At 40.1% G+C, this 144,179-nt stretch overlaps 3 protein-coding genes across 4 annotated transcripts; 2 read left to right on the top strand and 1 right to left on the bottom strand.

Annotated features, from left to right (window-relative positions):
• The first annotated feature begins 42,160 nt into the window (after positions 1–42,160).
• On the top strand, positions 42,161–43,261 carry NEUROD1 (neuronal differentiation 1). Its single transcript, XM_058840072.1, has one exon. The coding sequence runs from the start codon at positions 42,161–42,163 to the stop codon at positions 43,259–43,261; it is 1,101 nt and encodes a 366-aa protein (XP_058696055.1).
• Positions 43,262–53,448: 10,187 nt separating this feature from the next.
• On the top strand, positions 53,449–104,304 carry CERKL (ceramide kinase like). Of its 2 annotated transcripts, none has more exons than XM_058840247.1 (13): positions 53,449–53,677; positions 74,545–74,787; positions 81,245–81,376; positions 86,332–86,395; positions 89,055–89,197; positions 95,178–95,252; positions 96,331–96,508; positions 96,773–96,841; positions 97,161–97,186; positions 97,270–97,378; positions 100,264–100,360; positions 101,579–101,745; positions 102,563–104,304. In XM_058840247.1, the coding sequence occupies exons 1-13, from the start codon at positions 53,455–53,457 to the stop codon at positions 102,642–102,644; spliced, it is 1,608 nt and encodes a 535-aa protein (XP_058696230.1). In that variant the 5' UTR covers positions 53,449–53,454; the 3' UTR covers positions 102,645–104,304. The 2 variants fall into 2 exon arrangements, with proteins under 2 accessions (XP_058696230.1, XP_058696231.1); XM_058840248.1 differs by lacking the exon at positions 53,449–53,677 and adding an exon at positions 53,795–53,899.
• Positions 104,103–139,146, bottom strand: ITGA4 (integrin subunit alpha 4). Its single transcript, XM_058840246.1, has 28 exons — positions 138,934–139,146; positions 138,725–138,846; positions 132,701–132,807; positions 132,473–132,602; positions 131,126–131,193; positions 130,343–130,472; positions 126,918–127,003; positions 126,528–126,587; positions 126,305–126,442; positions 125,518–125,629; positions 123,806–123,900; positions 123,406–123,496; positions 122,029–122,074; positions 121,503–121,657; positions 119,979–120,133; positions 116,782–116,931; positions 115,264–115,340; positions 112,955–113,105; positions 112,161–112,259; positions 111,732–111,811; positions 111,367–111,453; positions 110,724–110,814; positions 109,934–110,041; positions 109,608–109,727; positions 108,099–108,218; positions 107,484–107,582; positions 107,155–107,274; positions 104,103–106,298 (listed from the first exon to the last, which is right to left on the bottom strand). Exons 1-28 carry the CDS (start codon positions 139,116–139,118, stop codon positions 106,206–106,208), a joined length of 3,075 nt encoding a protein of 1,024 aa, XP_058696229.1. The 5' UTR covers positions 139,119–139,146; the 3' UTR covers positions 104,103–106,205.
• Between the last annotated feature and the right edge of the window lie 5,033 nt (positions 139,147–144,179).

The following is a 144,179-nucleotide window of genomic DNA, read 5'->3' as shown; positions in this document are numbered from 1 at the left end:
CAGAAAACCTTTTCACTCGCAGAGCTAGGAGGGAAGAGATGTCCAGCCCACTACAGAACAATGCAGGAACATCTGCTGCAGGCAGAGGGCTGACCAGCCACCGGACACTTTGTCAGAAAGCCAATAACAGTGATAGCAATGAAATAATTGAACAATACTGCCTAGAATCAAAGTGAAAGGAAAAACCATTAAGCATCTTCTGAAGCTTGAAGTAACTATTCTCAAAGCCAAGGAGGATTGAAAGAAGCACATAGCGCAGACAAGCCTTAAGGCAGGTCTCTGCATCCTTTAGCGCCTTTGCCAAGAGAGATGCTTCACCTCATTATTTACTGGTAATATCCCAGGACTTGGAGCACCTTTTTGCTTTTAAAAAGCCCCAGTGGAAGTTCTCATTTTGCTATCCAGGCACAAAAGTTGCCCTTTGAAAGTCGGGTGCAAATGTCCTGCAATATCTCACTCATGAGTCAGTGACAGCAAATAGCACCCGGCAGAAGAGAATGACAGAGCCCAGAGCTACCACTAACTTAGCAACAGCAGTTCCCTGTGTGCCCAGAGTTACTCTCATCACTTCTAAAACTTTAGAAATTAATCTATCCCTTTGCACATGAATAATTCACCCAGAGACTGATTTACTGTACAGCTGTCAATGGATCTACAGTGCTCCAATGTTTTGCCTACTAAAACAATTCCAGTTGCCTTGAAGGACGTAAGAAAGGATGACTGTTTCCAAATTTCTTTCCAAAGAAATGGAAGCTGTCATAACATTTAACCTTTCCTCTATTCTCCCACCGACAGGCACCCCTCCCCACCCCACCCTGCCTCTTGTTCCCACACCCCAGATATGAAAGCAGATAAGGAGGTCCCCCCCTCGCTGCTTCCTGATGGTGAGTCACGGCTCTGAGTCAGCCTTTGTGTTCCAGGGAACCTGGAAGGCTTTGAAACCCACTGTTGATTTTGGCAAAACTACCTCTTCTCGCTTTGAGGGTGAAACGATTTACACACATCAGTTTTGGTCTGAAAATAGCTGCTGAGATGCAAACAGCAAGAGTATGGCCAAATGTTTTCTTGGAGAAGTAGATCCCTCCCTGTCCTGGGTCAGAACTGTGCTAAAGTGAGCCACAAAGTACCGTCTTAAATGCTGATGATTTGAGGAGGATGCACTCACAGCTCCTGTTTCATGCACAGAAGGTACCACTGCCCATGACTTTGGACACAACCACCTCTAGAGTAACTGGTCACCTTTCAGAGATGACCGAGGAAGGTGTTGGATCACTGTCTACTTCCCGTAGTCAGGTGAGCTGAAGCCAAATATTACCAATTCCAGTCCTGGTGTTAGTGAGCCAAACTCCTTCCTCCTCTGTGTTCCCAGGTGCATTCCTTCCCGCAGAGCCAGGCCACTCTTTAGCAGCTCATATTAAGGGGCCTTGCACCAGGAGATGCAGACAGGAGAAATGTCTTTTTATACACAAGAGTTTGCCCCAGCTCAGTTGAGACATGCCAGTAACGAGGGAAATTCTGGCAAGGACACCTCTCAAGAATCCCTGTGTGTCTCTGCCTAGCCCTTCTCTGTCTCCACAGATCAGCGCTTTGTAGTTACAGAAAAAAACCCCTCTCATTCTTGGCGGAGAAAAGCTGCCATATTTTTATTAACATGTTTGAACATTACATCAGCTGCTCATCTCAAACATTCATCCACTCTGTGCCTACTTCTGTATCTGTTTTACAAAGCCTTTAATTAAATTAATTACACTTTAACATAGATACTGTAATTTCCTTTTGCAATCTTATTTCAGACATCTTTTGATCTCTCATTGTAATTCCAAACTACATTCCTTCCCTTCATGTCTGTTTGGTAAACACCTTTGCTTGGCCTAGATTTATTAGCATTTAAGTTATTTTCTCACTCCAGGACTTGTCTGCTATCCCTTCTTCCCACAGCATGGCAAGTCAGGCCATTTCTAGGTTAAACCCTAAATCCACTGGAAAGTCTTAAAGTATAAGTATGACTGCATAAAGAAAACAGAAAAAAAAAACCAACTATCTGTAAAAAGTACAATTAGTTGCTACACTTCCTTTCAGAGTATAGCTATTGTTAAAGAAATTATTTCATGGAAATTAGATTTAATATTCTTTAATATGGGTTTTGCATGATAAGGCAAAGAAACTTGAGACATGCCAAGGCACATGAATACAGTTAAAATATCAGTTGTCACAGCAGTTTCAGTTTGCTTCAATGAGTGTTGAGAAGGGGTGATTCTTATGTGCTAAAACATAGGACAGATTTTAACATTAATTTTTAATTTGAGTGTGAAAAACAGTGGCAGTACACTTCTCCCTAGACATCTCTGTGAAATAGTTTTCTTTAAAAATAGTCTACCAAAAAACATAGCACTACAAAGCACTCTTAACTACTTCTTAAATTCTACATGTGTTTATTTGAAAATTTGGCTACTTTTAAAAAATGGCTAAACACTTCAAAGACCAAAGTGAAATATTTTAACTAACCAGAGGTGTCCCTTCCACAAGTCTGGTCTGCCAAGCTAAGTAAAAAAAAACCAAAAAACAAAAACCACAAAAATCAAAACAGTTTTCTCAGGTCTGCACAACTCCAACAATTTATCAGGCATCAGATCCTAAAAATTCAGGTACGTGTTTCTTAATTGGGACGTTCAGATAAAAGGACATTTGCAATATTTTTAAGCTTTATTTTCATTGACTAAAGGACATATTTCATCATGGGGAGAAAAAAACTGGTGTTAAAATGCCAGCTCTTCTAAGAGACTGCAGAGAAAGCCCAGAGAAAACCCTTTCACATCAGGTGAATTCAAGCCTACATGAGGGATAAGGGTCAGACCTACTGGTGGCAGGCTAGAAACTTCACATGCTTTTACTTATCTCTGTATTTGATAAAGAAAGCCTACATGCAATATTCTCCTCGTGGAGGGTAAAAGTAACAGCAGTTCACACCTTTACCTGACTGGAAACAGCTCCATTAAACCACTTCATTGCCTTGGCTGAAAAATTCACTTTGAACCCAAGATGATCTTTTAGCTGAATTCACTTCCAAACCAAAGACAGGACACTTATGTTCACATTAATCAAAATTAGCTCCTGATGGCCATTGTGTAAGCAACATTAAAACACACACTGTACAACTGGCTTTCCCAGGCAGACAAGTTATTGTCTTGCTAAAGTTTTTTTCTTGCTAACTCATTTCTTATCCATGAGGACAATTTTTTTTAGCATGAATGTCACCTACATGCCTTTAAAATGCACCTGCTTTCCTCACTGCCAGTGCTGTGTGAGCGCTGGGAGCATTGCACCACCCCTGTACCCTCTCCTGACATCAGCAGGTATCACAAACTGGTCTATCTGAACCCCTCGAGGATAAACAAACAGGATCTGTTATTACAGGTCTGGGGCTGCAATCACTCTCAAATATGATTGCAAGCAGAAACCCCGATCTTCTGCAGTGCTTTTCCAGTTTAAAATACTTGAAGTAATTCCCCATATGAAACTGGTGCAGGGCAGCAGACAGCAGATAAGGCAATCCTTTGTGGGCCTCATAGCCATTTGTAGACTGATAGAGGATGTAAAAGCAACACAGGAGAGATCAGAAGAAATACAACATCACTTCCCACAACAAACAAGCTCTTTTCAGTTTGGCCTGCTACATCCAGTCCTACTTTCTTAATGCTCTATGCAGGTTGCAAAAGTCTTCTCAAGACCCAGCTATCTGATTTCACACAGGCACCTCTAAATGTAGGGCACTGATATTGGGTATCTGTTCTACTTCAGCAGTTTCAACTAAATCCAAAAAGCTTCTTTGGAGCTGAACCTTTCATTATACAAAGAGAACAAAAACAAACTCAGCAGGATACTGGTGTTTCTGTTTATGAAAATGACCTGCCGTGGATTAGTCCACAGTCCAACATATCATCATATAAATCCAGATTTTCATTTGAAAATAGTGACATGCTCTTAAATTACTGCGGTCCTTAAGTCTAAACTGCAGTGATTCTGATGCTAACTTTTGATTCAGAAAGTGGGAAAACAAATGGAAAAAATAATTGGAAGACCAGTCAAGGATAGGAAAAAGAACCAAAAATAGAGAATAAAAAATTACAGTGGAAGGGAAAAATGCCAAAACTGGAGTCTGTCACAATAGGGAATTTCCCTAATGATAATGAATGCAAGAATGAGCCAGTAAGCAACATCAACACAAGTCAAGGTGACTTCTTGTGAGTTTGAGATTCTCACACTTCTGCCCAATGAAAGATTTTGATCCTGAGAGGCAGAGGCCACCTCAGAGGTTTTAGGCTTTTGAGACCAAAACTCCTACTGAGTACTTGCACATAACTACAGAGCACACCCCAAAAACTGAAGGTCTTCTCAGTTACCCCTGAGGAAACCTGCCTCACCCCATCCCTTAAAATACTGCAGAGTATACTGCAGAGAACTGCTTAGGTGGGAATACTTAAATCACTCGGAAAAGACAAGGAGAGCTCCCTGCACTGCAGGCAGAGAGGGGAGGTGCTATTGCAAGAGGTTGCCTCATCCCAGAATATTCATGACCCCCTCAGCCTGGCTGTTGGGATCCCTTCAGCACAGAGGGAAGACAACTCATGGGTAAGTAAAAGAGGTACAAAAATAAAGACAGATACGGTTTTCCCCTTCTTCTTCAGGAAAAGATACAAGTGGTATGGAAAGTGCCTTAGTTTATACTTCTACATACGCAAAGTAACTTTGCAGACTGTGGCTAGCATTGTCTGATGGTGCTGTTTACTTCATATACCTGAGATATTTCACAGGATTGTCACATTCAAAAGCATCTTTTCCAAGCTGAAAAAGCACCTGTGTCAAGAGAGTTCCCCAGTGCCAATGAGCAATGCTTAATATCAGTGCATACTACTCATGTGTAGAAGCTTCTCATATCTTTTGCACCAAAACATCAGAAATCCTTTTGTGGCCAGAGTCCATAAGCTCTGGGTGTCATTAAAGCACAGCAATTGTCACTGATAGGCTCTGGCACAGATTCTTAATTTGCTGTGGGAAGGTAAGTCCTAACAAAAAAAACATTCTTCTGCTGTGATATGCAAGTTTCATATCTTTAAAAAAAAAGCAAAATTTGAGCAGAAATAAGACCTACACCCATTTGTTCATAACTTTCCCTCCATTATTTGCTGTATTCCATTGTTCACAAACAATAGAGATTCTAACAAATATATTTTTATGCAAGCTCTTTGTGATAAAAATAACTCCTTTCACAATTCACACTGAAGGGCAGCAGGATCCTTGCTTCTCCTTCCAAACAAACCTGCATGGATTTGAGCAGGTCTTGCTGCTCTGCTGTTTTCCTCTTCTTCTAAACATTGACACGGAGGGAGATAACGGAGCTGCAGGAATGAGCTCCAGGAATTGATCCAGGCACTCCTTTCCAACACCATTATTTATGACAAGCAGTACATATTATTGACCAGTGAACATACAACAATAACATAATTAGCTTTCACCTAAATAATTGCCTCCTTGTCATTTCCGATCCAAGTTCAGGAAGTGGCACAGACTCAGGAGGGCAAAGGGCTGCAAGTAACAGGCACAGCTCACTGCTAGAACTGCATTAGCCCTCTGCAGGTACATTTTTGGATGCAGCAAGCAGCTAAATCCAGCCCACAGCAGTACCCAGAAGAAGACTACATTTCTACATTCATTAGCATTTGTGAAGTTACTCATTAAATTATGAGTCAAGTAGTGTGAACCAGTCTCAGGCTTCATCAGCTCCTGTTTACTGGGATCTCAACACCCCACAGAAAGCAAGCCACAGGTTTTATATTCAGTAAAGGACTTCCTTCCTCACCTTGCCAATTCCAGCTTTGCGCTGGAGAAAGAGCCATCATCCAGACTACTCTGATGCAAATACAGCACAACCCAGGACTCTTGTGCAGCTGTCTCTAACTGGCATCCTGCAGGCCAATTCAAAGGCAAAAAATCCTGCTAAATTTCCATTAACAATTTAAGTAGCATTTCTGAATATGCTTCTCAGGGAAATGTTTTGTCAGAAAGTTACTCTGCCTTGCTATAGCTGGGGGAGAAAAGCCACATCCTTAATTGGTACAGCTATATCAATCATATCTCAGCATATTCAGTCCAGATACTATTATACTAGCTACATAGAACCTGTTTTGATCAGAGAACAGATTAAAATTGTTCTGAGAAAATAATTTCTTGGGACTGACTCAAGAGGAACTTTAGTAACATCCAGTGAATAAAAATCATCTTAGGCCATAGCACACCTTTTATTTTATAGGCATTGTGTTATGAGGCTGAGAGAGCCAGAAAACAACAGGTTTGGCACAAAAGAAACTTTATGGCTTAACCACAGAAGAGAGGATAGGGAAGGGTCTTTGCAGCTCCTTGTTCAGCAATGAGAGCATTCACACAGGAAATACAGAGTCCAAAAAAAATTCTTCTAGATTCAGAAAGGACACTTTGTCCCTCTCACCAGGGAGAACACACTGCAAAAAGGTACCTGAAAGCACATTCCCTCTGTCTGCATGTGTTCCCTCACAGATGCTTTCATCCATCAGCCAGGGACCCAGGTTCCTGGGCAGGTTGCACACAAAGCTGGTTTTTAATCCCACATGGATCAGATCATCACATCCTTGCCAATTCTTTTTCGTTTTTTTTTTCTCGCAACAAAAGAAATTCCTCCCAGACCCTTTTCTAAATCCCTGTTTCCCCACCTGTAATCACTTACTCAGAAGAGTATACTAATAACAGCTCTTTGGCAACTCAAAGGATGAAATTATGGTTGAATTAAAGAATTACAGTTTCTAACTTCCCCCTTTTCTACTGTAGAGCCAAAGTTCTCATTGTTTTAATTTAGAGGAGAGATTAGTACCAACTGTGTTTTGCCTCTTATCTTTGCTAAACAAAAAAGTTATATAATGTTTCAGGAAATGAGTTCAAGTGAATACAGCCATCTTTTTCACAGTACTAAATGCTTAAAAAAGAATCTGGTTTGTCCATTCTGGCAGCTTATGTTTATTCAAGACAGACAAGGCACAGGCAGTAAAAAAGGGAAAAAAATCCCTGAGCTGTTGCACAAAAAGACCAGTTAAAGATTAAAAGTAATTTTTTTGTCTAAAATTCCTATAGCTCTGTAAAACTGCAAAAGCAAGTGCCACTTAGTCTAGGAGCAGCTTTTGGGATAATGCTGGTCTACTGGTATGTCTGGGGAGATGTTCAGAAAGTCATATTTTAGAGACAGATTTATTTCTTCACAGGCATGTTAAGGACAACGTTAAGAGCATAAGTAACCTAAAAAGAATACTGATATACATGACACAAATAGATCCTGCCATAGGGAAGATCTTGGGGTGTTTCAGGATGTATGACTAAGAGGCAAGATAGAAGAAAAGGCACCTAAAGGGAGCACAGTGAGGGCATTCCATACCATTGTTTTGAAATTAATGCTTATCAGTTTTCCATGAATCACCAACTGCACTTGAAATATCAGTGTCTGTATTCTTCAAGAGACTATAAATACACCCAGTTTAATTATCCTGTTCCAGAGAAAGCTGTGAAAAGTGTGACTTCTGTTCCTAATATATAGCAATGATAGAGAGTTGTCACAGGGCTGCAAGAACAGGTTTTGCTTTTTTGAGATATGAATGACGAAATACTGCTGTGCACTGTCACATCCCTTTCTGATGGACAAGAGCCTTATCAATCTGTTTGATAACAACACTCTCCATGGTTTTTTGACTAGACTTTTTTCCCTCTAATGACTCCAGTTCTACAGAACATCACTGGTTATAAGGGTTGAGCAGTTTGTGCACTGTTACACAGCAGAACCGAGCAAGTGATCAATCCTTTCCTACACAATTTCTCACAGGGTGAAGGAGTGGGAAGAGTCAAACTTCTGAGCAGCGTAAACATACAGAGGAGCTGCTAAACAGCAGACTTCTGTCTCGAACACCAGGACCACACACTTCCTTCCAGACTTCAAAGAAAACACAGAAATCCTAAGGTTTGGTCTTCACTAAGATGCCTTTCCTTTGCAGGGTGAAGAAGCTGAAATCCACACCATCTTATTCAAAGTCATCCAAGGATTTGAATTAGCGTTTCTTTGTCAAACTTTTAAGCAGAAAGCAAACAATTCTGTACACAAAAGAGCACAGTTAGGTAACCTGTACATCCCAGTCCTAACAATAGGAAAAATTAAGAGCAGGGGAAATAGACATGGGGCTACATTTCTAGTCTTATCTGAGGTCTACTGATACATTTGTCTATTTTCTAAGCACTCTGAAGTGACCCTTAATATGCTTCCCTTGTCGACCTGGCACATCATAGAGCAAATCAACAATACCACGGCACTGAAATTGTTTGATGCGGGTCAGATCTTCAAAAACCTGGAGGATACTTTGAAGAGTGATGAAAGAATGCTGTGCCAGCCTGTGCTCCATGTGCTGTGTAGGGGACAGGTGCTGGAATCAAGGTGGAAATGCATAAAGAATTACAAGAAAACCCTACTGAATTGTAGACGTTTGTCTTCCATGGATCAATACCGTTTCCAAGGAATCATAGATTTTGAAGAAAAACCAACACACTTGTGCATAACTCCAAAAAGGGTGAGATGGTAGTTGTAAAATGCACATACCTAAAAGGCTTAAAGGAAAAGAATTTCGAAGGAAATATTTGTGCATTTCATTTTAGATTACTATTATTAATGGTAACATTATTAATCCTATTTAGATTAGGAGAAAATAGGCTATTGAATACTTTATGGTTGTGTTCTGTATCAAACTCTATCTGTTTTGAGTTATATTATGTCTAAAGTGTTTTAAAGGGTGGTTGTATTTGTAATAAGAATGGTAACTTGACAGTATAACTGCTTTCCATGGAAACCTGTGTGGGTAAAGGTGGGCTTCCTGAGCAGAGACCAAACGCCAACACTTTCAGGCTGCAGCTATCCCTGTTCCAAGAGACGAAGCACATGGATACCTTTCCTTCCCTCTGTGGCTGTTGGAAAGTTGTGGTGTTTCTGCTTTAGTCAGCACAAGCAAAACTTGTTTTTCTCATTAATTGCACCAGCAGGGTATATAATAAACAGCTGCCTCAGAGGAAATGGGAATGAGAAGGGATAATACAAAAGGGGAGTCCAGTGTAATGAACACAGTGGTTCTGTTCCACCACGTTCATTCTCTTGCTGGCATTTGTGAGCAGAAATAAAAATCTCAGTATGCCTGCAGCCACTAGCAGACTGGTGGACTCCAGTATTCCCAAGGCACGTTATTGAGCCCACAGATGAATACTGAACATGTGTTCTCGTCCCACAACTTTGCAGTCTCAGTGTGGAATCTGAGGCTATTGTTCAAGCACAGCCTTTGAGGGGGAGTGTCTAAGCTTGGACACAGACTCTGCCCAGAGAGATGCTTGAGTAGCAGTGTGCAGTCATGGTCCCTAAAGAGAAACACCCAAATACAGACAAAAGGTAAAGGGAAATATCTTCATTCAGAGTTACCTGATTTAACAGGAATATAGTTTTCCCATTTCAGAAAAGAGAACATTTAGTATCCAAAACAGCTTAGAGATTAAAGAACTGAAATGCCTTCCTACCTTTGTTTTTTGTTTTCTTCCCTTTCCTTCAGCTTCTATAAGAACTGCAGGAAATGGCCGATTCTGTTCCATATACATATATAATCTGATAAACAGTGATATAAAATCCAGGCCACTCACCCTACATGCAAGGAATTTTTCCTTTCTTTGAAATGAAAACTTTTTAAATAAATCTTAATGGGAAAAGAAACCCCATAACTTTCTCCTGGGACCGCAGAGCCTACTTACATATGAGAGTGAAACACTAAATGTGTTTTGTTGATGGAATTACAGTGAAAGCTTCAAAGAGAGGTCTCCAAATTAATTCAAGTGCATTAGACATCCAAATTCTAATGCAAGCCAAGTGTGCTTTAGCTGTTTCAAATAACACGGCAGAAGTATACAATTCAAGACCTAAAGTACAAGCTTTGTACCTGTAAAGAAGGGAGATTTACTTAGGAAACCAAATTGTGAAGCTGTTCTCTACCTTACCACTTCTTCCTAAAACATTGGAGAGCTTTAACTTTCCTCCTTGGCAGGGTTGTGGACAGTGCAAAGGCAGAAAACCATCAGGGCTAAGAGCAGCCTTCTACAGCATCACCGAAGAAAGGAACAGGGCTCTCTGGCTGTGCTTAAACAGGGCCCAGGCAGGGGCTGTGGGGTCACAGATGAGGCTGAGCAAGGTTGTTAAGGTGGAGCAAGGCCTCTGACAGACACACACAGTTTGTGCTTGGAAATTTACACTTCCAGGCTCCATCTTTCCAGTTTCTCAGGGTATTTTCCTTGCTAATGTAGATGAGGATGCTGCTTTCCTTACTATGCCAATAAAAGTCACTAAGAAGGGAATTTTCAAATAGGCCAAAATGTTCTAGAAGTGTGAATCTTGATATTTGTCAGTGAAAGTTATATTCTTTAATGTATCACTTGTGTACTTCCATAAATCTTATCCAGAGTGGAAAATATTTCTGGAAAGGGGGTGAGAGGAAGGAGCCTTAAGGCTATTTCTTTTGCCAGTGAAATCCCTCTGTCCTCTCTTGAGAGCTATCAGATCCTCTGCCAGTTTTCAATGAACCAAGCTGAGTGCATGTGAACAGGCCGTACGTACATCAGTGTGGCCACAGATGCCAGAAAGAGTGACAGTGAAATGGCAGAAGAATTGGGAGGAGTTATTTAAGGCAGGGAGGAAGAGGACTTTCCCCATGGGGAGTGATTGTGCCCTACAGAGCAGCCCTGTGCTCCCCTGGCTCCCAGTTGGGCCAGCGTGGCCGCTGGCTTTGCTGGGCATGTGCTGGGCACAGTGCAGGGCTCGTGTGGCCAGGAGAGCCCTTGGGCTGCCTTCTGACATGCGTGGCATTCCTGGCCAAAATGTCCTTTGCACTGCTGAAATAAGCCATGCTGTCTCTTTTTAAAACTGTGCCTCTCTCACTGTGTTATTAAAATTATATCAGTGTCCCTTCAGTCTGTGGGTCAGTGGTTAAATCTGCTGTCAATTACCAATCAAAGTGTGAATGAAATGAAGAACAAATGGTCTAACTTCATCAGTGTTGTTTTTCTCTTCTTCCCCCAGATAATAATACCTTAAAATAGAATGCCTTATTAACCACAGACCTGAAGGTTAATAAGTACATCAACAAAACAAATGCAGTAAATTAAAACAATGCATTAACATTCATTAGTATTTCACTGCTGATTCCCAAACATGCTGCTATTGCTATTGTGCTATTATCAGGCAATAATTGTTATGTCAAAAGATAGGACCCATATGGTTCAATGAGATCCTCTGGGAGCTTCTGCTGTATGAAAGTCAATCAAAAATACAATTCTATAAGGAAAGATGTGGACACGGGAGAGTTGCTGTCATACATGCAACCCGTGTGAGAGGCTCTAGTGACTGTTTTAAATAAAAGTTTTTAAATCTAAGGGAAAAAGAAGTGAGAGTTAGAAAACTAGCAGTAAAATCAATAGGTTTGTTCAGAGCATCTAAAACTCAAATGCCAGTTTTGTGAGACTGGATCCTGTTATCCTTTCAATAGAAAATACCCTCTAACACCTCTGAAAAATTCAAAATTTATATATATTTTCCTACACATAATAACAGATCCAGATAAGCTAAACCAGGCTTCTTTGAGCAGCACTTATCCTCTGAAAATACCCTCAATTTTTAGGTGCTGCCTGAATAAATAGAAGGCGAACTTAGTGCACTGAAGACCCCAGCTGAAGTTGTCTGCCGTCCAACATTAAATCCTGTCTTATGACCCAGGTCCTCGTGGTAAACAATTAATCCACATAATTAATTTCTAGCATGTCATAACATAGGAGATGGGCAAATATCTGGGCTGCCTCTTCCGCTTCAGCTGCCCTCATCTTCACCTATCTCCTGGCCATCCTGCTGGAAGGAGTCAGGACAAGCCAAAGGTATTGTGCCTTGGGTTTCAGTGCCATCTGATGTTCACCTGGGACCAGTGTGCTCCAAAAGTGCTTTTGTGGCTTGTTCCCTGCACGGGGCTGTGGCACCTGGCTGCAGCAATCAAATCTTCACAGTGGTTATTTGCCTCATGCTCTCTGCAGCCTCACCATCTTCCTCTTTCCCCGCAGCTTTGCCTCCTCACCTTCCCTTCTTCAGCTTCTCCCTGTACCCAGAAGCAGAGTCAGGTGCTGGCTGCCTTGCTGTCTGTTCCCGTGCCTCCAGCCGAGCCGAGCCTGCAGCTTCCAGCAGCCACCCCTGCTAACTCTGGCTGACTTGTGCTCCCACAGGGGGCTTCTTCATGTCACTGCTGGTGATTCACAGGGTTTGGGGGGCCCTGCAAATGAACAGAAGCCATAACTGTAGCGTCTCGGAACAGCCCTCGGATTACATCACCTTGTTTGCACTTTTACATCTCCTTCACAAGTTCATTAAAAATTTCTGTGTGCTCCTGGGGTCACTGTTTTAATAGCACGAGCTGTTGTGCCCAGCTCTATCTCACTGTTCTATCTGGCAGTTTGTATTTACCAGGCACACACGGGCTGGGGAGTGTTGCGTAAGCCGGTTTCTGTGGCAGGTTTCTATTCACCATCTGCTTGACTGGAAAAATATCTTTTTCAGTTAGCACACTGGGTCTGGTGTTTGCATCTTTTGTTTCCTTCCAGATGCAATCTCAGAAACACAGGAGGAGCTGTGAGGCTTTGGAGGGGAGGAAAGGCCTTTTGAAACAGTTCTTTTACCCAGCTAAAAAACACATTGTCCACGCTTGAACACTGCAGGAAACTTAACGTCCCAAAAAGCAACTTTCCCTGTACCCAGCTACTTTCCACGGCACTGCTTTATCATAAAGGAGATAAAACTCCAAGCCTCTTTCTATATATACCTTCATACTGTTTCTGGGCTGTTTTCCCAAGGAAACCAGGATCTGTGCTCACCATCACCTTTTCCCCCTCTTTTCCGAGCTGCTCTTGAGCCTCTGACTTATTTCTGCCCCATTTAGAAGACATAAAATCAAGTTCCCGCATTTCACAGGAAAGGGGAGAGGCCTATTAATGACCTCAACAAGAAATGTGGAGTAAGAGTCCACCCCTTGATAGAAACTCAGGAGGCCACTCCTGGGATGTTCTGAATGCCCTGTTCATGAAAAATTGTTTTAAATGGAACTTGCAGCTCAACAGACACAAATGCACACAAGTAAATCCATAGGAAACTACTCATGGGACTGCCCTATTCCAGCAAGTCTCCCTGGCTACAAATATGAAGCAGAAGCAGAGACTGGACAAGCAGAACATCCCTAGAAGGGCCAGGATGAGCAGCAGCAACAGCAGCCTAAGTGATGTGTGGTGAGATGTGTATTTCTGGATGACACAAACCAAGAGTCCTCAGAGGGAAAGCTTCTGTTTTGCGCAGCAGCCTGATGAAATCTGCAAAATCACAGGTGAGCAGCCAGAGGAGCTGAGGCTAGGCACACATCATGTAAGTCCCCAAAGCAGTCCCAGAACTGGGATTCATCCAACAGCACGGACGTTGCCACACAAAGGGGAGCAGCAGAAGCGAGGGCTGCAGATTCACTCTGGTGAGAGTTTCTGAGAGCAGCCTCCCACTGGCCAGGCTGCATGAAACAGGGTGTGCAGGGTGCTCCAGCAGCACTGGGTGTTCCCCACACACCACCTCTTCCTTCCATTCAGCGTGGGGAAGGCATTGTCATGCACTGGCAGCCCGCTGCTGGCACAAGGGACTCGGCAGCTTTGTCGGCCCAGCTCCTGGAGGATGAAGCTAAACCACACACCAGACATGTTTTCTGGGAGAGAATGGGCCAGCTGTGGGGAGGAGAGGTGTACCAGCCACTGTTCTCCATGCTGGCCCAGGTGCTGGCCCAACAGATGTCACCTGGAAGGTGACCACCGAGGTGATACACAGAATGTTTCTGAGACCCAAGTTATGCCCTACATGAAAGAGCCTCGGTGCCCCCAGGCCTTTGGCTGTTCACAGGGTGCAAGGCAGCCTCAGCTGTTCTTGAGCACATCCTGCTGGCAGCTGTAATTCAGTGCCGTAAGTACGTAAGGATGTATGGATCAAATTGTATTTTCTTATATGCTGTTCCTTCAGTCATGGCTCACTGTTATCTCATTTTGCTGGGAGAAATATTATATGCTTCAAGCACAGCACAGATAAAAGGCTGAAACTTTTCTTTTTAAGCTATAATAAACTAAATGTTTAGAGGAGGAAAGCCAAAGGCAGGCTCTACTCTCTTGGTGTATGGTTTTAAAGCAGAGCAGGCATACACCTCCTGCAGGACGTGTAACCTGAAATTTGTTTTGCAGGTTAAAGCTTGTTTACAAGATTCAGCCAGAGCACAAACACAAATGACCCCCTGGCCACGATCCCTTTGTGTACTTTAGCAGCCTGAAAATGAGATCTAGCATTTGTATGTATTTATAAACCAAAAAGAATCAAAACAGCTTTCAAAGGAAAGTTTTCTGTCAAAAACTGACAGCTCATCAGCAGCACTCAGACTGTGCTCTGAGTATCACAGGCTGCCACTCACTGAAGCTGTAATATCACCTACCCCAGGAAGTCAGGTTTCGGGTTATAGGCACACCGATAAGACAAGAGAAGTTTTTTTAAAAAGGTGAAATGGGAAAAAAATAATGGTTCTGCAGTTAACAGAGTAATCCTCTGTAGAGATTCTCATCTGCCTTGGCACGGTCTGGAGGAGGCAAACATTGTAATCTGAGCCATACATACTTTAGCCAACTGCTTTACTTCCAGCTCTGGTTAGGAGCATTGTATTCTCTATGAAGCAATAAGAGTGAAATCTCGAGGACCAGGACATTTTAACACCACATTTCTCCTATTTATGTGGAGTAGTTTATTAAAATCAGTTCAGTCACTGATATGTGCTGAGCTTGTTGACCACAGTATATGTATCATGGGGCTAGGCCAGAAATTACCTTTAAGGAAAAAAATAACCACTGGCACTGTGAAAAAAAGACCTTATATGCCACAGGTGTTCCTTTTGCAGGAGTAAGAAGCTAGAGCTGCAATCACAGTGAGGGCCTGTCAGTCAGCAGCTGCCAGAGCTGCTCCAACCACTGAGCCTATCTCTTACACATCCATCCAGGCACAGGACCTCCTGCAGCATTCTCTTACATCTTTCGTGGAAAGCTTGGAATGAAGTGGAATCTTAAATGTGGTGCTTTTACAGGGGGATCACAACCTAGAGAGATATTTTTGGGCCGCAGTACCCAGGTATGGAGAAGGTCTAGAAAGGAGGGTTTGGATATAGCTGTTCTACCTGAGAGGATCATGCCATTGTATCCATCATCTACCAGCCAGCAAAGCTTCCTCAGGGAGTCTTCATTTGGCTCATGGGTTTATGCAGTTCCCACTGTCTCATATATACATATATATTAGAGGATCTGTCATGGAAGATTTAGTTCTTCACTGTCAGTTTCTGCTCTGTGAGTTAGCTGGGTGTTAACACCCAGCATTCTTTTAACTTTGCAGAACGACTTGCACCATAATAATAAAATTATTTGTGTATAGAATATTACCATGAGGTTCATGCCGAGGTCCTTCTCAGACTCTTTCTTGTTCATCTTTATTTAAATTTGAGTGCATATATTTTATATTCAGTAACTACTAATTGGCGGTTTAAGGCAAGTTTTTCTTCATTCATGGTGAATCATACCTTTTGATCTACAGGTCTCATTCGAAATGGATTGAATAATTTTGGTTTTTCTATCTCAGATCTTTGTTCTCTAATAAAGATATATTTTTAATATGGTTTTCACCTTCGCAAATCTAAAAGCATGAAATCTTTCCCAAAGATTACTTTCTTCCCCAATATTTTTAGTAATTAATTCAGTGATGAGTAGCAGTGTGTACAAAACAAGACAAACACAGTTTGCCTGCACCCAAACCCAGGTGGAGGTGCAAGCTGTCTCCAGAGCATCCCCAACCAAAACAGAGAGTAACAGCACCAGGAAAATACGGAAGAACCTTGGCCATCTCAGGGCTCTTGCTGAGCAAGATCCTGGCAACATCCGCTTTTATTGTCTGCTGAGTTGCTTGATTTGGGATAAGATAGGTATGCACAGGGTACATGGTGTACAAATAACCATTGCTTGCTTTTCTTCCTGACATTTGTGGCTTTGTTTTCCTTTGCAAGGTCCAGCTTTCATCCAACTCTGTGAGAGAAAAACCACCCTGGGAACAGGGAGTGTCCATGTCAAATCCACTGGGAAGATGAAATAAGACAATCCTGAAAACAAGAAAAAAAACCCCAACACGTACCTGTGCCTAATAGGTATATATCTCTCTGTGAATAGAAGTGGAAAGCAAATTAAAAAACCCAAAAAAACCCCAAATGCTTCTTCCTGGGAAAAGTATTAGAATTAATCCTGGAAATGTATTCTTAAAGAATAGTGGTCAAATCCTCCTAGAGTTTCCCCATGACATGTTAAGGGAGTTTCAGCAGGAGTAACAGGATATACAAGTGCATCTGTAAATTAATGACCTACAAGTCACTAGGTACATTGTGGACTGAAATAAGAGCTCAGGCAATGTTTGATGTTGGTTTTAAAGCAGATTTAAAATAAAATGGAGCACAGTTCTGAAGAAGAGCTCAGCTAATGTGTCAGACAGACTGCATTTTACTCTCTCAGTTCCCAGAAGAGTCAGGGCTTCTCTATAATTTCCAGGGGAAAATCACACGTAATACAATCCTTTGGTAGAAAGGACAGACCTCATAGTGCAAAGGAAAACAAACTTTATTCTCCAGGGGAAGATTAAACAAAATTTTTTCTCATGGAAAACATGTCCAATCTTCAAATATTAAGAAAAATAGGGAATAACAGCTACAATAAAAATAAACCAAGAAAATAAATAAAGGTACAAATATGTTTTTCTTCTTGGGGGAAAAAAAAAGTAAAATTATGTTCAAATAATGAAGGGAACTTCCAGCCTTTTTTCTTCCTTTTTTTTTTTTCCTTTTTGGGCTTAAGTATATGGTATATGGTGATATATGGTGGTATGTGTTCCAATTTCTCCCATTCATAATTTGACAATGGCATCTCTTTATTTTTACCTTATGGTACATAATTCCCTCTTTCTGCCCCAAATCCAAAGTCTGCAGATCAAATGAGCCTTTGTGAAGCAGAGACTGTGACAAGCAGCTCACTTCTACCTATCAAGACCAATGATCTACGAAGCTCACACGTTAAAAAGCATTAAAATGTGTCCAAAACTGATCCTACCATATGTTTTGAGGCTTTCACCACACAGAACCACCAAGAACATATTTTCCTGCTTAAGGAGACAATTTTTCCACATCAACTTAGTGCCTCCGTTGTTTCAGCAGGAGTACATTCATTGTGCTCCTGAACCTTATTTCTTCCATGCGTGTGTGTTCACTGCAATTTGTCAGCTGCAGCTTTATTTTTTGGAGCCTGAAACCTGAGCACTTCCCAGGAAGCCTGTAATAGTCAGGCTCTAGGTCATGCTTATCATGTGTGAAACACCATTTCTTTGGGTCTTTAATACTGATTAACCAACCAAACAATAAATTAGATTGAGAGGGAAATCTTCAGGGAGGAAAGAACAGATTCAATTTAATTACAACAACATATCTTGATTATTTCTTGTATTAATACTAAGATTCTGCACTTAAACAAGTAATCTTTGTCCTAATAATTAAGGTCATTTGTCCCTATGGGTTATTTCCTGCCTGAAATAGAGTCTGGAGCTGTGCAAAGGTGGTGGGCTGAGCCTGTGGGAGTGGGAGCAGAGAGACAGCTTTTCATCACAGCCATGCAGGAATGCACCTCCTTCCCAACAGAAAAACCTTGCTGGGATCATGCCAGGATCACCTGCAGTGTCCTCCTTTATATGAACACCTGTGAGGCCTCTAGGGGGGAAAGGCAGCGGGCATGCCAAGCTCTGGGGTGTCAGGTGGAAAACCTGGAGGGTCTCAGAGCAAAGCATTGGAGCAGGACATGAGTGCAGCTCCTATTGCCTCCTGCAGTTCCTCTGGCCCCTGTGGACTTCCAGGTAAACCTCACAGAAATGCTGGAACAGGCCAAAATCTCAGTTGCACTGGTATATATGACTATTTCTGGCCTCTCAGATGGAAACACCCAAATGCCACGGGCCTCGTCTCCGTCTTTACCTAGGCAAGGATCCCGCATGGGAGACGTGCATGTAAAACACAGCAAAGCATTTGAGCTATTCCCAGAAAGCCTGCACTAGTAATCCATAGAAAGCTGGGCAGACCTTCAGCTATCCTCGTTCCTTCATGAAGAGGAGGGACTCGTGATCTCTTGAGGTCCTTTTTGGAGCTTCCCCTCTGTGCTGATGCTTATAATTACTGATACTTATCATTACTGGACCTTGCCTCTATTTGCACTTCTTCACTTGAATGATGCTTAGGCAATTTGAAAGGAAACTGCACCATAAAGGCAGTTGTATTGTTGTTGTTGTTCCAGTTCTTATTATCAACTTAAGAACTGCTGAAAAATGGGTTGTAGCTCCTCAGGAATGTGAATAAAGTTTTTCCTCTGGGACCTCGACGATGGCCCAAGCATATCTGCAAATGGAGGAGAGGAGTAAATCAGTCAGAGAGGAACAGCAGCAGAAAAATATGAACCCGTTAACTGTAGCACCACCAAGTGTCAGCATTGAAAACACCATGTATTGGGAAAACAGCCAATTTTTACAGGAATTGCAGGGGCAAATATTTTAAAAACCAGCTTGTTGGCATCTAAACGAAAACAGTTTATTTTGAAAATTTTTGAAAATTGTCAGTGTCAAAGAAACCTTTGATAAGTAAGACTTCTTCAAAGTGCCCAGACCCGTTATGTTCTGCCAAGGTAATATTAGTATTCTCAGAGGATATATTTCCAATTAACAAGGGAATAATTTAAATAGAAATTTAGATTTAAAATTTCTGAACAATTAAATAGGTTCATGTTGTTAACTACACATGCACAAGCACACCCCCAAGTCCTCAGCTGCTGCCATATTCTGCAGCATGTGCGGGAGTCACTGCTTTCAGCACGGGTGGAGATCTGCTTTGTGTTACAGGGACAGACACAGCACATGGCAACTGCTGATGGAGGCTACTTCAGAGAAAATCTTTCTCTTTTCTGAGGGTGTTATGTTTTTATACGTGTATCAGGGATAACAGCTTGTAGATGTAACTCCTTTCTTGTACGAGAGACCTCGAATGCACCTGCCTGTCGGGCGTCACATCCTCCAGCCACACGCTGACTGCTGACCCGAGGGGCCGACGTCACCCTGACCGACAACCTGAGACACACCTGGGGACACCTGGACACACCTGGGGACACACCTGGGGACAGCTGGGGGGACCTGAGACACACCTGGGGACACCAAAACCACACCTGGGGACAGCTGAGATACACCTAGGGACACCTGGTGACACCTGGGGGCCACCTGGGGACAACTGGGGACACCTGGGGACAGCTGAGACACACCTGGGGACAGCTGAGACACACCTGGGGACAGCTGAGGAACATCTGGGGAACATCTGAGATACCTGAGACACACCTGGGGACACCTGGAGAACATCTGGGAGACGTTTGGGGACACCTGGGGGTACCTGGGGGTACCTGGGGACACCTGGGACACACCTGGGGACACACCTGGAACCCAGTCTAGAACCCAGTCCAGAACAGTCTAGAACTCAATCTAGAACCCAGTCTAGAATAATCTAGAACTTAGTCTAGAACAGTCTAGAACATGCTCTAGAACGCAGTCTAGAACACTCTAGAACTTAGTCTAGAACAATCTAGACCGTGCTCTAGAACGCTCTAGAACCCAGTCTAGAACAATCTAGAACATGCTCTAGAACAGTCTAGAACCCAGTCTAGAGCAATCTAGAACCCAGTCTGGAACAATCTAGAACCCAGTCTAGAGCAATCTAGAACCCAGTCTAGAACAATCTAGAACCCAGTCTAGAACAATCTAGAACATGCTCTAGAACAATCTAGAACCCAGTCTAGAACTTACTCTAGAACTTGCCCAGTCTAGAACAATCTAGAACCCAGTCTAGAACAATCTAGAACATGCTCTAGAACAATCTAGAACCCAGTCTAGAACACTCTAGAACTTGCTCTAGAACGCTCTAGAACCCAGTCTAGAGCAATCTAGAACCCAGTCTAGAACAGTCTAGAACCCAGTCTAGAGCAATCTAGAACCCAGTCTAGAACGCTCTGGAACCCAGTCTAGAACAATCTAGAACATGCTCTAGAACAATCTAGAACCCAGTCTAGAACACTCTAGAACTTGCCCAGTCTAGAACAATCTAGAACCCAGTCTAGAACAATCTAGAACATGCTCTAGAACAATCTAGAACCCAGTCTAGAACACTCTAGAACTTGCTCTAGAACGCTCTAGAACCCAGTCTAGAACAGTCTAGAACCCAGTCTAGAACGCTCTGGAACCCAGTCTAGAACGCTCTGGAACCCAGTCTAGAACAATCTAGAACCCAGTCTAGAACAATCTAGAACATGCTCTAGAACAATCTAGAACCCAGTCTAGAACACTCTAGAACTTGCTCTAGAACGCTCTAGAACCCAGTCTAGAGCAATCTAGAACCCAGTCTAGAACAGTCTAGAACCCAGTCTAGAGCAATCTAGAACCCAGTCTAGAACGCTCTGGAACCCAGTCTAGAACAATCTAGAACATGCTCTAGAACAATCTAGAACCCAGTCTAGAACACTCTAGAACTTGCCCAGTCTAGAACAATCTAGAACCCAGTCTAGAACAATCTAGAACATGCTCTAGAACAATCTAGAACCCAGTCTAGAACACTCTAGAACTTGCTCTAGAACGCTCTAGAACCCAGTCTAGAACAGTCTAGAACCCAGTCTAGAACGCTCTGGAACCCAGTCTAGAACGCTCTGGAACCCAGTCTAGAACAATCTAGAACAATCTAGAACATGCTCTAGCACGCTCTAGAACCCAGTCTAGAACAATCTAGAACTTGGTCTAGGACTATTTAGAACATGCTCTAGAACGCTCTAGAACCCAGTCTAGAACAATCTAGAACATGCTCTAGAACCCAGTCTAGAACAATCTAGAACTTAGTCTAGAACAATCTAGAACATGCTCCAGAACGCTCTAGAACCCAGTCTAGAACAATCTAGAACATGCTCTAGAACCCAGTCTAGAACGTTCTAGAGCATGCTCTGGAACCGATCTAGAACACTCTAGGACCCAGTCTAGAACCCTGTGTGCGCTTTGAAATGCATAGTACTGCTCTCTACTCTGTAAATAGAGTCACTAAATAAATAAGATGAACTGTTGCTAAAGTGTCTCCAAAATTATAAACATCATATAAGCGTCTCCTAACTTCAGCTTGGTATTTATTTGTGTGGCTACCTAAAACCAAATCTCGACCCTAATTTCCAGGAGAGCTATTCAAAACTTCAGGTGAAACCTCCATTTTGTACCAGCTCTTTCTCCTCTCTCATGTCTCTTCATTCCTGCTGAAGATTTTAATTTTGGATCAGAAAAGCTAGCTCAAAGGAGTAGAAGGATACTTCTTTGGTTTGCCTGTGAAGTCTGTAAAGGCACCTTAGATAAATACTAGCAGTAAGGGACTGTGAATCTAACAGTGCTTGGAAACAAAAAAAGGCATCACTCATATTTTTTGCTTACTATACCCTGAAAACAAAAAGCAGTGGTGTCACAGATATGCAGCCCCTGACAGCTGTTGACAAGGCAGAGGCAGGTACCTCTCTGTTGGAGCCACTGGCCGTGCTCCATCTCCTGTGATCCAGAGCCATGAGGGAACATCCTGACAGTTCATCTTATTTATTTAGCGACTCTATTTACAGAGTAGAGAGCAGTACTATGCATTTCAAAGCGCACACAGGGTTCTAGACTGGGTCCTAGAGTGTTCTAGATCGGTTCCAGAGCATGCTCTAGAACGTTCTAGACTGGGTTCTAGAGCATGTTCTAGATTGTTCTAGACTGGGTTCTAGATTGTTCTAGACTAAGTTCTAGATTGTTCTAGACTGGGTTCTAGAGCATGTTCTCGATTGTTCTAGACTGGGTTCTAGAGCGTTCTAGAGCATGTTCTAGATTGTTCTAGACTAAGTTCTAGATTGTTCTAGACTGGGTTCCAGATCGTTCTAGACTGGGTTCTAGATTGTTCTAGACTGGGTTCTAGAGCGTTCTAGAGCAAGTTCTAGAGTGTTCTAGACTGGGTTCTAGATTGTTCTAGAGCATGTTCTAGATTGTTCTAGACTGGGTTCTAGATCGTTCTAGAGCACGTTCTAGATTGTTCTAGACTAAGTTCTAGAGTGTTCTAGACTGGGTTCTAGAGCGTTCTAGAGCATGTTCTAGATTGGGTTCTAGAGCGTTCTAGAGCATGTTCTAGACTGTTCTAGACTAAGTTCTAGATTATTCTAGACTGGGTTCTAGATTGAGTTCTAGACTGTTCTGGACTGGGTTCTAGACTGGGTTCCAGGTGTGTCCCCAGGTGTGTCCCAGGTGTCCCCAGGTACCCCCAGGTACCCCCAGCCAGGGGTCAGCGCCGCCTCCGGACACCCAAAATCACCCCAAAACACCCCAAAAACAACCCAAAACCAGCACAAAAACAGTCCCAAAACAACCCCAAAAACAGCCCTAAAACGGCCAAAAAAACACCCGAAAAACAACCCCTAAACAGCCCAAAAACAACCCTATATCACATCTACTGACAGATGTGATCTACTTGAAAGCAGCCATGAGTTTCAGGGTTTGGTAAGGGCTAGTGTTAAGGTTTGAAACTCTGCAGAAGCAAGCCAAGATTTGCAGGTTACTTCAGACTTGCAGCAGGTTATTATTAGATGGCGCCTGTTGCAGTTAGCTTGGGATCTGTAATTCTGGATTTAAAGAGCTTATTTTTTTGGGCAGCAGGTGGTGCTTGGTCCCCACAACGCTTGCAGTAGCCCTTAGCTGCTGTAACAGCGTGTTCTGTGGTGGGGCCGCACGCTGCCCCCCTCTCACTGAGGGCTCTCGGCAGGACAGCTGATGGGATTAGTTTTATAACAAATATTGTTTGTATTTGTGCAAATCACCAAGTAAAGTGGATTTTTTTGGAGGAGGGAACGTGTACGCAGTTGCGTTTGAAGCAAATCATGATCAGGATGACTATGATAAGGAATATCAGGAGCTGAAGGAGAGAGAACTCTTCCCCCTGACTCATGCAGCCAGAAAGCTGCTGACACATCTGCTCCTGAACCTGTCTCTGAAAAACAGGACGGAGAATCCACATGCAGAAAGCACACACATGCACAGATCAGCAGGTGCTGGTGATTTCCAGGCTCCTGTGGACATCCATGGGGTGGACACCCCAAGAAAAGTGCTGAGTACAGTGCTTTCCAGCTCACCTTGCTTGGCCACAGCATTTTGAGATGGGACTTTGCCCTCAGTGCTCTCTTTTCCATAGCCATGAGCTACTACAATGTTTTCAGACTTTCATGAAAAGCTTGTGAGACTATGTCCCATTTCAGACAGTGACATAATTAACCAGAAGGACAGGAATGTTCTCCTTTGGCAGCCAGAGCAGCCCCCAGCCCAGCACTGGCTGGGAAGCTGTGGAAACATTATGCTCTGCCTTCTTCTTCTACTCTGCCAAGTAAAAGATACTCAGCAGGGGAATTTGCAGTACTGGCACTGGCATAAACAGTGGTGTGAAACTGCAGCCAGGCAAGACAAATTAGGAAATGAAAATCGCTAAAAAGTAGGCAGTGCTTTACTGTCAAAATGTGCCATCTGGGGAACATCTGAGATACCTGAGACACACCTGGGGACACCTGGAGAACATCTGGGAGACATTTGGGGACACCTGGGGGTACCTGGGGGTACCTGGGGACACCTGGGGACACCTGGGGACAGCTGGGACACACCTGGGGACACACCTGGAACCCAGTCTAGAACCCAGTCCAGAACAGTCTAGAACTCAATCTAGGTATCGGTGGGAATTTAATCGATACAGGGGGCTTGCTCTTCCCCTGTCCCATTCTTCCGGAGTGCCTTCAATCACACAATTCCTTTCGCTTCCCCTCGTTCGTGGCCCAGGCCCTCTCGGGCTAATGGGAACTGCACTGATAGAGGTTCCCTCTCGCTCGGGGAATCCGGCTACCAGTCCCCCTCTCATGCACACACACACACACACTTTGCCACACTCCGGGATCCCGACCCCGACTGGACGGATCCCTGTAATACTCACGCGTCCCACGTCCCACGTCTTCGTCCGGACTCTGTGCACAGAATTTAAGGGGTCGACCGGTCTCCCTTTTGCTTATTGCCTTAATTTTAGGTTCGTCGGTGCAATCGAGGTAGGAACCGGTCCCCTGGGCCGCTAAATATTAGCGGGGCACCTCCCGGAAGTGCCGAGAATCCGTCCTACAGATTGCATCCGAGTCACGGCACCAAATTGTTATAAATACACTCGAGAGAGTGTTAAAGTTTAATCAAAGAAAAGTTTTATTAATTGTAGCAAGCAAGCAATAAGCAAAATAACAGCGCTGGACGGCCGGGAAGCGATCCCGCTTCGCCGATGCCGTACTTCCATTTTCCGTGTGTCTCCTTTTAATCAGTCTGGCTCTCCGACGACGTGTCCTTTCTCGGGTGTTTCTGCGCATGCGTCTCCAGCTGTTAGGGGTCTTTTTCTGCTTTTTTATGATCGCAAGGGGAGGATCAGAAGTCTTCCTCAGTCCTTGTCTTCTTGACCTCTCTCCACCGTTCTCCCTAGAGGCTTAGCTCAGTAACTTTCTGGAATTCAAGGAATCTCGGCAAGGCCGTAATAACTATGCCAGCGTCAGTAGCAACCCCCAACACAATTCTGATTTTACAGAACATAGCATTACAGAACATCATATCTGCATGTTTAGTCGAACAAAAGGGTCTCTGTTTATCACAAGCACTGCCTACTTTTTAGCGATTTTCATTTCCTAATTTGTCTTGCCTGGCTGCAGTTTCACACCACTGTTTATGCCAGTGCCAGTACTGCAAATTCCCCTGCTGAGTATCTTTTACTTGGCAGAGTAGAAGAAGAAGGCAGAGCATAATGTTTCCACAGCTTCCCAGCCAGTGCTGGGCTGGGGGCTGCTCTGGCTGCCAAAGGAGAACATTCCTGTCCTTCTGGTTAATTATGTCACTGTCTGAAATGGGACATAGTCTCACAAGCTTTTCATGAAAGTCTGAAAACATTATAGTAGCTCATGGCTATGGAAAAGAGAGCACTGAGGGCAAAGTCCCATCTCAAAATGCTGTGGCCAAGCAAGGTGAGCTGGAAAGCACTGTACTCAGCACTTTTCTTGGGGTGTCCACCCCATGGATGTCCACAGGAGCCTGGAAATCACCAGCACCTGCTGATCTGTGCATGTGTGTGCTTTCTGCATGTGGATTCTCCGTCCTGTTTTTCAGAGACAGGTTCAGGAGCAGATGTGTCAGCAGCTTTCTGGCTGCATGAGTCAGGGGGAAGAGTTCTCTCTCCTTCAGCTCCTGATATTCCTTATCATAGTCATCCTGATCATGATTTGCTTCAAACGCAACTGCGTACACGTTCCCTCCTCCAAAAAAATCCACTTTACTTGGTGATTTGCACAAATACAAACAATATTTGTTATAAAACTAATCCCATCAGCTGTCCTGCCGAGAGCCCTCAGTGAGAGGGGGGCAGCGTGCGGCCCCACCACAGAACACGCTGTTACAGCAGCTAAGGGCTACTGCAAGCGTTGTGGGGACCAAGCACCACCTGCTGCCCAAAAAAATAAGCTCTTTAAATCCAGAATTACAGATCCCAAGCTAACTGCAACAGGCGCCATCTAATAATAACCTGCTGCAAGTCTGAAGTAACCTGCAAATCTTGGCTTGCTTCTGCAGAGTTTCAAACCTTAACACTAGCCCTTATCAAACCCTGAAACTCGTGGCTGCTTTCAAGTAGATCACATCTGTCAGTAGATGTGATATAGGGTTGTTTTTGGGCTGTTTAGGGGTTGTTTTTCGGGTGTTTTTTTGGCCGTTTTAGGGCTGTTTTTGGGGTTGTTTTGGGACTGTTTTTGTGCTGGTTTTGGGTTGTTTTTGGGGTGTTTTGGGGTGATTTTGGGTGTCCGGAGGCGGCGCTGACCCCTGGCTGGGGGTACCTGGGGGTACCTGGGGACACCTGGGACACACCTGGGGACACACCTGGAACCCAGTCTAGAACCCAGTCCAGAACAGTCTAGAACTCAATCTAGAACCCAGTCTAGAATAATCTAGAACTTAGTCTAGAACAGTCTAGAACATGCTCTAGAACGCTCTAGAACCCAATCTAGAACATGCTCTAGAACGCTCTAGAACCCAGTCTAGAACACTCTAGAACTTAGTCTAGAACAATCTAGAACGTGCTCTAGAACGATCTAGAACCCAGTCTAGAACAATCTAGAACATGCTCTAGAACAATCTAGAACCCAGTCTAGAACACTCTAGAACTTGCTCTAGAACGCTCTAGAACCCAGTCTAGAACAATCTAGAACCCAGTCTAGAACGATCTGGAACCCAGTCTAGAACAATCTAGAACTTAGTCTAGAACAATCTAGAACATGCTCTAGAACGCTCTAGAACCCAGTCTAGAACAATCGAGAACATGCTCTAGAACCCAGTCTAGAACAATCTAGAACTTAGTCTAGAACAATCTAGAACATGCTCTAGAACGCTCTAGAACCCAGTCTAGAACAGTCTAGAACCCAGTCTAGAACAATCTAGAACATGCTCTAGAACGCTCTAGTACCCAGTCTAGAACAGTCTAGAACCCAGTCTAGAACAGTCTAGAACCCAGTCTAGAACAATCTAGAACATGCTCTAGAACGCTCTAGAACCCAGTCTAGAACAGCCTAGAACCCAGTCTAGAACAATCTAGAACATGCTCTAGAACGCTCTAGAACCCAGTCTAGAACACTCTAGAACTTAGTCTAGAACAATCTAGAACATGCTCTAGAGCGTTCTAGACTGGGTTCTAGAGCGTTCTAGAGCATGCTCTGGAACCGATCTAGAACACTCTAGGACCCAGTCTAGAACCCTGTGTGCGCTTTGAAATGCATAGTACTGCTCTCTACTCTGTAAATAGAGTCACTAAATAAATAAGATGAACTGTTGCTAAAGTGTCTCCAAAATTATAAACATCATATAAGCGTCTCCTAACTTCAGCTTGGTATTTATTTGTGTGGCTACCTAAAACCAAATCTCGACCCTAATTTCCAGGAGAGCTATTCAAAACTTCAGGTGAAACCTCCATTTTGTACCAGCTCTTTCTCCTCTCTGAAGAGACATTGCAAGAATACATAAACCTGATCCTGCAGTCCTAGTTGTCTCACACTCCCCTAAAGCCTTCACAAAAGCAGAGCAAAACTACTCCTATCTGAAAATTGAGAGTAAGACACCAGATTCATGAGGCCGGTCCCAAATGATCTCATGCAACTTTGCCAAACATTGCAGGAGAGATCTGTGAACCCTACTGTCCTAACTCCTTGTGCTATGCTTCCTCTTGGGTTTCTAGAAAGCTCAAGATCACCTAGAATCCTGCAAAATAGAAATACAGCATTCAAAACCAGCCTTGAACTTATCTCAGAGTATCCTACAGATCAGAGAGAGAAATGTGCTTGTCAGAATTTCATGTCCCCTTAATTCTATCTGTAGCTGTAAGCCCGTAAGAGGGAACTGGAGACTTTAGTAGAAATTAAGAATAAATGTACTCAATTATTTTCCCATGTGACTGTTTGGGAGGACATCTCAAGTCACCACAGGAAACTGCTGCTGAGATCTGATTCTTCAGAACTTGTTCTGAGCTGCCCTGTTGCTCAGGTAGTTTGAATGAGACCATGTTTCCAGACCTACTTTCCCCTTACCTCAGGTGGCTTTACCTTACATATAGCCGGTAAGATGTCTCCAAAATACATTTTCCAAAACCTAAACTGAGTGTTAATTGTCAGCCTACAGGTGCCCAAACACCTATGGCTGCTCCGAGTTTGACAAGACATTCAGACAAGGCTGTATCAATCCCATGGCTCTGCAAATCCAGCAGAAATCCTGCTGCTGCAACACTTGTTTTCCCAGATCCTAAACTGAATCTTAACCTCAGACCCTCCTTTTGTTTTATGACACCTCAAATTCTAAGAATAAAGTGGTTCTCAGGGCCAGTTTCCTGCTTTAACTCCGAGAAAGTTGCTGAATGTAGGAAGGAAAAGAACCAGACGTGAGTTTTCCAGTTCTCTCCGCGCTCAGATTTCCAGGTTAAAACCGTCCTAAACCCGGTTATTGGGATTTTCTGGAGCGTTGTCCAGCCTCAAGGCAGTGAGCTGGCTGTCGGGGAAGGACTGAGAGCCCCGAAGGCGGAGGGGGACGGCCGGAGGAGCCTCCCCGGGGCGGCGGGTCCGCCCTGCCCGGGAGGGGGAGCTGCGGGCCCGCTGCAGTCCCGGCTCCTCACCCATCCCTGCCCCGGCACCTCACCCATCCCTGCCCCGGCACCTCACCCATCCCTGCCCCGGCACCTCACCCATCCCTGCCCCGGCACCTCACCCATCCCTGCCCCGGCACCTCACCCATCCCTGCCCCGGCTCCTCTCCCGTCCCTGCCCCGGTTCCTCACCCATCCCTGCCCCAGTTCCTCGCCCGTCCCTGTCCCGGTTCCTCACCCATCCCTGCCCCAGTTCCTCGCCCGTCCCTGTCCCGGCTCCTCACCCATCCCTGCCCCGGCTCCGCACCTCCGGCCCCGCATCGCTCCCGAGAGGCGGCTGCACCAGGCAGGAGCCCCAGTTTAAACACACTGCAATTATCTAAATCCTAATCTGAGCGCTTTATGTCGGTTTATGACTTTGCAGTAATTAGCTGCGGTGCACGGAGCGCTGTGGGCCGAGAGCTGTAGGTCAGCAGCCTGTCCCTGCATCTACAGCCAGTGGCACAGCTGAGTGCGACCAGAAGTAAAGCAGCAGGTGAATAATACTGAAATTACAAATATCAATTTAGAATTACCCGAAAAAGAAGAGGAAATACAGCGAGGGAAACGCAAACCTATGCAATTTGCACACAGTGATAGCAAAGAAACAAACTATGATATTGAAATGTGAGGAAAACAGTCCAAATTCATCCAAAAATACGATATCGATCATTTTCAAGATGCACACTACATGAAATACAAGATGCCGAGGTGGTTTACTAAGCTAAACATTCAGGTGCAACACTGTAACTAAATATTAAAACCACGTGCAAAAATAATATTTTAAAAATCCGTCGAAAATGAAAACTAAATTTGAAATGTATTTAAGTATTTCATCGAGGCATACATAAATTAGCATCTTTTAAATGAAGCCAAGAAGAAAACCAGAAGACATCTTTCTGGAGCACAGAGAAAACCCCAAACAATAATAGGTAGCACATAAAAAATGAGTAACAGATGGACCAACTGGAGGATTGTGCTTAATGTAATTAACATTAGCACTTACTGGTAACGGTTAATGGTCCTATACCATCACACCTCCCAAAACAAAGCCTGATCAGGGACGCATCAAAAGACATGAAGTGAACCCTGAGGCATAAGTGCCATTTAGATCATGTTAAAGACATTTTCATCAATCTTCATGAGAAGTAACAGCTACTGGAGAGAAAGAGATGTGAGCAAGTTTCCATCTTGTAGTCTCTACATTTTCTTAAGTAACTAGACTTTTCCCAAAAAATATTATATATGGCTAATTTCTGCTGCTAAGTCTGAAAGATTTACATCCCTTCAGCTGTCATTCAATAGTAGAAACTTATCTGAAGGCACTGTTTTGCCTTCAGACAGGAATATGAATTTACTGAAATTCTTCAAGAAGCCAAAGAAAGATTTAGTATACACCAGATAAGTATTTAAAAGGTGAAAATGCTCATGTCACTAGAAAATCCTTTGCATTTTTATTAAAGTTTGAAAAAAAAATGTGTTTCCACATGAAGTTGCTAAGGTGCCTTTTTTTCAGTCAGAATTATAGTTCTACTCAAAATAACCTGAATGTTCATTCAGAGAATAGGGGTCATAAATAATAATTGTATGAGAAAACCCCTTTTTGCTCATAAGATCTTGTATTTGAAAGCTTATCCGTGTTGCAGTTTGATAAGAGGACCTGAGGAAACAGCAACGTGCCTCGCTAGGCAAACCCAGATTGCATTCACTAGGTGCTGGGGTTGGTTGCCTTTTAGCCTCTTCTTCATCATATTTGAGAACAAAATGAAAAAAAAAAAAAAAAACAAAAAAAAAAAACCCACCAACACCGAAGTCTTAAGTCCTTCCTAAAAGCAAATTTTACCGAGGGGAGATACCTTTTGAATTATCTTGTGTTCACAAACACAGACCCGGTTTGTGAATCAGGATTTTCTGCCTCCTCGGGTCTGTCTCTAGGACAGGTTCTTCAGTGCCATCTTCTGGTGGGCACGATCGGCAGGAAAACCAAGTGTGGCGCCGAACCTTATGAAGGCTTGAGAAGATGAAATGTCAACACAGATATTTATTTCTGCCGACGTATTAAACAGAATGACGCAATCTAGAGGCAGATAATTTTTTTCCTGCATATGAATTGTATAATTTGTAGCATGCTTTGTAATCCTTCAGTACATATATATATATATATATATATATATTTGGAAATAAATAGAGCAAATGGAGCATTACTGCTTCATGTCTAGAATATGTGAGAAAGATTTTTTTTTTTTCCAAATAAATGCAAATGTGAAGATAGGGTTTTTTTGAAGAGAGTTAACTTTTTTATTTTCATCATCTAACAAATACCTGCACTGTTGAGTACACAACAAAAGGCCATCCCCATCTTCTCTGTCACAAAAACCAGGCAATTTTTGCAAAGGAGAAGAGGGTCACTGTTATGATCATCACTTTATTGCTGACTTTACAGCAACCCTCCTGTGCCATCTTCAATTATATGTATGCTGAGCTGGACTGAAGACAGAGGTAGAGAAAAAGAAATTAGTGCTCAGACATTACTGCAATTCCAGAGCATGATGGAGCACCCACAGACAGAATCCTGCTGCTGTGTGACCATGGCATGGTCCTGGATGACAAGTAGAGGGGCTATTGAGGCTACACCAGTAACTGCTGTGAGATTCCACAGCCCCTGCAGATCATGGAGCACAGCAGTACCTCTCTGCACATTTTAATTGTGCAAGGCAACTGGCAGCTGGTATAAATTGGAGACATTCTTCATCTTCTCTAATTTATTTTGGAAGTTGATTGGGAATGCAGGAGGCAAATGAGTACAGAAATGGCTCTAAGTTACCTTGCTTCATGTCCTCCCCCACTCCTCCCACTCATCTGCACAGCACTGCCCCCATGGCCATCCATCTCTCCACCACGGCAGTAATGCACACAAATGAACTTCGTGCAGGTGCTCCATTTCTTCCCTGTTGCCTTTGTGAAGCAAAATATCTGATCAATTATTTTTTGCTTCCTTCAATATTCTAATGTCTGTATGTCATAAAGGCTTGTTTCCAGTCTTGTTAACTACCTCACCATAACGTTCAAGAATATTATCTCTATTTTTTTATATATATAATATAGTATATTTAATATATAATATATAATATATATATTTAATAATTTAATCTCTAATTTGCATAGCAATGCAAAGAAATGAAAATATGTTCTTTTGCACTTAACCGGAAACAAAGCAAAGCAAACTTGCTTAAGTTGCCTCTAGCATAAAGTCTATTTAACAATTTAAATCTTTTGTAAAAGGGATTCATAGAAAACACTAAACATTTTTATCAAATAAACGTTAGCATTAAGGTTGTTAAAAGAAAGCTTCTGATGGTTGATGCATGAAGTCCTATGTCACTAGCAATGGACACTGAATGCCTCTTTCTCTGAGTCTGATATGGACTCCTGTCTGTTTCTTCCCAAATACTGCTGTGAATCCCTTTACAGAATTCCCTCCAATCTGGTCTTTAAGAACATCAGTGTTTGGCTGGATATTTTCTTCCTAGTTTGGTTGCTGGCTAAAACAATTGTATTGGCCAGATAAACAAAAGCTGCCATCTCTTCAAACTGAAAATGTAGATTTAAGCAGGATTGTGTGTCTGTTCTTCAGAGTGAATGAGCACAGGTGACACAGGGTTAACTTGGAGTGAGAAGGAGACACGCTGCAGATGGACAAGGTAGATGCAATGGGTAGGATGACATGGGCTTAAGCCATCCAGGGAGATTTCACCTTCACTGAAGACATCTCAGGGATCATTTTTTCCGGGATCCAAACTAGAATAGGCAGGACTTCCCTTCTGCCATTCCTACAAAGCTAAAAATGAGGCAAAGGACAAAATATTGTAAATGTAATAGCACAGTGACCCCACATTGGACCAGATCCATGTTCATCTAGCCTGGTAAAGATGTTTTCAGCAGGTCCATCCCAGACAGTTCAACAAGGAGCAGAAAATGGTGCAGTGCCACCAGTCATGGTTGCTCAGTGCTGAACCACATTGCAGCAGAAAAAGTGAGAGTCTCCATCTATTCCTTCCCCCCACCTCTCTCCCTGTCCTTATTCTGCTCCTGGCTGTGTGCTTCTGCCTCTTATCATGCATGTGTGAAGGTGTTTTTCAGGTCTTCTGTGAGCCAATGTAGCCAGTTCAGTGACAAAATTGTTTCCTAAACTGAGTCTTACAGATACCAGATCTGCATCAGAGGATGGAGCAGACTACACCAACAAGAGCAAAGGGAAGAGAGAAATAGAAAAGTTGGCAGAGAAGAGTGAGCCTTCCCACCCTGAACAGCATCCAGCTGTTACATTTCTCCAACTGCACATGGTGACATAATGCCCTTCAGTTATCACATGGCTTTTACTGAGCTCTCAAGGGCTACCTGCACCTACATCGCCATACTCAGGCTCATTTTCTCAGCCCTTGATGCAAGGGTGGGAGCACAACAGTGCTGCCAGCCATCGGCCAGGCTGAGTCCTCGCTACTGCTCCCTCCTGTTCCCAGCTCCCACGCGTTTTGTTCACAGCAGCTACTCAATGAGCTGCCCCAAACTTTCAACTGAAAATTTGAAATCAAGGTGATCCAGGAAACACTTGTGGATCTATAGTAGAAGAAATGGGCTACAAATTACACTTGAGATCAAGTGTATGCCTGACACCAACTGAAACTGCCAACACTTTTAAATAATAAATCATTTTAGAAGTATAAATCTATCAGAGGTAGAGATCCTTGCTGTTGTGAACCTTAACCCCCCAGTTTAAAAGAAAACCAAACAAAAACAAACAACCTGCTGGCAGTTGCTTCTCAATCCTGGATAACTGTAACCTTTAGACTGATTTTGGAAAGAATTTGTAGACATTCTCTTTACCAACAGTGTTTCAGAATATCAGTCTACCTAGAGATGACATGGATACAGAAGAACTACATATGATAATTTGAAACAGATCTTTAAAAAATACATCTTACTGTTATACTCTGTATTTCTGCTTCCACCAGCACTTTTTAAAAGTCAGTTTTAAAAATGCTAGAACTCATTCTCCATTGTCTTGTCATAGGTTTTGAAGTTTTTTGTGTTGCCAAAAAGATTCTGTAAGTACTGCAGCATAAGTCTGAGGATAAATATACAGAAATACAAAAAATCATAGGTTTCTCCTCCACTGCTTCACATGTGAAATTACCAACTACAGATCTGCAAGCCACCTGAAGAGTGACCAGGTGAGAGTTCTCCATTCCTGCTGGAAAGAGAGGTTTAACACCCCTTTCAACAGTGACCCCACTCTGCAAAGCAGAGGAGAATAAGGTTATTTATGTGCTCTTGTTCAAGTGAGCATAAACAACTGGATGCTCTAGAAAACGGACAATAGACTACTAACAAAGGGCCAGATGCTCTTATCCACTTACAAGGGTGAAAAGGGACAAAATGAGCAAATATTTATATTATCATAGTGACATGTAACTGGAGCTCAGTTGTAGAGAAAACAGTGATTTACAAGCATGTTCCTCCTCTCTTGGGAATCCACATAAACCAAGCAAAGGTTCAGCACTGAGAAAAAAAAACTCTGACAGAAGGACTAAGCCAGATGAGAGAGCTACAGGTTTTCAAGACATACTTTCCTCTGGGCTCAGATGATGACTAGCAAAGAGAAACGTTTTCCTGGGCAAGAGTCATCACCAATTAATAGGAAAGACCTACCTGGTACATGAGAGAAGTGAGTGTGCATTGTGGCACACAACTTCAGTCCCAGCACCTCAGAAATACTCCCACCTAGAGCTTTGGACTAAAGCTCAGCATTAAGGATATCTCTGCAAGATTACTTAAGGCCAGAACATCCTTAACTGTTGCATCACTGGCTGCTCATGCCATAACTCTGGTACAGCCAGCTTTTTCACCTGACAAGTGTGGAGACCATTCCTCATCTACTTCTTTTTACAAATTTGTCCACATTGCTCCCACAATCATTTAGAGTCACAGCCATCAGTTCCCTGACACTAAGCACCTCAACAATGCTTGCATCTTCCCTACTGAAAGATCACAGAAAGCTAATTTTGCACAAGAAATGAAAATATTTTGGGGATTGGATGTATTTTTGATCCTCATGGACATCCTCATGGAAATTCCTTGGAACATGACTGCAGTTTATTTTTGTCTTTGTTGTGCTTAGTTTCAGCCCTAGGGCCTTGAATATATCCACACCTTATGCAGGTGAATTTTTAAGATTGTCCCCAGCCAATGGAGGGCAATAAAATCACAATCTGCAAGAAGTGGTATAAGAACAAAAATGCTTTTTTGGATGACAAGATACTATCTTCTATGTGAATCTTTGCAATGAAAGAGGACAAACAAAGTGTGCTATCTAATGCTTATCCTGTCCTTTGTGGATTAGAGGTTGAGACACCTCCTCAAGAAACAGAGGAGGAACAAACACATCATGTCAGTGTAGTTTTGGGATAATCACACCCATAGCTGGGATAGTTAATGTCCCAGGAGCATCTCTGAAAAGCAGTCACATTGTGATGACACACACTCTTGGGCATTTGACACAATGTTGTGAGCTAACAGTGATAATCATGGGGGTAAGAAGGGAGTGGTGGCAGGAATGGCAGAGGAAGGCAATCTCTTAAAATGTGGTGATGTGTATAACTAAGAGTATCCTCAAATACGCTTAAAATGCTTAGCAAGAGTTTCAGCTGACTACTTCTGATCTACAGCTGTAGAGGTTACGCTGCACTGTGATGGGAAATGATTCTTCATCATGCCCAGCTCACTGCGGAGCACTTAAAGCACAGATCCAGGTGTGAACTCACTCCAAGAGGTAAAAACAAAGCCGCATTATGTAATAAGATTTAATGATTATTTGAATCTCTTTTTCCATCCCTGTGGATCATTGATTCAACCTTTCTTGTTTTGTTCTCAGGATATTGCTTATGCAAGTAACCACGTTCTGAGATTAATCAGGACCATTTTTGTGTGTAACCCTTTAAGAGCATTTTTGCTTTAACTTTAATAAAGGAACACTAACCGAAGCAATAGCTTGGCTAGGAAGTGCAAAATGTTGGCAAAATATTCAGATTGGATGGCCATAGGGAATGAACACGTAAGCTTTTATGTGCACAGCCTGGGGTTCAACTGCTATTTTCTCTCAGAGGAAAACAAAAGCAGACCTTTTAAAGCCACCACTAAGGAGATTTCTATTTAGAGAATATGCAATAACTCATATTGAGACAAGATTTTAATCTCAGCAAAGCTTTGGATAATCTGCTGGCACCTGTGTTTGATGCTCTTCCACCCCATTGCACTGCTTAGACTGAGGCCAAAGGCCAGATCCTGCAAGTGTGTTTGTGGCAACAGTGCTGCTTTTGTGAGAAGGAGTTTTAGCAGAAAAAAGGCAAAGACTGGTCAGGATCTGCCCTTGAAAGTATCACCTGTCAGGAAATGATACCAGTGTCATCATCTTTTATATTCCTTTGGAGACTCATATTCTTTTTAACAAGCACTGCACCAATGGACACTTTTTGTTGTGGTAAATATCATGCCAATGCCTTCTGCTGCCTTGCTTGAGGACACGGTGTGAAGTATAGACTACGCAGTTTGAGGGAACCAGGAGAAAAGTAATATCTAGGGTGATTTTAGAAAGAATTGGGAAAAGTTTTTCACATGTAAATCTCAGCTGCTGGAGGCTGTGCATCAGCCTGTGTATGATCTAGAGAGATTTTTATAGAGTTTTCATGACACAAGCAAGCAGGGATGGGTTTGGTACTGTGTAGACACCATCAGAGATGCTGTGGATCTTGGTGCTGCTGAGGCCTCTGTGTCCAACTGAGATGGGAGCTCCAGTTAACAAGTGTGATGTTTGTAGAAGTTCACCCTCTGCAGCTCGAGGAAAGAGAAAGAAATGCACAAAATAAAGGCGGGCTTAAGTTTGATAATCTGGGCACAGAGTGAATGGTGCTGTAAAAGGAGATAATGTGGCTGGGCATAGGAAAGAAAAAAAAAATCTACATTGATGTATCTTGCATAGGTACATGTATCTTTCATCCCCTAAAAAATGAGCATTATTTATTTGAAAGGGTTAAAAAATAACATCAGATTTCTCTCCTTCTTTGATTCTGTGATTCATGTGTCCCATTTTAAAGTCTACACCCTGTGAAGAGGAGTGCATTATCAAGGAAAGAGGCTTGCCAGGGACAGAAGGTAATTTCCCGTAGCAGGTGCATACAGCAGGTGGTACACAGTGTACCTGCAACGAAAAGGTAGATTTAGGCTAAGATTTTATTTAATATGGAAAACTTATTGCATCCTGAGCCACTACTGGGGATGTGCCAAAAATCGTGTCTGCAGCATGATTTATTACGTGAAAATACCACCGAACTAATCAGCGGAGTTACTAATTAATACAAATCTGCATTTTTGCATAAGCAATTAGTGCAAAGAGAGTGCAATGAAAGAGGAAGTTTGACTCATTTAATCTCAGTGTCTATTCAAGCGGAAAGACCCACTAGGGCAAGGCACTAGGATCTACATTTGGATTTTTTTTTTTTCCTTTTGATTAGTTAAAGGAACTAAAAGGTCAAATTATCAATATTTAATTCAAATGGAAATGCATTTGTTCAAGAGGAAAGAAAACACTTTATTTAAACAAGGTGGGACTCTGGGGGTAAATGCCTGGATCAAAAATAATTAGATTTTGCAGTTACAACAGCATCTAAATCCCTTCTGATAAGAAACCTTTTTCCTAATAACAGAGGTGGTTTGACACCGATAGCAAGGACTGCTGATGCTGTGTAAACTGCAGCTCAGGCAGTAGCCTGCCTACCAATATAATTTAGACATTTGCTTTAATGGTACGTACTTCTCTGATTTGTTCTTTTTTTTTAATCAATTTGAACTATATTTTAAATCTATTGTGATTTCATAATTGTGTGCACTTGACTAAAAGAGTAATTTAAAAAGCTGATAATTAAACCTCGGTGGTGATGTATTTTCCATTAACTAAATAGAAGTTTACATTTATAGAATTAAAATAACAACAGCATTTATCTAGCGGGGAACGGCTCAATAAAATTAATACAATGAGTTTTAAGGGGGAAAAGAGCAGAAAAGGCACCTTAATCAGCCGTACCAATTTTCGAGCCCAGATGTACACTGTATCCTAGAGAGACGCTAGGAAGTGCGAAGCAGTGCCCCCCGCACCGAACCGGTACCGGAGCGGCACTTCAAAGCGTTGTTCTCCCGCGGAGATTCCCGAGCCTCGGCAGCCGGAGCAGGCTGGTCCCAGCTCGGAGCGATCCGGGCTGCCCTCTCGTCCCGTCCCCTCCTGTCACCGCAGCGTTTGGAAATGGGCGAGCGGGGAGCACCGCGGGCAGACCTGAGGCGGCCCGGCCCGAGCCCGGTCCCCGCGCCGGCGGTGGCTCCGGCCCCACGGTGCGATGCGGTGGCGTGGGACGGAGGGACAGGCACAGCCGGGAGAGACGTTTTCCCTTATCTTTTTTTTTTTTTTTTTTTTTTTTTTTTTTCAGGATAACCTTCGTGTTTTGTGTGGCTGCCTTTCTGGAGAGGGAGAGAACGGGAAACCTGGCAGCGACAGGAGAGAGCCCGAGCAGCCCGGGCAGTAAATCACTCGCTCAATTATAAGCGCGGCTTCCTCTCTCCAATAGCTCCAAGCTATTTGGGGAGGCATCTTTTCCCCGCACTCTCGCAGGTGCAATATGAATCAATTATCTTAATTAAGATAATGCCGCAAACCCAAGAGATTTCATCGGGAGCGGATTTCGCGCTCCGGACAACTGTAAGGCGTTTCCACAGCGCTGCTTCCCCCGCAACAAACCCCCCTCCCGCCCGGCTGGGACAGGGCTCAGCCCCAGCGGCGACCCGCGGAGGGGCCGCGCTCGCCGCAGCCGCAGCGGGCCCCAGGCGGCCCCGGGACCGCCTCCTGCCGGGGCCGGGGGCAGCAGCTGAGGCGGGAGCGGGGGGCGGCCGGGCCGGCCGGAGCTTTGTTGGGACGCGTGCGGTTCGCGTGCCGCGCCGCGGGAGGAGGGGAGAGGGGGCGGGAAGGGAGCTGGGGAGGGAGGGCAGGAAGGGAAAAGAAAAGGAAAAGGAAAAAAAAAAAATTAAAGAAAGATATGAAAGGGGAAAGGAAAGACAAAAGGGAAAATTTTAAAAAAATAATTAAAAAATAAATAGAGAGAGGAAAGAAAATCAAAGGATTCGGGAGGAAAAATAAACAGAAGCCGAATTAGAAGCCAGATGGAGAAGGAGGAGTCTGTAGGTCAGGGAGAAAAAAAAAAAAAAAAAAAAAAAAAAAGACACGCTTGGAGCGATAAAATCAAGCGGCTGGGGGAAGAGGAGAAACGGGGAAGGTGGGAAACTGGAGCCGTTGAGCCAGGGGACGGCCCGAGTAGGGGAGGCAGAGCCGACTGCCTGGGAAATCGGGAGAAGCAGCAGTGCCGAAGCAGCGGGAAGAGCGGGAAGGATGAAGGCTGAGCGGCAGAGAGCCCCGGCGCCCCCGCAGCGCAGCGCTCGTTCCCGGCCCCGACGGGCGCACGGAGCAGCCTCGTACCTGTCGGCCCGGCTCCTCCACGGCCGCGCGTGTACCCTCGCCAGTCACCGACTGGGAACGAGCCGGGCGCGGCGGGCTTAAGCCCCTCTGTCCGACTGCCTGCTTCTTTATTTGTGTCTCTAGCTACCTGCCAATCGACAACGTGTTGATTTTATTTTGCTCCCAGAGAAGATGACTGTGTTTTATCACACTCAGAAGCACACGAGCACCCCAAAGTTCTCACCGCTCCCCGAGATCCAGTTTTCTGCCAGTGCCCTCCTCCCAATATTTTTGTTTAGTGTTTCCCCAGCGCCCCACATTCCCGGCTGTATTCCCAGACAGTCTCGTTCAAAGGGAAATTTCCCAGCAACCGAGACAGGGCTGGACCAGACGCATCTCGCTCCTGCGCTCTCCAAACCTGTCCGAACCTCACCGCCTCCAAAACTCGTCCGCTCCAGCAGCGCGGCTGCCCCAGCAGCTCCCGTTAACGAGGTCGCGCTGTCGAGGGAGCTGCGGGCCCGGCGGGAGGCCCGGCCCAGCCGCGCGGGGCACGGCCGTGCTCCCAGACCCTGGTCCGGGGGCGCCTCGATGGTCAGAGAAGGCTCGCCACGGGCAGGAGCTATCCATCGGTGGGTCGGTGCCGGCACTTCCCTGCCCTCTGTGCCCTGGGGAGGGTCGCAGCCGCCGGTGACCCGAGGGTGCCCCGCTCCAGCCTCACTCCCCGGACCTGATGGCACACACACATCGCGCTGGTGGCCATCGCTTCCCACAGAGAACCGGCCGCCTTTGAAATAACAAAAAGTAGCCGGTTGCCCTCTGTATTTGATTACTAAGAAGGCGAACATCCCCGGAGTCCCTTCCTGCTGCCCCCCGGCCCCGGGCTATGTAGGTCATCAACAGGAGAGAAACATTTTAGAAATAACCCGACCTGGAAAAATATCTTCCAAACCCATCTCCTCGGGGCGGAATGATTTGTTTCGCATTTAAAGCCCCAAGAGACGAAAACAATTTTATTTTTATTGAATAAATATCCGGATAATGCGTGCCGGTAGCACAGCTGTCATGCGAGGGGGCTATCTCCCTCTTAAAAGCGCATCCCTAAGGTTTGGCGGCGTTTGCAAATTCCGCCGAGGCGTTTAAAGATTCTAAAGGCACCACACTCTGCGTCTTTCTTCCAAAGTTCCCGTTAACCGGCACTATTCCCATCGAAAACCCCGGAAAAGCGAACCGGCTTTACTCCGGGCGTTAGGACTGACCGGGAGGGGTGTGTGTGTATGTGTGTGTGTCTGTGTGTGACAACAGCCCCGGGACGTCCGTTTTCCCCAGCACCGGAGAAAACCGGGCAAAGAGGAGGGGGTCCGTGGAGGCGAGAGAGCGACAAGGACCGGGACAGGGAGTCTCCGGGGGTCAGAGGCGCCCGTTAGGAGATGTAGGGAGGGGGTGGGCGGCGGGGACCCTCGGTGGCCGCCCCCCAGAACAATGGGAACAATGCGGCTCGGCGGGCCGGCGGCTGGGCGGTGTTGGGCGCGGTGCTGAGCGGTGGCGGTGGCGGTGGCGATGGCGGGGCGGTGACAGATGGCGCGGCCCGCGGGTCACCGCGGGCGTGGCGGCTCCGCGGGCGGGCGCGCGGCCGCATACAAATCAGGGGCGTCACGTGGGGGGGGTGCCGCGCGCCTGACGTGGGCGGCCATATGGCGCGTGCCACCGCGCGGGGCGGGGCGCGGGGCGGGGCGCAGGCGCGCGGGGCGCGGCGGTCGCGCGCGGCCCGGGTGCAGGTGCCGGCCCCCCGGCGCGCATCCTCCGTCCCGCTATATAACGGGGGGAGCCCGGCGCTGGGCCACCTCGGGAAAAAACACACACCGGCACGCACGCACCCGCGCCGAGCCCTCGCACGGAGAGCTGTGCCGGGGTTATGAGACCGTCACCGCGCAGGAGAGGCTGAGCGACGGAGGTAACGGGAAACCGTGTTTTACCCCCGCGGGAAAAGGGTTCGCGGCGGCTGCCGGGGCGGGAGAGGACCCTGCGAGGTCGGGGTGGACGGGACCTGCCTCTGCCGGAACGACTTCGGGTTTTTTTGTCACTTGCGGTCGTTCCCGGTGGTGTGTGCGGGCACACCTGTATCCATCCGTAGACGCACACATACATACGTGTATACATATATATATGCGAATGTGTATGGTCGTCCATAGGCACATATAAATATGTATACGTGCGTCCGTTTCTACAGACGCATATTACATATGTTAACGTGCTTCTACCGATGCGCCTCCGAACTTTCGGCTCCCTTTCCTTCGCGGAGCGCGATCGCCAGGGTCCCAGCGCAGGCTGCGCCTCGGCGGGCGTGCGGCATTGTTTCTTCCCGGTGTGCCCGACGCTACCGGGGGGCGGTCGCAACCCCGCACGAAAGGTCCCCGCGGGAAGCGGGGGAACCGATGCCCGCTTGCGACAGAGGGGACGACGGAGACGGGAAGCCGGGGCCAACCCCGCACCTGTTACCACGGGCAGGGGCCGCTCAGCCCCGCCGCGGGCACCCAGCGACAGTCCTGTGGACGAAGGCGGGACCGGGGAGCAGGTGCTCGGAGCCCGCTGGGGCGGCACAAGCCCCACGCAAGGAGGCGGCAAGGGGGAGCCGCCGAGAGCGGCGGGGACAGTCGTCGCAGGCCGCCACCCGTTCCTGCAGGTGCCCCGTGTGTGCGTGGGTCCTCCTCCCCCCTTCTCGTCTTCGGTAAAAATGTTTGAGGATTTTTTTCGAAACAAAACAAAACAACCCACGCTCGGTCCACTTGCGTCGTGCCGCCCGGGCTGCCTTCCGCACGCATAATCTGCTTATATTCCCCGCTAATATCGGCGAGTTACATAATGGCATTTGAACATATGTCAACCTAACTACAAGGCAGAAACGCGTAGACAATTAAAAGTTTGCCCTGGCACGGTGGGGAGTCCAGGGCTTCCCTCGGGAGGGGGCGGCGGGACCGGGGAGCAAAGCGCGGGCAACTTCTCCCCGGGGGTGGCCGCTGCTCCGGGTACTGACACGTCTCTTTTCTGTCTCCGCGATGCAGAGGCTCACCATGACCAAGTCGTACAGCGAGAGCGGGCTGATGGGCGAGCCCCAGCCGCAGGGCCCCCCGAGCTGGACGGACGAGTGCCTCAGCTCCCAGGACGAGGAGCACGAGGTGGACAAGAAGGAGGAGGACCTGGAGGGTCTGCACGCCGAGGCCGAGGAGGACTCGCTGCGGAACGGAGAGGAGGAAGACGAGGAGGACGACTTGGACGAAGAGGAGGAGGAAGAGGAGGAGGAGGAAGACGACGACCAGAAGCCCAAGAGGCGGGGCCCCAAGAAGAAGAAGATGACCAAGGCGCGCATGGAGCGGTTCAAGCTGCGGCGCATGAAGGCCAACGCTCGGGAGCGCAACCGCATGCACGGGCTGAACGCGGCCCTGGACAACCTGCGCAAGGTGGTGCCCTGCTACTCCAAGACGCAGAAGCTCTCCAAGATCGAGACCCTGCGCCTGGCCAAGAACTACATCTGGGCGCTCTCCGAGATCCTCCGCTCGGGCAAGAGCCCGGACCTGGTGTCCTTCGTGCAGACTCTCTGCAAGGGCCTGTCGCAGCCCACCACCAACTTGGTGGCCGGCTGCCTGCAGCTCAACCCGCGGACTTTCCTCCCCGAGCAGAGCCAGGAGGTGCCGCCGCACGTGGCGGCGGCGGCGGCGGGCGCGCCCTTCCCGGCGCATCCCTACCCCTACCAGTCGCCGGGCTTGCCCAGCCCGCCCTACGGCACCATGGACAGCTCCCACCTCTTCCACCTCAAGCCGCCGCACGCCTACGGCGCCGCACTGGAGCCCTTCTTCGAGAGCGGGCTGGCGGAGGGCGCCAGCCCCGCCTTCGACGGGCCGCTCAGCCCGCCCCTCAGTGTGAACGGCAACTTCTCCTTCAAGCACGAGCCGGCCGCCGACTTCGACAAGAGCTACGCCTTCTCCATGCACTACCCCGCCGCCGCCGCCGCGCTGGCCGCCGCGCCCGCCCACGCCGCCATCTTCCCGCCCGCCGCCTCCCGCTGCGAGATCCCGGTGGACGGGCTGGCGCCCTACGAGGGCCACCCGCACCACGAGCGCGTCCTCAGCGCCCAGCTCAACGCCATCTTCCACGACTGAGCCTCCCCGCGCCGCAGGGAGGGCCGGGGGAGCCGCGCCCCGCCGCCCGCCACCGCCTTGTTTACAGGGGGCAGCCCGGCGGGTCCCGCCGCCGCCTCGGGGCCGCCGCGTCCCCCCCCCCCCCCCCCCGCTCACCCGCTGTCTTTGCTTCCGCTCCTCCGAGCGACGCTGTAAATTGGGGTAGGGGCATTGGGATCGCGTCAATTACCTGATCGGGATAACAAAATCACAAGCAATAATTAGGATCTATGCAATTTTTAAACTAGCGATGGGCCAATTACAAAATATATATGAAATCTATATTTTTCAACCAACGTTTTACTACTTGTTACCTTTCCCATGCTGAATTATTTTGTTGTGATTTTGTACAGAATTTTTAATGACTTTTTATAACGTGAATTTCCTATTTTAAACCATGCAGCTTCATCAATTTTTATACATATTGGAAAGGTAGAATTATATCTAATTTATACAAAATGATTTAACTAATTTAAACCAGCAGAAAAGTGCTTAGAGAAGTTATGTTGCCTTAGCACTTCTTTCCTTTTCAAATAGATGAAAAAGAAAAAAAAAATGCACAATCCGGGCAATTTCTTTCCCATGCAAGTCTCTTTTTTCATTTTTATTCATTTTTCTTTATTTCTTTTTCCTTTCCCCCCCGTACAATAAGAACCAGATCCCCTAGGTTTTGAGAAGATATAAGAATGATAGACTTATTTTCTATTAAAACATATCATTTCAACACATTACTTGCACAAACTTGTATATAAAGATTATAAGCAAATGCCAACACCCTTTTTAAATCGAAAGCTGCTTGACTATCACATACAATTTGCACTGTTTCTTTTTAGTCTTTGAACTCCTTGGCATTCCGTGTTTTTGGTTTGTTGGATTTTTGGTTTTGTTTGTTTGGTTTTTTTTGTTTGTTTGTTTTTTGTTTGTTTTTTTTAAGATAACTTGAAGATGTTAATGTTTCCAGGCGCTATAAATGCATGATTTTATACATGTTCACACAATCCGTGGTTGTCATATGCTCATTTTATAAATCTGAACCGAAATCTAATCAGGTTGTTAAAGTCGGGCTATATACCTATTGTAGTCGATTAGTACGGTAGCTTGAAACAAATTCAAACCATTTAATCCGTAATTAGAACAATAGCTATTGCATGTACAATGCAGTCCAGAATAAGTGCTGTTTGAAATGTAACGCTGGTTCAACTGGAATCAATCTGTACTGTAATTTTGTTTGTAATCCTGTATATTATGGTGTAATGCACACTGGGATTTTAGGAAAAACATCCATCCTTTGGCAACAGCATAGTATTGAACATTTGGTCGAATGTTGCATTTTTCCTTAAATGTGATTTTTTTTTTCTTAGTGTAAGTAATTCCTATGGGATTATTGTTTTATTCGGATAGCTCATGAAAGGTGCAACACTTATTATTTGTAGAATAAAATTGGACTAAAAAAATGGACACGGATTTTTTACTTATCTTGAGGAGCACTCGGGGCTGGGGGTGTTCGTTTGTTTACAGCGAACCCGGCTATTTGCAATGCTGATTTGTTGAATGAGGGGAACGGGGCAGAGGCGCAGTTCGCCGGAGAGCTGCGGCTGCCGGCACGGGCGGCCACGGGCAGCTCAGCCCGGCCCCGGCCCGCGGGGTGTCCCCGGCCCCGGCCCGCGGGGTGTCCCCGGCCCGGCCCGCGGGGTGTCCGCAGCCGGCCCCGGCCGGGACCCGCACACCGGGAGCGGACGCTTCGGCCCCGGCGTGGCGGCAGCAGGTGCGCCTTCCCCGCGCAAGGCAGACCTGGAGCCGCGCAATCGACCCGTCTCTTCCTCTTCCCAGACGGGAAACGTATTCCTTTAATCTTCGCTGATTATTCTGAGGCTTAAGAAACCCGGAGACACAACCTGCGGGAGAGCAATTCCCCTAATGACCAGGAACAATTATCAACAGGTCTTTGCCTCCTACCATCAGAAACAGATTTAAGACGTTACCCGAAATACTTTATAAAAAGCCTGTCACAAAGCGGAGGTATTTCATAAATATTTCAGCTAAACCCAGCAGAAAGTAAACAAGCTTTCCTATGGATGAGAGCATTTCCCCCCCACCCCGGAGAAATCAAGTTTCTGGTGTCTATTTTAAAGGTGTTTTTAGTTACAAAAATCTCATGTGTAAGCATGGCAAACCTTTCCTAGCAGTTTAGCAGCCCCTGCTGCCAGGCTTCCCTGTTAAAAACACGCTAAAATTTAATTGCGATGCCGGCTGATGCATTTTGCTGCATCTCCCTGTATTTCGCCAGAGTCTGCAGCTCCACGCTCAAAAACTGTTGCTGAATCTGAAAAGAAAGCAAGCAAAAGGCAACTTTGCAAGGACCCATTACCCTTTCTCAGTCAGCAGCAGTACAGGTAAATGTGCCCTAGATAACCTGAGGGGGATGAATGATTGACGATATTTAAGATAAAATTGAAAAAGCTGACCCAGGCTTGCTTGCCTTTTGGTTATGTGCCTTCTTCCTAAATACAAGGATTCTTCTAGTCAGTCAAGGGGCAACTCACATGCCACCATCTTTTATTCAAAGGCAGGCACAGATGTTCCTTCTGCAGGGGAGGTTTTAATTTATGAAAATGATATTGTTTATGCATGAATGCACTCTGCATAACACACAGTACTTCCATCTGATGAGAGAAATACCACAGAACCAGTGCCAATGTCAGGAACATATTCTGCAAATTTAGTCGCTTAAATGTTTAATGAATATTTGGAAGGCATTTCCAAAGCACAAGAAACCTTTTCAACTACCTTTTCTTTTTCCACTGTTAATAACAAAATTCAACTCCTCCAGTCAATGCAACCTACTTAAAAGATCTACCTAGGCCATCTCAATATTTGCTACTGTGATACTTCAAAGAAAGTAATGTTTTAATGTTATGAGCAATCTAATAAGGAAAATTAATTAGGCATTTTGGTAACTAGAGGCTCTGTTTTACAAATCACTTGTGAGTTTACTTATTTCAATTAGTTTTGGGTGTTTTTTTCCCTATCACCACCATTATAAAATATTGGACATGTTCCCCTCTCCCCCACTTCACTGATGCTTCTTATGTCTCCATGATATTTCTTTCATACTATTAACATCAAGCCAAATGTTGAAATTTCTGCTCATGACTCCCACAGGAAGGTCTATCAAGGTCTCTTTTAATGGAAAGAATTACTCACACTGTTCTCCTCATATGAACATATCGCTAATTAACTGAGGCTGTAGCGGGATTATCTAACTTCCGCATGCAGAGAAAACTTTGGGGTTGATTTGCACCCACACACATACTGGGTCAGCCAGCACAGGCCTAAAACTTTATTGTTAGGGCTGGTTGTGACCAATGGCCTTTCCCCTCTTATGACATACTTCTGGTAGCAGAAATTGCTCTGCCACCAGTGCATGCTTGAGGTTACATCTGCAGGTACAGTATATAAGAAACAGTCACGCCGTGCAGCTTTTCCCTTCCTGGTGATCTGGAACAACAGAAGAGGATCTGTGGAGGTTGTGGAGCCATTGTTGGCTGTGACAGACACAGCTGAATCCCCAGCTACGGCAGAAGAAGCTGAAATGGCGGAATTCCAGGTTGCATCCACAAGATGCCTGAGACTGAAGCCTCTGGTTTTACCTAGCCCAAATGAACAATGTGCCTGAGCAACACCAGCCCTTGGCCCAGTACACTCAGAAGGAGTCTCCAGGTGAAGGGAAGTAGAGTCAAGGAGAATGAAGATTCCTGAATTCACCAGAAGAAAACAGACAGCCACCTTCTCCAAAAGATACTAGCATAGAATATTAATAAACTAACATGGAAAAGCAACATGCAGTTCCAGAGGTAATACGGATTAACATAAATATTTCTAAACTAAGTACTGAGAGCAAGTAAACAATTTTTTTCTATCTTCTCTAACAGTAAGGAAATCTCGCCATTATTTCAATATTGTAACTGATTAAAACTAGATCCACCACGACCTTATCAATTGCTTCTGACATATTAAAAACATGAGTCTCTTTTTAAAAATAATACAATCTATCTGTTCAGAGAACCATCTTGTCAAATATTTTAGAAATTACAGAGTTAAATTTAATTCTCTCTTTTTATATATAAAAGGTATCTTAAGATAAAATAATCAAATGAAACCCACTCATATCTCACTTGTTTCTATTGAGGAAGAACAGAAATGAAACTTGGAGTTCTGCCTGGTGCTGTATCAGGAAAAATATGCAGAAATTGGTCTTTGTTTTTATTGACCAAGATGGGTTGTATGGTAATTATATCAGAAATTATAAGTGGTCTACACTCTTTCCTTAGCTGAAAATCCCATATTACAAAGAACCCTTGAAAAACATAGTACATAAATACATACTGAAACAGTGAGCTGAAGACCTAAAAATACACTGTTATTTAGATATCTACATAAGTGTTTTTTTAATAATTCATATATGTATTTAACAAACTGTCAGAAGCTATGCAATACAAAATTAAAACTGACAATGCTCTCAAAGCATTCTCTTAAGTATTTAGGTTGCCTACAGGGTATGTAAAACATAGAATATTAGCCCTAGTTTTCAGTTCCCTAGCTTGTAGTAGTTTGCAGCATAGAGTTAACTGCATTTTGCATAAAATAAAATAGAAGCAACGAATATTTACATGTTTACCAACACTGTGACAGAGCAATAGAAAATAAGATTCAGAGGGGCAAAAAAACCTTTAAAGATAGCATACCAACCTTAATGCAAAGAAAAGACAATATACCTTGATCAATAGATTCTCATTTTATATTCTTCCTATTACCACATTTTTTCATTCCACATTCAATATTGTTCTGATTAAGATTAATTTCCATTCACGGGAGTATCAGGAATGGCTGCAACTTCAAGACTGCATTTCTGCAGCTTCTTGTACCTGCATAATAATTTCACTTGTTCTTGTTCTCTTTGCAAAGGTTTGCCCATTTCCTTACATACTTTTTTTTCTCTGTTCTTTAAAGCTTTCCTTCTTCTGAAAATTTAAAGATGTATAGCAATAGTAATGCTCTCTTCTACAGACCATTGATGCCATTTTCCTTCAGAGTAAGTTATGGCTTTGCTTATCGTGCAAAAAAATTGGTGTTCTGCTTAATGTCACTTCTTCACAGCAAACCAACTCAACCAACTGAATTAATATTGAGAGTTACAAACAATTATTTTCTAAAGTAGAAATGTAAGAAGGGAGCATACTTAGGAAAGCTAATATCTGTGAATGAACAGCTGAAGTATAACTGGCTATACAAAACCATCATTATATAAACACATGCTGTAGCCAGAAAAACATGTAAGCCAAGGGTATGCTGCCAACTTCAAAATTCAGGTTTCTCCAGAAGGAAATCTCCATTAGCTACAGAAAACAAGTCAGCTACCAGAAATGTTCAGTCAAAAGCTCTGGAATGGGAATAAGGTATTTCCCCCAGAGTGTCCTTTCATCCCTTCTTGTCTAAATTCCTGGTCCTTAGCTTGAACATCAAATTTCTTATTAATCCAAGACTGGCCTGCTTACCTCATTGCATTTTTACAGACATTTTTATTGATTTGGGAGGACACGTTTTCCAAGAGCAAGCTTTACTGCTTGCTGTCCTTCAGTAAACACTAGCTGTACTTTCCTTACTCGCTATTTCTGGCACAGTTTGTCCTACCTCCTTTGTCACAAGGTTTTTCTGGGAAAGAGTTCTGAGACTCTCACTACTTCTTTGCATCTAGAGAGCAAGGGATGTCTTCCAGAATGAAATACTGTTAGTTAAGGAGAGCTTAGCTCCTCTCCTTGTTTCCTACTACCTCTTTTCAGGGTCCAGAGGATGCTTCCCTCTCCTAGGTCATCTGGCTGTGCTCAAGGCCAGCACCCCAACCTGGGGCAAAATCTCCTCTGGATCCAGACTGCTGAGAACAAACTCAAAGAAACCACAAGGGAAATCTCCCCTTCCTCATGCAAGATCTGTGTTTTAGAAGAGGTTCTTTTGCCTGGTGTCTTCCTTTGTTGCAGCCATGTCAGTGCCATATTCTGGTCCTGATCCACAAACTTGATGTTCTTGCCTGACTTTGGACCTGCCTTGATAAAATAGGCTTCCCTGGTGGCTGGCTGCTGGGCTAGCACTGACACTGGCTACTGTCACCTGACCTGACCTCATGACTCTGCTTTTCAGCTGGGTGCTGGACCTACCTTGATACAAGGGGTTTGACTCACTATCTGGAATCTTGCTGAACTTATCTACACACAGTTCTGTTTATGTTGGTGAGGTATAGGGGATCCTACCTGACTCTAAACCCCTCTTCCTTTGTGAAGCAGCCTGCTCCTGCTGTTCCTCAGAATTCTTCCTCTGGCTGCAAGGGCCATGAGGACACTACTGAGCCTTAAAAACCTTGAGCATCCCCACCTGCAACTCCCTCCCTGACCCTACACATGAGCCTGGAGCTCTATTCGAAGTCCAGTCTGGGACTAAAATTTTTCAGTTACTGTGGGATGCTGGTCTTCAGATCAGCCACAATCCTGATCTGGCTCCAAACCCTGCTGATCTAGACCTGCCTCATCATTATAGACTTGGCTGATGATTTGGGTTTTTGATGGATTCTAGCACCCTCCCCAGACTTCTTTGCTCAGGTACTTCCAGGTGGGTCCTGGCCAGAAAGGTCCCTGCCTTGCTAGGTCTGGCATCTTCTTTGGCTCCCTGTTTCTTGGGGAGCAGCTGGCCCTTTCTGTTCTTGACAATGGCTTTGCTTCCCTTCTTTCCCCTGCCCTCTTTTCTTTTTTTCTGACTTCACTTGAGATACTTGTCTAAAAAACCCAATCAAATAAACATGTGAAGACCATTTCTAAGGCAGCTCCACAACCTTTCTGGAAACCATCTGGAAAGTTTCAAAACTTAATTTGAAGGTTTATCATAAAAAATGTTATTCAACTTAATCTTTATTAAGAGGAGAACAGGACTTCTCTATTTTCCTGTATCTTGGTATTGAATCATAAAATGGATTGGGTTTTAAATGACCCTAGACTCGTACCAATACCCCTGCTATGCCCACAGTCACCTTTCACTACACCAGGTTGATCAGAGCTCCATCCAACCTGGCCTTAAACACTTCCAGGGATGTGGCATCCACAACTTGTCTGAGCAGCCTGTCCAAGTGCCGCACCACTCTCATAATAAAGAACTTTTCCCTAACACCGAAGCTGAACCTACTCTCAGCTGGAAACCAGTCCCCTTTGTTTGTCGCAATGTGCTCTCTTAAAAAGTCTCTCTCCATCTTTCATGTAAGCTCCTTTCAGGTACTGGAATCAAAATGCATGTGAGAGAACAGGAAAGTAAACCACACTTTACCTACTTTGGCTGACCTGCAATGTCTCCTGCATCATCTCATTTCCACATGCAGCACACCGTGCTTCTAGAAGTCCCTTGATCATTCTGTTGTCACAGTTAGTGAAATGCTTCACTTCCAGACTTGGCTACTATCAAAGACGTTGAAGAAATCAAGACTGTTGACTGTAGGCTCAGTGCTCCATGGGGCTTGAATGCCTACTATACAATTCCTACCAATTGTCTTGCATCTTCTTTTTCTTTCTCTGATATGAGAACGTCACAGAAGACACTACATTAGCTCATCTATTCGCACAACCATTTTTGACAAGAAAGCTCAAGGAAGCTTTATGTGTGCGAGTTCCAGATAATCAAGAAAAATTGATAAAATTATATTCCTGGACTATCCCATGCATTTCTAAATTCAATGTGCAAATCTGAAATTTGTGATAAGTAAAATAAAAAGATCATTAGAACAGACTTGTTTAGAACTTCCCCCCCCAGGAAAAAAGTGTCTGTCTCAGATTTACAAAGAATTGTGGGGACTGAAGATTGAACAGTAGCAAAACACAGTGAACAGACTTGTATGGGGTTTTTTTGCTATATACAGTTCTCTTACTATTTTATGTTTTTATCTAATACATTTAGTACCTTAACTGTTACTGATTTAATAGACTTTTCAAGTAATGCCTATAAGAAGGTGTTAGAAGCTTTAATTACATCAGTTTATGGATATTACAGGTCTCTAAGGAACTGCAGTAGTTTTCCACTAGTGGTACTGAAAACACTATTATTGTAGGGTTCTAAGCCACTTATCAGCTCACCCTTTCCTGTGCCTTAGGAGAAATTATCGGGTGATAATACGTAATATTCACTAGGTGGTATAGGCTAATAAATTGTCCCAGAAACAAATATAAATTACTGCAGGGGATTATACAGGGCATACGGCCTCAAAAGAGATTTAACTATACCTAGCTTCACATTGTGCTTTATCTTCCAGTTAATGATTTAGCTTTACTTTTGAATGAGATCAGTGCAAACACATTAAAGATCACTGACACCAAATAACAGGCAGAAGTTGAATTGGTTCATCTACTCCTGTATCAGAATGATAAATGTTAAGGCAAGCTTGTTTGGTTCAGTTTTTCCAGCCTCATCAGTCATTTTTTTTTTGCTTAAAGCTATTTTGCACAAAACTTCTACACTCTACACATAATTTCAATTATTTATACCTTATTCTATCTGATTACTTTGCAGTTGAGATATTTGTATCCCAACAAAGAAGACCTAAGGGACAAAACAAAAATTGAGACTATTACTAAAAGCTTTAAGCAACCATAAACCTTATGTGGTCATGTTGTGATTCAGAAAGGCAAATTGGTGAGAGGGCTGCATTTCAGTAAAAGTTGTATTAGTGGCTCAATGCAAATTTAAAACAGGTTGCATATTTAACAAATATTTGGAATTTACTTTAAACATGGCCAAGTAATAGATGGAAATAACTATCAAAAAGTTGTACAATGGTGACTTTTAAAACATGTCTTAAACCTATCTTCTCAGCTACATAATTAGTACTTATAATTGATACTGGCAATTATGAAATTATGAAGGAAGGCCACATGTCTTGAGAACATGCATCATCTCATGAGCTCTTGGCTGGTTTGACTGCAATCAGATTTTCTTACTCATAACAACATTTCTCTTCTACAGTGCTAAACATCACAGGAAGAGCCTTGGACACTAACACACGGCTTAAACTGCACCTTGTATCCATCAGCAAAAGGCAATATTTTAAATTTATTGTTTTATTTTTCAGAAGGACACTTACATTTGTCTTGTTACGAACATTAAAAATAAAATGACTAAACTTCTTGTTTAAGAATATCCTTTTCATGCCCTAGTAAGCCACCATGACATTATAAAACTTTATAAACGTAGAAGTTTAGCCTTTACAGGCTCAGAAGCACTTTATAAATGGGAGTTGGCCCTGCACTCTAACGAGATTGTCATCAGTGAATCTTACAGCACATGTGAGTAAAACTGTCGTACCTCCAAGCACTAAAGTCTATCATGTACAGAGCAAGAGTAAAGTGGTGTTCCTCCCCTGCATTCAAGCTTTGAGGATGAGGGATGACTACACAAGCCTTCTGGGTGTTCTTTCTGCACTGGCCCACTTGATAGTGGATCTGTTTCAGTACGGGTCAGTACCAGACCCCGAGTCACTGTTTTGCTCGGTTATGAATGAAGGGTATAAATGGGCGACGCCTCCACCCGGGTATATGGCAATAATCTGTTTTGCAGCAGTAATGCCAAAATGGTGTTTACATTAAGGTTATGTCAGAGTCAAAGACTTGTGAAAGACTCAGCCTTTTTATTATGGAAGGGCTATCAGAGCTTCATGTAGTTTTCTAAAGCTAAGTAACAGCAATATTGTCAATGATAGCAGAAAAGTGGAAGACGTGGGACTCCAACAAGGAAAATTGATTTCTGCAGTTCCTTCCTTGGAGAAGTAACTGAGGAGAGCAGAGCGCTGAGATGCCCGAGTGCCCTCGGGCCGCTGTTCCCCGTGGGCAGCGCACCTGAGACGGCTCGGGCCGTGCTGCCCCGCGCCCCGCCCGCCACCGGCAGGGACGCGCGGCCGCGCCAGCCGAGCCCTCACAGCCGCCGCTGCTGCCGAGGCACGGGCGGCCGCTCGCTGCCGGCCGAGAGCCCGGGACGGGCGCCCTCCCGCCGGCCCCCGGGAGGTGCGGCCCCGCCTGTGGGGCGGGGCGGGCGCTGCCGGGCCCGGCGGGCCGCGGGCGGTGCGGCGGGGCCGGAGCGGGGGTGCTGCCGCCATGCCGGGCGCCGCCGGCCCGCTCCCCCGCCCGCAGGGCCGCGTCCGGGCCGCGCCCCAGGAGAGGCGGCGGAGGGTGGCCCCGCTGGCCGCGGCCGCGCCGGCCCGGGCGGGGGACGAGCCGCTCCTCAGGGGCATCTTCGAGATCGGCAAGAGGAGCTGCGACGTGGTTCTGAGCGCCCGGCGGCTCCGCTGGAGCCCCATCCTGCCCGAGAGCCCCACAGGTGGGACGGGGCAGGGCGGGGCAGGGCTGTCCGCCCCAGCCGGGAGCGTGCGGCGCGGCCCGGGGCGAGCGGGGACCGGCGGCCGGGGCTCTCAGGCAGCGCGGGGCAGTCACCCTAAACCGGGATTGCAGTAAAGTGCTTAAAGGCAGAGCTGCCGGGCGCCTCCGTTCCCTTCGAGGTTACTTTGCTGACTGAAAAGAAAAAGAAATTGTTCGTAACGCTGTGAGTGTCTCGTACCTGAACCAAGTCTCTCTGGCAAGAGTTGCCTTCTTGGTGGGTCATACGAAAGGGACAGAAGGTAGGGAGGATGTTTCTTGTGGCCTCTTAGCCCCAGGCAAAGCAGTAAGAGGATTTAATTTTGTTTCTGCGGCATCAACTTTTCTCGGCTTATACTCTTTGGCAGGTACATAAACTAGAGCACAGAGAGGAGAGTATGGTTTTGCGGATGTGCCTGAGTTTTGTGATGAGGCTTCTGTTGTAGGTCGTCATTGCTCTGTGGTGTTCACACGGCAACACGCTGAGAAAGTGTGCTTAAAGGATTTGATCAATTGAAGCAAATTATACACAAGTTTCAGAAGCAAAGGATTGCTGCTCGAACGTGTCCAAACAGATATTCTTCTCCTAGAAACTGTGTAAACATACGTAGTTGTAAAACTGCATAGGCACTCCTTAAGGTGCTTGTTTATTTCAGTGACCTCCTAGTGTTTACATGAAAGAGAAATCAAAGATGTATTCAGGAATGCGGTTTCCAGGCAGCGTGTTTGCCTTCCGGGATGGCATGGTCAGCTTGTCCAGCCTTAAAATACCACGTTTATTTTGGAAGTGTATTGAACAGAACTTAAAAGTTCCTATAGGTGAGATCTCATAGATAAGCTAAGATCCATAGAGTTAGCATTTAGAGAAGCAGAGTACTCAGATGCTCACAGATTAAGTCAATATGGTTCATTTAATGATGGAAAGTTAAATTTAAAGTTGGGATACCGGAGCTACCAAAACTGAACAAATAAATACACAGTCATGCCCTGCTGTTGACTCCTCTCCTCTGTACAGTGTAACTGTGTTAATGCAGGGCTACAGTTAAATACCTGCTTTTCAGCAGGACCGCTGAGTTCTGAACACCCCTGCATCAGGTGTGGGGGCACAGTCCTTCCTCTTGGGGAGCCAGTCGGGGTGGTTAAATAATGCTGTTAGTTAGTGCTGAAGGTTGTCTTCCTTCCCATTTGGGACTAACTACAGGTCTCTGTGTATGTGATCTGCAATGTGATTTATTAATTATTTAGTTCTCTGTGTAGAGCTCTAATACGGGTGTCACTATATGTTCTGCCTCCTTTAATGTAAGTGGAATTGCCATGTATCAGGAACTAGGGTCTGTAATTGTCAATAGTGAAGGATATTAAGGTGCAGACAGGAAGAATAAATTTTGGTGTATATTGTTCCATATTTCCAGAGATGGGGAGTGTATTCTGTGTCTTGGGATTTGTGTGGTTTTGGCTTTTTTTGTTTTGTTTGGCTGGTTCGGTTTGTTTGTTTTTATCAGAAAAATTGATCCCTCTCAGCTGCTACTTTCATACAGACATCAGAAACTTTTCATAGCTCCTGAAAGGTAATGAAGTATGCAGTGCCTAAAGTCAGACCTGTAGCAGATGGCAGGACTTCGGGAGTCCTATGGAAAGCAGCACTGACAAGCTGCTGCCAGTTTTATCAGGATTTGGGATTTTACTGCACATGTATTAAATATATGCTGAAACTTCTTTCTCGGACAATTTGGTTTTATACTATGTGGCATTGAGCTGCTGAATAATTTCATTTTTGAGAGGCTGCAGTTGCAGCAGTCAAATGCAGATTCTGGAGCTTGAATGTTTTTTCTTTCCCTCATTCTTGGCTCCCAGTAGCCTTTACCCTGCGGTGTTCTGTACTGGTGCTGGGAGGAGCCATCTGTGGTAGGGTCTCATTCATAGATAAGTAGTGGAGTGTTCAGAGATGGCTAACAGCTCTCTGGACAAGTCTTTCCACTGGGATTTGGCTCATGCATGCTCTCTTCAACTCAAAAGCTTCATAATGTAGTTTGCCTTAGGCTCTAAGAGGTCAAGCCAGGTCTTCACGCTTTGCAAGTGCTGCTGAATATCTCTTGGTTGGACTTGTATGTGGCAATTCTTCCTATTTTAGGGAAAGGCCTTTCTTCTACGGCCGTTGCTACAGTCTGTCAAAATCAGAGTACTATAAGGTAGTTGCTTTCATGGTGTTTTCCTAACCTTCCATCCCCCATAGTTCTCCAGATGAATTCCTGTCTTGCTGATGTTGTAATTTGTCATCAGCAGCTCTGCGGTTCCAGTTGTTCTCACAAATGGTAGTTCGTGCAGCCTTGGTTCCTCCAGATTCTACCAGAGCTCAAAAGCTGCAGCTCAAAGTTCCCAAGCAGGGGACATCTACTGTGCCTGGGCCCAATCAAGTCCCAGTGATGTATGTATAGTTCTGCTCCAGTGTGCTGTTCCTGTGGGGCTCTAGGCAGCCTGATTATCAGGACCACTTCCTTCTTCACTCTGTCCTGGATTTCTGCAGCTTCTCCAAGAGGTTTTTGGCTACCCGTGCTTGCTGATGATTTTTGATGGCTTCCTTCGTTGTTCACTCTATGGCAGAGTTCCTACCTCTCAAATAAGCATGAGCCGTTATGAATTTTGTGTTATTTATTATAACAAAGCTTATGGCAGAAGTGAGTCTTGGGCTGGCGATTGGGTGTGGAGCCTGGCAGACGGAATGTGTCAGGTGGGAATGTGGGCAAATGTGAGGCACGGCTCAGCTGCCCCTTGGAAAGGCTGCAGCAACAGCCTGGGTGTGCAGCTCAGCTGAGCCTTTTCTCCTCAGTGGGGGTGGAACCTCTGGCCCATAGCTGGTAGCTTGCTTTTCACAGGGCACTGGGCACCCCGACGAGAAGCAGAGATCTCACTCAGTAGTTGATATTTTTTAATCTAGCTTCTTTCTATGTGGCATTCCTATGCTGTAAATATAATCATGGAAATCAAGAAAAAGGCAAGACTTCTCTATTAAAATTATCCAGCCCTGAACTGTGGAGGTTCTCATTTTGAGTGCTGCTTCAAAGCTATAGCAGAGAAAGCTATGTTAAGTACAGATTTGAATATTATGTGATTTTTATAAGTTCCCAGAAGGTCATTTGTATCCTCTTTATGAATATGGCTTTTTTGTTATTGTTGTTAAATAAAGACTTTAATTCTGATAATTTCTAAAGCCTTCAGCATATTTTTAAAGTTTGCCATAGAGTTTCCTGATTAACAATAATTGCAGTTTTTCAGTGGATTTCTGTCAGGTAGGAAGTGTAACAAAACTGGCAACTGTCCAGCACTTTACCAGTATGTGAAGTCTGGAGGATTTTGATCGTTATGAAAAACTTTATAAGTGTAATTTCTTGTCTGTGTAGTGTACTGAACTGAATGGTATATCAAGTTATTCTCTGCCTGACAGCTTGCTGGGCTGACTGGATAATAATAGTAATAATTTGGATAAAGCTTGCTTTTTAAGTATTGGTAATTGGACATAATTTCTCAATTAATGAACAAGAAAATAAGATCTTGGAGCAATCCAGAGGTTAATGTGCTATTGAGTATAAATTTAATAATGAATAAAATAAAAATAAAAAAATATTTTAAAATTAATTAAAACTAATCAATATATTATTTAAGTATGCTATTCTTATATATAGTATGCTTTAGTTCTTGTTAATATTGATCTAAAATACAGATTTATAGATGTTCTATGTAAGTGCAGCAATAAGGAAAAAGAATCACTGATGTATTTTAACAGTGAAAGAGTCGGCAATAAAGGACTTAAAATTAATTCCAAGTGCATAGTGGCCTGTTGCCAAGGCTATTTAGGAACAGATGTGGCTGAAATAGATACCAATAGTCTGTTTGGGATCTCTAAAGTAAGACATCTGTCAGTCTATCGGTCAGTCAGGAATAATGGAAATGGAAACTGGCTGTTACAAAATGTGAATTACTGAAGTTCCAAATTCAAAGCTTTTGATTCTACTTCTGACGTGTAGAAAACGTACTTTCTCTAAGTGGCTTATGTATTGTCCAAACAGAAAAACTATTTTTAAGGAAGAGACATAAAGAATATGAGGTGTAACTAAAAGTGAGGTGTTCATGTGCCATATTAATATATGGTTTTCAGATGTAAATTGAAGGAAGAAAGCATGAAGTTTTAAACATTCCCGTGGTGTCTGAACTTACAAGACACTCAAATCTTTTTCCAGGAAGTTCTTAAAATTAATGTATTTTAGAAAAATACTGCATGAAGCTGCCAAACAATTTACTAATCTACAATTTATTGCAGAAATTGAAAAATAGTTATGGAAGTAGGATACACTAATTAAAGGAGTCTTAAATTTTTTCTTTATTTCAGGAGACTTTTGAACTTAATATCTTGACTGACTGTGTGGGTTTTTTTTCCCCCTTTATCAGAAGATCAGTTCATGTGTTTGTGGCACAACTTATATTGTTTCATTCTTTCTGTTCTTTCTTGTGTTTCACACATTTGTGCATCTCTGTGCTTATACTGAAAGAGGCTGACATAGTCTGGATATCTAATAGAGCCTTTTATATGCACTTCAATTCTGTACCTCCAAAGAGAGGGATCAGATATTTAAATCTTTGTTCCAGGAAAAGTTTCTGTGCTAGTTCTTGAAAATTATATTCGTGCATTCAGGTTTGCATACACATTAAGTGCTGCCTGTGTTAGTGAGTTGGATTCTGATGGTATGGGAATTTGAAATAACAGGATTAACTTAGCTTTCATAGAAGGTAACCCTTCTTTATGACCTCTTTTTATGCAAAACTTTCTGTTGATGAATTTGTGGTTTGTGTTATCTTAAAGCTCTTGTAGGCAATAAACTCAGCAAGTTTTAGACTTGGGTAAAGGTGATGGGTTTTGCTTTTGTGGTTGGGTTTTTCCCTTTGTTTCTCCCATAGCACTGTGTAATAATTAGGTCTTTGCCATGTTCTGTTATTACAGATAAGGCTGTGCTTTGCTTTATTCCTCTCCTCTTCCTGCCTGGGGAGCGAGGATGGTGCCTGGCTGGGTGCTTGGCACGTTGTGCATCACTGGGCAGCTGGCACACCAGGAACAGGCCAGGCGTGGCTGGTGCTGGCTTTTGGCCGCTGAGCAGGCGGATTGAAGAAAGAGAGGTGGGAATCAGGGGCAGTCAGGAGCGCTGTGGTGGGGGTGAGCTGATACATTATGGAAGTGTAGGGGCTTTGGTGCAGTGCCCTGTGGGTGTGGGAGGGATTTGTGGTACTGTGGAGAGGGATGTGAGTGAATGGAGGGGACACTGGAGCTGTTGCTGGGCAGACAGGGAGACATGCAGGGTGATGCTGTGGTGTGAGGAGGGTGTGTGATACAGGGTGGGGGAATCAATGGAGAGTTAGAGGAGATATGTGATGAGGAGTAGAGTGTGAGTTTATTTTCAAAAACAGTTCTCAAGGTTCTGTAATTTTCTTGCTCCCAGAGTAATTGACAACTCTTGACTGTGCCTTTTGGGCAAAGGTGTGCAAGTCAATTGATGGTCCTGCTTATATAGCACGATGGAGAGACTCCAATAATGTATATTAAAAAAGAAGTTTATAGGCTAACCTATCTTTGATGCCCATGCTAGTGATATTTTCATACCCACAATAGTGCTATAACATTGAGTCCCTTTCTCAGTGTAGATTATTGTTCTTTCAAATCATTAAAGAATATGCCGTCAAATCCCTTATCTAAGTAGAAGTTTCTTATCTCAGTTTCTTAATTATCCTGGTTTTTGACCCTTCACTATAATTTTGGCCCTTCACACTATTTTTTTAGCCCCTCTTTCAGATCTTAGATGCTGTTGTTCTTTCTTTGATTGTCATTTTACCATGTCATCCCTGAATCTGTAACCCCCTATTATGCACTTTTGTCTTTTTCTATTGCATCAAATGTTGCCTGCTTATCTTGGCTTTTAAGTGTAGTTAATTGGAAAATGCATGACTTTTTTTTGCAGTTGCAAAATAGAAATAAAGGCATGAAAGTCTGTCATCTGCTCTTGTTGGAATCAATAAAACTAAACTTAGAAAAACAATTTTCCTCTCCTTGTAAATGTCTTGTTAACTATGTATATCACAGAAGCAGGTAAATAATAAATACTGTTACAATTTTGTAAAACCCAAACAAATAGATATTGGATAGAAGATCCCCTTTTGTTTGCTGTTTCATTTAGGTATATCTGGCCATATTATGCACTGACTTTAGAAGGAAGTTTTTATTCAACACATGCAGTACTCCAAAAATATTTTTATTCTACTAAGACAATTTATGAAAAAGCTTAAGTGGCTGAAAATCTGAGAACATAACCTGAAGAACTGAGTAGTCTGTGTACCTTAACATTAGTGGGTTGTGGAACTAATGTTTTCCTTTTGAGGAAATCAGTGGTCCTGGTTTTTATGACTTATGTTGTAACAGTATGTGCAGACAAAAAACCATAATGTGTTGAGTATCTGATACATGTATTACCATATTGCCATAAGGAACTGCTATTATGTTAGACACCAACTGATTTTGTGATAGTGTTGGATTTCTCTCACATATGCTTATGTTTTTGTACAGATGATCCTTTAGGAACATCTGCTAGTTTTGTGGTGGTATCTGCTGTTTCCTTTCAAAATTTGACCTTTTTGTCATTTAGTGCTGTGACTGCTATAGAATTCTGTTTTACCAGAATCTTTTTCTAAATTGATTCCTGTCTCATAGATACTGTCATTTTTTTGGGTTGTGATTTTTTATTTTTTTAATTTTTTTAACTGCTGACTTGAAATAAGTGACCAGAATGTCTTCCTTTTAATTGTTCAGGTTGTTTCAAAACTACTGGTGTCTGTGGACTAAAGGTGTGGATGGTACATCTCAAACTATTTCACTAGGGAAGTAGTTTTGCAACTCTTGTCTTGCAGTTTAGGAACCCTTCCCCCTTGAGTTGAAGAGCAAATTTGAAGAGTAAAACTAGGTATTATTTAAAAAAAAAAAATTGAAATTGTAAGCCTGAATTTTTGTATTAGACTTGATGTCTGGTAGCCTACCTGTAAGGGATTTGATGAAACACAATTCACTTACGTTTAAGATCTGGTGGAACTTCCTCCTTCCCCAATTTCTCACTTAGATATCATAGGAAAATATTAAATCACTGAGAACTTTTTCCATGACTTGGTTTAACTCACAGTTCTCTAGTCTAGCGTGTGGCTATTTCTCACCTGTGTGTTGCAAGTTTAAACAAATGGTCAGTTCATTAATACAATTCAGCACTGAACTCTGAATTTCCTGGCTTTTGCCTGTTTGAGCAACGTCAGATGGTAGTTAGTTGGATGCTTTTCAGTGCTGAATAGTTGCTGTAGTTGTCAGTTTATTTGAACTGTGACAATATATCTGTTCTGCCAGTCCATACACTCAAGTGAATATAGGAAAGTATTCTTTGTGAGGCTCTGAAAATGCAAAGCAACAGATGTTATGTACTGCACAATTATAGGTATCCTGGAAACAGATCTTTACACAGTGCAGGCAGTCTTGGAAAAACAAAATTTGGCACGTGAATGATCAAGTTAAGGGTAACAGCAATAAATCCTTACAACTAAATATAATGCTGTTTTGTACATACTGATCTGAGCTTGGGTAATTATGTGCTCATTGTTATATCACCCTCCTGTCATTTGATGAAAGTTTAAAAATTATCTTGTGGTTATATTTTTCTGCATTGTTTTAGTACACCATAGTAGAAATAGAATAAGTGTTTTCACTTAAAAATAACATATGAAAATGTATTTTGAAAAAAAAGCGTATGTGATTCTAAGGAGTGACAATTCTTGTAAATAAATTGCTAACAGCAAATAGGAAAAAATTCAAGATGATTTGCTGGGTTTCTGTGTGAAAATAACACATCTTTGCCTGGCTGATCTGTTGACTGTTCTGAAGATGGTTCAAAATGAGATTACTCCTGTCCAAGTCCTCTCTCTGCTCTCCTGTTTGTTGCATCTTGCCTTTTGGAGACCTGTCAAAATACTCTGTCAAGAAAGGTACTGAAAGATTTCACACTTGGATGGTTTTGGGTTTCCCAAAGGCCTGCTCTGTCACATCTATGTAATTTAACTTGCAGTGAGGTGATTAGCTAGGGATCAAAATTATCATAGTGCCAGTGAATAGTACACTAACAGTTAGATGGCTGTAGATGGTGGTAACTCATGTCAACATCAAACTTTGAACAGATTTGTGATTTCATTCAGTGGATTCTGCAGCTGACACATTTTTTGCTAAACCTAAGTGTATTGTAAGTTACCATGACTGGGAAAAGATTGTATACAGATGTCTGTTTTTAATTTTGTACTGATTTTATTTAAGGAAAAAGAATACTTTGAGTATTTCATGTCAAATGTAATGTTTCTTGGTCACTTGACTGCAACACACTCATTAAACAAGGCTGGTAGTAACTGGAGTTGGTTTGGAAAACAACGCTTAGCAGAAAAAAGGTACCTGATCTATGTCTGTTTCTCTTTTTAACTGTAGTACAAATTAAAATTAAATATGAGCTTTTTTGTTGTTTGTTTGTTTCTTAGGATTTACATTTGTTGAGTAGTTAATTATTTAAAATATGATGGAAACAAGCAGGTGGTGATTTTGAAATTTTGTCCCTAGGTCTCACTTGTTTTATGGAAACTGTTTGGGGAAGGTACACACAGAAATTCAGTACTGAGCTTATAATGATTTATATGTATATGAATACTTGCTTAAAGCAGATACTGCTTTTTTTCATCAGCCTTTAGCAATATTGATTTTACATGGGAGCAGAGTAATAAAGTAAGTTCTTTCCTACAGCACAGCTTAAAAACCATGGCAGTTTTGCAGATTTGACTAGGCAGCAGGACAGTGAGTCCAAGAGTTGGAATAATTACACACATTGTAATGTATCGATCTTTTATTTGAATGCCATCAGCTTGGAATAAAGATCAGGAGCTGTAGCTATACCATTCCTAATGTGTATGATTATAGGTTTATCATGTGGAAAATGTCATCTGTCACTTAAACAGTTGTTAGGATTATTATGTTAAGGGTAATTAGAACATAAATAGAGACTAAAGCAGATGTTTGTATGCTCTATAAACCAGCAGTTATTTAACCACCTCTTGAATAGTGTGTGCAGTTCTGGTGTTCTCAGCAAAGGCAGTGTGGGACTAGAGAAGGTTCAAGGGGTGACAGTGGTTAAAGGTACATAAGGGTTTCTGGATGAGAGTGGCAGACCAGGCTGGCACTTCTTGGTCTGAAAGGAAGGTACGTGAGATGAGGCCTGGACCAAGTAGGTGGCAGATGTAGAACATAAGAAATACGGTGCATAAGGCTGAGAAGAACCAGGCTGAAAACCAAATGAAAAGCTAAGAGAAATGTAAAATTTACCGCCATAGATTGTTGATGCTAAAAGATTTTGTGGATTCAGATGGAGATGGGAGGCCTCATATGAGTGCTTTTAAATGTATAGAAACCCCAGTGAGTTCAGGGTGTCCCAAATGAAAACAGGTGGGGAATGGAAAAGTACTAGTGGGAAAGAGAATAAATGCTTCCTTTATTCCTTCTCTTCTCTTAGCATCTGCTTATGACTATGGTTTGATATAAGATACTGGGACAGATGGACATTTGCTCTGTCCTGGTATTGCTGGTCTTAAATACCAGAAACCAGTTAAATTATATTTATATGATATTTTGAGTAAAAGCACACACATCACTAGTCTGCAATTCCACCTGTGTCTGCAGTGCCAAGCATGATTTAATGATAAAATTTGAGCTTCAGTTTGCCTAGCCTTCCATTTGCAAGGTACTTATTTTTATTGGTTATAAATAATACAGGTTAAAGAAAGTATGTTCTTTGCCTGACAAAATACCAAGGAGTTAATTTTATTAAATGCTGGTTAAGAATTACAGTGCAGTAGCAGACTGTATAGGAAACCTGAATTTCTTAGCCATAATTCCCTTGGAAATATTGTTCATATGAATGTTTATAATTATTATAGTGTTGAGTTTTTTTAATATATTTATTTTTATTGTGGAGAAAGGAAGTTAAATTCCAAAGATATAGTTAGACTTGTATAGGATAATGTCTGAAACCATTGAGAATGATTTATTTTGATCAGCCTCAAAATAAGGAAAAAGTGTAGCTTCAACATGCTTTGCTGGTATTTTTCCATAAATACATTTGAGAAGATTTCTGATGTTCACAGAAGATGACCCTTAATATAAAACATCCATGTCCTTTTGTTATGTCGGCCACTAAAAGATGTGTGCCAGGTTATCAATGCTGATTATTTCTTGAACACAAAAGGTGATAATTTTCTTGAACTAATTCACTTTATGGCTAAATCAAAGATTATTGTATGATTTGTAATGTGCAGCTGGATATGTGTAGAAACTAATTTTTGTTAAATTTACTTTTAGATGAGCAAAATAGGTTTAATATTGTGATAGAGGAAAATTTGCATGGAATAGTAACAATAACACTGTGTAAGTGTGTGCTGAAGTGTTTCGAGATGCATCTCTGTTGCTGTGTGGGTGTTCTGAATGGGAATTGCTCCCTTACTCTGCAACCATATGCAGCATCGTGATGCTGTAAAATTCATAGGATCTGCAAGTAAAATGCTTCAGCCTCTTCTGTGCATATTGGTGTAATGCTAGCATTTAAGAGTTTGTGGGAGCAAAAATTTGTGTGTATTATGGGAGATTTGAAGTACATCTTTGTTGTCTGACATGTTTATTCAACAATAAAAACTGATCAGAAATTGGCTTGTTTAGTTTTGCTTTGGTTTTTCTGGTTTTTTTTTGGGTTTTTTTGCTGTGTCAATCAGTAATCTTTCTGTTTGATTGTAGTACTTACTGCTAGGGTTAGGAATGGATATGTAAATGTGACTGACGTGTACGTGCAGTTACCATACTGGAGATAAGAGGAGCTGGTGGTAGATGCCAAAGAACTTGCTTAAAGTGCATTGGAGAGGTTTGTTTGAAGTTGTTGGTGTGTGCCAGGATGCAAAACAGACATTGGGGAGCATTTTGGGATGGGTTTTTTTGGAGGTTTTTTGTTAACAAGTGTCTGTTTTAAAGTAGTTAGAAAATAGGTAGGTTTCTATATGTAACTTACTATGCTAATGTAGTTTCATATAAAAGTGAAAGTTACCTCTGTACTAAAGTTTGAATTTCATGGTGCTCAATGTTGACGTTTTATTCATAAAGCGTTTTATGAATTCTGCATGTTCTCTGAAATGCATTAACTTATCCTATTTTATGCACTGGTTATGTGACAATTCAAAATGGAGATCTCCAGATTTTTAAGAAAGTTATGAAAATTTCAAGCAATATTTAAAATGACTCATTGCCATTTATTAATGTAATTTCTGAACAGTATAACAACATAAAATATTAAACCAACTCAAATTAGGGGCTTCACATGATAATTCTGAATGTATTTTAATTTTCAAAATAGCATTATATTTAATTTTTTACAGACAAATCAGATATTCCCTAGAATTATTTTTCTGCTAAACATTTAGTAGACCTGTTGATAGACTTTATAAAGCATCTGATGCACATGGACCAAAATTTACATTAGCTCAAAGAGATGTATTATTTACAGTTTTCATTTGACACGGGCGTGTTGCAGTGAGTATGCAGCAGTTCTCGGTGAGCTCGGTGCAGACACACGGGCACAGGTGGGCGTCCTGGTGGCGTGCACCATGCAGGGAAACACATGGCACTACACAACATGGGGCAAAGAGCACGCAGTTGGAATTAGAAATCATTTTATGGATACCGTGGAAATGTGTGCTTGTTCGCGTACGGGGTTGTAATTTCTAAAAAGGGTGTGCGTGTTGTTGTATTGAACATTTGTGAGACAGACAGCGCTCTAATGTAGCTGTCCTTACTTTGTGCAGAGAGGAGCTATTGTCTGAGCTTGTTTATGTCAATATTTTAATAATTTATCTTTATAACTGCTTTTGATTATATTTATAGTAACATTGGCACCCTGTGTACAGAAGATACAATCAGTGCTGAAAGGAAACTTGCATCCATCTGGAAGCAATAAACTTTTCTAAAAGACTGCACAGTGTTACTCAATCCTGTGATTTCTCACTGTGAGTGAAATTAAGGTTTGGTTCAGTTGTGTCACATCATATTGGTATCAAATCTTTTGTGAGAGCTTTGTCATAGTGTTAAGCTACCAAAAAAAAAAAAAATTGAAATTGATGACAGTCTGAGAATGTAATTTCCTCAGTCACAGAATTATGTGTCATTGCAAATGGAGTCAATTCTATATAATAAAAATAATTGTAATACTGGAAAGCTTCTGGAGTGTTGCGTTATGTAAGCTATCTCTTTATATTAAGTGCTAATTTGTATACTGCAGAATTGACTAAGAATACCTTAAATTTGGTGTTGTGTTCTAAGTGGTTTTTGTACTGTACATCTACATGTAATATAAATTATATTTTTAATATGAAAAAATGTTTTTAAAAGTTAGAGAAATATGAACAGTGTCCACAAGGAGAAAGGGGTGCACGGGGGGGAATCTATATTATAAAGATCATCTAACAAAATTCTGGGGTTTTTTTTTTTTGGTGCTTTTCTTTTAGGTTTGTTACAAGTGTGGTGTACATGAACAAAATAGGATTAGTTCACCCCTGCAGGCAAAGTGGTGTAGCCTGCATTCTTCCTGTTCCTAAGTGGCAACTGAGCGTGGGGGTGAGGGAAGGGTGTTATGCTTGTCAGAGGATTCTGGTGGTGCTATTGCCATCTCTTGCCCTTGGGCTAGTGCAGGAGATGTAGATACAATGATACAAAGGATGGCAGAGTTTCCTTCATAAATCTCTGGAAAAAAAAGTAGATCGGAGATCAATGAGGATAAAGCCAAACATGTAGAAGTTAGTGGATGAGTTCATCTAGCAGCTGATAGCAATGCTTTGATAACTAAAAGCGTGACTTGCTAGGGTACATGAATTATCAGTAGTTTACAGGAGGAAATTGACTTGTGTTTAGAATGGGCTGCTTGTTTTTTTTTTTCCTGAAAATGTTTCTTGAAAACCTTCTCCAGAAGAGACTAAAATTCAGATATTTGAGACATAATGCGTTCCCTGAAACACTGATATTTAGCAGTATGGGTGGTTTCTAAATCTGTATTTGAGGCTGAGGCAGATCTGTTGCAAGTAAAGCTCCAAGTAAAAGTAATTATTAACTTGTATTTAATCAAACTCAGTAATGTCATGTGGCCATAAGAGGTCATTTGTTTCCCCACTTCCCCTTATTTTCTGAAATGACAGAAGTAATGGCTGTGATTGTAACATAAATTAGTAGGTACAAAACACTGTGTATGTGCGAGATGTTTTCGAGGAAATGTAAAATTAGGCTCATGTTTCCTCTTTGGGGATTCTTTAGTGTATTTCAGCTCTGCTAGCCATGATTCTATTAAATCATGTAGGCCACTAGATACCAGTCTTCTGTTCATTTCAAAAGTCTCTCTGCAAATAGATTCCATTTTATGATAGGTGTATGGTTGGTCTGTGTAAGACCAGTCATTTAATCTGATACATATGTTTGAAGAGGTTTGGGAAATGATGGAAATCAGTGATGCTTGTTATCCTGTTGTCACTCTGAAGTTTCTTACATAAGTTCTCTTACTAAATTAAAAGCCTTAAAGTTTCAGCCACTAAATAAAAGATTTGCAGCTACTTTTCAAATTATATTATGAAATTAGCCAGTATGTGGGCCATATTTTTAATATAAAATGTAGAGCTTTCTATAGTGTATTTCCAGTGACCTCTTTCTTGCTGTGGTGTTAATAAGAAAATGTAATTATTAAAAGCAAAGCCTTTGCTTCATGCATCTTCTCAAATGCTTCAGGATGGGAATCAGTCATTGTCTGCCTGGCTTCCTTTCAGCTTATCTTGTTGTTCTAGCATTATTCCCAGTAGAACTCTGTGTTATTTTCAAATTCATCATCTCCCTCGAATTCTTTCTTGTAGAATGAAGGGCAAACTCTTCCTTAAGGTGAAACTTTTTCTCTGGAACAGTGCCAGGCCTTCTGCTAAAGCTTCAGTCAGACTTTTTTTCAGAGGTATTTATTCAGTAAGCTATTTGACTTCTTTTCAAACTGGCAGTTTCAGTATGTTTTTCTAATGGAATTCTGCCATTAGCCTGTAGTTAATCAGCAAGCTGCTTCACTGCTCTATGTGAGAGCACTAATGAAAGCTTGATGGATAGATGTCTGATGAGCCTCATTACAAGAGGAAAGGCCTTTTCCATGGCCTGCTGGGCATCAAGTGTATGAGCGTCACTCTGAGATCTGGTCATGCTTAGAGGGGAAGTCCCCAAGCCTGGCCTTTCCTCACAGGGCATCAGCTCCAGCAAAACCAGCCTCTGAGCTGTACTGAACTGTGCTCTGACAGTATGGGATCCTCTTTTCTTTTGGATCAGCCAGAACTAAGTAGTTTGGTGATGGTTGTTCTTTTCAGAAGTTTGCCTATTGCTGTCTTTCAAAGCTGTAGTGAAAGTTAACCAAATTTTAAGTGTTTGAGTCTGGTCCAGCTCAAGACTTCAAGGACTACACCAAATGTTCTCTAAAGCTGCCTTTCCTTCAGTTGCTGTGATATGATGCTGTGCACATATGTTGTATGTGCAACAGCCCTCTTGGTTCGGTGGGGATGTTCAGAAGCTCAAGGATTAATTTTTCCCAGATATGGTGGAGAACAGGGACTGGAATCAGCTGGTTGTGGTGTCTTCTGGGGAAGAACCATTTGAAAAGAGGTGAGAGACAAGAGGGGAAGATAAAAGGTAGGAGGTTACAGTTTTAGATGGATTTACCCATGCTGTGAATATTGTAAAGTTGTTTAGAAATAAGTGAAATTATTTTGTTATGTAATGTAAACCTTTACCCCGTGACTGAGATTAGCACTGTAAAATTATTTTTTGTTTTTGGCTGGTGTTGTGTTGAAAAATTGCAACCGGAAGTACAAATTTGTTCTGAAGTTTAATTTTTTTAATCTGTTCGTTATTCTTCATAGAAGTATTCTTTTTAGGGGTACTTATCTGTGATGGTAGTTTAAAATAAGTTGACTTCTTTAAGCTAGAATAGAGAATAACTCCTTGTTTTTCTTGTCTCCTTTTTTCACTTGTCCAGTGAAACACAACTGAATGTGTCATTAATTGTTTTGTAAAGTGGAGTTTTATTCTGAGACTTATAATTTATTTATTTTTTTTAATATATAAGATGTCACTAGAGCTCTAAAGAATTAAGAGAAGCCATTGTGCATCTTTTCCATTTCTGGCTGACTCTTGTTGATCTGTGTGATCTTTGGGGAGTTAGCAATTGGAAGTGAAAATGCACAGCAGATTGGCTCAAGACATGTTGATTTCCTGCTGATGAAAGGAGACAGTCCCAGTTCTTCCTTCTTCCCTGCTGTGAATTTTCTTAGCACTTTGTAGCATCTCTAGTTTTATAGGACTTGTGTTGAACTGATTATACTAAACAACTGTCAGAAGACTAAGCCAGGGGAAAAGTGGGCAATCTCTGTTACTGTAGGGAGCTGATTTGACTCAGCTGGTTTTGCCCAGAGCCAGACTTCAGGAAAATGGTTGGAGTGCACAGTCATGGCAGGTGAGTCGAGGGTTGGTGTCTGTTGAGAGAGGGATTAGCAGTGAGGTATTGCATTTGCTTGGCAAAATACATCACTTCTCCCTAAGATTCTCTAGAGAAGGAGAATGAAAATGGGTTGTATTCCTGTCAGATGTTTTTAAGCTCAGTTTTCTGCCCTGAAGGAATACAGCTGCTGCTGCAAGTGAATAGCTGCCATTAAAAGGTGAAGTGACTAGTTGCACCCTGCTTTTTCTCTCCAGCTCTGCAGAAACTGAGATGCATCTCTTCAGTCCCATGAAATACTTTCTGAGCTCCTTGCTGCTCCCAAGCAGGTCATTGCACACAGTGTGAGAAACGTGTTTCTAGATTAGGGCCTTGCTTGTGTTAACTTCTCCTGTAACACCTTTTAAACGGACTACAGTAATGTAAAACTAATCTTCAAACAAAAACCAGCACCTCCCCAACCTGGCCCTGGCTGTACCACCTTCTCCTCAGCTTGCTGTTTGATACTTTTAGCAAGCAGAAACTGGAATTTTGCTTTCTCTGATTGCAGAAGAGTGTAAGAGGCATAGCATCAAATTTTGCCAGAAGTATTGCATAACCTATCTTTTTGAAATAAGAAATCATTCAAAATTCATATGTTTTGAAATAGCTTTTCTGTCTCATATTTAGAGTACTTAAATAAGCGCTAAATAGCCAGAAAGGCCTTACAGATTTTCTTGGATTTTCTGGCAAGAATGATTGTGTCTGCTTTTCTCACTGCCAGCGAGAGTCAAGTCAGCTTGATCAATAAGTAGCTGAAAACTGTAGAGGTTTTATGAATTAGGTACATGCTGCTTACTGTGCTTTTCTGATTTACAGTGAGGGAAAAATGGGCTTAGTAACTGATGGGCTAATAGGTGCTGGTTTATATGCATTAGACATTATATTAAGTATTCCTAAACATAGATTTATAGACATACTGTCAATACTAATTTAATTTTTAATTATATTTATTTTAATTTTGGTTTATATTAATATAGTTATGTTTTATTGTATGTACTGAATGGTTACTTTGAAAGTAGTGTTTTTACAGTGTAGGATGGTCTGTGATCAATTTTATAATAAATAAGTGTTGTATAATAAAACACTTCTTTAGTAAGTACTGGTCACTGTATTTTCTTTGGTATGGTCTTGATGATTTTTTTAAAATTTCAAATTATTTCTGTTAAGTTACACTGCACTGAGATATTTCCATCAACTATTAAGGAAGCAGCTTTGAGAACAGAGTGGGACAGAGAGCCTAAAATGTGTAAAAGATTTATTTACTCATTATAGTCAGGAGGGCTAGGTATCTTGCCAAAGGTCATAGGAAGCATTTGTGACCAAGGGAGTATAACACTCTTTGCTTTGTGTCCGATTCTTGTACCTGAATTACAGTCACATTTCATGAGTGTTTTCTGATATTTTCCATGTACTCCAGATACTTGTTATGGAAATCAAGTCTGTAAGTACCACTTCTAGATTTTGGGCCTCTGTAGTAAGATAGCAGTCCAAAAAGTGGTTCCTTGTTGAATATTGGTGTTTATATTTAAATACCACATTTTCTTTACAAATGTTCTGTTTTTCAGTAGTACAGTTTTTTTCCTTTGTGAATATTTTCATCACTTTTGCTGTAAACGTGAGGTAGTCTTTTTGTTTAAAGCCTAGTTTAACATCCTTGAGTAATTAAAATTTGGTTTACTATTTACAGTTAAACCCTATTTGAGTGTATTAGTTCCTCATCTTTTGATTTAGACATGTTTTTTGGTTAAATAAGAGATTTGACTACCATGAATAGGAAAAATGTAGGATAGGCTCATTACTTGAAATTAGTGAGATGATAAATTGGGGCATAAAACTTCCTAGAAATTCATCTATCCAGGCAGATTTTTCTTTTTTTCATGCTGTATTTGGAAAAAAAAAAAGTGGACATGTGCAGAAACTGTGAGTACAATTAGCGTCAAGCAGATAAATCCAACTCTAATCCTGTTTACGCTCTACATCAGACAGATGTGCTGAGATTGATTTAGACAAGCCCTTGGCTTATAGTTACTTTTTTTTTTAAGTGCCATATATTCTGGTTTTGTTAGATCTTTTCTAAATGTTAAGTGCTGTTAGTTTTGCTCTTCCCTAACGCCTGTAACCTACTTTATGCAGGTCCCCTCTCTGCTTTCATGATGACAGGGCAGCCTGGTAGAAGAGATTATCTTTATTCCTTGTAATTAAATTGACTTTTTTTTTTTCAGAAGATACAACAATGGGAAGTGGGTACCGAATAAAATAAATAGCATGATATCTAATAGATGTGTACTTAAATCTCTTGCAAGAACAGATGGTACCCAATATCTTTCTAAGTAATGTGAGAGGACAGTTAATGTCCTGAAACTGCTTGCAATAACCCATATGATACTAACAAGCCAATACGGCTTTCAAAGTTTAAAAAAGTGTTTAATCCAGTAAATACTTTATTATGAAAGTAAGCTTGATTGTTATGTCATTCTAGAAATATTTTATCAATACAGCTCATGACTTAAATTTTCTTTATCTGAGTTGTTTTATAAAATTGTACTGCATTTGTGATGGTCTTATTTTCAGTAAGCAGAGAAAATGAGAATTCTTGCTTATGTTTGGGATTTTATGCAGATTTCTTTGCAACTTTAGTAAAAGTGGGTTGTCCTAATCCTACTAACTAGTTCAACATATTCTCTAGAAATTAAAAGTTGAGGATGATGGTTTTTTCCAATTCAGCATTCCTAGAGTTTATATCCTTTTCCAGAATGCATCTAGAAATGTATTCCTGTAAAACAAATAAAGTCAGATAGTGGTTTTCAAAGTTTAGTACTGCCTAGTAAGAATGTCTTATTTCAAATATCAAAAGTTTTGATATGCATCTGAGCAACATAAGGATCTGATAAATACAGAGTAAGAGGAAGATGCACAAGCAAGTAAGTAACTGGCTGAAATAGTGATGAAAAGAAAATACAGACCTTACCTGGCTTAAGACTAAATGTAATTTTATGAAAGCTAGTGGGGAATTAAAAGTGTTTTATCATGCTTTCATTTTCCTTGACTTGTGCAGGATAAATAGGCTAATATTAGTAACTTTTATGTGGTGCACATCCATAACACTGGCATAATAGAGTTCATGATACCCACTGCAAAACTAAGAGTTAAATCCAAAATATGATTTATTTTAAAGTATGATTTGTTTAAAAGTATTTAAAAAGCAAGCCCACTTAGAATATTTATATTGGTCTGGGGAGATGAATGTTGCAGGTCAGTTATTGCTGTAGAATGGTTGTGGTTATATTTCATGTGTCTCTCTTCACTCCTTTTCCTAAAACATTGAGGTCATGTGCTGGCATTTTCAGTGTACTGTATGTCTGACAGTGAAGCTTTGTGAAAAAAACATAAGCAGACCCCTCAAAAATTATGTTTTAAAAATGAAAACAAGTCTTTAGGTACTAAACTATGTAGTTCTAGGCAATTTGGGACATCACCAGTCAGTTTTTCATTTCAGACCCACAAGGACTATTTACCCTTAAATGTTTTAGGAGAGCAGTACAAAGTTTGACAAAAATATTTTCTGTGTACTTCTGAAAAAATGCACTACAGACAATTTCCTGTGTACTATCTCAGTTCACACCAACATTTACTTGTCACAGTATTCCTGCGAAGAGTGGAATATTTCAGTCCAGTTTTACAGCTTAGTAGCTGATTTATGGAGATACTAGGATGATAAAGTACAACAAGTTGGGAAAAATATGTGGGAAGTGTAACAAGGTCATGCTTCTATTTGTCGCAGATTATTTGGTACAGAACAGGAAAAAATGAATTGGTTGAGAATTGTGAGAAGAAGTCATAATGACTTGAGCTTTAGCTCTGTTAGCATGGCTGAGGAGAAGTCATCCAGTGTTCCTGGACAGAGAGATGATCACTGTGTAGTCTCCCAGAAATGATGTTGAGAAATACCAGTATCTAATTGTTACAAGAATTGACAAAGTCATCTTTTTCCTGTCCAGGAAGAGTATATGACTTTCTGAAACTCTCAGCTTCATGTGGTGTAATGAAGTAGGGGGTGCTGTCCATCTTTCCCTGGATGACAATTAAAATAGGTTTTCCCAACACTCCAGTACAGCATGTATCAACATTCATCAGGCAGAATCTGCTACAATTTTCGCTACTGAGAAACCAGTTGACAGAGTTGTTGCTAGTTTTGGGGAAGTTTTCTGGTTTCTAACATTTCTTGCCTTGGGCTGCAAAGGAGCCTTTATTGGTGCGATGTATCAGATCTGCTGCAATTACAAAGAAAACAGGGAAATTTCTTTCTGTGTCCAAAGAATCTGATACCTACAAGGAACGGTGACATTTTTCCTTCAGTTTGAGTATTTGACTGTTTTTGAGGAATCGGAATGCAGCTCAAGAGAGTAGAAGAGGGAGCAGAAGCCTGTACTGTCGTGCCTCAGTTGATACATCTCCAAAGGACACTTGGAAATTATGTAGTAGCATCTGCAGCCACAGCATCCATGTAAATAACAGCCCCAAGATAACAAAACCTTCCCTTAGCCTAACACAAATCTCCCCTGGGATGAGGACTGTCACAATAACTTTTTAGAAACTGTTTTTCTTTGTCTTCTAAACTGAATTCATAAATCAAAAATGAAAGCAAAGATAGGTAACACAGTTTTGATTTGTCTATTTTTGCTTAACTGTTTTCTGATAAGTTTCAGATGTAAACAAAAAAGGCAATGGTTGTGTCAAATGAGAAAATATAGTGAGCATATGATCACCTTGGGTCATAGCAGACTTTCTGATCTATGATTTAGAAGTATGACTGCTATGATTTAAGTGAATAGAGTAAAGAATTTGCTTTTTGAAAGTGAATTCAAAAAGTGTTTCTTAGAGTATGAAATTTTATTAATTTTTTTAAACACCAGAAAGCTGAGTAAATAAGCTCTTTGAAATTGTTTTGTTGTACAGCTTGATACGTAACAAATTTGGTGAAATAAAGACCAGTGATTGAAGGAAATGATATGCCATAAGTTTCAATGCAAGCATGAAGAGATGCAAGAAGTGAACCTAGAGATGAAGCCCTAACAATACTTTTAGCTGCTACTCCCAATCACATTAGTAATGCTTTTCTTTTTATTTTTGTTTCCCCTTACAGGTGATTCCAGTGTGGCTTTACAAGTTCAAGAGGAGATTATTGAAATGAAAGATGTATTTTCAGTAAAACTGAAACGTCGTCGTTTTGCAGGGCAGAAAAAAGGTGGTACTTTGTTGGGTATCACAATTTTTAAATGCTTGAATAAAGAAGAGAATAAGCTTACAGACTCTGCTATCCATTTAAATAACTTAAGTGAAGATCATTGTCAGTTATGGTTTAGACATCTGAAGGAAATTTTGAATGGTAAGCATCTAATTGAGGTTGATGTAATATTTATTTCTAATGGCAATACATGAAGCTGAGTGAAGCTTAGAAACATCTTGCCTGTGAAAATTAAGACACAGATATGAATCTTATTTCTGGAAAATGTTTACTAATGAAGTTTTTATGTGGTCAAGTGTAAAATCTAGGAAAGTGACAATAACTGACTAATGTATCTGTAAAAATGAAACAAATTGATGTTATTTTTGAAGATCTTTGGAAGCTACTGAAAAGAAGTGGTTTTCTTTCTTCTGACTGAAGAATCTTCTGGGAAATCTATTTCCGAAAGAAATAACATATTTTGTTGATATTTTTACTTGAAATTGCATCACACCTGATGGTACTACAGTAGCTGCACTTCTGGGAGCTCTTCAGGAACTTTCTGGTGATGGTTTAGGAAATCCAGCTTGAGACCTCCATATTCTTTAGGAGACTATTGGAAGAGACTTACCTTCAAAAATTCACAGGTGGCAGTCCTCTTAAGATTTCTGTAGGATTCTTGTTGCATAATTTGATACAACATTTATTGACAATCGTGATGGGATGCAATTCTTTACTTTAAAAATATCTTTCTGTGTTTTCCTACTCTAATGCCAGTTTCAGGATGCTTTGTTTAACCAGTTGTAGGGTTGGTTGGGTAATTGGTTGTTTGGGATTTTTTTATTTTTTATTTTATGGAAGCTCTATCAAAATTAAGAAAAAAATATTCACCATATAGGGAAAAGAGCCCCACAAGAAATCCAAGGTTTTCACAGTAGTTTGTATTTGAAAGGCACAGAATGTAGCACACTTTTGATTTAAATAGCCAAAACAACATCCCTTCCCCAATCCCAGACTCTGATTTAACTCCAAAAGATGCCTCTGTTTACAGTTTATAGCGAATGAGTTCTTCTGTTTATTACAGAAGAAAAGCAGTCTATCTTTTGACACACTATTAGAACTCCAGCTGAATTGTTAAGACTGAGCCAGGTTATGGAATTCAAATCTTGTACATCTGTAGTGTTTGTAACCACACTTTGAATAATAATTTATAGTGCACTTCTACTAAAGTTTTACAAGCAGATATTAAAGAAACAACATGAGTTATTAATGGTGCGTTCTTGTATTGTTTGTTTACAATATGCTTTGGATTTTCCCGGTGAAGATGTGCATTAAAAAGTGCCTTCCCTTTTCCCCTTCTGAAAGATTTTATCATGAAATATCTCAATCTGCAGAAGTGCCAGGATTCCTGTAGATCTCCAGCTACCCATAAAGGCGAGGACATTTGCATAAGGAGCAAATGTCTGTTTTGTTCCTAGATTACTTTCCATCTATCAGGAGCAGTCATACCATATGTTCACAGAAAAAAAAGCTGCAGTATCTCTAGCTCAGGTTGCCTTGACCTCGAGGTGCAGTCTCTGTTTTATAGCTTTGTAATTGGAAGCCACCTGAACCTGAAAAAAAAAGTGTTCTGTGCAATGCTCTTTCAAGTTCTTTCTTCGGTCTTTCTCTAGAAGCTCAGACCTTGTACTGATTTTTTTTTGGATCTCTGATCAGTACATTTTTTCTCCTTGCTTTCTACTTCAGGAATAAGCAGGACTCGGAGAGATAAAAATTACCAAAAAAAAACCTCATCATACCAGTTGCTAATGTGTATATTGTAAGTCTGAACTAAAAGTATACAATGCAGTTGAGTTCTCTTGATTTCTTGGTGGCTGATATTTCTGTGTGAAACAGTATTTTCGTAGTTTTTGCTGCGGCCTTTTTATAATTTTGTAAAAGTGCTGGAGTCGTTGTTAATGAGCTCAAATTGGCTACTTCTGGTTTTATCCTTCTGAAATAGTAAAAATTACTTCTCCGCCCTCCCTCCTCTCCCAGTCTGTCTGATCACAAAGTAATTTTTCATTAACAGCTGCATTATTGACTTGAAGGATTTTTTTATTGTTTCTGGGCTGGATCAAATTAAAAGCAGATGATTTATCAAAGTAGAACATATATATCTATATCTATATATATTAGGTCAATAATATTTAGACATTCTAACAGATGGGAGTATGTGTTATTGACAGGTGTGTTTCCTCTGCAGATAAATGCTTGTTTACCTTATTCTTTGACAAGTTTTTAGGTTTTTATGCATATATTAATTAAGGAACAGCAATAGCGAGTTTATTGGTGATAATATGAGCCAAAGTTTATCTAGAGGTTTCTAATGAAGATTTTATTTTTTCTGAAGTTTCATGAACTCAGTTTCCTTTTTAAAGTGTGATCTGTGTCTGGCATGAATGTTTCATACATGGGTTTTTCCCTGTTCATTTTTATTATCTTCACAGTAAATGTCGTCTGTTGCTTTGACTTTGTGTTCAGAGTACTTCAATTTAAAATTTCACTGTGCTATAATCTTTTATGAAGCCTGTTATCATGTGAGTGAGCGCACACATATACAAGTGTTTTGAATTTAGTTACAGTGACTGCTATTATGATTCTTTCTGAGTGTGTGTGACAGGATAACAAAATATATGTGCCACCATCTTCCCATATTTAAGTAAGTTCTTATTTTCTGCCTGCTGTTGCTGCTGTTCCAGTGCATGCCAGCTAGATATGAAGAGCTTGCTCACTGATAGAGCGTTCCTGAAATCTGATCTGTCCATCACATGTTTGTTAAACTGCTGTAAGATAACCAGTGCCATCTTCATACACCTCTGGAGCCTTGGCTCTGGACTAGCTCCTGGAAGCCCCCAAAAGGCAGCTTAGAAGGGGTCCAGTGTGCTGTTATCTCGTGTCAGCCCTGGTGCACACCCCACTCTCAGTGATTCCCATTCAGACATCACAACTTTTTGTACAAGATTTACGGGCATGGTATGTGGGGACACACCGTGTCAGTAGAATTCACTGTTTCATCTAAAATCCTCTGCACATGCAAATACACAGTCGTTCCTAAAGGGTTGAGGCAGGCTCAAAAATGAGAGAAAATGTACAGTTGTCAATGCCCATCCACTTTTTCTAACAAGATAAGACTTACTAACAGCTGATTTGAAAAAGCTTTACTTAAAAACTCTGTAAACTAACAAAAGACAGTAAATGTGGTTAAGAATTAATGATAAAGTAACAAAAAAGTACAAAGTGCATTTTATTTTTATCTACTGTTTCATAGTATCTATCACAGAAGGATTTGATATAAAAGCCTGAAACTTCATGCATGAAGTTTTAATTAAAGCATTAATGTTAAACATTAACTGAGGTTAGTTAATATTAACAGTGGTGTCTCCATAGTTACATTAACAACTCTGTCTCATATTGTTGGTTTTTCTCATGTATAATATTCCTAATGCTGTAGAAAGTATTTATAAATGTAGGTGGTAATGACATGATTCCAGGCTCTTAACTTTTGTAACATAAACCCGTTTTCCTACGGCCGGGGCCTGAAAGCAGCACAGATGTATGTCTGAGCACAGCGTCTCTGCTGCCCTAGGAGCCTTTGTTTTCTGAACACCCTGATTGACCCACCACCCTTCATGGTTCACTGATTCACTTGATAGATCAAGTTTAAACTAGTGCATATTAGCACATTTGTTAGTACTAGGGGAACAGTTGGCCTTCCTGCTTTAGGCTGCTGGCTCGTTTCAAATGGAGCGGCCACGGAAAACAATAACAGAATACCAGTTAGGAGAGCCCCAAAAGGCTGGCAGGCTGGGATCAGTTGCACACAGTAGTCAATGACATTGATTCATTCATATAGATGTTGTTTAAAGACAATTAAAAGATTATTATTTAAAAACGCTGTAAAGAAGCTTCACAGTTATATTGCGTGAACGTTTAATCTTTGGCAGTTACAGGATATGCTTTCATTAAACTCAGTTATTTGGTGTGTTTTAACGTGTCCAGTGCACACCAGGAAGGATAAAGCAATACGTTTTCTCATGATCATCCTTTCACGTCAGTTGGCAGTTATTTGGCACAAACAAAATCAGTAGTGTACCATCTCTGCTCAAACGCCTTGTCTGTGAAAAATATTCCCGTCAATGTAATATTTTAGCTCTCTAAAAAAGTAAATTGATATTCAAATAGTCATAAAGAGAATATTTTAATACTTTGATCCTGTGAATTTATTTGGTTCTTGAAAATCTTGCTAGCATTTATGTATTAACTCTGATATACTTTTCAGCAATAGCCCAATATACATAATCATAAATACAGTTTCTGGTTTAGAATGTTTTAATGAATTAATTTTTCTTTAAAAATTAATTTTTCTTTAAAAATTAATTTCAACAATTTCCTCAAAAATCTGGGATTTTTTTCCACCACCAACTGGAAAATCTATTTTCTTTTGCCTCCGTATGATTTCTTTTGAAACTTTATATTGCTACCTAGGGTTAAATTTTTACATCTCATATGCAAAAACACTGAGGTGAGGTAGTGATGTTTGCTTTTATCCCTTCAGTTTTCTCCTGATGTCTGTTTCACAGATCTGTAACTTGCTCTGTCTGGGTAACAGAATATTTGACACTTCATCTGCTTTCTCTACTTCTACAAACTGTACTTTCCTATAAGTCTTCCATTTAACTTTTACCGATGCTTTAGGCAAATGATAAAGTCACAGAAATTATATTTTTGGTCTTAATATTTTTATAGCTTCTAAAAGACTGCAACAATACCAGTTAGTACATTTCAATTAAGACGTTATTATAATGTCTTTATGATGATGATTTATATGTATTAATAGTCTTTGGGAGCTTTTGTTTAGTCTTCCTTGTTTGTGTTATAGTTCCTGTAATAAGAAATTCCACTGCAGTACATACCTGCAGTTCTTCTTTTTGTTTCCAGAGAATCAAGAAGAATTTAGGTTGGAATGGACCTCTGGAGATTATCCATTCTAGCTTCCTGCTCAGAGCAGGTGAGCTTCTAATAAAAGATCAGGTTGCTAAGAGCCACGTCCAGATAAGTTTTGAAAATCTCTGTGGATAGTCAGTGTCACCCATGGCTTAACTGCCCTCCTTGTGAAGGGGGTTTTTCTTTATTTCCCACTGGAATGTTCCTTGTGCCACTTGTGTCCATTGCCTAATTTGCTGCACAATGACTTGGCACTCTGTGTAACATTTTGACATAAATATGGTTATGCATTTTTTTGTGTATGATTTTGAGGTTATAGCAGCAAACTGATCCAATATTTTCCTTCAGGAGCTTTAAGAAATCTTCTAAATTTTCTGACAGAAACTGGATAAAGAGCTAGTTTTCTTTTCAAGACTGTTTGATGTGTTTAAATAAATGAAAAAATAATCTCTGTGACTTTTATAATTGTGTTTTGATCTTAAGGAATACTTTCCTCTTTCATGCAAAAATAGTATTTAGCTATAATTTCTTTGAGTAATTGTTCCTGTTCAGTTGTTGAGGTGAAATGAGTGGAATGAGCTGCAGGAGGTCCCTACTGACACTCTGAAGGTACATGTGGCTGTAAAAATGAAAGTAATATTCTTCATGGGGAAGGAAAATATGCTTTCCTTCTTGGCTCCTTTTGGAGTTGTGGGCCGCTACTAATATCTTTCTTGTGTGTTGAAAACAGTACACTTGCCAGATAGTCTGGCTTTTATTTGGCTAAGAAAGTAATAGTCTACCCTGTTACTAAAACAAAAATTAGAATTGTTCAAATCAAGTACTTAAATAAATACCAGAAGAAGAGCAGGTATTGCACACTACTGCTTGCTGCTTGTAGAAAAGCAGCCTCACTGAACCATGGCAATTGTAGGAATTCTAGGAAAGGGAATTTGGAAAGTAATGTTATTGGTGTTTGGTATGAGTTATTCACTCTTCAGCAAAATGCTGGGTTTCAAATAATAAAATTACTTCATGGAGTCAATGTGCAAGACAAGGTTCAGCTTTGCATAGCAGTATTTCTCAGTGTTATTTCCTTGGAGTTTGTTACTCCAAAGACCTAAATGAACAATAATTCTCAGATTTCCAAATGACACTGCCAATTTTGTATTTCTGTGTATTTTTGGACTTCCTCCACAATGAGGAAATTTCCTTTGGACTGTTTGATTTGCAGTCTAAGAAAAGAAAAGTGTTGGATTATGGTGTCAGTTTTGTTGGGTGTTACTTTTGTATACTGCTGGGAGTGAGTCATATTAAATTCCAGCAAAGATACGTTTTTATGTTTGGGTTTCTTTTCTTTTTTGGTGCTCAAACTTCCCACTCACCCTGCTCCTGAATCAGGCTTTAACTAGGCTGTGACACATGCACTTTTTTTTCTGGTTCCTACAACTGTTTATTACCTTTACACACAAAATTAATCAATACTGTAATTTAAAGATAAGTAGAGCACATGCAAGAAGAAATTGAGACTTTTTTTAGACTGTAGTTTACTTACCCTGTCAAAGTATTGTAATGGTTCCAGTATTAGAAAACCATTTAAGCTGTAAAAATAGTCGGGTTGCGTGTAATCTTAAATATTTTGTTTTCTTTTTAGGCTTTCAAAACAGACCTAAATCCTTGAAAGTGTTTGTTAATCCAAGCAGCCACAAAAGAGAAGCCACTCAGATTTATTATGAAAAAGTTGCACCTCTTTTTAAACTTGCTGACATAAAAACTGATGTCACAGGTAAGTTGCTTCAGAAGTAAAGCTTAATCCTTTGTGAAACTAACAGTTAACATGTGAGACAACTTGAATTTACTGCTTATCCTTATTGCCTTTGACTGCAAGTACTGCATTTGGAACTCCAGTTAATACAACACAATATATATTTATTTTGTCAAAAAGTGATTTAATAATTCTGTTATTGTTTCAGTATTTTTCACCTATAGCAATCAGTACTAGTAAACCTAGTCTTTTTCCTATGTCTCTTGTAATTGACTTGAAAAGTTATCAGTCTCAGCTTAAACAAATTATAAGAGGTCTCCTCTTGTAGTTGTTCCTTAAATTTCTTATGAAATGATGACTAGTTTAGGTTGCAGGCCAAAAGTTACTCTGATAAAATCTGATTTAGCCATGAGAATATACTAATGCAATAATGGTAGATGAAAATTATCTTGCTAATTTTATTCCCTGTATCCATCTCTTTTTTTTTAACTATTTAGCCCACAATTTAAAGTAAAATCAGTTGAAGATTAAAGACCCATTACAAGAAATGTGAAAAAGACTGTCTGTATTAGAATTCTGTAGCAATAATTTCTCAACTACCCTGAATTGAGAGGGAATGCCAGCAGCTTGATATAAATTTTAATTCTCACAGACATATTTTTCCACCTGGAAGGCATGGATCATAGTGTGAACAGACTAATAATGCTGTCATATTAAAAATTGAACTTAGCCTTGTTTGGTCACAATTTTAAAAAATAGTTTTAGTACAAGTTGTGACTCTAACGTGTAGAGGTTTCAAAACATTTTTACTAGTGGAATAGAAACAGTTTTAAGTTTATTTTTAAATTATTTTTCTTTGAAATTTTAATAGGAAACTTCTGAGTTGAGCCAGAAAAATATTTAATGACCTATCCTTTAATTAAGGTTTTCTTGGCAATGTTGAAATATTACTGTGCTTATTAGCTGCCTAACACTCCTCCTACAGGCAAAATGAGAAAACTACATTGCAGTTTTCAATGCTAGTAGAGAACTAAATAACTAAGAATTATGTTTAAAAAAAAAAAAAAGAGGGTGGTGGTGGGTGCTGAGTAAAAGTCCTGTCCACTGGTACCCTATTCCAATAAAACTAAGTGCTTTATTTCAAGTAAATTGAACTGGGCTTTTTCCTCCCATAATTGTTTTGAATTTTGTGAAACTGGAGTGTGCATCTTGCTGTCCCTGCTGTTTTGGAACATGGCCAATATTTACATAACTGGTGCGGTACAAAGGTGTATTAAGTACTGAAATTGTGAAGGCTTTTGTACAATTTTTTCCCTGAAGACAGTTTGCATTTCGACTTTTCCACATGCACATATTTAAAATTCATTGAACGTGAAATTAAAATTGGTTGAGTACAAAAATTTTGTACCAATTTTGAACCTCTGAAATGGCTTCTAGTGCATATAAAATAAAAAAAAATTGCAGGTTACTAAAAGCACTTCAGAACGTCAAAGATTGACAGTGGAGTGCTGAAAGACAGCTCTCCTCAGCCAGTCTTGTACACTGCTAGCTGTTGCTTCCTCTCTGATCAGGCTTTCCAGATCTTATTCTTCATTGTAGCTTCTCTTGGAATAAAATTCTTATGTGTTAAGAAGTTTGGAGTGGAAATATTCTCACCTACCCAAGGACATATAGCAGTCTAAAAGACATGAATGTAAATAAGTGAGTGCTGAAGTAACATTTACTTTTTCGAATTATTTTAAAATTGTGTCAAGTTTTCTTTTTTTTTATATTTTTTTCCCCAAATGGCTTTGTGTGCTACACTTTAATAATTTCGATAAAAATAACCAAAGGTATTACAGAGTGGATTGTGTTTTGCTGGGTTTTTGGGTTATTTTTGTTATGTGCAGTAAGCAAATCTCTGAAGAACCTAGAGCACTAGGAAGTGTGAATTAGCAAATTTAGACAAACAGTACTTCTAGCTGTAGCTCAGGTGAAACAAAATTTAAACTCTGGCCTATTTAAAGAATTGGGAGGCTTTTTTGTGCTGCAGCTGGGATGTGGCTGCTAGGATAACAACAGTGACTCTTCCAAAAATGTAGTTCTACAAAAGCCCAATCCCAGTGTTGAGATACTTGCACATACTGGCAGATTGTGATAATTGGAGCTAGTATTTTAGAAATACATAAAATCTTACAAAATCTTACACATATTTAAAGAAAAATAAATAAAGGAAACACAGACAGAATCCAGTCTTGTCTCACTTCTCTTCCTCGTTTTGACTCTTACTTCCATTTATGCACACTTACAACCTGGACAGTTAGACAAAAATAACTTCTGTTCCCATTCTCCTATTTTCAGGGCAGAACCACAAAAGAAAGGGATATTTGAGAATTGGACAAATAGCATTGGTTTAAACTTACCACATGATAAATACCAACAGATAATTGGTGTTGATGCTGGATGAAAAAAAGCCTTTATCAGTCACAGTCCCACTGATTTTAGTCTGTGCCATGAGTTCCAGTATGTTTAGGTGTCACATGAAAGCATCCCTTGTTCTGAAGTGTTGACCTAACTGTATATTGTTTTTTCTGTGTGTAGAGGCCAAGCCCTTGGTTCTTGTTTGCTATGTGAAGAGAATGTTAAAGTGTTTTTGGAGTATGTGTGACTCTGGTCAAATGAGGTGCACTCTTGGTGTCCTTCCTTCAGAATGCTGTTATCTGACACTTAGGAACAAAACATTCTATTATGCATTATTATTATGCATTAGAAATGGTAAAAAAATTAAATAATATTTTTGTGATAATAATTTTGACAAATATGAGATCTGGATCCTTCTCAAACAATGAAAGAAGCTTTCTGCCTATTACCAAAATACACTGAGTAGGTTTTTTCCTGTTTGTTTTTCTCCCTGAATTGGAACAGTGCCAAATATTCAAACACTTAGCTTTTTTTCCAGCTATCAGAATGATTTATACATGCCCCTCTGGAGGTTGTCAAGCCTGCAGAAAACTTTTTAGACATGGTCTTTTTATGTCTGTGTTGGATTTTTCTAGTTTTTTTTTTCTACTTGAATGATTCTCTATATGTTCTCACAAAGTTTTTCCTGAAGACCTAATTTTTTCAGTGGGTTTTTGTTATTATGTGTCAAAATAGATCCTCTGTCATTCTCTCATCAAATTTTAAATTTCTTGGAATTCCCCAATCTCAAGCCTTGAGCAGTTCTTCTACATAATTTCCAAACTTAAGCTATTAGATGTAAAGAGGATGGATTTGCTCTCAATCTAACTAACATTAGTCATTTTTACTGGGTTTATTGATTTCTCTCTAGACATGAGCCCTCTTTATTTCCATGTCCTTGTTCTTTGAGTGAATTAATTCTGTAACAGTAAGCATAACTTACATTACATTAGGAAAGCACTGAGCATGTTCTCTGTTACAAAATAAATCTTATTTACTGTTCCATTTTAATTAGACTGTACTCATAACATTCTAAATGTCATCGTGTTCATTTAAAAAGGCATGTAACCTGGTAACCAACTCTCTGTTTTCATGGGAAGAGTTTCTTTCACAGCTAAGCAATGGTAAGATATTTGAACCTTTCTGCATTTTTGCATGATGCACTCTTTTATTGGTCACTTTTCACACAGCCTACAGATATTGATAAAAGCACTGTTCCCATTGGTAATGCAAATGTGGTAGCTTAAATAATGTGCTTTGATGTTCCAGAGAGGCCCTGCATGGAAGTAAAATCTGTAAATAATTCCTAAAAGTTATTATAGTGATGGGTGTTTCTGCAGCAAAATGATAAATCTCTGCCTTCCATATAATCAAAACAACTCTAGTTTTTTAATTAAGGATTTTCTAAACACCAAGCACTAAAACTTTGCTGGTACTGATAGGGGAATTGTGAAGTTATAGGCAGTATAAACAATTTTTTAGTGTGAAGTGTAAAAATTGTGTCACTTTTGATTTTGTTTTCCTTCTTATATTTTAGGAGAAAAGATACATACATTCACTATATCCACACACATACTCATGTGTGCGTATAGGAAGAGATAGAGGTGTTTTCAGTTCTTGTAAGCAGTCTTTGAATAGTCTGTAGAAATACTGTTGGAACAGGTATAGCTATGGAATGATTGTTTTAGACACCAAGACTAATAATTTTAGCAATGTTTAGGAACACTGGAGAAAAGCCTTGAACTATGTGAGCACCAGGGACAGACAAGCATGAAAGATTAATGTAATTTTGCATATAATGATGCACATTCTTACACAAAAAATCCATCTGCAAGTGTCATGTCAGTCAGCAAAAATCTTTGATGGGTGGCTGCAGCTGGGCTGTCTCTTCTGGCAAAGCTGCCCTAGAAAATGCTAAATGTAGTTATGATGCTTTGTGCCATCTGTAGTATGCCAGTTTATCCTGTCTTCACTGGCATTTACAGTACTATATAGGGTATCAGCAAACACAGAGACATCGATGTGGAGTGACAGATTCATTTCCTCCAGAGGCTATGAACTCTGGTGTATACTTGTGCCACCTTCCTCTGTGTGTTATATGCTGTTGTCACTGGTATTTGGCTTGATTTCATACTTCTGCGTGTAACTCCTCTTATTTTTAATTTAGTAATTTGCATATCCTAACACAAAGGCAATTAAATTTGATTGATCCTGAAGTTATTCAATCTTAACTGAGGATGTGCTTATTTTCCTGAAGTTTACCAACTGTGTCAGTGCTAAAACTTGCATTTTGATGCAACAAACATCTTCTTGAATTCCCTGAATTTAAATGCATGAAATAGCCACGTATCTAATAACAGCTGAAATTTAATGTTTGGCCTGTCCGCTAGCATAACTGTAAAATATAACTTCTCATACTTTTAATGCTTTAATGACTTAAAAAAACCCTCTGAATTGAATTACTCTGTGTTCCTTATGTTGGATGGACGAAATAATTTAAAATTATTGAATCTGCTGACAATTGATGTTTTCCACAGTAACTGAATATGAAGGACATGCTCTCTCAGTACTTAAAGAATGTGAACTGCAGGCATTTGATGGGTAAGTTGGTTAGTGACTATGAATGTTAGTGAACCTCATCATGTTATTTTTTATTTGTATTCCACTCAAAATTATGCTAGTGGGTATTTCATGAGTTACTCTGCTTCTCATATATATGAAACCTGGCAAATTAATTTCTCATTAAATTTTTCCGTATTTATTAATTACTGACAATAGAAATGTATCTTGGATTCATATATAATGGTAAATAAACAAAAAGCTTTCTGAAATATGCTTCATGAGGGTTTCAGTCTCTGTATTTGTTGGAATACAAAGATGAAAAAGAAAGAGCCTGGACTGTATCTTCTTTCACAAATATCTTCTACACTGAGTCACATTTGAATTGTTTCATCTTTGATCTTTGGGTAGACTGAGAACTTCCCCTGTAAGGCTTTCTCCAGTAGCCAGATCTAAGCTGGAAGAATATAACCCTTTTAAAAGACTATAGATATGTGTCTTTTATACTGTATACTTTTATACTTTTATACTTTTATACCTTTTTTGCTATCTAAATTTTTTAGAGACACAAAAATGTAGAAATGCCAAGACAATGGGGTTATTTTTTTTATTCATTGCAGTATGTAAAAAATATAGCAACATACAATTTCTGGGCTTGCTTTTCTCTCTAGGAGAGTTATGGTTCCTTTCATGTTAACTGCTTATGAAGTAAACTGAAGCTTATGATTTGCAGTAGTGAACTGGAAGTTTATGTCTTAGTGCTCTCTGAAAGCAACACTTCTGTGTGTTAATTCTTTGTCAAAGCTGTTTGTATTTATAATTTCTGTTTTCCTCAGTGACTATTTTATTTTGAAAGACCACAAGCACATGTCTTATACACACTACCTTCCTTGCTATCCACATTTTTTTAGGGATACTGAAAATTGAGGCACTTTGTCAGTTTGGCTTTTCCCCCCTGACTTATGGCTGAGCTTTGGTGACAAAAAGAGAGACTGCATTTGTGATGCTGCCATCTCAGCTGGGTTTTCCTATTTGTACAGAGACAGAAACAGACAATGCCCATGCATACATATTCTTCTTCCCTAGTCAGGAGTCTAAAGTATCAAGGATATTTAGAGTAGCCTGGGTTAGTCAGTCCTTAGTGAATAGTTGATTAAGAAAGTTGCATCTGATGGGTAAATACATGTTTCTTTCTCAGAAGCCTTCTTCAAGGTTTAAGTAAAATTTGTTCGCTCAAGACTTTCTACTCCTTATGCATAGCAGGTTCTCACTGATTAGCATTGGAATCCCAGGTGCCTGGTGGTATCTCTATTTCTAGCCAAAAAGGCAACTCTTGATGATTAATGCTAAAATAATAGAAATCAAAATTAGCAGCGTTTTCATGTTATTCCTTGGACTCTATCTACACAGCCCTCCAAAATCAGAGGAAAATATATCAGTTTTCAAAAGTTTTAAAAGCCAGAAGACTTTTGTCTTCTGGGTATACAGTTTTTCAGACTTCAAAGATTAACTGGTTTTGCAACTGTGACAGAGAATTTTAAGCCTGGGAATAGACAAAAAATGAGTCAAAAGAAAGGTGATGACTGCTGAGTGCAAGCAGGAATGAAATGTACTTCAAACTTTTATATTCTATTATTCAAACTGTATATTGTGGTTTTTTTTATTTAATGTGGCAGTGTTTAGCTAGATAGAGGAAACAATCCTAAAAATTAGAGATTGAAAATCAGCTTGGAAATAATAATAGAAACTGACGAAAAATGTTAAAGGAGATGAGGTAATTGAATTTAAACATCTGATAACCTTAATAACATAATGAGTTTTTTCTTATAAAGATCTGACCAGTTTTACCTGGTTGAACGATTAGACATAGTTTCACAACTACATTCATACAGATATATGGAAAGAATATAATTTAGGTGAATTCCTCCCAAAGGAACTATGACTCTTCTGTCATAAATGCTTGGAATGTATCATTAGTATTCTTATCATTAAAATATGTTTACTAGTTTGGAGAATCGCTATGATATGTACTTAAATAAAGAAAAACAAGGGAAAATAAAGGTTTGCTGTAACAGAGCTTTTACAGACAAATGCATTCCTCTCTATAGCCACAGCAGGTGGGAGTTTAATTACGTGCTCCAGAAGCAGTGATTAAGTACCTTTGTGCAAAGGATTGCTGGCACTAGGATTTTATATCTTGCTAAATCCCTCAACTGCCTGCATAGTGTATGAAAATAGCTGTTTTCAAGTGGTTTTTTTTTATTTTATTGTAATATTTGTTGAGTTTTTATTATAAGGGCAATTAAAAGGCATTGGAATGTTTGTATGGGTCAGCACTGAAAGATATAAAGAGCTTTTCCACTGAGGCACTTAAACATGTGTTTGATTCTTCCATCTGATCAGTTTATGTGCATGATGTGTGGTAAGGTAATAAAAACTTCATAGGTTTTTAAGTATATTTACTCCTACTCAGACAGAAAGCAGAAGTAACAATGCTTAAGGAGCATTCAGGAAACATTTACTGATCTGACAGTGAAGTCTAAGCTTGTTGTTAAAGAAAAAATGGTTTTTAGCTTTTTGAAATATCATTGTATATCAATGATATCAATGAAATATCAGTGTGGGGTAGCTGTGTTCCACTTGTTTGTTCAGCTGTGAAAGAGTTTGTTTTGAACTCTCTGGAATTTTTGTTTTGTAATAGGGTGGTTTGTGTTGGTGGAGATGGATCTGTCAGTGAAGTTGCTCATGGGCTACTACTCAGAGCCCAGATGGATGCTGGGAAAGACACGGACTATGTGTCAAAGCCTGTCAGAGCACCGGTTCCTCTTGGAGTAATACCAGCAGGTGAGAATGGAAGGTACTGTTACATTTTGTTAGTTGCCTGTTTTAAGTCCCTCTGGCATGTTCTACAGTTTTGGCTACTAAAGGCAGTTCTTGATGCTAAAGGTTCAGTTATATAAGGAAGCTATTGAATAAATGTCCTGAATTAGCGATTTATATTGATTACAAATGACTTGATTTGAAATTGTAATGATAATTTGAAGTAATGGCACAGATGAGCTCTTTGCCTGAAGGAAGAAGCTGAGAAAGAATAAAACTAAAATAATTTTCAGCTGATCCATACAAGGTCAAGTTTCACCCTTATTTCCTGAAAGAAATTATACCAAGTGAAAACTTAATTTTTTAGATTTTCCTTTCTTGCATTTCCAGTTTTCTTGGCAGAATTCTCAGCTGGATTCATGCTTAGGGTCTGTTTTAAAATGGTGTCCCAGAAATACATTGTGGGTATTATATTAAAAAAAAATGTATATTGTGCACAAAAACTTCTTTCTTTCTTCTTTTGTTTTAGAGACACGAAAATCTGTCTCTCTTAAAAAGTCATCCTGCTCTTTTATTAACTTTTATCTTGTGGTGTGGTTTTGTTTGTGTTGGGGGGTTCATGTGTCCCTTCTCAGTTTTTGTATGTGCCCTCCTTGGAGTGCAGCTTTGCCCAGCAGGAAGGTCTTTAGTGAGAGCTGCTGTGGTTTAACCCCAGCCAGCAACCCAGCCCCACACAGGTGTTCAGTCACTGCCCCACCAGTGGGATCAGGAAGAGCATCAGAAGGGAAAAAGCTGGAAAACTCTTGGGTTGAGATGAGGACAGTTTCATTAAAAAAAGCAAGAGCTGTGTGCACCAGAAATGCAAAACAAGGAATTAATTCCTGCTTCCCGTGGGCAGACAGGTGTTCAGCCATCTCCAGGAGAGCAGGGCCCATCACACATAACAGTGCCTTGGGAAGACAAATGCCATCACTTCAAATGTCCCATTTTATGTCCCCTTCCCCCATTTTATATACTGAGCATGGTGTCATATGGTCTGGAATATCCCTTTGGTCAGCTGGGCTCACCCGCCCTGGCTGTGTCTCCTCCCACCCTCCCATGCACCCCCAGCTTCCTCACCAGCATGGCAGTGTGAAAAGGAGAAAAGGTCTTGGCCCTGTGTAAGCTCTGCTCAGCAACAAAAACATCTCTGTATCATCAACCTTGTGTTCTGCACAAATCCAAAACACAGCCCCATAGTAACCACTGGCAAGAAGCCACCCCAGCCAAAACCAGCACAAATAAGTACAGTCAGGGTTGATTCTGGACTAGTAAATTAATCACTTATCATGAAAAGAAGAGAGGAATTTTTGCATGAACACTACTTTCTGGTGTGGATGTTTGCTAAGGCTAGTTGACATAGTTTCTCAGATGTTTTTAACTGGTAAGGAAAAAAATTTCTACAGCCAGTAAAACAGCAAATCACTGTTTTTAGTTTTCTCAAAAAAAAAAGAGGACCTCACTTTTAACTGAGCAAGCAGATTTTTAAATGCTTTGATTTGGTTTGCACATATAAAAGGAGCATAAGTTGCTTGTTTAGGAGCAAGATTGCATTAGCTTTTTCTTGGGTTAAGAAACCCTTGGTAAATGAGACAGCAATCTCAAAGACATATAAAGGTAGTGAATTTGAATACAGAAGTTGGGTCATCACTTACCAGCTCAGTTACTGTGAATATCTCGATGGTGCTGAGACAGAATCTCTCCAGCACTTGAGTCCATGTTGTGTGATGGTCGCTATGCCTCACCATCGGTGCTTACTCTCCTCAGTTAAACACAAATATGTCATCAGCTGAAAGGACTTGTAAACTCAAAAGAATTCTGTACAGTTTCTTACACAGAATGACATAGATTTTGTAAGAGGATCAGAACAGTTTATAAAATGATACTGTGAGAAACTTCTAGTAGGTTCTTAAACCTGTTAAATCAAATAATCTGTTGGGTATTTGATTTCCATATTCCTGATAGTCCATGAGGTAGTCACTTAGGAAACAGGTAAATATGATACTTGTCATGAGGATGCAACTCTGGTCAGTTAACTTTTTTTTTCCCCCACCAGAAATCCATTGTACAAAATTATTAGGATTTTCCAGGCAAGTAGAAACAGCAACTGAATTACAGGATAGTATTATGTGGGTGGCTTAAAATCTGGTTTTAGCCTCTATAATAAGTACTTAAGACAGCATTTTGAACTTTCAGTCATCTTGATGGGAAGGAGATGCTCTTGAAACAATTTACCTCCTGAAGAGAGAGGTCCAGAGGGGAGTATGTTTTTACTGAAATACTCTACTGAGCTGCCTTATTGTGGTCCAAATCAAATGGATGGGATATGGGGAAGCCTGCAGTTGTACTGCTGGCCATTAGCAAGAGTGTTTGTTGCTATGGGAACTACTGCTAAGAAACTGTACCGAGGGGGAGGCAGAGAAAGGGGAGGGGGAACTGTGGAAAGACATTAAAAAAGCTCTTCAGTTGTTACAGAACAAGAGACAATCTATATCTGATACCTGTAAACCTTTTGGTCCAAAGTGGTTAATTTAAATAAATTCATGATTCCAAATTAATTCAGAAAATAAAATATATTACTGAGGGACTGTTAATTTCTCTGATATTTCAGGCAAAGAACCAAAATGTTGGTGCAGTTTTCATCAGAATTTTAGCTATGCTTGACTAGGAAGTCATTACATCACATTTATCTGTTTGGATGGGGGAGACATTAACAGCCTTATGAATATTCATGTCATCTGGTTAATTAAGTTAATTGTACTGCAGAAGTGCTTGCACTTCCAAGGACAATTTTTTTCTCTACAATTTCTGTTTGGTACCTTCATCAGTCATGCTTTACATGACCTGCAGATATTCTGTTCTCATGCTTTTGCACTTTTGGTGGGAAGGAGGTGGTAGGAAGTTGTTTGTAATGTCAGGAAAATGGGTTGATATTTTGAACAGAATTACATTGTTGGAGTAATAAAATCTTTGTTTCTGTAAAAAACATGCTGATGATAGAGATACTGGAGTTGTACGGTTGAAACCTTTTCAGATTAAATTGAGTAGCTGAAGTGAAACTTAAAAATGTGACTTACTAATGTGTGAGCAGTGCAGGTCATGAGCATCGAAGGTTTTTAGTCTCTGAAGTGATCTGATAGTGTTCAGGGGAACAGTTGTTATTGGTAAATAATTTCTTGAGCTTTCATAGGGGTAAAGAGATTACTTGGGAGTATGAATAATGGCATTAAAACCATTATTGAATCACCATTAAAATCAGAAAGGCTTGTATCATTATTTTTGTGTAACTTTTATAGTTTCTGCTTGGTTTATGGGCTGCATGTTTTGGGTTTGCCTGTTTGTTTTGGTTTGGGTTATTTTGTCTGGCATCCTGCTTGTATAGGAATTAGTTAATGAGGCACATTGTTGGGATCAAACATGCTGGTAGGCATGTAGTGGGTGGAGTTTTTAGAGAATATGATTGTGCTTGCTCCCACAAAACTGTGCTTGGTCTAGTTCTTAGATTCATGGAAGGGTGGATGTGGTACATTTGTTTTTGAACACGGAACTTGTTTTATCTTCCTCAGAGTACTGAAAGGGTGGGATTTTGCCTTGTTTACTTCTGCAAATGTTAATGAGCTCCAAAGATTTAAGAGAAGGATGCAATTACTTGTGCCTATCCTGTTTAGTAGGAATGAGATTTAAGTCTCATTAAAGTCAGTTTGAAGGTTGGTACCGACTTCATCTGTGGTCGTTTGGTATCTTGTTGCCATTTGCATTGATAAATTACTCTCAAATCAGAACTGCAGCTTAAACTCATACCAAGCTTGATCTTCCAAACTGTATTCCACCTTGTGCTCTTTTATTAGCTTGATCTTCAGTGAGAAGTGATTTTTTTTTTTTTTTTAGAATAACAACTGCTCTATTTTGACATACAGGAAGTGAGCATGATTTGCCTGACTTCTAACGACCTGCTGCTTGTATGTGTGATTTCCTTTGTTTTGGAGACACACCCGTAACAGTTGATAAGAGCTGTATAATTCTGATTGAAGGAAATATTAGAGTAGTTTTGAGTTACATCTTCAGCTACCTTTATTGGCAAAGTATGATCTGGAAGTTAAATCCATGAAGCCATTCAAACATGAAATAATATTGGGCATATACTTGTAGTATTCTGTGAAGAATTGCTTTTTAGGTCAAATGTAGGGGTTTTTGTAGTTTTTGGGTGTCTGTTACCTTAAAGGATGTTCCTCACTTCTTTCATATAGCGAGAACTCAGAGCTCCTCTCTCTTATGTTATGGCAGCTTCCCATGAAGTTCCGAATTAATTTCAGAGGCTAAGGTGCTCTAAGGACTTAACAGTTCTGTGAGATTCTCAGTTATACTAAATTATTTTATTTGGAGAAATTATTGAAAAAAATCAAAGATATATTCCTGAATAAGAATGGCATGATGCCTTTAGAACTTTGTAATTATGTTCATCAGTCTTTGCAAATTCAGTATTTTTCTTTATACTCTGCATGTCATCAAAGCAGAATTTGGGGATAAACAAAATTTTTCAGTCTGGTAGATGGTGCTTTAAAAGTGCTTATTTAAATATTGAGCGCTGTTGTTTGACATGTGATAGTCTTTCCTTTTCCTCTCTTCTTTCCCCTGCTTTAGAAAGACAAATAATTCTTCCATAAAACTTAGGGCAAATTTAACATCCAGAATTGTCTGTTGTTGCTGTAGCTTATTAAATAATTCAAACAAGAAAACAATTTAAAAATCTATGTGAGCTCATTTGTATATGGGAATGTTTGGTTCTAAACGGTTCTTTCGTAATTTTTGTTCTTTTAATTAAACTGTTATTGAATTATTCATCCCTTGATCAGTGATACAAAGAAGTCAATATTCTGCCTGTTTTGTGGCAGGCCTTTATTTTTCTAGGTGAATTCTTTTGCTCTGCTGCTTGGCTAAGTAATGCCAGAAATGAGAAAAATCAATCTGATTTTTTTTTTTTTTTAAAAATACCCATTTAGGAAAGACACAACTGCTCCTTCTTCATGATTTTAAAAATGAATTTATATTAAAAAGTCAGCTGATGCACAGTATTTTATGTCCTAGGCATTAGAGGAGAAGGGCAAAATTTACATATGTAGCTCCATGTTTCTTGCACAGGTAAAGTGCCTTGACATATCAATCACCACCAGTCATGGGCCTTCAGAGCTCTGCTGCTTTCTTTTACAAACTGACAGCTGGTTTTCCACTCCTGATTTACTCACTCCTTTGTTTCAAAATCTGCTCTTCTCTTCTCTCTGGTGGCTGGTAGATCTACTGGCTGCCAGTGTCCAGGCAGTGACAAATAAAAGTGAGATGGATCAGTTTCGGTGCACTGAATGCAGGTCACCTGTTTGTCACATGTCACATTCTGCCTTCCCTGTTTTTCAGTCATTCAGTCATCTTATTTGTAAAGCTGATGTGCAGTAATTAACTTCATTCACTATTCCTCCTAAGAATCTAAAATGTAGCCTGCAAGAAGCACAGCAGCTATCTTTGACTAGATTAAATACCATTCGGCCTGAAAAATATACAGTTTTACCACTGTCTGGGTATTGTTTTACCAACCTAAAAATATTCCCCAAATACATTTTACTAGATAATCTGCCTTCGAGCTCCTTAGTACAGCACTTGGATATATAAGAGGTGATTATTAAGGAGGTGGTTTAAAAAACCCCAAACAGACAATATTTTGAAAAGCTTGTTTCTCTCCCCTCTTTTTTTTTTTAATGGCACTTATGAATGAATTTGCAGAGGAGATTTTATAGACCTCATGAGTTTTAAAGGTTGTAATTTAATACTGTGCAGCATTTCTGCTGTTAACAGGACAATTTATGGGGAGGCTTTATTTTATTGAAAATGTGGTAATTAAAAATGCTGCCTATATTTGTTCTTGTTGTTCTGTATCTCTCATGTTTTTTACAGGAGGTTTTGTTCTCTTTCACAGGTACTACAAATATTTTGGCCCATACACTCTATGGTATTAAACATGCAGTGACAGCGACATTGCACATTGTGATGGGTAAATATTTTTACATTCATTACCAGATTTTAAATAATAAAGCAGTAAGTAGAAGTTTGTCATAACCAGGTGCTCAGTAAAGACATAGCATTTTGCTGTGTCACTATAACCTATATTGGAAGGCTTTTAAACACAAATTATTCTATACTGGTTTTATCTATGGGTGCATTTCTTTTAAATGCTAACAGTTTCTATAAGAGAGCTTTATTTGTAGAAAAATGGTATCATTTGCCACTGGGTGTGCACAATAAATGGGTTTTGAATATGAAAATGTAATTGTGCTAAAAGGGAGAAGTAGGTTTCTAGTGCAAACCTTATTTTTGGGGCTTAGGAAATAGCAAATACTTTGTCAGGCAATGTTAATTTTGTTCTCAAAGCAGTCTTTCTTTAGAACTGTTTTTTAAATTAAAACAAAAGAGGAAAAATAGTAAGGTCCCTCTTGAGTATCTCTTTTCTTGGTCTTGCAGTCTGCAGTGCAAGAGCCTTTGCTCTGTTTCTGAAGTCATAATAGAAAACCCTCTACAGGCAAAATCTAAACCTGTCTTTCTTTAAAAATCAGAGACACTAAATCCAATGGAAGATGCCCAGGGTCTATGAAAGAAAAAGAGTGTATATATCCTAACTTGAACAGAATTACATGTTTATATTTTATGACTGTAAATATTCATATATTTATGAAGAGTTCCCATATATCCTCCAGTACAATGTGCAGTCATTACATTTATTTGGTGAAATGGTTGCAGAAATTTATGCAAATATTAGCAATTTTGCAATTTCCTTGATTCTTGTTGTTGAAAATGTGCATAGAATTAAGAGTCAGACCCTTTCCAGCCTTACAAAGTAGCCAAATGTTTTACCATAACTTTAACATTCTCAAGCATCTGAAATTACTTTCATAGAGTCTTAATTTTATCTAGATTGATTCTGGTTTTGATTAGTAAAACTTAATTTCCTAGAGAGAGGAGTCTGGAGGGTTTTTTTCCCCCAGCTGAAGTAGATGAAAAAGAAATGTTAAGTTAGGTGTCATTTGAAGTGTAGATGTTATTTTTTTTCCTGTTCTCTATCTATGAAATTTCAGGCCACGTTCAAGCAGTAGATGTGTGTACTTTCAGCACTCCAAGCAGGCTGCTGCGCTTTGGGTTCTCGGCCATGTTTGGGTTTGGGGCGAGGACTTTGGCTTTGGCCGAGAAGCACCGCTGGATGCCCTCCAGTCAGAGGAAGGATTTTGCTTTCATCAAAACACTGGCAGATCTCAAGTATGCCAAGAGATGTTATGTTTTTCTACTATTTCTCCTTCTCTTGAGGAAAGTGAAGTAATAAATCTGATAAAGAAAGAAAGAGCAGTAGTTTATCTTAATTGCGGACAGATTTAGCTCAGATGTGATGTATATCCCTCTTACAAGTTGAAGAGGAGATAAATTCTGTACATTCAGAATCTCCTTAAAATAATCTCAACTTCAATAAAAGTCTGTCTAACAGAATATTGGTTTACATCATAGTAAATGTCATTACTTTTCTAGGGCAGAGGAATGTGAATTATCATTTCTCCCTCTACAAACTGTGCAGGAAGACTCTCATGAGAAGGATGGGTAAGTAAGACTGACTCAAGAAATTCCAAAGCTACAAAAATATGTCTTTGAAGAATAAAATTTTACAGATTATTTACTTTGTTCAAATTCAATCAACAGGTGATATAATCTTAAAAAAATATTTATTTTGACAAGTGCAAATTTGTACATACTGTGTTTCCTGTAGACTGTTATAGAGGATTTTGTTCCAAGGCAGTCTTCCACTCACTATTATTGATTTGTTCAGTTCCACTAATATGCTACTTTTAAAAAAAGTATAGGTTGCTTAAATGTGTAAATGACTTTAATGTTTTTTACCTACGTGTTTCCACCCTTTTAGAAAGAAGAAAGAGAGAACAAAAAACGGTGAGTTTCTTCTTTTAGAATTTTTTAAAAGTGAGCCATGGGTGATTAACTGGAGTAATACAGAATTACTCTGTTATATTTAGGTAGCAAGGATCAATGGCAGAAAATTCAGGGTCACTTCCTGAATGTGAGCATTATGGCAATCCCTTGTCTGTGTTCAATGGCACCAAGAGGCTTGGCACCTAATACGAGGTCAGTGTGGGTTTAGAGAATTAGTCATGTCTATAAATTCTGACATCTTACCTTAAGACCTTGGCTTTTCCGAGAATATGAGCCTATGTTTAGGTAGTCTAGTCCCTCTGGACTGGGGGTGGGACCACAGACTGCAGCAGACTTGATAATCCCAGGAATTGTAATCAGTTTTTGGATCAGGCAAATAAGGTCAAGCAGTCTAACTAGAATTATGAGTGGATAATTGCTGTGATTAAATTAGTTGGCAAGTCTGACTTAAGTAGTAGTCATCGAGCAGTCATCTGTCATAGGATTTGGCTTTATGGGGAAACTTCGCCCTTAGATTTAATTTTATTTTTTCAAATATTAAAGTGGCCCTTGTCTTCTGCTTTACAGCCAGCAAAAATGAAACGAGTCTCAAGTTATTAAGGACTAAAATTCACACTTGTCTTTTTCTTACTACTGTTTTTTTATTTGGTTTCCCTCAGAACCTGGGAAATGAAGCTTTACATGCAGGGTTTAGGGAAACAAAGGAGTATGTAACCTGGTTGTTGACACTGACTCATTTTCCCTTTAGCTCCTTGTGGAGAGCCTACTTTGTGGTGACCAAAGCAGTTCTTAGGTGGTAAATATTTGCACCTGTTGTATCCAGTTGGCAATTGAGCAGAATAGCAAGTACAAGCTTTGTAGTTGTATGCAAAGTACAAAATGCTCCCTCAAAAAAGAATGCAGAGACTCGTGTGTGTGCATGAATGTGTACCAAAAATCCCCCAGCACTCAGGGAAGTTTATGGAATGAGTCTCTTTTGTTTCATTAGATTGTCACTAGGTGAAATTAGAGAAGAATTCATTAGGTGTTTTTCTTCAAAATTACTGGTTTACCTAGTAGAATTTGACTTCTTGGAAACAATATAGAACCAAATTATTTATGATTAAACCTTAATGAGAAATTTTCTTTGCTACCAGGGTCCCGCTAATCTCATAGTCCTCAAGATAGTGCTCTGATGCTGTCCCATCTTAGGAACCTTGTTCTGCATTTAGTGTTTTTATATTCCAGTCAGTTGGAAAATTCTGATGGGAATTTAGCTTTGCTTTCTCTTTCTATCCGTTCTTCCCCGTTTCTCAGGGACAAGGAATTTTGTGACAGCAACACACAATTATTGCAGGTTTGAATGAGCCAGTTTCTCTCCCACTGTAGCTGCTCAGCTATCTCCCTTTTGGTTTTTTGTGTTTAAGAATACCCTTTGTTCTTTCATCTCTTTTAAAAAACAATCTTAAAGTGTGGTGAGCTAGTAGAGTAGGAAGGGTAGACTCCAACAGGAGCTTCCTTTGAATAGCATATTGACTGTAAGTCTTTTCAATATGGGAATGTGGCACTGATCGTTAGAGACTCGAGACCCACTATGGAAGGAACTCATCTGGGTTTCTTCTCACTTTTCTTTTTCCCCAAGAGGTTTCTGCCATGTGAAGACATTTGAAGTGGGATGCAAGCTTTGGCTGCTGCCTGTGACACCAGTTACACTGGTGTAAATTTGCAGAAACATGTCCAGATACATCTAACCGTCTGTGCTGTGTGAGCCCTGTGGGATGTGCTTTTCACAGCATAGGTGTTGTGCTTCACTGCAGATGGGGATTTCTAGAGAGTTAATGAGAATTCTTAGTCTTTTCTAAAGATGAAAGGCCCTAGTGCTGAATGCCCAGTAGTCTGCCGTGCTCTTTTATTGAAACAAATATGATAAAGAGGCAACTTTTTAAATGTCATCATCACTCTTCCCTGAATCAGCAAAGTACTGCTGTGCCAGGTGACTTGCTTAATGTTTATGTAACAATTACCCTCCCAGATAGTGCTGTTACCATAGTCTGACAACATTTCTGATGCAGCTGTTCAGTAGCTATCTGAACTATCGCTTTCAGTGCTGGTAGCCTGGAAATAATTTTTTAAAACACTCTTAAGAAATTTTCCAAACATAGATGCTGAATAAATAAATAAATATATGTATGCATATATCTGCAGAAGATTGGAAATACACCATCTCTCTCCAGAAGGCAGTGTCAGCAGGGATTGCTACGTTCATCAGATACTCTTGTTGAACATTGATCCGTCTCTATAACTCAAATGGGGCTTAGGCATGTTGTTAGCTTCTGTTTCCAGGTACATTCTATTAAAGAATGGGGAAGCTGACACTGGTCACTGAGAACTGACCCCAGTTCTCAAAAAATGCTACAATACCCATAGTAACTGGATGCTGAGAGCCACTGAGCCTCTGCACTGTGGGGGCTGTTCTTGTTTAATCTCTAGTACAGGACTGTTTCATCTTGTACAAAATTCTTAGTCCTTAACTTTTGTTTTGTGAATTGTAAAAATAGCACTGTACTAAGAACTGCTAAGAGAGTGTGAGTTGGAGATGGCAGCCTTTGTTAGGGCAGCATAGGTGTTGGTGGAAGGGGTGGGAGAACCCTCCTGCACTGCTGGGGGGGTTTCCATGCAGCAGGGCACTGTTCCCTGGGCACAGCTCTGCTTCACAGCACTTACGGTAACTGTTACATGTTGCTGGAGAGAAAAGTAAAAAGAACAGTTTGTGATCCCCGATGTTTAGAAACCATCTGAAAAGTAGAAAAGCAAGCTTTTCTTAGATTATATGCATTGTGTTCAAGAAATTATGGCTATTGATAAAGGACTACAAGTTATTATTACAATATATGTCATAAATATATCGATTCTGAATAAATTCAGTGCGTAATTTAAATCAATCTATGGGGCGAGGGTCAGAAAAAGATTTGAAAAAAACATTTTGACTATCTTATTAATTCTTGTAGGCTTTTTAAAATTTTTCTTTCTAATCTAGGCTATTGAAGAGCCTGCTGTACTTCCAAATTAATGAATTATCTTCTTGGTCTGCTTTTCAGGTTGAATAATGGAAGCATGGCTCTTATTGTTGTACAAAATACTTCTCGAACAGAGTTTATAAGGCATCTGAAAAGATACACCAGTGTAAAAAATCAGGTACCATTAATTTCTTTCTGGTGATTATAAAAAGAACAGTTAATCGTGAAAGTAGACAAGCTGCAAGAGTTAATGTTAGCATCCTTGTAAGGAGACTTAGCTTCCTGTCAGAATACATTAGCCCCTTTTTATCTGATTTTTTTTTCTTTTTTTAAATCACTAGACTAATACAGATTAGCCTATTTCAGTCCATCTGTTGTGGTTTAAATTGTGTTTGTATTGTACCATAGCTTTATGGGTGTAAAGCCCTTTCACCACAATAAGGAAATGCGTGCTGTGTCTGAATTTTGTGTAGTGGAGAGGTGAAGAATGCAGAACTGCAGGGGCATCACACAACTCTGTCAGAAATTGGTAAAGTTGGTAATTTCACAAGGTCATGCCATGCTGTGCTGGCAGCAGTGGGTTGTGAGCATTGATTTTTAGCAGGTATGCATCCTGTTTAGTTATGATGTTTGCAGAACTGTATTTCAAAAGTGTAGTCATAATTCTGTCTCGGAAGAGAAAAATGAAGAATCCCAACACAGATCTTAATGTTGCCTAAAGCCCCACTACATGGCCCACGCACACTGGTACTCATTCAAATGTTCTAGGATTATGTGAAATAACTTTAACAGGAAGGTTGGGTTTGAATCCATCTACAGCCAGGGAATTTGGGGGAGAGATGGGTGACAATTCCAGGTGACAGCATTAATGGCTGACTTGAGGAAATAGCTTAAGCTTTACATTATGCATTTGGAGGAAGGCCTTGCTTTTCTCTCCGCCTTTGTAGTTATAAATCAGACAAGGAGGTGTGGGTCCTCCTTTAAGCTTGACAACCATTTACTAGAATTCTAAGCTAGCCTGATTTAGGACAAGATCACTGGTAATGATGAACAGAGGACAGGAAACAATCTGCTTGGACTTTCACATATTCTGAAAGTATTTGATATGCACAAAGTATACCCCCTTACCTGCAGGTTGATCGAGTCCAATATGGGAAAACAAATGGAACACTACCATTTTTTCCTGAGGCACTATTTAGGATAAAAACACCATGTTAATCTATAAATGCTAGCTGGAATATATAATGGCTCATGTGGTCAAAGCTTGAGTTAAATGTTCCCACTTAGGGGAAAAAAAAAAAAAAAAAAAGCCAGCTTTTTGATTTCAAGTAACCCATTTTGTTTTAAGCTACCACCCATACCTTTCATCTTCATTTGTTGTCTGTGTTTGGTTTAGTTCAATTTTCCCTTTGTTGAGACCTACACAGTTCGAGAAGTAAAAGTACAGCCAAGGCTGAAAAGTGGACCTGATGCCAAGGAAAGTATATGTCTGAATGCAGAAGGAAACTACCCTTGGAATATAGATGGAGACTTAATGAAGGAAGCATCAGAAGTTCATGTTCGGTAAGGTTAAATATCCCATTTAGGGACCATATACCCATAAGAGATTAGTGCTGCAGTCTTAGAAGTTTTGCATTTCTAGAGCACAGATGGCACCAGAGTTAGGTGCTTGAAATGTTCCTACAGTAGAACCGCTGTGCACTGCAGGGTCTGGCCCTTCAACATTGTCTGGGCCTCTGCCTTGCTTGCCTTGTGTTCATCTTTGGAAAGGTTTGTTATAACTCCCATGGCCTTTCCATCCTGGTGCTTCATCAGCTTCCACTGCAGTTCTCTTCCTTCTTGTTACTTTACTACTTCTTGTTTCTTCTTTCCTGTTACTTTTCCCTTCCATTTCTTGGAGAACAGATGTATATAATGTGTCTCCCATGAGGAACTCCTTTTGGGACAAGGATTCCTACTTGGAAAGCAGCACGTGTCAGGTTAAGAAAAACATGTAGTTCTTCAATTCTGGAAAACTTAATGCTCCTTGAGAATAGTCTCCATATCCAGCATCTAAGAATGAGACCACAAATACACAGGGAATGGGAAGAGTATCAGTGGAATTAAATGGGCAGTGGCTCATTTTTCTGCAGTGCACACAGGATTAGTTGAAGGCACACAGCTCAGTCTGGTATATAAAATAAAAGGCAGATCATGTTGTAGGATATATAATATATTCTTCTAAAGATGATCCTATAGGAATTGTTAATTCACCCTGATTTATTATTTCCATATAAAAGCTTATACATATTCGTTCTCCTTGCCAACCTCAAAAAGCAGCACACTCTTTGCAAGAGTTGATGACATTTGATTGATCAAGTTTGACTTCCTTGCTTCACAGGGTGCATCCTCAACTTATTGATCTCTATGGAGTGAACACTGATGACCTGGAGAGTTCCCAAGTGACGTGCAACTGCATATAGAAGGGAGACACTGGAAATTCTGTAATAAAGAATCCTGTTCCCACCCCTATGTACAGCTCTCCAAGGTCTGGACTTGGACTGATACAAGAAGCTTGTACTTGTACTGTAGCAGAAGCTTAAGAGGGATGTTTGTTCTATTTCTGGGTTTAAATTCTTATTAAATTATACATTTTTATCAGGTTCTGTTTAACTGTATCGAAGCTAGATATTACAATCTTGTTAAAGTTAGGCTTTAACAAGAAAAAAATTGATTATATTGGTCTCTTACAAATCTGGGGTTTGAGAAGGGTCCATCAGAATAGAAATTTTTTTCATTAGTCTAGATATTTTTAGAATGAGATACTTCTAAGTCTGCTGCTGCTATCCACTGTTGTCAGGTAACTCAGTTCAACACAGGGAAGAATCATTGCTCTACTCACCAGCTCTAGCTGAAGAGTGGTGGCAAAATAAAAATATATGCATTTATTTTTTTAACCAAGTACTTCTATTTCTAGTTATAATTTTTAATGTTGCCTTAATGTATTTGCTCTCAAAATGTTTCTAGTCAAATAATATAAAAGAATATGCTGATGTCCTATATGGCTTTCCTTTGTTAAAATGTATTTTAAAAACCACTCTGTATAAAATCAGTATTTTCTCTGTCTTAGAACTAAAATATTATTCAGCATAGTTTCTGTTGCTGAGACTAAAGTTGTGATGAATAATTTAGAGTTGACTTAAATTTTTATTATTTCCTTGCGTGTTTGTTTCTTTTGGTAATTCACTTAGTACTGAAGAAAATTATTTCAGAGGACAGCAAATTAAGACTGTTTTTTCTGGGAACTGGCTTCCTTTGAGATGAAAAGTAGCAGACCGTGTTTTTTTGTCTGCAGGAGCATGGATAAGGTTTTCCTGGTCACTCCTCTAGGAGTCATTCAGAAGGCAGTGTACAAATCGTGTGCAAGCTGCATTGTGTCAGGGCAAGAACGAGTTGTTTTAGGTGCTTTCTTCAGGAAGCAGTCAAGGGTAAGGTGAAATCCAGTCCTTGTACGATGTTGCTAAGTCATGGGCTTAAGCCTTTACAAGAGATCTAGAGCTAGTATGGTTTTAAATAGTAGTAAAAATTCTGATCTGTGATAAATACACAGAACTGAGAACTCCAGCTAAAGTACTGCAGATGAGGATTTGGCTCCTAAACCCAAACTGTTACCTGGTGTCCAAGTCACAGGGAGCAGTCTCCACTTAACATTCATACTCTATCCCATCAAGTATTTTTAATATGCTAAGGCTCAAATTCAAACTAAGCTTAAGTTGTCTAAAAAGGCATTCCAGCAACATTTAGTAGATTTAACTGTTATTTATTAAATGAAATTTAAAAAAAGGATTGATCTTGCAGAGCAAACAGCATTCATGTGTTTAACTTGATTGGTTTTTTTTTAATGAACTGAAATTGAGTAATACTTTATAATTTTGCCACCATCAGGACATTGTACATTCATTTTTTGTCAACCTGGGTTATAAAAGGCTTCATAATTTTGCTTCATATCCTAAGAAAAGACAGCCAACATTTATGTGTTAACAATCAAATCTGAATAGAAAGTGTACAATTTCTAAGGCATCATTAGCACATGTACTGATTTATGTAAACGATTTCAAAGATAAATAAAATGCTTTTGTTTCACTTCCTTGCATTGTTTGTACTCAAAAGGACACGAATGCTTCTTCCAGTATTTGAGGTATATTTTTCACAGTATGCTGTAATGTTAAACAAGTTAATTGTTCAAAGGTTTTTTGGTTAAAGTGCAAAAATTCACTAAAGCCACGTGGAAGGTAAGCATTTTCTTAGTACAGTTTTCACATAGATTTGCAAGAAAGTATTTCATTCTTGACATACTTTATTTTGACTTTTTAAAAAAATATATGCACATTCATTTGTCCTTGCACTGTAGATATTAAGAGGAAAACATACTTTGGAGTGATCCACATCTTTGGCATCAAATGAAGTGAAAAGAAGTTACAAAATGGTCCCAAATACCTTTGGAATCTGTGGCAACATGGCTTTTATAGCACCAGGCACTCTGGTAGCAGAAATGCTTGTTGAAGGCACTCGCTGTGGGTTTGAGTTTCAGGCTAATTCCCATGGGATGGTGCAGCTTCAAAGCATTTCTACAGATGACATTCCTTTCTTGGTGCAGTTCAGAAAGACATCCAAGGCGCGGCCTCATGGCCATACTCTGTCCTTCTGGTGAATAAAATCAGTTACTGAAGAACTTGAACATTCTCCAGCTGTTCTGGGGAGTGAAGGAAGGGTTTTTTTCCCTTGTGGCTTGTGCTGTTTCACTAAAGCTAGGTGGCAGTGCAAACTTAGCTAGCTGAAGAAACTTCCTGGAGTAGCAGAGCAGTGGTTTTGATCCACGTTTCCGTTCAGTCATTCGCCTTTCTGCCGAGTGGCTGCTGAGGGTGCCTGTTTGGATGGAATTTATCTGACACCTTCCCAGGAACCTAAGTTGGCTCTCCAAGTGACTTCCTTATTAAGTACTTCCTAAAGTACTTAATCTGAAGATAAAATTTGGCCCATTACAGTTGGCAGTTGGAGTTTTTGGGTATGTGTGTCTCTCTGTTTTGTCAGCTGCAGCCTGTCTTTTTATTCAGTTTCTGGAAGAATGCCAGCACTAGATCCTATTATAAGTACTATAGAAAAATCTTCAAATAAATAAAAATAAATACTTGCTTTAAAAAACCCCCACATAGAAAGAATTCATTGGAGAAGTCCAAATCCTTATGGCAGCACTGTCTGAGGAAAGGATGAAACAAGTCAATCTATCATGCTTGCAAGTACCAAGTTATGTTGGCTACAAATTATGATCTCCAATACTTTAATCTTTCTACAGCTGCAGCTCCAGGCTACCCCACACAATTCCCTGCTCTGAATTCACCTTTGGCCTTCATGGTTCTGGCTTGCCTGGGTGCCTAAGTACCTTCAGTGATGTGGCTGTGCCTGTGAAGCCAAAGCTTACGAGGTTACCTGCAGAAGCCAAGAACTTCTGAGAGCCAGTTTCTATGTCTGTATGTTTTATTACAGTCCTGTGGATTTCACCTCATTTACCCTTGGTAAAATGCCAGACCAAGAGGAGAGAGGATTTCTTCCTGAATGCCTGATCAAAATACTATTGAAACTTCAAAAATAATAGAATAACTCATGCTAATGTGTTTGAGTTCTTACTTTCGAGGATTGGCCAAAAATTATTTCTACAAATATTCCTTTTGGTAGGTAATTCTTCTTCTCTTTATGTTTAGTGTTCTTCTGTCTGTTTGAAACCACATATATATATGGATATACAAATATATATATATATATGGCATTTCAAATATTACTGGGAGACTTCAGAACAAACTGGTTTACCATTTCCACATTAGAACAGTACTGTAAGTTGTATCCTCCATACAGTTCAAGGAAATAAAGCATGTTTTATAAGACAGCTAGTAAGCTCAGGGCCTAGGTTTCTTGTTGCTGATGTTTCTCTTGTGAATTGATCTGAATTTTAATTTCTTCATTTTAAAATCAAACAGTTATTTGCCATCTTAGTCATTTTTGTTCCCACTTTTAAAACTCCAGCTGTCTCTTCTGTTCGTGTCTTGAGGGACCGGTTTGTATTTCCTTTTGAAAAAGCCAATCTGAAACACATAATTTGGAATCTGTTGTCAGCAAATCTTTGTCATCAAATCTAAACCATAAAAGATTAATTAAATTAAAAATGCATATGGTATGGCATTTATGAAGTATGGTATTTGCTAAAGCTTTGTCATACCAAGTAATCAAGTTTTACTCATCAGTCAAAAAGTAGGTTTGCTTTTTCTTCTTTTACTTTTTGAGAGGCTAATGCTCTCCTGTATGGAATAAAGACTTGGACTTGTGAACTTAAACAGTCCACAGAACACAGTATTTTAAAAAATATGGTAATAAAATGTTCCTGTTAAATTTGTTTCATTTCTACATGTCCATTTAAAAATAATGGATGGAGAAAGTCTCAGTGTAGGTAAAGAAGTTAACAGTCTCTTAATGACTTGTCAGAGGATCTGCATCCTTATTAGTTTTCTCTTTGGCACTGAATTTTTTTAGTATTTATGTTGCAGTTTTAGATCTTAAACATTTTATACTGCTATGAAACTGTGTTTTACACTATTGGTCATCACATGTCAAGTGATACTAAATGCGGAGCACCATCCCACAAAAATGATCCATTTGATATCAATAAAATAAATCATTTGCAAACATGAGATGCCATAAAAAAACATTGTAAAGGTTATTTGTAGTGTTAAGTAACAGAAAACATAGAACATGCACAAGATGAAATGAAATGGAAAAAATGGAGACATACTTTTGAAGAACCCCAAGTTACAGGAGGAATTATCTTTCTTTAGAAAGGACAGATCATAATAAAATGTTATTTATTCTTTAACCCAGATCCAAAAATCCTTCAACAGTATGAATTCCTGACTTGAAGCGACTGAGGAATACTAAAAAACCTACCTTCCATAATATAAATGAAAGAACCAGTAACAGGGTAACACCAACTATTAAGCCTAGGGAAATAATTAGCACAGTAACATGATATTTTGGCTTTTGGTGGTGCACTCCTTCCAAATAGACCTGAAAAACAGAAAATAAGCTTAGTGCTAACTGTTGCAGTTTTTTCCCTAATAGATACTAAAAAAACCCAGGAAAAATAATTAATTTTTCAAGTAATTAATACTATATTCATTGCTGATGTATAGGTATGTATAGAATTCTACAATATTAATTGCTATTAGTTTTTCTACTTTAACATGTTCATCACAAATTCATAAGGGAATTCTTACATATGCAACTTGCTTGTCCTTGTGTAGTTCAATAACTTTTGCATTTTTTTCTGGCCAGGCTGTTGCTCTTACTTCAAACTTCAATACTGATGCATCATCCTGATTAAAAAAAAAATAAAATAATTCTGTCTTCTAAAAAATAACTTTAACACATTGATTCCTGCCCAGCAAAAATGATAACAGCTGCTCACACAAGCACACAATGGCGCCTTTTTCTGAGCACAAAACAAATTAGTACCAGAAGCTGGAATGAAGCCATGTTGGATTTTACTTAAGTCATATCCATGCTGCTTTTCTTAGAAAAATACAATTGACTTGAAATTAAATCCCATCCTACATAACCCAGCCAGAACAGGCAATATACCATAAACATAAATATACCGTAAATATAAAATGACAAATTAAAATACATATTTCTGTTTTTCACACAGCACCATGGGCCTTAGCATTTGCAACATAAAATAGGTTAAAATCTACAAGATTTAGATTTAATCATGTTTAAATCACGTTTCACTGTTAGAAAACAAATACTAACACCTAGAATATTTATATGCAGGGAATACTGCAAATTTGCCTTGAAATATTCCCCTCAAGTATGAAAAGTTCATGTGTTACCATTTGTAAAAGTAAAGGAGTAGCCTCCAGATGCAAGTGAACAGTTGCTTCTTTTCCACTCTCCATGTTTCCCAGCTTGCAATTTATTTTTAAGCAAAGGCTGTCATTTTTCATGCAGTACTGTACAAGGGAGGGAAAGATTAAAACTTAACTTGATCAGCTGTATAATCCTAGGGTCAAAGACAATAGGAACTAACCAAAATAAAAGGATTCATGTTTATTCTTGAAAACTCAGGGCATAACTTGAGGTTGTCATCCATCACTGTCAGTCCAGAGGTGTTAAAGGTACAGTAACAAGGGACCAACCTAATTGTTATACAAAACATGTAATTTTTATTAAAATTTCAATTATTTTAAGACTGAAAAAGAACAAGTGTCTTAATTTGTTTATATGTTTAGGGTTTATTTTTACACTGTTATTGCAAATTATATCAATAATGATGAATGACAATAACTGTATGCTATCCAGTGCAAACAGTGTAATTGGTTGATCCTTGTATTTGTACACTGAGAGCTAGCACCACTTCACACAGCTGTGAAGGAGACAAGAACACAAGGCTGTATGTGATTATGTTTCTTATATCTTCATCCAAGACAACCCTGCTGAATAGTGATTGGATATATTCTAGTGCAGGCTCTAGCTCAATCATTGGCTGATATTTCCTGTAATGTGCTTACTTAAAAGTCCCAAATTAACCATTTAAAAAAATGGGTAGGTTTTTTTTGTTTGCTTGTTTTTCTAGTTTTGTTATTTTTAAGAGGATTTTAAACAAGCTGCTGGAAACTAAGACAAGATTTCTATGAGGACAAAGCCTCAGCGATGCAATGCTAAAAAATAGCAGTTCTGGTCTGGACTGTGGAGTGGAATGTCTGATCTCCAGCAGGGTCTGTGAGCAGGAACAGAGGGATGAGCTGGAACAGGCCACACATGTATGGTACTCTCCCAGCCTCCCAAATTTTTTTAATAGCTTCCCAGCCAAAAATTATTTCCATATATTTTGTAATTTTTATTGACTTTCAGTCACTTTAACTTGAATAGTTTTCCTTGAAATTCATTTATTTTTAGCATTTGGGGTTTTTTTTTTAACCTAGCTCTTTTGTTAGTTATGTTTGATGGCACTGTTTTGATGAGGAAAAGAAAATGAATATTTGATCTGCATACTTCATGTAACTGAAGTAAAGCCTGTTTTTCCCTGATGCATCATTTTCTGTTTGTTACTGAATTTCCTCTGCCATTCTGCTTGCCCACTCATTCAGTTCCATACCCCTCTGGCAGTTTTTTGTAGGTGCCTGTCATCCACCCTGACTTCAGCAATGTGTCATTAATCAACTTTCTCCACTCAATTCTCACTCCTTTCCGTAAAATCACTTATGATTAACCTGAACTTATCACAGGTCCCACCACACATCCTCGGAAGAATCCTCTGTGATTCATTATATAAGATACACTCTTTTCTTAAGGCTTGTTCACATAGCCATTTCCCATGGATGCCAAAAGACAGACCTTACCATGTGCCTCTTAGTGGGCTTTGAAAAGAAAGTGATTACATCCTTTAATATGTTTTCATTTTCTTCTGCTGCAGCACAGTTTCTGGGATATTTATTATAGGAGCAGTGTCCAGCTGTTGTCTGAAAATAAATATAAGACCATTATTAAAAATGTACATTTTATTTCTAGAATGCTGAAACACATGAAGCTGAAGATGATCCTGTTCTAGTTCACTCTGCTTCACCACATCTAGCAAATCAAACAGACTGAGTACCCAGCTGACTTTGTTCTGCTTCTCTTCAAAGAATTTACATGGCTACTAATACAGTAAGTAAACTTTGCTTACCTTGATATCCAATAGGTTGAATAATTTCGAGTCCCTGGGTGGAAAAGCATTTGGTATCATTATCTCTAAGCTGGTATTTGGAGACATGCTTGGTCCTGCACTGATAACCTTGTGGGGAAGAGGTGGAGAGTTCAACAGTTAAAGCTTCAAGGGTAGCTATTCAAGGAACAAAAACATACACATATAAATTCATAAAACTGCACAGAATGGGGTAGCATCTGCTCTGTTGTGCTGTCACGAAAGTGAATTGTGATAGGAGCGTTAACATTTTGTTCATTCATTCTGTGGGCTCACTGAACCTTTCCCTCCTCCAAAGCTGATGAGTAAGTAGTGCTAATCTGTGATGAGTACCTGAGGTCATGCAGACTGCCTGCCAGGAGAGTAGGCAAAAGGAACTAAGAGAGATTTATGTCCAAACTCCTTTTAATCCACTGCAGACAAATTTGATGCTATAGATAACTCTTTTAAGAAGCTCCTAATTCCTTTTTCTTACGATAATTCCTCTTGAAGCGTTTCTCAAAGGAAAAAGTGTCAAGTCAGAACTGCTCTACCACTTTCAATCCTGCCTTGTGTTAGGGAATCTTGCTCTGATCACTCAGTGGAAGATTTGTCAGGCCAAAAAAAGTGTTCTAAGAGGGATTAACAGCAACTTCCCATCACTAATGCACAAAAATTACTCATGGTGCCCTTGTACTCTTAAAAGTTTCCTGACTGTCTAGACTGTCATTAGATGCACTAGACATTAATCTTCAAAACAAGAATGACAGGGTTTACAAAGGAAAACTCTTACATGGAACGTGAAGTTGATATTTTCCTTCATACATGTCACTGGTGAATCTTTCTCTTCTGCTCCATAAACAAATGAGGTTGGTGATACAAACCTACAATGGTTTAGAAATTGTTAATAAACAGGGTTTCTATATATCATTAGCATAGTTTTTTGCTCCATGCTACCTCCAGTAAGACTGGTTTTAAGACAACACCCAAGTTTGCCTCTAAGTAAATCTAGGAACACAGAGTAGAAATCATCTGCCTTTAGAATAGAAACCCTCTACATTAGTGCTCTTTCCTCTGAAAACAGCAGATGAAAGTCATAAAGCTACGCTCCATGAATGCCCCACAACAAACGCAGAGTATGGTTCCCTGTTAAGCAAGGAATCTGAGGATCTGCTGTGCTCTTATTAAACACATCTTCCTGTAAAACATATTCCACTTTTTTAAACATGTCAGTCTGTTCAGAGACAAGTTCAAAGCACCACAGATACTGATTGTCTCATCTCACAGTAGAGGAAAAACCTCTTACAATGGCTGTGCCAACTCAGTCCCAGGATTTTTCAGCAACGTCACACTTCGGCTTAAAAACTTTGTGAATTTAGAATAGTAACAAGACAACAGTTCTGTGGATGTGCAGGTAATACCAATAGGTGACTTACCCATGAGTATTTAACTCAATCTCATATTTTAGAGGTATAGGTAAAGTTTGCATGTTATCCAGCAACATGCTCCCGTCTTCATTTTTACTACAAAAATGCAAAGAGAGAAATAACTGTATTGAAGGCATCTAAATAAATAAAAATATTTAATTGGTAACAACTATGTCAGGCATTAATGCCCCCCACATTTTACAGGCAGAAACCTACTCATTATTTCAATATCCATCATCCATTTTTTTGGTAGTTTCTCTATTTGATTTGCAGCCAATTTACTTTCTTGCAATCCTGCTTTGCTAAGCCTTTCCAGTTATCTGTTTTCCAAAGCTAGTAGTATTTTTCATTAAGCAATTTTTATTAGGCTTTACCAGGTAGCATTAATGATGATGTTGAGGTCCTCTTCTGCTCTGGTTAACGAGCTTGCATCCAAGAGGAAACTATAATCCAGCTGTAGAACAAATAAAATTTTCCTTATATCAAATGATAGTGTATCTTGACACAGTTTCAATGCAAATATTTTATTAAGCTCATTTAGAATTTCCTGCCCTAAAAAAATTCAGAACTAAGGAAATCATTGCTTTTTGTGTCTTCTACTCCCTTTCTATTGACCTGATGCATATGTCCATGGCATTAGTCAGTTCATGCTTAATACAAACACTGTTGTCCCTTAATGAATTACTCCAGGGAGTGTTTAAGCAATTCATTTAAAAGTAGGAGGAGAGACACTGATATCAACATGATAAGAGACGTTAGTTGGGAATGAAGTAGAGAGATTCAGAGATTTTTTTACAGCTTACCTTTGAGTTGTGATCCACATACAAATAGCCAACACTGCACTCAAGTGTCACTGCATTAATTTCTTTATCTAATACTGCACAATGTATCTGTTTTTCTTCCTAAAATAAAGGAAAAATTATTAATGATCAAAATAAAAAAGGGTTTTCTCAGACACTTCAAATTACACACCCACAATAAAATTGGGTGCTTTATATTTTCCTGACCCAGGTGTTATTTCACTGATGCCAATATCCAGGACACCCATGGCCACTTTAACATTACAGATTATATTGATTATTGTATCAGTTACTTCATCTGCTTCTTGCTTTTCCCGAAGCTAAGGCACATGCACCAGACCCAGACCCAACTTCATTAAAAGCCAACTCACAAAGGTGGATCTGGCGGATTCTACATAGAGAACATTACTTTTAAAAGGCAGAAAGAGAGAACAATTAGATTTATTACTTCTTATAAACCTGTGTATTTGGGAAAAAGTAGATTCAATGAGATCTTTGTGATCACTGAAAGCATGACCATCAGCCAAAAACCAGCCATAATATCCTGAAACAATTTTAAGACTCTTTTTCATTATTTATTTTAGTCATTACTGAAATTACATAAGTCTGTATTGATTGAATTGCACTTGATTTAGGTAGCTTGAAGTCTAAGAACTTAAAAATTGATCTTTTGGCAGCTTTTAATGAAAAGGACATGAAGTATCTACAGAAACTCAATGATTCATAATTTGAGAAACACCTGGCTGAAAAAGAAAAATATCAAGCTGTTACTGTTTGAGAGATTTTTTTTTCCTTACCAATTCTAAAACTCGAATGTAATAAAGACCTTTAGGAATCTGAACGTGGAGGAAAGTTTCATATGCATCATCTCCAACATTAAGCAGAGAAATGTTCAACAATAAAGTCTTCATACTTCCAACACCAAGGTACATTTTCTTATCATGAGGCCTATAAAAACAATTATCATAATGTAAATGGAAAGTAATTCTAGAAACAGGCAAAGGCTCTTTTAGGCAATGTCAGTTGGTTCTGACAAAGCTCAGGTGGAGATGTGAGGGAAGGTTTTACTTAATTCTGTAACGAAGGTACGAGACCAGTTACATGATGGTCACCCCTTAAAGCCTGAAGTGGTTAATGAGAACAAGGAAATTGCCACCAGCCCAGTGGTGCTTCTGGCCCTTCCAAGGCCAGTCCTTTCCTTTACAGGCCACAATAGCAATGTATCACTGCCACAGCATTTTCAGACATTATTTCAACATTCACTCTTTGCACTCAAGATCTGGGATTGAGTTAATTTGAAGAGGGGCATAGTGAACATGGCTCTATTATGATCTATGTAATGTTCTATAATCATGTTACAAGTACAGACACCCTATCGGGGGCTAAAAGTAAACTTCAGCTTGACATTAAAGTTTAATTAAGACTTGTAGAAAGGGTGCCTAGAAATAGACATTTATCAGATATTCTGGCTTGAAACCAAAGCATTAGTCACTGAACACCTTTGGGAAAGAAGCTGGCACTTAAAAAAGCAACAGAAGGCGAAAGCACTGCATAAGCAGATAGGTTCCAAGACAAAAGCAAATTAAAGAAAAACACAATGTTAACATTTCGGTAGCTTGTCAAGTTTAGGTTAAATTTGAACGTTGTTTTAGTACTTGTATACCCACCACTCACTCCTTTTACCCACGTTAAAGCCAAGCTCATTAACAATATGCTGTCACAAAGATGCCTCCCAGCTTAACACACAAGTAGACAAAAGCACCAGGTGCACATCTGGGACTACAACAAAGCTGAACTAAAGCTTTTCCTGGGTAATCATATTTCATTCTTCATTAAAAAATGCATGATGCAGACTAGAAATTTACAGAGCAGGCCAAAAGCTAAGCAATTTAAACAAAGCATGATACTGTGTACATGAAGACTTGTAACTTAGTAAATAAAGCATTACATTGCCATCCCTATTTGATTTCTTTCTTTTAAAACCAAAGGTGTTTACTTTGCTCTTCAAGGATAATGAATGCATTCTGTCAAGACAAAATAAATTATCTCTTTACAGCTAACTAATTTTTAATCGAAATTCTAGGGGCACAAGGTAATTTAAGGTGATACTTCACACTATCAATATATTTAGACTATTTATTTACACTGCAAATCTGCTACTGGTGCCTAATGTCAAGCAGATATGCTGTAATCTGTTTTCCTTTCTTAGAGCTTAGAGGCACTTACAAAACTGCATTTCAAATGTCATGAATGAAAATGCTGCACAACCATTCTTTCTGAAAAGCTTATGAGTTTAAATAAAATAACCTAAGAAAATTAAAGGACTTAAGACTCATGCTACAGGCTACACGTTAAAGTGGGCAGAAAGATACTCATCTTACTCTGAAATCTATGAAGATGACAAGGTTTGTGCTCAGGATCACACAGGTGTGATTAATCTGTATTATGTGACTGTCAGCATCTTTTGATGCCATTTTAGATTGTTCAACCTAGTATTTTGCTTTAACTAGAATCAACTTTAAAAGTGATGAATGACACAAGAAAATCCAAGTTACACGTAAAATATCTAAATAGCTGAGATTCACAACAGGTACAATTCCTCTTTTTGCTCACCAACTACCTTTATTTCTTACTTTAAAATTAAGTGGCTCTTTCATTTAAGAATATTACATCTTCAGTTTTATACTACTGATTGAGACTTCATACAGTGCAAGGACAGTATATCCAAAAGAGCAGCAGAAATAAGCAACAGCTTGTCAATTTTACAATAGTTATTGTCTGCATATTGAGCATGCATTGTGCAGTGTTATCTGTGCCCCGTTATATATGAAGTGTAGAACACAAATTTACGTATTTTATGAGCTGTAAAATCTTCTAATTATGCAATAACAGTTCTTCAATCATATAGATTTCTACATTACATTTCCTGGAAGATTTATGATTTATAAATAGTCTTCAATTAAGCACAGTTTTACTTCTTGTTTTTTCTCAGGGATTCCTGAGAATTTGCAAATTACTGTTATTTATATATGAAATATTAAGGAATAATTTAAATAAAATCTTATTAAATCTTGTCCAAAAAACATGAAGGCTACTTTATACTTACTTTGGAAAAACAACTTTTCCAGAAACTCTCAAGTCAGCCGAACAATTTTCTTGGGAGCAAAATCTTGCAAAAATAAACTGTAAAAGCCAAATTAAAAAAAAAAAATAAAAAAGGCAATTCAGTGTCTTATGCTTCCTATAGTGAGTAACAGTGTTTCAGAGAAAGAAATCCATCACCTAACTAAGCATCAGGAATTGTCTAATAGTTCTTATTGCTAACACACAATTCAATCAGGCTATGATTTTCCATTTTTCAAACACATTCTGTGCATCCAGGGTAACAGTGAAGAGGCTTTCCAGACTCAGTCTGTCACAGTTAAACCTGTGGGTGTATGTTCAGGCAATTTTTACAGCAGTACATAAAGGAGGGCAGAATGCTTTTGAAGATGCAGAACTGTTGTCTGTGCAGTCTCTCCTATTAATTTTTTGCAAGAGTTTAATTGCACAGCCCTTACTTATCCTACTGTGAGTCAGGTTTGGTGAGAGCAGAGACACCAAGAGTTACAGGTGTGCGTGCCTTTATTATCAGTATGTTAGAGAGCACATTTATGGCACTATATTCAACATCACCCTCTTTCTTTCTTTCTTTCTCTATAACTCTGAGGTTTCTAAATCAGGATTTTGAATGAGAACAAGAAGTCAAAGCATGCCATTTAGAAGCAGCTTTTATGTATCTCAGGAGTTCTGATGGCCAACTCTGTCTCAGTTACACGAATCACAGAGGAATCTCAGTTGGAAGGGACCCATCAGGATCACTGAGTCCAGCTCCTGGCCTGCACAGGACATCCCCAAGTGTCACAGCCTGTGCCTGAGAGCATTGTCCAAGCACTTCTGGAATTCTGACAGGCTTGGTGCTCTGCCTACTTTTCTGGGGAGCTTACTATGGCAAAAAGTTAAAAATTCAGCACATTCTGACTTTCACTAGTCAAAATCTCTTAGTAAGTTGTGATTGTTTTGGGAAAAATGGTTAATTTCACAGTTACTGAAGGATAAAGAATATACTCTTTCTTTCCCCTCACAGACTTTGTATTTGAAAACCAGCAGTACCTTTACAGAACTAACATTTCAGCAACATCAACACTTCATGACTAATACCAACACGGTACTGTGTATTTAACACAGAAATAATTTTGAAGTACAATTTTATATTGCAAAGTGACTCACACTGTGTAGTTGAAAAAGAAAGGATATTTCAAAGAGTGATTTTCATACATATGTGTACTGAGGTGTATATATATAGTAGTATATGTGGTGGCAAGTTCTCTGCACATACCTATTTTATTTTTAAATCGTAATACAGATTGTATACAAGTTCTGCAAAGTTATTTTTCTTTAGCAAAAAATTAGGCAAGTTTTTAGCATTCTGGTTTACTAATTAAGATCAAGACACTGTCTCTAGCTGTTAGTCTGGAAGATGCATTCCTTCACATACTATGAATCAGTGAAGCTTTTTTTAACTGAAGATTAAAACATGAATCTTTATTCACTGCACTGGAATAAAGAGAACTTGTACACTAACCTTGCTTTTTATAACGTCTTTTTCTTTCCTGCGCTGAAGAACAGGTTGAAGTGGTGAAAATTCTTGAACATTTCTTTTCTGTAGAATATGATGCCCCAGACGATAACTCGCTTCAACATGTACAGGAGTCAAGATATCCCTTACATCTTTCTATGAAAATTGGAAACCTAATGAGTTAATCATATAAGACAAAACATGTATGCTTATGTTTTAAAGTTACAAGGTTGCCCATAACTCACTAAAAGAGCAAAATGTATTTTTCATATGTAAAATAATTCCATATGGCTAATATACTTTTCCAGACATCTTTGCTGCTGAAGGAGACAATCAGAGACGCATAAAAGCATAATATGTTTAATGACAGCATCAGCCATTTCAGAATGGATGATTCTTCTATGAGGAGAAATCTTACTGAATGGCAAGCTTACTTCTGTCAATAATCCTGCCTCACACACCTATGAAAGGCTGCACTGCCTAAGTAGAAAAATAGGCAAAGTTGGCTAAAATGGAGAAAGTTAACCAGTGGAATGAGGCCAGACCAACCCAATGGGCATTTAAGTGTGAAATCAAAAGGAGTTCTCCTACAGTACAACTAAATCAAGTCGTGACTGTGTTTTATTTTTGTGCCCCTTAATTTCCCATTCTTTATTAAAAAGACTGAACTCCTCAGTAAGTGCCTATTTTGTACATGAAGCCTTGCCTGCGTAGGAGTGTTCAGATCAGAGCCCTACTTGTGAAAACTGAACAGCTTGAAGCACCAACAGTAACAAACCTGATTAAATTACTCCCTAAGTGTAGGGAATAGACAGACACTGATTGTCCTTCCACATGGCCACTATTTTAATTCTTATCTGCAAGCTTGTGTTGGCCAAATCACGTATTATCTAATTCATAATAATTTTCCACAAGGTCTTCTCTGCATCTGCTTTATATTACTTCCATTATACTAATTAGCTATTAATTAGCCTTTACTCAAAACACATAAAATTTATATTGTCTCTTGCAAGGACTTGACAGACATTCACACTTACTTAACTTTAGGAGCTTCATGCAAGTACAGAAACCTTCTGGGTGGGAGGAGATGCTTATAATGCTATTAATTAAGAATTGAAATGAAAATTGAATTCTGTGGAGGAAAAAAAACCCTAATGATGGACTATAGGAAGTGATGAGGCAAATCAATTCCTTCCTCCTACACAAATACCTGCTAATGCTGGTACAGCATATACAAGGTCAGCTGTCAATCACATCTCTTAGTTTACAAAACTCTTATAAAGTAAGTGGCAATTTGCCATTGCTCCTGCAATCAACATTCACTTAGGTGCAGCTATCAGTTGAGATGCATCTGGGCAATTTTCCAGTAGGTAACACAAGTTTTCCCTTTCTACCCTGAAGCTTTATGATGGAGAATTGGCTTCTAATCGTCTCACAAACAAAGTAAGGGAAACCAAGGAAGAAGAAATAGACATGGAAGAATATTTTCCTTCAGGTTTTTTGGCAGCTGTAGAAAATAAAATTTATTTTCCAGCCTTTGTGCAGGATCAACTGCACCAGTCACCTTGATGGACGTTTGTTTCAAAAGGTCATAGAATAGCTACCTCGAGGACTTTAAAGAAAAGGCTAGGCAAACTAGTCCATTTTTTATTGCTCTTATTTCCCCTTTTAACTAAATACTCCCTCTCTTCCCCCCTAGATATAAGGTCTGACAGGAGAGAAGTCTATTTTTTCTGAGTTTAATAAAATATGGTTTCTTTGCATCCACTGATTTTTATTGTTTGTTGTGGTTTAGGGCTTCAAAGTTTTTCCAAAATTTTTGTTTTGGAAGACAAGCTTCTAAGATGTTTGATAGAATAAAAGTGATTGATTTTTTCATGTTAATTGAATGGCCTTAAAAATATTTTATCCTTGTCCTGATTACAGGGTTTTTTCCACTTTGAAGACAAGTCCCTCATTCATGTTTCAGAGAGATACCTCAAGCATGAAGAAATCAGTTCATTCCCTCCAGGGCAACAGCCACTTTGAGATTACTTTTGTAGTTAAGATCTTACTGAGAGATTCTTGCTAACTGCTGGGTCAGTACCATGCCCAGTTTCAAAGGATGGTGGCTGTTGGATCAAACCCTACTTCTGCAGAAGCCAGCAGCCAACCCAGCAGCTGGTGCTGTCTGTCCCTGGTGTTGGGACAGGCCCCCCTGGCCGGCACCCTGCAGGTCTCCAACAGCCTCCTGCTGTGCCCATTGCTATGGCCAATGCCTCAGTGGCTTCTCCTCAGAAGCACTTCTGCCAGCAGATTTTTCTACAGCATAGTTGCCTCTACACCATCAGAGAGGGAGAACTGTAACCACATTCAGTACTAGTCTGGTCCAGGAGAAATATCTGTGCAGGCTTCACATTTGTAAGCAGAGAGATCCCTTTTCCTGCACAGCACACATTCTTAATATTGTTCAGCTCTAAATTCATTCATGGACCTCCCATGAGTGCTCTTCCTACCCCATTTCCACCTTCAGATTGTGGGTGAGTGCTTGAAAGAAAAAAATCAAGCAAGCCCAAGCAATGTTCGTCTTCACAACCTGCTAGCCTTTGGCTCCTTGCAACAAATTCACAAAGCACACCACACTATAAGCCTTGAACTACAGACTTTTCTAGCAATCGTCTTCATTTCACTTCTTATGAATCAGGAATGGGTTCTTTCCTCTTTTAGCTGAGTCTACTCTATCTGCTCACAACAGAAACAGGAGTAAGACCATATACATGTTCTTTGAAAGAGTTACAAATGACAAAACATAAAAACTACAAGTTTTAAGATTTTGCATTAAGGAGTACATAAGAAAGTTCCATCAGAAATGTTCAGCAGAATATGACTGTTGTATCTTCATGGTTGCTCCAAACCAGCCTCAATCTATGTATGATCTGACATTCATAAAAATGATGGAAAAATTTCAAGAATGCTCATGGTCCATCCAACTTCATCACTGTGGTTATTATTATTATGCATCTTCTCACCAATATAGGAGATGACAGACCCACTGACTTCCCCAGTGAAAGCATCAGAATTAAAATATATTAACTATGGAAGTTCTGAATACAAATATTTTACATCCGAAATGATGTGATGCAATTGTAAACAGAATAGGTTCTTTTGCAGCAGGTCTGCTTTTCAAAGGAGGACAAAGGATTTACAAGACAATACTACATTACCCTCATAAATGCTGGATGATCTTTGCAGGCAGTAATATTGCTGTAAATCTTTACTTTTCCTGAGATTGTATCATGTGTTCCATTGGAGGAAAAATAAAATCTTGCTTGTGTATCCTCTTTTCTATTCACGTCAACACTCAGATTATAATGCAATACTACAAAATAAAACCCAGGGAAAATAAAGGTTGTAAAATCTTTAAGTGTTGCAGTCTTAATGAATTTATGGTAGAAATTATAATTTTTGAGTCACTTCTGTAAGCATGTTCTGTAACACCCATTTTAAAGTGCTCTGCTTAAAAACACTCTGACATAAATCCAAAGCTAATAAAAACAAGTACCCTGAAAATTGATTGCTTCATGGCTATCATGTATCCCCTGATACATGCTTTTATATCGGGGATAGTTTATCAGGTTGTATTTATCGTTTTCTACCAAAATCTACTTACAGAAAACCCACTTCAGTGGGTTAATTAAACTGTTAATTAAAACAAACAGGTAAGTCAACAAACTTGACTTAAGTACTTAAGTACTGTTTCAGTTTTTTCTATATAAATTAACAAGAACTGCTATGATAACAAATTGCAAGTAAGTTTCAGAGCATTACAGATCTATTAGTTCTAGATTTTTGCCAAGAGTTACATTATCTAAAATTTCTACTAGTCCTTTTTTTAAGTTAAAAAGTCTTAAGTACAAGTCCAGCAAGGGTGATCAGGTCTGACTGCTCATCTTTCAAATAAATATGAGTTTCAAAAGATTTGATAAAGGTTCAAAGACATATGACTTTACAGTTTCATCCCTGTGTTGTTGTGTTCTCATGTAACATGCTCCCAAAGGTTATTGTCTGTTCTCACACAGAGGAGTTGAGCAATTTAATTTTATATATCATGTACTTGTGGGGGTGTTTGCAGTTTGCAAATAGCACATGACAAGTAGATTAAAAGCACTCAGGCAATACAGTCAAATTTAGGCAGTAAATTATTTTAAATTAATTCAGCATGAATATTCCCTCTGATAGATACCGCTTCTAGCAATACCAGTTTTTTGCCAAAAGCAAAATATGCAGTATATAACATATAACACAAGATTTATTTTTCAGTAATTTTGGTGGGACTCCCTCTCTTTCACATAGTGCCCCACAATGGTATGATCAGCTGCTTGAGCTGGTTTGTGAAGAAATGTTTTCTCTCTACTGCTAAGTGAAAGGCAGCATACTCCAGCAGACCCATCTGGTTTGGTCCCTGCCTGAGAGGATTGCTGTTAGAGGACATTGAAATATCCCCCTTTTAATGCTGCTGTCTCTCCAAGGCCACGTAACTCCAGCAGTCCTAGCAGGGATGTGCTGTTATTCCAAATGGAACAGAAGTGTTACAGGGTAGTCATGATATAAAAAAGGTATCCATGTTTTCAGCTTTTCATTTTATACTGAAGTCAGATTGATGGTCTATTAAATACCTGTAGCATTATTCTGTAAATAGGTGCATTTCAAATGAACACATATAATGGATTGTTTTTCCAGCAGCTTACCAATATAACCAGGTACCTCTCGTCCTCTATAGGTAAAGCATATCTTCAAATTCATACAGGTGGCAGGCTGCTCATTTTCCATGCAGTCTAAAGTAGTTCGATTTATTGAATTAGAATGTTTTAAAGAAGCTTCAACAATAATCACTGGTTTTGTTCTAAGAATAGAAAAGAGTAAGTGTTCACAAATAGCGTTCAGATATAGCTTACAAAATCTCTGCAAAAACTAACCATCCCTGACAATCTATTTTTATATTTTAGAATTATAATTTTAAAGTTATCTGTATTTTTCAGATAGTTTCAAATAGTTGGATGCACCTTATTTATTACCTCAAAAAATTACAGAATGATATTGTCATTTTTTCAGTGTATCTACTTAAATGTTTCATTTTTAGAGCCTAATAACTGAAGTTCAAGACATCAAGAATATAATGAGGTTAAATTAAACTACTGAGTTTTAATAAATTCCACTAAATAAATAGAGTTAAATTATATGGTCTTCAAAAGCACTGAAATGTAGCAATCTCACCTGAGTACCACAGCAGAATCAGAGAAAAATGCACCAACTGCTACATCTGCACAAAAAAGAATGTATCAATAAGCATGATTTGTCAACAGGAATTACTTCTTAGGTACAAGCATTTTACAGCATATTCACCTTTTGGTCAGCATTAAGACACCATCTGCCCTTCATTTATTAGAAGGGATATGCCAGTATTTCAAAGACAGTTCCTCAAATACTTGTCCACTGTCCATAAGTGCTGCATGCTAATTTGCTGGACTTGCAGATATTGATAACATGATGATTTGATTTCTATCCCATACTTAAGTGATTGATACTGAAGGACAACTCAGCTAAATAGGAGATACTTGCCTTCTTCTCCATCCAGATATTCAATATTGCTATACATGCACATACATACTGTTTTTACATATATAACTGATTTGCTTATTTCTATTATAGGTATGAAAATCCACATAGACAGAGAGAGACAAAAGTATTTACTTTATTCCAGACTAACTGAAACCTATTCATGCAAGCAGGAAAGAAATACAGACAGTATATATATCTCTCAAATGAGGTAGCAAAAGTGACCTGTTAGATGACTAAGTGATGTAAAGGCCTGAGGAAGTGATGGCCAGGTTAGTAACCAACAGCTGACCTGAGAGCAGACTACTTGCAACCTACACCTTCTAGGCCAGCACTATAAATTAACCTGGATAACATTTCTGTGGACAGAGCCAGAACATACAACATCCAGCTAATGGTAACTTTGTGCTTTTACATCCCCAAGAGCAGGACAGACATACCTGACCTAAGACTCATCTGCAAAATGTCAAAATGTTTTGATGATATGTATAAAGCAATTAATATATACTTGGCAGTTGTTTTACACCAAATTAGCACTATTTTGTCATGGCCACAAGTACTCCACAATTGTCTTAGTTCAATGCCATGAGCCCTAAGTGAGGTTAAAGAATTGTTCATTCAGACTGAGGGTCAAGGAGCCCATGACTCCTGTCAAAATCCAGGCTCTGGGAAGGCCAGCAACATATTTAGGTTAACACAGTAGTCTGGACAAGAAACATGCTTGCAGTGCCCAAACAAGCTCGCTGTGACATTTGTAGATGAGACATCTGCTTTAAAAATATAAATCACATTCCTCTTCCCCTTGTGCACTATGATCTCACTATTATATTGTTCTCAGTCCTTAAATAATAGCTAGATGACCGTGAAAACTGACTGCCTGGCCTCAGCTTTACCTCTTCTTTTCTCTTCCCAAAATATGAGATGTGACATGTCATCTCAATAACAGATTCTGCTTCTGTTAAAAGTATCAAGTCATAGAGTTGTTCCCTATGAATTTCTATTCTTTTAAATATTACACAAAATTGTTTAATTTACCTTGATAACCATTGTTATCTACATCAATGCCACTTGATATGGATTGTCCAAACATGCTTAAAGAATTACTGACTTCTTGTCCTTGTATTCTCTGAGGAGAAAAACATATAAGAGAAAATTATTCTTGGAAAGCTAATCTCTGAGTTACAATTTCCAATGAAAAATGTTAGCAGAACAATCCTGCTGCTGAACTTTAATCCCATGAACCTTCTCTAAAGTCCCCCAAACAAGTTTTTTCTCTCTTACAGGTTATATTATGACTGGAAATCACAGACCATGTAAAAATTCTCTGAAGTCTTTTAATGTACTTCAGATGGTCACTGTTAAATGAAGGGAAAACCCTCTCAGATTTAAACTTGGGGTTTTTCTGGATTGGCTATTTTGCACTGAAAAAGCGTACCTGTGAAAATGATGGTGTTATTCCATCTTTCCTGCCATTGTATATATAAATAGCCCCTATTAGATTATCTTCTTGTGGAGCCCCAATTGCCACATCTGTGAAAAAAAAATTTAGGAATGATCTGTTGACTAGGAAACATGACCACAGAACATTTGAAGAAATGCAAACCATGATGCATGCAATGCCAGAGCAGATTTACTTGCCTGAATTCAAAAGCAGTGTTGAACACAGATATAATGCAAACAGAAACAATTAGACCAGCTCAGTAATCTGATTCTGCCTTAATTACTATGTGTGAAAAGCAACAATCAAATACTGTCATTTTGTTAAAGATGAAGTCTATTTCTAGCAATACTAATTTTGACCCTTAAGAGGTTAAAAGGTTACCATGAAAGAGGAGAAAACTATCATGATGTTTAAAAATGAGGAAAAAAGTGCCATATATTTATGGAACAGTGATGATCTTCCTGCTCTTCCCACATGGATTAAGTCAATGAAACACAAGTACTCCTATTACAGTGCCCAAAACAAACTATTTATTTTTCTATGAAATGTCTGTAATGGTTAATAATAAGCTTGAAAAGGCATGTAACAAGGAAATTAAGGTAGCTGGTTGGTACAAAGAGGTATGTTTTATGCCTAGATGACCTAATCCCAGAGGGGTGTGGCAACTCATAACAAACTGAATTAATGTACCTACTCACTAACCTACCCTCAGCAACCCTTATGAAAAACTCCCATGGTTCAAATAGCCAAAGGCTGTTAACCAAACAGTGGAGGGAAGGATGAGGAGATTATTTACACCAACTTGAAAGTCACTATTAATAACTGTGAACTTGCATTTACAAATAAGCAAAAGCTGAACTATCTGTGAATCAGAAATGCTTTATGCTGCACTGAATCAAAATCACAAGAAATGCAAAGCCTGTGACTGGTTTTGTGGAGCAGTTCTGTGTTTGAGTCCACATTGACCGAATCCACACTGTGGTGACTAAACCACATAAAGCACATTATGTCTCTCTACTGGTGAGATGAAAATGGGACAGTCAAGTGCCGCCTGTTAAAATTACACACACATTCTTGAGGTCAGATTCTACACCAACACACACCCCATCATCTTTACAGGGCTGCTACTGATGGTTTAGATCATTGAGAAGTTGGCTCTGCTCTGCTTTTTAATTACTACAGAAAAATTCTTTATATTACCCAATTGCTCTTTATATTTTGCTCCCAGCCTTTTTCTTGCATTTTTTTCCCTACTGCCACTCTCTATATTACATCCACTTTTTATTTCAGTATTTCCACAGCAGTTTCCCAATGTGAAGGTTGTTTGTAACATCCCCATGTATTCAGTACTTACTGGTGACACAGAAGCAGATTTTGACTCAATTTTTCCCTTATGATTGTTATAAAATTGCCATATTGTTCCCCAATCTTTGTCTCAGATATTTAACATGGGATTAGTGATTCCATTTGAGGTCCAGCACCAAAAGTTACATATTATGTTATCACTTTAAACTCATACTCTTTATTAGACAGAATCTAGTCCCTTGGCATAACACATTGATGACTGTGAAGCAGCTATATTTCAAGTCAGAAAAGTCAAGTCCCAAACCAAAAGAATTGTCAGACTTCTGTTATAATTGTCCTGTTTATCATGACATTCCACTGATCAGAGAATTAAACCCAACAGGTTTTCTTTGCATTCTTACCTTCAAAGCCATCATTATCTATGTCTCCCAGATTGGCTATGGACTCTCCAAACCTCGCTGCATACGAGTCACTCCCGCTGAGCTCTACATTTAGTTCTACCATCCTTGCTTCCTGAAGGAAAACAGAGTCAATGGCACATTAACAGAGTTCCTTCCAGGTGACCTGGAATATTGCTCAAAATGTTAAAATTGCCTTGGATAGCAATATATAAGCCTACCAAACTCCTTGATGTAGAAGCAAGCATTTTCAAATATATTTTATGGTATTTAGTGTAAGAATAGTAAAGTGATTACAGTTCCACTTCGGAACCTTAGAAAGAATAAAAAGAAGCCTGTTCTAATGCATGACCTGCCTAGTCACATTATTTGCAAAACTGAGGAGTACCAGTCCTCTTTCCTGACTGGTACCAGTAACTGCATGCAAATGTTTTATTCTTTCTTTGTTTCTGAAGGGCTTAACAAGCTGTTCTTCAGATGGCAGTTCAGTGGGAAGCACAGCAGTGGAGGAGAGCTTGGAGAGGGGCTGCAGTGGCAGGCTGTCACCACCTACAGCTCCCAGGAAACAAACCCAGTCTTCAGTTCCAGCACTGGTGTGAGTAACTGTGCTACAGCCGACACTGCAGCTTTGGGGGTGTCCTATGCACTCCTGCTGGGGTAGTCATCACAGCTCTACTGTTGCTTTTTCCATATCTGGAAATATGGGATAAGAAGAGAGGAAAACTCTTCCTCTTAGGCTGTTAAAACAGAATGGCTGTGTTGCCATATGTTTTTAAGAGAAAATACTTACAGAACCTGAATTAATATAGACATAAACTCTTCCCTCTTCTCTGATGGTACTTTGCATTGGAGCACCAACTAGTAAGTCTGAGAAGCCATCTGAGTTCAGGTCCACAGCACAAACTGCAGCTCCAAAGTAAGAACCAAGCTGTGTGCAGACAAGAACTCATTATTATGTTTGAATTTTGATGAAGACTAGAAGTTATTAGGTGCAGAAAAGTAGGAAGATTTACCTTTTTACCCCTTAGTTCAAATAGAATATTTAGTTGCTTCTCATTGCTGAAAATATATGCCTAAAATGAAATGAAAATACAAGTGGAATTTAGCAAACTGTAACCTGAAATACTTCCCAGTGCTTTCTCTACACATGTACTGCAGAATCAGGAAAACAATGCACCGTATCACCAAGTACAGCTATCTCCTATTTCCTACCTGAACCTTTCTTTAACACCCTAGTTCACATCAATGTTATCCAGACTGCCTACCCCAATTCTTTCTTCAACTTTTCCCCCTTGAGAAGCCATATCTGATAATTATCTTTAATATATTAATCTAAATTGGAAGATCATAGGTGTTTTTGTGGGGTTACTGTCTTCAAGACAATATTATAGACAATCCCTTACTTTACCAGTCTGCTCCTGTTGGGGAGCTCCTCCAACTACTTCTGTACTGGATGGTGTCAGAAAATGTCCAGCTCCAACAGAATATCCTGCAAATCAGAAATGCACTATTCATCACTGGAAATGCTATATAACAAAGAAAGAATGGGAGCACGCCTTATAAAAGCTGTCAACACCATAAATTGTCGTGAGTCTGACATTCAGACCTCATGCAAGTCAGCAATGAAAATAGAGAAGAAAATTTTTGAAGTAAAAGGTCAGTACAGACAGTAAGTTCCATCAAGCAGGAAGTGTCAAAAACACTCATTTCTTCCCAAGAACTCAATTATTTGCTATACTTCAAAAGACAATAAAATAAATTGCAAACACTTTCTGTTAATGCACATTCTGCAATTGTTCAGTGAGTCCATACTACTGATACAAATGAAAATGATCAAAAGTACACGCACTGCAACATGGAAATACTTGATTCAATTGTTACCCTTTGACTATTATAACTGGATAAAAGAAAAATTAAATGCAGTGCTATTTCTATGTGCACATACACACACAGAGCACCATGGACACACACACGAAAACGTCAGGAACAAGTTGCAAAAGCCTGATTATGCAATAAGAACACATTAGATCAGCGTTTGTAAATAAATCTACATTACAAAGCATTTCTGTAGGAGAGAGATCATAAACATGACCATATTTTGGTGCAGACATCCAGACACAGAATTGCAAAAGAAAGGCTAACATCTTAACCTGTAGCTGCCCAAGTGATCCTTACTCTTTCCAGAATACATTGCAGCTCAATTGAAACAGGGAAAACAGACAACTTATTCTGCTACTCTTGCATTTACTGAATGACTGCCGATGTTCACAGCATGCAGAGAAAATGGAAAAATCATCTTGGATAGATGAGAACAAGCCTTGAATCTTTCATCTGTGAAAATAACTAGAATCCAAGTTCTCATTAAGCCACCTTTTTCTTTTCATATTTTAAGCAAAAAGAGATTAACAGAGTAATTTATCACTTGAAGGTCAACACCTAGTTTTTTTATTTACTCAACAAAAAATTAAGGATGAACCTTAATTTACCTCCTCTGACATTTATTTTCTAGTTATTTTTGTTTTGCTAAAGTGTAAACATTACTAATTCTTAAGAGCTTTAAAGAAAAGCAAACATACACAAAAATTACAGTAATCACATAATCCTCATTCCTCTTTAATGGTATTAAAATGTTTAGCAGGGAAAGGGGAAATCACGTAACTGACCCTTTAAATTTAAAGGCATAGAGAAATGAAATTTTATTTCCAACTCCTTAGTTTTCTCCTTTCTACCATCGCAAGATTTCAAAAAACTGAAAAACTAATTTGCCCTTCTCAGATTTCTAAAAGGAACTGTCTTCTACTTTATGGCTTCTTTAAGGCAGTTTGTGAAGAGCCTAAGGTTACTTTTTCATCAAGGCCAGCTGATTCGAAAGACTGAATAACTTTGAAAATTCCTTTTATAGAAGTCAGCTACTACTCTCCAAGAGACTCTGAAGTAATTAAGAAAATATTACCTAGTGTTAAAAATTACAAATGTCTTCCTAATGTCCTTCTTTTTTTCAGCTGTCTGTTTCTTCCAGCTTATGGAAAACGCTACAATACTACTGCACTTCCTGTAGTCTCTAGCTTCTTAATTATTATTCTTGAACAGTTTAATGAAAAACACAAAGATGCCCATGTTTTGGACCCTACCAGAGGAAGAATAGTGTAAGTAGATAACTGTGTCTATTCACGTGCTTGAACTACACTCTGGTCACAATACATTTCCACCACTTGTTAGGGATTATTTTATTCATTACCTAAGGGTGCACCCAACTCAGACTTCTAAAAAAATTATTTGGTAACAGAATAAACCCTGAAGAGATTTTTCATCTTCAATAATTACAAGGACAGGACAGAAGCTGAGGGAGGGTAGGAAGGTACCTTTCAATTCTTTCAACCACACTATGGATTATTATGAGGGAAGGAAGCAGAGGTAGCATGAAACTGCAAAATTCCAAGTTCATCACAGCTGCTACTGTAAAGACACACATGAGTTAATGGTGCCCTTCTTCACTTTCCTGTAGAAGGGCAGGTTTAGAAGATCTATGGCTCTGCTCAGCCAACATGCACCAGGTCACTAGAGTGAAGCAAATGCCACCTGATTTCAGGTCCTGGACGGCCAAGGTAATTAAGAGAGACCACATATGTGTGGAAAGGCCTTCCCTAACCTCTCCCCAACACAGTCCTTATGCAGGTTTTCACCTATTTGTCTCGATCTGGTTTCTGGCTGTCATTGATTTGACTCATTCTTATACTTGTAAAAGCAGAAATCTGGAATGACCTTTTTTCCCTAGACAGGTGCAGTACTTTTTCTGCTGATTACTATTGGAAAGCTAGAGCTTTCCATTCTCTGAAGCTTTTCTTTTGTCCTGCGAAAGGTTAGAAGTTCTACTGGTTGACCCTAGGGATCCTGTGTCTGATCCCCTTTTATCACCCCATCTCTCTTCTGCTTGACTTTCCTGCAGAGCCACTGTAGCATTTTCAGGCTCAGAACTGAATTCTGAACTCCACTGTGTTTCACAATAGCTATTTCATAACACATGCCAACTTCCTACTGTCCGAGGAGTGGAATCAGAAACAGGAAATGTTTATCCATGTGAACAGGAACTTTGAATGGGAAAATGCAAAAACCAATGGTCACAAGCAAAAATATTCTTGCTCAGGAGCTCAGGAAGGACAGATGAGCTTTTCTCAGTGTGTAGTGAGAAGACTGAAGCTGCAGCTGTTTTTTGCCATAAACCTTTCCAAATTGTAACACAAAATTCAGCTAGTTACTTGGATATAGGTATATGAGTAGAACTTCATGGCCTTGGTTACTGACATTCGTAAATGAGGCTTGCCTTCTCATATATCCTAAGATATGTTTGGAATAAAAAAGAAAAGAAATAACCATTGGAGGAAAGTTTGTCTCTAAAGGTCACAGCATACTTCCCCTTAGTGACAACACAATTAAGACTTGCTTGAAGCTTTCACTTCAGATATGAAAATCTTTTCATATTCTGTTATATGTGAAACCACTGTCTTTTTCTGTGAAAGCTTTTGGCAGCATTTCAGACTTGAGTGAAATGAAAACCATTGCTAATCAGAAGCACCCCTACCTTCTAAATCAAGAAATGCCTAAGTCAGTGGTGAGATGATAAGAATAGAAATCCACTGTTCAAGAAGTTTCCTCATAAAAAGAGCGGAGAGGAAACCTTATAATTAAGTAATATTTTAAAAAATCAGAGCACATCTTTAGAACTGTTGCTTCTGGGATTAAAAGTGAAGACACTGAAAAACACTGTGCACTCACCCCAAGGCCAGCTATTTAACTTATATTTCATTTGAGTATTAAACATTTTAAGTACCTAGATAACTGCCAAATTTCACTTGGTTATTTGAATCTGTATAAGCGTGGATTGTATTCGCAGTTGTATTGTATACAAAAACAGAACCAGTCCAATAAAATGATCCAGGGGCTCCCATTATGATTAAGTCCTAAAAGAAAAGTGAAACAAAGCCATGTTATTCACACTGAAATATTAATGAAAATAAGCAAAACAAGTAAAATGCTCTTCTTTAGCTCTTCTGAGAATTCTATGAAATGCTACTGGAAATGCATCTGGCTCAGCACTGGGGTTTACTACTAAATTACAGGTAATATTTTCCAGACTTCATAAAAATACCATTATTAAAAGCTTTGAACTGTAACAACAAAATAGAGCAACAATCGGGATATTCTCTTCTCAAAAGCGTTTTTTAGAAATTACAATCTTAGGGTGAAATGGAGATTAAATAATATAGAATATTACTCTGTAAAGCAAAGGTAAGCATTATAAATGTTACATCAAACAGATTAAAGGGAGTAATAAAATTTCATCCTCTGCTTTGTCCATGCTCTTTTTCCAGATGAAAAATAACTTCTGACTCAGCAAGGTATAGAAGTATTCTTGGGAATAAAAATCAAAGTCTTACTTGGGAATTATCATGCAAGTCATAGCAAGATTCAATTAAAAAGAAATTAGAAAAGTGATTTTTCCCTCCCACAATAAAATACAGCATTGATATGTGCAGGTAATTATCCACTTTTATATATTATACATAAAGGTAAGTATATAAACAGAGAGACATTTGGTATCTTTAATACACACCTCAATGTAAAAACTAGACATTCCAGCCTGACATGACCCATGGTTTTCTCCAAACTTTCGTGCATGATCTGGGAATGGGCAAGAAATATTTAAAAGGATGAGAAGCATGTAGTTCTAGAGTTTTACCAGGCTTTCAACAGAGGTTGAGACAACTTAGGAAAAAAAAACCAAACCAAACAACATCTCCCCCAAAAAGTTGGTTTTCAATTCTGTAATAAAGCTAAAAGCACTGGTTTCCACTATATAGCCTTTAGGTACAATACAGTACTTTAACAAACTCTAAACACTATGTATCACTTGATGACACCTGCCTAGAAATATTGTGGCTTTAAAGGCTATACAGAATTTTTCCATGAACCACAGTGAAATAGTTTGAGCACCACATCTGGATACTCTTCCACTCTGTACTTCAGGCATACTCTAACAGACTTATGTATCTTGACAGAACTTGCCCTGTGCTCCACTGGTGCCACAAAGGGTTTGTGTTACGGCAGAGACTTCGTCACATTGCTTTCATCCTAGCAATCCAACAATGTCCCAGCTCTGTTTTCCTGCAATTCTTTGTTGACTGCCTGCCATCATGGTTCCCTTCATTCCATACATAGATTTGTTACATTTAAAATCTCCAAAGATAAAAGCATGATTTCACCACCCCTTGCAGCAGCCTCCAAAGCCAGCAGTGGGACATTTGATGGCATTACTCTGCACAGAAAGGTCAGATTGATCCTTGCATTGCCAAAGCACAGGGACACGAGATCGTTCTCCTGGGTGGGTGGTAGATAAGAATGGGAAAGCACGGATGGAATAATTTGATAGATTCAGATCTTTACTCTTATTTTGCTCCTGAAGTTCTCTGAGGAAGAATCCATGAAGGTCTCATGCCACAGCAGCAGCCTTGGCAGACGGCAAGTAAGGGACAAGGACTCGGACTGTGACAGGCACTGCAGCACCTTTATATCAAAGGCTAAGGAGCAGATGGCAACAATCACTTGCAGGTATTTCTGCTGCTCTGCTGTGAGACTCTCCAGAGCAGTGAAAAGAGTAAAGGAAGGAAGGATGTCCTCTACTGGCCTGATTTTGAGAAGCACACACATTTCAGCAATGCAGTCCAGGGAAAAAAAACTTCTGATGCCCTGTCTCAAGTATTTTTTTGCCTTTGAAAGCAGGTTTTCTTTGAAGTGCTAAGCATCTTTACATCACAAACAGGGCTCATATCATCAGCACTCAGCCTCCAAACCTTTGGCTGCAGAACACCTGCTCAGAGCAACACAGGCTTTTCACAAATTCTGCACCACTCAATTGTGTATCTCACCCTTCCCTGCAAAAGGATTCAAGCACTCTGCTTACCTATATAGCATGGGCATATTCTTCTGCTGAGCTCAGTTCGAAAATCAGGAGGGATGGCAAAGCAAATACCATGTGGCAGTTTGTGCTCGTTTTTCACGTAAAACACGTTTTTCCATCTATGTCCACAAGCCTATGGATATAAAAGTAACATAGCATTTGACATGGAAGCCTAAGAAAGCTGAGTGCAGGCTGACAAACAGACACACAGACACAGTGGTTGATACATACAATGATAGACCCGCTCTCCTTTGGTTGCCTCGACAAGCTGACACCCAGCCACTGGTTATCCCGCTCTTCCAAACAAGTCTTCCCACAGCGCTCTCCACTGGGATGGCCTAGGAGACAAAGACCAATGCTCTGAACAGAGGGACAACATGAAGAACAATGTGGTACCCACCACAATAATAGGAGCAGCCAAGAACTCTGGGGGACAATGCAGCAATTTGGGTTTGGTGGATCTGACCTCTGTCTTACACAGGCCATGGAGACTTTTCACTTTCTTCTTGAGCAAAGGTATGATTGTGGGTAGCCAAAGGGAACATACTGGCTCTGAATGGGATAGGACAGCAGTGAGGATGGACTTCATCATTACTCAGGTACAAAGTGACATTACACTCAATTTTGGTGAAGGGCTGTCCCTACAAGTGTTCTTCAACCTAAAAGTTCGTAAGAAACACAAGTAATACACCTGAGAGTGCCACCTAAACTCTAGCCTAAAGCAAACATCTCTCCAACTATGTGGCTACTGGTAGCAGAGCTCCAAACAATCACTACTGCAAATGGCTATCAAATAAAGGCTGTGTAACTGCCATCTCTGCTGGGGATGGCAGATGTCCCATGCATATCCTGCATGCTACTTTCACTTTTGCAATTATTCACCAGCAGCTCTTAGTGTTTATTCTTCAATAGAATTGTTTTTTAAAACCTTGAGAGAACACATTGAAATGTCTTCTAACCCTGCCCCCAAAGGGCCAGAGTACTACCAAGTCAGCCAGTATTTGTTTTCTTCTGCAAAGCAGTAGTGGTCCCCAGGGTAAGGAGAAGCTACACATTTATTTTAAGTTGTATAAAACAAGCTTTCCATTTTTAAGATCTTTGTATGAATAAGTATTGAAATTACTGAATCTGTGTTTTCTATGCATCAGCATGATAGTTTATGAAAAAACCTTACTATAAAGTAAGGAAACATATTACATCACCTGAACAAACTCTTTGGCATAATTTTTAAGACTTTCTCAGACTGACTACACAACAGGTGAACCCAAAAGGTTTTTGAGGTTTAAGGATTAGTTTAGTTACCCAGAAAAGGATGTCAGTACAGACCACAGAATACTAATGCTGATGGGACATTGTTTGCATAGAAAAAAGCCCCATAAATCACATCCCACACCTTATCACTCCTCACCCCACCAAAAAGCCTGCAAAAATTAACCCACCAAACAAAACACCTGTGCTGAGTGCAGAACTGGCATTTATTACTGTCCAATGCATTAGAGAGTTTAAATGAATACACAGATTATCCTACTGGCCAATGTCAGAGGTGTGAACTTCCATGTAATGAATATATACTACTTTTCAGAAACAAGTGTGGAATTTAGTTTTGGAGTTATCTAATGGAAAACTTCTCACTTCCTAAGGAAGACATTTCCATGGTTTGCATGAATTATAGAGCACATTAATCTGACTGAAATCTCCTCAGAAAAGAAAATTCCATTACACTCCTGTGTATAAGAATTAGTCCTCCTTTAAATTGCAAAAGGCACTTCTGACACCCTTCTAGCAATGCGTTCCATCCTCTCATAGCAAAGACTTACCTGGGACATGCTTTTTTTGAGGATTTGCAGGAAATGGAAGAAGTAGAGAAGACCAGGGCAATAAAGTTATACCCCAAGAGACTGAGGCTATTTATCAGTAAATCAAAAAAACCAGACAATGATGATGTGAGAGATGAGTAAGTTCAGCCTGTCTCAGTGCTTCATTCCTGTGCCTGTTTCAGAGGTTTGTAAAAAGATAAAGCACCAACATTCCTCGACACTCACTGGATTGCATTCCCCTTCTCCTTTGCTCCAGTATATGGTGATTCAGGGTTTTTTTGACCCTCTGCTGATGTACTGCCTTATGTTTCCTCTCTTTCTCTGACTGGAAAGTGTTCAACTACCTTGAAATTACAGACCTTTTGTGGCAGAGAGAAGCGAGAACCTGACATCCCAGACACCCTGATGAGTCCCTGCTCACAGGCTATGACATTATAAAAGCTTTATCAAATGAGAAAATGCAGTATTCTGCACAAGCAACAGAGCAGCACTGCATAAGCTCAAGAGGACATGGCAGCTTGGTTGCCTCAGGGAAAAGGAGCACGTGCTGTCATAAAGTCAGTGAGAAATAAGTAATTGCCCATGCCTGTGTACATTACAGCTGGAAGATACACTCCTGCTATAATCCCCTCTGACCACATCCACAGAAACAATGCAACTGCAGATAAATAAGGTCATAACTTATAAAGCCACTTCTGGTTTTGGCCTCAAGGATCATAATACAGATGTTTGCAATGAGATGTTTGCAATCTGAGAAACCAGTTTTATGTAACTTGCTCCAGTGTTTTCCATGCCCAACAGCATCTCATGAACCATTTTATCCTCCCATAACTCCTCTGGTCCTATTGCTAACTGATGAAAACTATGAAGTCTACTGCAAAGGCAATAAGCCTTCTGATATCCTGCTCCTAGACTTCAGAGCCTCAGAGTCTATTTTTACTCACCCAGGAAGTATTTTCTGTTTTCACAGAACAGAATTTTTATCCCTCTTACATCCCCCAAATGACTTCTACCCAAAACATTTTAAATGACATCTGTTTCCATTCTTCTGTAACAGACCTAGGTCCAGAGGATCCCATGTTCCTTGGGCTAGTACGGCTATTTGGAAAATTGTCATTTGCCAGGTATGAGCAGTGCAAGCCACATCAAGAAGTCAAAATACCAAAACCCAAACTTACCAAAATCAAAGTTGCACAAACACAGCTCTCTGCCTTTTGGGGAAAACCATTAACTGTTCACTTTTCCATTGTAATGATTCAGCTGGGGGAGCTAGAGGGCAATTTGTTCACAGGTTAATTGTAGCAGAGACTTAAAAGGAAGGGAGCAAGACTGAAACTGCAGGAAGAGCTTTCTGGCCTTATGTTAAACAGCATGCACTGAATTTACTGCATTCATTTGTAGCTAAAACTAATTTTTTCTTTAGACCGTATGGCAAATTGCACAAATTATTTCCTATATACTTTAGCCAATCAATCACTGTTTAAAATCTGAAAGCAGTGCTATTGAAGAATTTCTATAACATTTTGTAAGTCCAAAATTCAATAGGCCAAAATGTCTAAAGAACTTTGTGTAAGTTCCTCTGCAACAAACTGTGACTACCCCAAACTTATGTGGGCAGGGATTTGAAATTCAAGACTAGAAGATGGACACTTCAGGTTGAAGCACTGTAATTTGTACTTGTGGCTGAAATTTGATTACAAGCCTCTGCATCTAACATAAGCCAATATTTAAAAGTACTCCAAATACAACTATATCTGCAGTCTAGAACACTTCACACCATGAACAGAAGTACTAGAACTCAAAAAGAGACTGAAAACTCTTCTATTCATCCATCAGACAGAGATTTAAAAGTGCCAATGAGGGACAAGGAAGACAATGTATGTCATGGCTGTTTTCAGCTCTTAAACCAGCCCAGGGACTGCAACATCTTGAAGAACATTACCATTCTTTAAAGTATGTCTGGATGAGTTATCCCAGATGTCTGTGATGACTGCAGCATTAGACTACTCCCCACAACTCTTTTGCTACTGAGGAAGCAGATAGGAACTTGTGACATTAAAAAAATACAAGAGCAGTTTTGTGTGATCAGAGGCTTCCCAATTGGTCATGAATCTTTCATTAATTAGTTATGGCCGTTTCAAGGCTACTTTAGCGAAAAGCAGAGACAAAGTATTTTAACATATTTATGTCTCTAAGTAATTCACATCCATTTATTACAGAAGCCCAACATTTGAAAAGCCACTTCTATTGCCTGTTATCACCTCTACTTTTTTATGACTTATAATTAGAAACTTACCACCTCAGAGATGCTTCTACCAGAATGAAATGTGAATTCAACTATTTAAGAGCACGATAGAAACACTTCTCATTGTGCCTGTTCAGAAGTGAAATATATCGCCACACATTTTTCTAAGGAAATTCCCTATTCTATGAGATCAGAAACCAATCTTGAATGAGTTAGATGCGAGATAATTAAGTTCAGTTTTTTAATTGCAAGCTCCCCTGCATATTTCTCTGACCTCAGATATTACCCCACTTCATTCACATCCCATGCACCACAGCTGCCTTTGGCTTCTTCATTGACCTCAATGACCTGTTTTACAATACAGCACTTCTTTTCAGCATCTATTTAACTTCAGAAATACTACAGGCGAACCTTAGTGATGCAAAGATGTCATCCAGCAGTAACAGAAACCCACAGTTTGCAAAAATCTCATGTGTTACAAGTATTTTTTTAAAAAGTATGTTGTGTAACCTGCAGCCTCTAAACCTGGGAATAGAAGCCATGTTAGCTAAGGTAATTTAGTAAGGTAACTTAGGTTACTAAGCCTTTGGAACCACATAAACATTTTCATAGACTTCTTTCCTCATTTCACTTAGAATCCTCTAAGCTATTGAAGAAAAACCCATCATATTATTCCTTTAGAGATTTTGTTTCCCATTGGCTAAATGAGTAAACTGAAAGGCACTGCAGAGGTATATTGTTTTCAAAGAACATGAAACTTTCCTTCCCTTACACAGTAAAGGACTATTTTTACCACCAATCCAGGAACAGGGGTTTATTGCCTCTTAGCATGTGCTATTTCACCACTTCAGTTGACCTCCTTGGCTTTTTGCAAGCCTTCTGCTACAAAGAGGCAGTCAGGAAAAAAAAAAAAAAAACAAAAAAAAAAGAGCTCTTTGTTACATATAAATTTTTAATAGATATATTATTGGAACAAAATTACTCAACAAAACCCTAAAAAACTACTTGAGCTGGTGTAAATTTAATTTCTATTCTTTCTAGTAGCAACTGCTTGTCTTCTTTTTCTTATGTGGCTACAGGTAAAGCACCACTTGAAGTACCTCAGGTTTTTGTAGCCCAGTTACAAAATATAACTCTTATATCCATTTGTAGCAAAAATAACCAAAACGGACAGAACCTGTCAGTTCTAAGTTTTATGCACAGACCTGTAGAGAAATAACTGTTTCACCAATATATATATATATTTTTTTTTTTTTTTTGTCACAGAATGCTGAGCTCTGCCCCGACAGCCACCAGTTCATGGCGCGTTATTGCTTTCAAATATTTTGATAGCCCTTTCCCGCGCTTCTCCTCCCTGGGCGGCGTGCTCATAACGGATGGAATACTCTTGGTCAGAGGGTGGCAGAGCACAAGATGAGGAACGTTCTCTCCATAGCATGTGAATAGTGTGAACAGCACTGCATGCAAGTGGAACAGGAAGAAAGCCCAAAGCAATTCACACATGTTCATGGCAACCCACTGCAAAGCCTTCCCCTTTTTATCAAACACTTGAATGTTGAGTAAGTTCAGCCAGTTACATCTCCTAAGTATGGAGACTGTGGAGACAGAAGTTAAATGCAGGACCCGTAAAAACCGATTCAGTCAAAAATAGCTTTGTTCACCTGAAACACCAATAAATCTGCAAGCAGGGAGAACCCATCAGCAAGACAAACGTGGTTCAGTTACTTTAGGGTGGCTTCTACGAAGAGAAGGCTTTGCAGAAGAAAACATGATTTAAGCACAACTTCCACCCTGCCATCCCTGAGCTTACTGCATTCACCCACTGCCCTGAAAGGCGCACCAGCTCTCCGCAGAGCAGTGTCAGAGCGAAACTCTCATGGGGCTTTCGACCCATAGGCTGAAAGGTGCGAAACGGCTGTGGGAACGAGATCTGTCACACCTAACTTCCCCAAATGAAGTTTTGGTGCGTGTTTTCTCTCTTGATACTGCCGTTACAGTCCTTAGGCAATAGCGCTGATCTCCCCCTTTAGTGAGAGGCAGAGCACTCTGCACTTAGAGCCGGAAGGGCCCAGCACACGCCGCAAGGCAGCGGAGCAGAGCCGCGGGGAGCGCAGGGCGGCTGGCACCGACCCTCCGTCCCCGGCCGCCGCCCCGCGCCGAGCTCTTCCCACCCACGCCCCGCCGCCGACTCACCCAGCTGGAGCTGCTCGCACTCTCCGCTGGAGTTCCCCCCGATCCGGCACCGGAATATGGCCCCGGGATTGACCACCGACTCGTTGGCGGGCCAGCTGGCCCGGGGAGCGCCCACCACCAGCCTGCGGGGCAGAGACGGCAGCGTAAGGAGCCGCGGCCGGGACAAGGCGCGACGGGCCCCCGCGGGAGCGGCCGGCCCGGGGACTCACCATCGCTCCTCGCCGTGGCGGTGCAGGAGAACCGAGTACCCGAAGAGGGTCCCGCTGCTCCCGCGGAAGAGCAGCGCGTGCTGCGTGTCCAGGTTGTAGGGCCGCGCCGTCGGCAGCCACTGGCACAGCAGGAGCAGCGGGGCGGCCCAGCCCGCAGCGCCCCGCGCCCTCCCGCAGCTCCGCATGGCTCCGGCCGACCGGCAGCGCACCGACGCCGGCTTCCCGCCTCTTCGCCGAGCGAGCGGGCAGGGCAGGGCAGCGCCGCGCCCCGCCTTGCCCTGCCCCGCCCTGCCCTGCCCTCTCCGCACCCCGGGCTGGGGGTGTCCCCCAGCCAGGCCGCCACCTCCTCCCGTGCGGCCGTAGCCCCTCTCCCTTGCCAGGCGGCGGGGGTCGGGTTTCTCCCCGCCCCGTCCGCGCCCACGGGGCCGCTGCGGAAGGGACACGGCCCCCGGGTCCCCGGGCAATGCACGGCCCCCGCGGCTATCCCGACACCGGTGGAGCAGAGGGGGCCGCGTCCCCCTCGCTTCACCTCGACACATTTGCCCGGCACGGCCGGCAAGGGGGGAAAGAGATACTACAAACTTGCCCTAAAATCTCCCGCCGAGTAGCGGGCGGGCAGCTCAACCCAAGCGTTGGACCGTGTTCTGAGAAAAGAAGTGTGGAGAAGATTGTTTTCCTTTTAGATTTAGGAAGAAATCGCAGTAGCCATTTGTTGGAAACTTTCCCCACCGTCGCTGTGATGAGGGGGTCTCCCCCGCTGTCCCCGGTGGGGGTATTTGATTCCTGAAGCCAGTGCCGCAGCAGCAGAGCGCAGTGAGCCTGGCCTACCCGGGTTGCGCAAGACTGCTCACTGCTGATGGCTCCTTCCTTTCACGTGTGATGTGGTCAAAACAACCCCCCGTCGCTTCTTTTACATTTTAGAGTAACTTTTTCACATTCCTGTTCAGTTCTTCAGTTGCTGACAAAGTTAGCAGCCCTGCCTTCAGACAGCAAAGAGACAAAGGAAAATGAGCATTGTGCAAGAGATCTGGTATTTGGCAGACCTTGAAAGGGCTCCCTTGATCTTAGTGAGGAGCTTTACTGTGCATGTTTTCAGCAATCAGTCGCTGGCTCTTGATTTAGCTGATACTGACTTGTGTTCATCCTGAAATCAAGGCTTTTACTTCTATCTGCAAACCTTGCCCCCTTGAAGTCCTTTGAATAGAAGGCTTCCCTGTTGCTATAATAATCCCTGTATATGGATAACCTATGTATAACGGTATTTTGAATCTGAGGAACAAGAACAGAAGAACTTCTGAATGAAAATTTTAATTACAAAGATTGCTTACTCTACCTGGAATAAAATCCGGTATGATTGCAACTATCAAATATGAGGAATAACAGTGAGATGGCTGACTATCTTTCCCTAATGGAACTTCAGAACATGGCATTTTAAGCTTCTTGGGAAAATACCCAATTTTTCACCCTTTCATTTCCATTCAGTTAGTGGAAATGTGGAAAGTTTCACACTTCTGCAAAATGCTGAGCAACTACCAGAGCGGGGCACTGAGGCAATGCAGAGTGAAACATCTTGTCATCCTGACCACATGCAGATGTGTAGTTTCTGGAATGAGATCAGCACAGTGGAAGATCTGACAGTCAGTCAGCAGTGTATGTTTTTTAAACCCTCATCTCTAGAGCCATCAGAGGGCTTCTTTGGATGACACTGATGTGGAGCAGTGGCTGTTTCGTGTAAAGAAGTCAAACAGCTCCTCAGCTGCTACTCATCTTCCTTCCAATTACTGACATCAAAGGAGTTAAAACAATCAACAGCAGCTGTGAATCTGCATTTCTACCACTCAAGAAGCTTTCACCCTCATTTTCAAAGCAGCAAAACAAGCATTATTCAAAACTGAAATGCTAGACTGTGGTTTAGTTGGTGAAAAATTGACACAGGGTTGCACCACCATGATGCAGGAGCCATGTTGGTGGCAGGGTTCCTAGCTGATAGGAAAAGGTAGATTTTAAAGTTTTGGGATTCAATTATTGGCACATATATAGCGGCTTATCAGCTATGATATGAAATTGAGACCTGTACCTCACCTGCCAGGAGGAAATTTGTGTGTTGTTTCCTAGACTCTGCTAGAGTGGATGTGATCGTGATCACCAGGCATCAGTGAAATCAGTAGAATATAAATTACTGCAGAGTCAGAAATTTGTATTTTGAGAAATATTTGCAGGTTTCAGCAACATTCAGGTGCAGGACCAGTCAGAGAGCAGAATTAGTGCAACTGAAAATATGGAGTAATAGAGAGAGAACTTGAGGTTTATTAGGAATTAAGAGAATTTGCAGAAAAGGTGGAACCAACACTGGAAGCCAAGTACCTGTATTTAAAAAGAAAATATCAGTTATGTATATTTATGATTAAATATTCAGTTTATATATAAGTTATACTGAAATAATAAAAAAAGCTCTTGCCAAATGTCTTGCTGCTATGCAATCATAACAGCACATCTCCCACAGTCCTCTGTGGGTTAATAACACCAGAAGCAAAATATCACAGTGACTTGCTCTTGTGCTTGAATTTGGTTCACCATCTAAGGCAATTTCAGAGGAGCCAGTGGGATGATTTGTTAATTATATTAGTCCACAGTTTGGCAGCATTTTTTACAGCAGGTGTGTGCATTTCATCTGACTGTTCTCATCTCTTGCTACTTATTCTTGAATCATACTGCTGCCCCTGTTACACTGATACTGTTCAGTGTTTGAGCAGTGAAACACATCAGAGAAGTGATCTGGGTTAAAAATAACTCAGCAAAAACCCCCCAAACCTAGGTCAGATTTGTAGCTTGTACATTTTGTGGCTGGCCAGTTGTATTGATTGCATTTATAGGATGGTTTAAACTGATGCTGCAGCTTTAGAAGCTTTCTCAGGCAACAGCCTTAACTTTCTAGAAGTAGCAAGTCTACAAAAAAAACCTACACATCTAACTTAAAATGAAGCAGAAATCCACTTCCCCAGCATTGATCTCCGGCTGGAGCTCAAGGATATTGGTCCAAATACTCTTCTGCATGGGTCCAGCTAAAAAGGGAGCTGTACTAGAGTAAACCAGAATTACTGGTGCTAAATTTCAACAAACATCATGTGAGCAAGTTTTCTATAGAAGTTAATTTATGGTCCTCCAAGATGTAATATTTCAAATGCAATTATGAAGTAGTAGCTAGTGCTGAGATTTTAATTTGTTAGTTTTTGCATTTGGGAGCAGTATGAAAGAAAGTCACTGGAAAATGAACAAACAAACAAAAAATCTGCCTTCCCCATCTATAGCTGTTCAATTTAGGAAAAGCAGTGGTGTGAGTCTTTATTCACTGTCAGCATTGTTTACCTGTAATACATCCCAGTGCTGGTGAGAAGAAGGGAAAGAAAATTACTGAAGGAAGAACATACAGATTCTGAATGTCTGTCAGCTTTCTTCTTTGAAACATATACTTTTTGATTCCCTAAGCTGGAAGGCATTTGTATTCAATTAAGTCCTGTGTATGGGCTGGTGTTGGGTAACTGATCACATGACTGCTTTTGCTGTGTTCCAAATACATGGAAGCACATATTGCTAAAAATATTCATGGATATGGCTGCTTTCAGTGTCTGTCTCTGGTCTCCTGTGTGTCATGTAAGCCTGCCATTGCTTATGAAAGAGTGTCTAAAATCTACTCTGAATTAGAAATAAAAACAATCAGTGGTTGAGTTCCTGTTCCTAATTAGAAAGACTTGAAAGTTTATTTTTTAAATTGTCCAAATATTTAAATAGTGCTATTTCAAATTTGAAATTTCTAAACCTTTCTGATTTACTGAAACATGGAAAATCTAGGGTTTTGGTCAGGCCATAACTATGTCTTGTTTTCATGTAAGTTTCTCCTCTGCTACCCCCCAACAATGGCAGTGGGCCACAAAATCTATTTTCATATGCTGTAATCTGAGAAATTATAGAAGGCAAATACACTCTTACACTTACCTCGAAGGCTCTCTTCAAGAAACTTCATCTTCCCTCTGCTGTAAGATACATGTGAGCTTGCATGAAGAGGTTATATTGTCCACTGACAAGTATAATTAAACACAGATGTCTGAGGCACCAAAAAGAAGCAAATGTTAGCGAGGGTCTTTATTTTATCATTTTGCTTATATTCACTTTAGAGATCTGAATTTCATTTAGAATCAGTTAAAGAGAAACAATCTTTTAATTTAATCATCTTATGATATATTTACACTCGTATGATGTCCTTTTAGGAAATACTTTAAAGAAGTTTTTTCTTCCCCTGAGCAATTGTGCTGCTGAAGTAAAGGCTGATCTGCCAAAAGAGCTTTCCAGTATTTAAACATATAATAGTGTCATACAGACAATGCCTATGGCAACATGACTTGAAGAAGCAAACAAAAGATAATTATAGTTAACAACAGCTTAACTAATAACTGTGTTTTGATTTACAGATAGGTAGGACTGGAAATTATATATATGTGTGATTGATGCATTGCATATCTATTTTTATTTCTTAAAATTTTGTCTAAGATTCTTGAGTTGCAAGATCAACATAATGCAGCTAAATAACTGGTTCTGAGCAGAATTGGGCAGTAACTTATTTTCCCATCCCAAAGGAATTGCTGAGCTTTTGAAACTTTTCCATCTGAAATTCAAACAAAGAGTGTTTTCATGCACCATTTCTGTGTCTTCCCTTGTAAGTCTAGCTCAGCACAGTTGTAGCATTTTTTCATTATTATCACTTTTTAAAACAAATATTTTAGTTAGATATAGTTTCTTTGAGATAAAAAGGAAATATGTGCGTTCAGAGAATTTCAACATAAAAAATGTGGTTTTCTTTTTTTCTAAAATTAATAATTTATTTGATCAACACTTCTCTAGAATTAATTTTCCATAATTAATTAAAGTTTCAACATATTAATCTCATTACAGAAAAAAATTCTGACCATTTCTTGATATTGTGTTTAAATTTTTTTCATATTTCTATTCTTCCATAGGTTCCATATGTCTGCTGATGAGATTGGATGCATTTGGAATGGAACAGAATCTGAAAAAGCTTTGCCTAGATGTATTTCTTAGCTGCAAAGCAACTTTAACTTAGACATTGGTCTGTTGCATCTGCTAAGCAAGATAAATTAGAGGACAAGGTAAAAGCACAAGCTTTGGTTATTTAAACAAGTAGATATCAGTTTTGCTGAAAAGGAGGATCAGTTCTGTACTAAGGTATGAAT

This window comes from Poecile atricapillus, chromosome 5 (genome assembly GCF_030490865.1).
Source record: "Poecile atricapillus isolate bPoeAtr1 chromosome 5, bPoeAtr1.hap1, whole genome shotgun sequence".
In the NCBI taxonomy this organism is placed as follows: Eukaryota; Metazoa; Chordata; class Aves; order Passeriformes; family Paridae; genus Poecile; species Poecile atricapillus.
The sequence above is the reverse complement of the archived record's forward strand: the minus strand, read 5'-3'. Positions and strand labels throughout refer to the sequence as shown.

Bases quoted from the DNA above. Each gene is read 5' to 3' on its own strand.
- NEUROD1 (XM_058840072.1), top strand. From the start codon at position 42,161: ATGCAGAGGCTCACCATGACCAAGTCGTACAGCGAGAGCGGGCTGATG.
- ITGA4 (XM_058840246.1), bottom strand. From the start codon at position 139,118: ATGCGGAGCTGCGGGAGGGCGCGGGGCGCTGCGGGCTGGGCCGCCCCG. The intron at 113,106-115,263 runs GTAAGTATAAAG...TTGTTTTTATAG, and splicing joins GGAAAAGTTGTTTTTCCAAA to GCCTCATGATAAGAAAATGT. The intron at 112,260-112,954 runs GTAAGGAAAAAA...CCTTTATTTTAG, and splicing joins ACATTCGAGTTTTAGAATTG to GAAGAAAAACAGATACATTG.
- CERKL (XM_058840247.1), top strand. From the start codon at position 53,455: ATGCCGGGCGCCGCCGGCCCGCTCCCCCGCCCGCAGGGCCGCGTCCGG. The intron at 96,509-96,772 runs GTATGCCAAGAG...TTACTTTTCTAG, and splicing joins AAAACACTGGCAGATCTCAA to GGCAGAGGAATGTGAATTAT. The intron at 96,842-97,160 runs GTAAGTAAGACT...CCACCCTTTTAG, and splicing joins GACTCTCATGAGAAGGATGG to AAAGAAGAAAGAGAGAACAA.